Here is a 107,016-nt window from a genome sequence, read left to right as displayed (position 1 = left end):
GTAAACTCCGCCCTCTCGGCTTGTTTTTCGCGGAGTAGTAGGCGTAACCACGCCTACTACTCCATCTGCGCTTCTTCAGCCAATGGCAGCACGAGAGCGCTTTGAAGGACACCCCCCTCTTGACAAATAGATCCCATGTATTTCTATTAATGACAGCTGCGGCTGCGCCGCGTCGTCCCACCCTCCCCGTTCCCCCTTCCGTCCAGTTCCTTATTATCCAATCGAAACGGCCAGAGGCTTGAGGAGCGGGAGGATTAGCCAATGCAGTTTAGGGGTGGGCGGACCGAGGGAAAATAGAGGGGGGGAGGCTGCCGCCATCTTGGATGCCGCGGAGCCCGAGAGACGGGGGCGAGAGAAAGAGAGAGGGAAAAAAGAAGGAGAGTGAGAGAGACCCGGAGACGCCGGAGCTGTCGGTGAGACAGCGGGAGGGGGCGGAGCCTGGCCGAGAGGCAGGGCTTGCAGGTGCCTACGGGCTCTGTAGGGGGCGGGGCCAAAGTGTTTGTTGGGGGCTCCATAGGGGGTGGACGATGCTTAGGCAAAGCTGCTCCTGTAAGTCTTTGGGGAAGGGGGTGGCGGCGTCTCTGGCGTTGGAAGGGAGCTCCTGCGGGGGCCTCGGGGCGACGATCAGCGGGGCCCTGGAGAGAGGCTGTCCGGGTTGGGGTTGTAAAGATGACCCCCCCCCTTCGCCTGTGAGCATTGGGGCCCCTTAGGCCTCCGAGGGCAAGGCAGAGCCGGTGTAGTAGCCTCGGGTGGGATGCTCTGGGAGGGAGGTTTGGTCTTCTCTACCGGTGATGCTGAAAGTGCCCGTGAAGGATGTGGGTCTGTGCAAGAGGGAGCAGCAGAATCACTTAAAAGTTGCAACCAGGTCATTAGCTCTGCCTGGAAAGAGGAGGCTTTCAGGGCACCCCCTCGCCCATTTCAGCCTTGCACGGGGAGAGAGATGTAAAGTTTGGGGAAGAAAGCTGTGGAAATGTTCTCTCCAATGTACAGTTGATTTGGGGTAGGCCCATTAGCCTGTCAGGGCAAAGATTCCTCCAACCACAAGAAACTCCTCAGGGGAGGTAAGGATATGTGCCAGTGGAGTCTCATATTCAAACTTCATAAACCTTCAAATATGTTCAAACTTCATAAACCTTCAACCAGCACAAGCATTTCTGGCAAGGTGATATCCAAAGAGTATACTACTCTTAGGAGCTTAGATAATACCAAGTACATAGACCTTTCTTGGTTTATTCCTTCCAGTGCATTCTGCCTTGGCTAAAATTTTAGTTCGCTTTGCCTCCATGCTTTTAACAAAGTCAAGAGCTAGAAACTCTTGACTTTTTAAGAATTTTTAAGATGCAGAACTCTGCACTCTGCCTGATTTCAGCGTGTAAACAACAGTAGTATAGTCTTTGGATATCACCTTACCAGAAATGAATTGTGCTGGTTGAAGGTTTATGAAGTTTGAATATATCTGGAGAATCCCAGACCTGTGGAGACCACCGAAGTAAATAGGATTTGCCTTACAAAATGTATTTCAAAAGAAAAAAATGCGGGAAAGTCTCAACAGTGTAGTTATTTAAAAGTTAAAGCAATGTTGCCTTATTCATCTATTTTTTAATATCCTTATTCATCTGAGTAACACTATTGAAGTATTTGTATGCCTTAAACGGGATATTTTCCAGGAGACAATAATCTCCAGGTATATAATAGATTCTGGACAATAAGCAACAACTATTTGCTATCAATGTATAACTCTGGGCTATTGTTTAGTTGATTTTAATCAAAGAAATTCTCTTCCCTCTATAATAGGACATTAATACTGAACATAATATCAACAGGGTGGTGCTATACAGATCCAATCCCTGTTAGATTTGCTGAATCCTAGTTTCAAATGCATGGTAGATTCTTTCAGCAAACAAACACACTTTCTTTTCATCTATTTATTTTAAATTCTGCTTATCAGTTCATATCCACCCACAAGATTGTTCAAAACAAACCATGTTCTGGTTTGTGATAAAACTGTTCAAAACAAACCATGTTTTGTGCTTAAAAGAGTCTGGACCTCTTGGGTTCTGTAACCTGGATGCTGCTGTTGCGTAGGAAAACTGTTTCATACTATCACCAACCAAATTTCTGATGAAAATTCGTAACTAAAAGCCACACCAGGGATCTGGAATGGTCGGCAAGTTCAGAATGCCCCAGCATCAGTCTCCACACCAGCAGGAGTCTTCAGTCTAAATCTTGTCTGATACTTTTGCTTGCAATTCTCATCATTCTTGACAGTTGTCTATCCTAACTGTGTTTGGTGGTTGTGGTAAGATACAAAAGTCTGGAGGGTTTTGAATTGGGGAAGATTGGGTTAAAGGGGCTCTTACATGTGAGATTCAGAAGAACCATCAATTGAGGCCAGAAGAAACTGGTGCCATTTGCAAAAGACAACAGGCCAATATAGTGGTCTCATTTCATATAAGATAGTTTAGCTACAGTATGTTTGATAGTAGCAGACAGAAAGCAAACTGTTTAATATACTGAGTTGTCTAGGAGGATACACAGAGCCTCAGCTATGGTGGGACTTGAATTCCCAGGTTGATTGACCATTTGCTATAATTTAATGGTAGCTTGTAAGTATCTTTACCCAGAAAGTTGGGCTATACTACAAAATACAGTCAACAAAAATATTGCATGATTTCATTTCCTTGAGGTGGAAAGCATACTTCCAGATGGTAAGCTTTCAAAGCATAAGATCTCAATGATATTATTTGAAGTTACAAGTGTTGGTACAGGAAAGCAACGTAGGACTTTCTCCACACAAAACATAACAGCTAAGAGAAATCCATATTTTCCTTCAATGTAGCATATTATTTGCATTTGTGCCTTGAATGTAAAAACTGATTGTAGGCCTTTGCCCATTGTACAATCCTTTAAATGTACCCCCACCCAGTGGTACAATGAAAGTTATTCTTTGGCTGTGAAATCTTTCAAGAACCCTTCATAGAAAATAAGGCTGCAGGGGATTATTTAGATAGTCGAATCCAGCAAGCCTTCTGATTTAGTAATTGAAATTTAAGCATCAGCAACAAATACCCATCCAAAATCTGCTTAGACAACATGAAAGCCTGTAGATATATTAGGATTACATCTGTACAGTTCAGGTCACCACAATACCAAAAAAAAAAAAAAAAAAAGATTCTGAGACCTTAGAAAGTGTGCAGAAAATAGCAACAAAGATGATAAAGGGTCTGGGGGCTAAATCGTATGATGAATACTTGAGGGAACTAGGTATATCTAGCCTATTGAAGAGAAGGATTAGGGGAGACATGATAATTAATCTTTCAGTATTTGTGAGGCTATCACAGAGAAGAGGAGATTAACGTATTCTCCAAAGCACCAGAAGGCAGGACAAGAAGTAATGGATGGAAATTTGTTAAAGAGAGAGCCATCTTAGAAGTAAAGAGAAACTTTCTGACAGAACAATTAATGAGTGGAATAGCTTGCCTCCCATAATTGTGAGTGACCTTTTACTGGAGATTTTCAAAAATGGTCTAGACGGCTATTTGGCCAGGATAGTATAATATCTCCTGCCTTGAGCAAGGGATTGGACTAGAAGACCTCCAAGATCCTTCCCAGCCCTACGAATTCCCATTCAGTTGCAGCTCCTTTGGCTCTTTGAAAATCAGTGGTAAAACAACTAGACATTGGCAGAAGCTTCTCCTTATTTTTATAAGCTGCCTTCAGTCCTGTTGGAGATATTTGTTCAACCTTTGTGTGCTTCTGTTTCCTACTGTGCTCTCTGTTCAAAAGGGAGCAGTCATGTCAATTTCACCTTTTTTTCCTTTTATATCTTCATCCCCACATCTTAGAGGATCATTGGAGAGAAAGCATTTTCTATTAGGCCACCTATGGTGAGTTCATAACAGAGGAGATTCATAGTTAGATTTTTAATCTGCAGCTCAGTCCCTCAGCTGGTGCAGTGTTAGCACTGAGAGAAGCAAGGCTATTTGCATCAAGAAAAGATCTGACTTCTGAGAGGTGGTATGCCAGCAAAGTACAGAATGGTATACTATGAAGGCTGCCATATATATATATGGAAAATATGGAAGAATGTTATTAGGTTCTGGTTAAGGAATTCTTTCTTATTACCCCTTCACAACAGCCTGTTCTCTACAAATGGCATTTCAGTCTTAGTGGTTCAGGGTTATTTATCATTGCAACAGTTGTATTCATGGTATGTGCTGCAGCAAGTTCCCACTAATATCCATATTTTATATTGGTTGCTTAGAGTGTGTGCGTAAAGGAGAATATGAAGAACTGCATAATTGCAAAGATGATTAGGGGCCTGGAGGCTAAAACATAGGAACGGTTGCAGGAATTAGGTATGTCTAGTTGGGGTGACATGATAGCAGTGTTCCAATATCTAAGGGACCGCCACAGAAAAAAAAGGAGATCAACCTGTTCTCCAAAACATCTGAAGGCAGGACAAGAAACAATGGATGGAAACTAATCAAGGAGAGAAGCTACCTAGAACCAGGGAGAAATTTCCTGACAGTGAGAACAATTAATCAGTGGAATGAGCTGCCTTCGGAAGTTGTGGGTGCTCCAACACTGGATGTTTTCAAAAAGAGACTGGACAGTCATTTGTCTGAAATGATACAGGGTGTTCTGCTTGAGCAGGGGGTTGGACTAGAAGACCTCCAAGGTCCCTTCCAACTCTGTTATTCTGTTAACTCTACCAAAATGAAAATGAAGCTGAAATGGATTTTGTAGGCCCTTGTGGGTCAGTGCAGAGATGACAAAATTTGTAAAAAAAAAAAAATGTCTCATTTTATATTGGATGAATGAGGAACATGAAAATTTTACTTCAAGTTCCATTTAGACTTAACTGTCGTATTGGGTCACTTTTTGGGACAGTTAGAATAGACAGAACAAGACTCTTTAAATGCTATACTGTACGCCCATGTTTTCTCAATCTTGGCAATTTTAAGATGGGTGGTCTTCCACTCACAGAATGCCCCAGCTATCCATGCTGCCCCGGGGGATCCTTGAAGTTGAAATCGGCGTATCTTAAAGCTACCAAGGTTGAGAAATTGTGCTGTAAACACACTATTGCTCAGCAGGGAAATCTGAGTGGTGGCAGGATAGAGAAAAGAAAGTGTTTCTACATGTAACAGACTAGTAAACTTTCAGATTCTGTTGCCATATATTTTAGCAATGGTATATAACAGATGGGTTAAAAAAAAAGACAAAGCAACCTACGGAAGTAGGCTTATCAGGTACATCTGTGAACACTCATTTCTGCAGTTTATTTTGCTATGTATTGGTATTACTGCAGCATTTTCCAGCCTGTTGCCTTTCAGATGTGTGTTTCCATCATCTCCAGGCAGCAAGCTAGATCTTACAGGAATTAAATTCAACAGCAGCTTCATTCTTATAATATTGTCTCATGGCAGGAATGGAAGACCTGCTGCTCTTTAGATGCTTTAGACCAGTGTTTCTCAACCTTGGCAACTTGAAGATGTCCGGACTTCAACTCCCAGAATCCCCCAGCCAGCATTCGCTGGCTGGGGAATTCTGGGAGTTGAAGTCCGGACATCTTCAAGTTGCCAAGGTTGAGAAACACTGCTTTAGACTACAATTCCCACAGTCCAGTTGGCTGAAACAAGTAGGAGCTGGATTCCAAATATTTTAGAGTTTACCAGGTTGTTCTTTCCTGGTCTGATATTATTTTAATCCAACGTACGCTTCATTTTCGCTCCCACTGGCTTTGGGGAAACTTGTACAGGATTTACGTTTCCTCTCCTTTTTCTAAGTCACTGAGACTTTAGAAAATGGGGGATATTCCTGTTTATCTCTCTTTAATCAATGGTCAGATATTATAAATATGGTGGCTAAATTGTCCTCGGTTGGTTTTCTTCTGCAATTATAATCAGCCCCATCAATATGGGTTGTTGTTTTTGTTTTTTGTATTTCACATAAAGCGCCATCTTCAAGACTGTGGGTAATCACCATCTATTTTTTTTTCCTTATCTTGAAAATAATATAGGAAAATCTATCCGAGTTAACCAGATGGTGGATAATTGATTAAAAAAATTAAATGTAATTTTATATTAATGGCTTCAGTTAAGAAGCCTGTTTTCTGCATAAAAGAAGGAACTAGAGCAAAACGTAGAGATTGGATATACACATCTGCATAATAGATCGTGCACTTAACTGAATATTATGCAAATCATCGCTTGTTAATGGTAGATTACTTCTGAATAAATATAGTTGCATTGTTGGCTTATTAGCCAGTTAATGCATACTTTCCTTCGAGTAACACAAACCAGCCCAGTAATTAATAGCATTTTCTTCTTTGTGGTTATATTTTCAAGCAGGTATGTTGGTGCCTGACAAACAGACATCAGCTTTCACTGAAGTAACAAAAATCCATCTGCAAAAGAGGCCTAAGGCCTATACAAGCAGGAAGTGTGGATTTATGCTCCTTTGTGTGTCTCTGGGTATTGATGGGTAGATGCGTTTTAGTAGCTCTAGCAACTACTTAATGTGCACATTAAAGAACAGCTCAAGTCTTTTTGTTTGTTCCTCTGAATTCAGAGAAGTACTTAGGATTAGGCCTTAAAACAGTGGGAAATAAAGTTTAAATTAGCCTTGATACTGGGCAAATTAAATCATTATTTGTCTTGTTTTAAAATTAGTCCACTTTGACTCAAACCAAGTCATTTGTGCCTGCACAGTAAATAACAATTCACCCTTTAAATGAACCTTTGTATACTGGGAAGTGTTCTGTTATTGTTTTTTTTCTTCAGAAACCAATCAGGAATTCTTCTTTTAAAGAAGTGAGGCGAAAAAAAGCTTCCTAAAAACAGAAAATTGCTTTGTACATCACTGTTAAGCTTAAGTAAAACTTGAGAGAGCTCCTAAAACAGGATAGGCAGGAAGTTATTTGAGACAGTTGGAGTAGTGTCCTCTATATAATTTATTGTAGATCAAGAAAGCTTTATAGTTACCTAGTTTCTGAACGAAAGCTAGGTTTACCTCATACAGCTGGCTAAAATGTGGATGGTAAATTTGTGTCTCTGGATTTTCACATAACCATGTTTAATTGAATAAATAGTGTTATTTACACAACACACTGATCTATAAATGAATTGATTATATTTTAGATTAGCAAAAGTGAATTTGGGCATTTCAATAAACAATAGTACAGTTAGCCACGGGTTAGCATATTATGTGAGCACAGCCAAACCATGTTAAAGCACTTTTCCTTTCTGTTGCTTTGGTTGAGGAAAACCAGGAAGGGCTTTTTCTGCAAAATGATCTGATAATGGAGTATGATATTACGGTAATCACAAATACATGGTCTCAGACGGCCCTGCATTTTTATGTTTATTCTCATCTGCCAGATGCTTCATACTTGACTGTCGGTGATGAATCTATAAGCTTTTATAAATATAGAATGGTTTGGCCATGTACTGTTTCACTAAGTAAGCTTCCCATTAAAATTTAGAATATTAGGAAACCACTAAATTGTTTAATAGAGTAGATGTAAGTAATTTAAAATAAAGATGTAAGTAAGCGTTTTGATAAGCAAAGTGGGAATCTGTAGCAAAATCCCCCATTCCTAAGGTTCCTAGGGCTTATCCCACAGAGTATCATTTTCCAGTCCAGTGTCCTCCAGATGTGTTGGCATACACTTTCATAGTATCTACTATGTGCTTACACAGTGTTTTTCATCCTTGGCAATTTTAAGATGTGTGGCCTTCAACTCCCGTAGTTCCTCAGCCAGAAGGACAAACACCACACTAACCAAATTGCCTGTTGATGGACAAATCACTCCGTTTTCTGAACAAAATCCTCCTTTCAGCCAGGTTTTTTTAAAAAAAATATAGATCAGCTTTCTTGCTCAGCCTTTTCAAAGTGTGGGAAAGCTCTCAGGATTTTCTGCTACAGCCCATACCGGCTGATGATGAATCTTGGGAGCTGAAGTCTTAAGATGGCTGTGATGATGTTAACCTGAATTTGCAAACTAACTCAAAGGAATTGACCTGACTTCCTAGTGAACCTTTTCAACAGCAGTAACGTGCAAAAATTGGCAGGTAAAGCTGGGAGAAAAGAGAGATCAACACTTGGTAAATGACAGCAAATGAAGCTGCTCTTAATGGTCTGGAACAACTATTGGGGAGATAAAGGGGAGGGGGAGGGAATGAAAGCGTAGCTCTGTTCCTCCAATGGCAGATTTCATGGTCTACTCTCCACCCAGGCTTCCTGTAATTAGCAGGACTTTCATGCTGCCTCTCAGCAGAGAGGAAGAAGAGGGGTTTGCAGAGCAAGCAAAAGTGCCCAGTCTGGTTGAAACCGTAGCTGGGAGGTTCTTATTTTGCAAAGACTGATTTTAGAGGTATAAATACGGTTTCCCCCTCCCATTAGGTGGAAATTTAGCTACTTGGAAGTGGCAGCTCTCTTGCCGGGCTCCCAGAACACACCAAACTAAAACCAGGTTTTGTTTTTTGTTGATTTAGTCTGTTGGGTGAACCAGGAAATGTGGTTTGTAAAACAGTCTTATACTTTTAGAGCAGGGGTGGGGTGGGAGGTGGGCAGTCTTTTTGTGGCTGGCGCTATAATGGGTTAGGTGAGAAGCACAGTAGCTGGAATCGGGATTGTGCTATACCTATTTAGTCTGTTGTGTGTATTATTTACTTAACACCTCGGAATGGGAGAGAACTGTGATGTGTATTTCTGGTAACTGCAGTCAGAGGTGACTAATGGGGCTACTAAGAAGGGTTGTGGGGGGCTGTGAAAGTCTTGGGATCTCAAGGTTACCCATTCCTGATTTAATGTATTAGATGCAGTCATGTGTAAGGTGTGGGATTTTAAAAAAATGGAGGGGGGAAGCTTTCCTTCTGTTTTCCTTTATATTTTTGTTTTCTTTCTTAATGGATTATGAAATATAGCTTGATTATTTTTAAAAGAAATGCTCCCGTGTTGTTTCCTAATCGTTACCTCCAAATGATTTATGAAAACTATATAGTAAGACTTTTATGTAAGATTAATTACATTATCATATATAGTATACTAGAGTGTAACTCTGAAATACAAATGTAAGAGGCATTGACATTTATTTTTACAGCAGAAGGAAGGGCTCAGCCTATCTTTGATAATAGGCTTCCTTCCTCTTATTGATGTAGAGATTGCTGGATTGTGGCCTGTCCTTCACTAGTCCTCAAAACCTTGGGAATGGGGTAAACATTGGCAGTAGCATCCATTTATCTATACTTACAAAGAATGCTAAACATAAGTATTTCATATTTTAAATTTCTTTCTGCTCACCTCCCAAAAATGGAAAAGCTTTCTGAATTGTTTTCTACAAGTTTTATTTTTTCAACATTTCTGGAAAGTTTACATCCTCAGTTTGCTAAGTGTGCATAATTGTAACTTATTTAGTAAACCAGGGTTAAGCAAGCCTTTATGTATAATGTGTGAATGTATCTTGTGCTTGCTTTATTATCCATTCTTTTTCTTAACTCTGTAATTTGCTTCTGAGTAGATATGAGTGAAGACAAAATGCATCTAGGTCTTTGATTATCAGAGGTTGTGGTCCCTGGTCTAAAATATGGCCAGCTAATTTGGCTTAAAATGTATGAGGCCAGTCACTGTGGTTTACTTATCGATCATTGTATTGCTAAAACTAAGGTTTGGCTGATTAGTAATCATGGCTTAGCCAGAACTTCCCTTGATTACTCAAGGCTTTGTACTTCTCTTTAAGTTTGGGCATTAAACCACTGTTTAGCCATAATTTGTGGAATAAACCACAATAGTCTCGGTTCTCACCACATACTAAGCTGTTTAGATCCAATTATATTTTGGTCTAGCACGTTGTGTACAAATTCATGTTCATGAAGGAAGGATTACCTGCATAGGATGGGGACAGAGATGGGAGAGCCGTTTTGGACTCGCAGTTCCCTTGATAAGTTTGGGATGGAATTTGGATATTAGCAGAAAGGGAAGGTGCTTGAAAGAACAATTTCAGGAAATTTATGCCAGGCCAGGTAGAGAATTTGGGGAAAGAAATGGAGTTCAGCAGTCCAGATTTAATCTAGAACAGAATGATAGGATTGGCTGATAATAGTATCTTCTGTATGTGCCTAAATCTACCAGATTTGAAAACTAGCAAAGCAAAGAGCACATAAGGTTAATCTTTTTATATACCATCTTTTAAGTTTAGGGACTTAAAAAAAACAGTAAGGGGGTCCACCTAATATGATATTTCTCCAAGTATAAACTTGTCCAGTTTATCACTTCAAGATGCTATTTTATTTATGCAATTGGCTTTAGAGCAAAATTCTGAGAACTAGACTTCGGGGTTTTCTAAAAAGAGAAGGAAAACATCAGCTCCGTGATATTTTGAGGAGTGGGGCACAAAATTTGTTCAGCCATGGGAGTTAATCCCTAATATTTACCAGTCTTTCTCCCACAGGCAGCTCATGGTTTTTCTTAGCACATTTTCAGTCAAGGAAGAGAGAGATGCCCCTTTGTGATCACCTGGAGGCTTTTCTCTTATCACTGTCAAGAAAGCAAGCAGCTGCTCATGCTAGTGACCGGAAGGCTTGCCAGCTTGATTCTCTGCCTAGCATGCAAAGCTTAACCTGCTTACTTTGGCATGGCCAGTGGCTTTTAAAAGCACTGAAAGCCTGCAGGGAGAAAGAAAAATACTGCAGATGTGAGGGATGGTGACCTAGATGTTATTTTGTGGGGGGGAGGAGGAGAAAAACAAACTACCGTTTTTGTTGCGCTCAGTTCTCTTACTCAATTGTATAACAGCTAGATTTGTGCAGAACACAAAACATGGTTAATTCAGAGTCAAGTCTGCTAGGTAATCCTAGGAAAAAATGGGTTAAGTCCATGAACCGTGGTTCAGTTAACTATGGATAAACATGTCTCAGAAATACATACTGCAAACCTCTCCCCCAATTGGCTGAGTTTGCAAAAAGTGTTGAACCATATAGCAGCCCGTTAACACAGCATGTTGATTAAGCCATAGGGATCTGTATAGATTTTCTCTCAAGCTTCCTAGCATGGAGGAAGGTGAGCATGGTTCCTCCTACTAGCCATATATTTTCTTACCTTTATAGGAAAGGAACCGGCTGGAGAGTAGGTCAACAGCAAGTGCCCAGGGGCCTCTAGGTAAGTGTAAGATTGATCTGCTTTCTTCAGAAGGCCCCAGGGCCTCCCAGCTAAAGCTGCTCTGCTGAATAGCTTAGACTAGAAATAACAGTGGCTTGTTGATGCTTAAGATGTCCTTCCTGTTCCAGTTTTGTATATGTACTCAAGGTATGGCTTTCGGTTGAGATTCCTTTCATTTTCATCCTTAGTTTGGTTTGGTTTTCCAATTGAGGAAACGAGACATTTGAGAGGTGCAAGCAACTACAGGTAGACCTCAACTTACAACAGTCCATTTAGTGACTGTTCAAAGTTACAGCGGCACTGGAAAAAGTGACTTATGACCATGCTTTTGACTGTTGCAGCCTCCCCAGGGTCACGTGGTTTACATTCGAATGCTTGACGACTGGTTCATATTTATGACGGCTGCAGGGCCCCGGTGTCATCTTGTGAGACCTTCTGACAAGCAAAGTCAATGGGGAAGTCAGATTCACCTAACCATCAATTACTAGTTTAATGACTGAAGGGATTCATTTAACAGATGTGGCAAGAAAAGTTGTAAAATGGGGCAAAACTCACTTAACAAATGTCTTACTTAACAACATACATTCTGGGCTCATTTGTGGCCGTAAGTGGAGGACTACCTGTTCTCCATTTGGCCTTTTGCGGGGCCATTTCTAAAGCCCAAGTGAGATTTATTGAGGAATGCAGCCTGGGGGATGTTAGGGAGGCCAATGGCAGAGCCTCTTTTCCACTCGGGGCCTGTTTGGATCCGATGGCTTAAAGAGACACAAGAAAGGAAAGGGACAGTCTCATTTTAAGGGCTCAAAATTGGCCACTAGGACTGAAACGGGGGATGGGGCGGCTCTTTTTCTTCCTTGTGTTTGTACTTCTGAAAAGCATTGCCTCACATTCCAAAACCTCAGGATAGGCGATGTTGAGAAAAAAAACCAATGCGTTGTTTTAAAACATGGATGTCCAATTCTGGTAACTTTATGACTACTGGACTTCAATTCCCCAGCCAGCATGGAGAATTCTGGGAATTGAAGTCCACGGGTCTTTAAAAGTTGCCATAGTTGAACAAACATGGTTTGACAAAAGTGAGCAGTTGAAAATTGCAATGTTGTTTAAATCCTCTCCAAATCTCTCCTACCTAGATATGCCCTTCTTCGGCCTTTCCCGTTCAGGCTCTTATCTCTGAAGGAGAGAAAAATGCTTTCAGCACCTCTGGGGGGAAAAAACAACCCTCTCTGTTTTTCCTACCCTCTCTTCTTCTTTTCTTTGCAGACATTGGAGGAGGAGAGCCTACAATTTCAGGAGGAGTCTGGTAGCTTCTTTTTTGACTGGCACATTTCATTCAAAGGCATAAGCTTTTGTGAGCCCTAGTTCAGGCTTTTTAATAACATTCATTCTGAAAACTTGCTACCAAGCTCTTCCTGATATTTCTCTCTCTCTCCCTCCCTCCCTCCCTCCCTCCCTCTCTCTCTCTCACACACACACACACACACCCACACCTTTTCTTTGCAAACCTTTCTATTATTCAGGTAGATGTTATGGATTTTATTTGGGGGCGGGGAGGGAAGTTCTATATCTTTAATTGGCAAAACCCCATGGAGAAAAGATTTTCCGGACATGGAAAGGAAAAGTACAGGTAATCCTTGACTTACAACCACAAGTGAGCCCCAATTTTTGTTGCTAAGTGAGACTCATGTTAAGTGAGTTTTGCCACATTCTACGACATTACTTGCCACAGTTGTTAAACGAACCATTGCAGTTAAGTTAGTAAGATGGATAATAAGTGAATGTGGCTTCCCCATTGACTTTGCTTGTCAGACGTTCACAAAAGTTTGATCACATGACCCCAGGACACACTTCAAGCATCACAAATAGGAGTCAGTTGCCAAGCATTTGAATTTTGATCACATGACCATGGAGGTGCTGCAACGGTCGTGTGAAAAACAATCACAAGTCACTATTTTCAGTACCATTATAACTTTGAACGGTTACTGAATGAACTGTTGAAAATTGAAGACTATACCTCATCCCTGATTTTCTACTTTATGCTGCTGTTTCAGAGTAGATTTTGGGGTATGGGGGAATGTAGAAGGAAAATAGCCTTAGGACACCTGGTTTTTCTTTGCCTTATTTTTTGTAATTTTTTTTCTGCTTGTTCTCCTTAAAAGTGTCAACGCTCTATAAAGTATGAAGAGAGCCCCCCTATAGTGAAGGAAACATGGCAGATAAGAGGAAGCTACAAGGTAAGCTCCGTGGCTGGGCTAGGAGCCTGGTTGTGTAGCAGAAGAGCAGAGGGCCTGTTCACTTAGACTGGCGCAGAAGAAAGAGACGGGCATAAATTTAGCAAAAGGCAAACAGGATTCTTTCTTTGAATGCCTGGCACAGGATGCTATATTTTCCAAACGAGTATGGGATGCGATTAGGGAAGTACGAAAAGAGTTAGGTTTTCTGTTGGTGTAGGAAATCACTAAAATGGGGGCAAAGGTGTTCGAATTTGGGAAGAAGGAGAAACAGGCAGCGTTTCCAAATTCCGATTGTCTTTCTCTTCCCCTTTTAGGCTTCAGGGAAGGTATGAATCTTTTAGTTCCTGTGATTGCTTTCAACTAATTTATGTTTTGGGACAAACCCCATCCCCTTCTTGCAGGTGAGATCGATCGGTGTCTCAAAAAGGTATCGGAAGGTGTGGAGCAGTTTGAAGATATCTGGCAGAAGGTGAGGGCTGCTGTTGTCTCTCTGCCTGGGTTCTGTCCAATCTCCTTATTATCACCCCACGTAGTTCCTCATCCTAATTTTATTTTGGGGGACAGAGGATCAGGGAGAGGAGAGGAGGTTTCCATTTGGCTCCCGCTTTTCCTCCTTTATCCAGTTTGATTTTGCCCTCCACTTCTTCCATGACACTGTCAACTCCAGCCTTCATCACATCTTGGGATTTCCCCCCCCCCTCCCCTCTCTGCTACAGCTCCATAATGCAGCGAATGCCAATCAGAAGGAGAAATATGAAGCCGATCTGAAAAAGGAGATTAAGAAGCTCCAGGTAAGAATGAGCCAAGCTTCAGTATTCTTTGACAACCCAATCTCAGGAGATTAGTTATGGGGAATAGACTTAAATCCAGGGAAAGGCAGATGGGAAATGTCGTCCCCAAAAGGCTTTTGTTGGATAAGAAGAGGGGATGAGCAGTTTATGAAGTTGCAATGCAGTGTTTGCATTCCTCTGCCGGAGACTGAACCAGAATTCCTCTGTGTATCAAAGGGTCTTGTGAAGCTCCAAGGAAATCAGGGAATCCAGGCAGTTCAAATGGGTATAAATATTTATTGCAAGCTTAAGTGATGTCTGCAAGAATCTGAACTACAGTAGATAAGAGTCATAGGAATTCAAGGTGGGCTGGACATAGATCGTTTGTGGACAGGAAGGGATTCATGACCGATGACATGCTTGACCCCTCCCTCGGGCTTAGCCCGGTAATCTATAGGCCTAGATCTGTGATGGCAAACCTATGGCACGCGTGCCAAAGATGGCACATAGAGCCCTCTCGGGGGGGCACATGCACCGTTGCCAGCTGACATTCTGGATTCTGTCGCACGCATGTGCACCAGATAGTCCAGCATGCATGCGCATTGGCAAGTTGCTCTCTTCTGGGTTCTGGTGTGTGCATGTGTGCCGGCCAGCTGGTCTTCGAGACCAGCTGATGTGCCAGAACCCAGAAGAGAGGAGCTGGCTGTCGCACGCACACACACCAACCAGCTGCTCTCTTCTGGGTTCCGGCACAATCATGCACTTGCAAGCACAAGTGCTCCAGTTTTGGCACTCAGTGCCGAAAAGGTTAACCATCACTGTTCTAGCAAGCTATGTTGAGTTGCTGATGGCTTGACTTGTAACAGACGAAAGTGAAATCCGATAGTTACAGGTAGTCCTTGACTTACAACCATTCATTTACTGACTATTTGAAGTTACAACAGCACTGAAAAAGGTGGTTTAGAACGGGTCCTTGTTGCAGCATTCACATGATCATGAAAATTTGGACTCTTGGCAGCCAACATGTATTTATGACGGTTGCAGTGTCCAGGGTCACATGATTGCTATTTGCACTCCTCCCAGTCAACTTCCAATAGACCAAATCAATGGGGGGGGAGCTGGATTCACTTAACAACCATGTGATTCACTTGCAGTGATTTGCTTAACCATGCACAAAAGATTGCAAAATTGAGTATGACTCATTTAACTGCCTCGTTTAGTTGTTAGTTAAAATTTCTCTCCCAGTTGTGGTCATAGGTTAACCACAAGTAGTCCTCGACTTATCACAATTCATTTAGTGACTGTTCTAAGTTACAACAGCACTGAAAAAAGAGATTTGTGGCTGTTGCAGCATCCCTATGGTGACATGATCAAAATTCAGACGCTTGGCAACTGACTCATCTTTACGACGTTTGCACTGTCCTGATGTCATGTGATCACCTTTTGCAACCTTCTGGCAAGCAAAGTCAGTGGGGAAGCCAGGTTCACTTCAAGCTAGTAACTTGACAACTGTAATGATTCACTTAAAAACTGTGGCAAGAAAGGTTGTAGAATGGGGCAAAATTCAATGAACAAGTATCTCGCTTAGCAACATAAAATTGTGGGGTCAATTGTAAGTCGAGGACTGTCTGTACCTGTATAGCAGAGGGGTACAGAAATGAGTCCATACTCATCCTTTATGTTTGATCATTTCTGTACTCACAGGCTTTCCCTAACCTGAAGACACACAGAAGGGTTGAATTTTGTATAATTACTAACCACCATGATCATTGACTGGCTGTGGATTATGGAATTTGAATTTGATATGTCTAGAAGGCACTAAGTTGGTAAAGACTATTCTAAAAAGTTTCACTGTTATGGGTGTTACTCTAGGATTAGTCTCTGCTGGAAAGATCTAGTGATAAAGGGAACAGAATTTGATCATGGAACTACTTTTCTCTTTCTGCAGAGATTGAGGGACCAGATCAAGACATGGGTTGCATCCAATGAGATTAAAGACAAAAGGCAGCTAATAGACAACCGGAAACTCATTGAGACGGTAAAAATTCAAACTGAGAGAAAAGAATCTACTAGCTATTATGTGTCAGTGCTGAGCAAAAATTCAGGTGAAATGGATGTTTTTCAAGGAAACTCTGTGGTTTTGGAGAACTAAATGAACCAGGTTTAATTTTGTCCAGTCATAGGTTTAATTCTTGCCAGCTTTTGCATTTAAGTCTTCTTGATATTTTTATGCTTAGCTCCTCTTTAACAGTGTTGCCATTGGCTGCTAGCAGTGTGACCTCATAAAGGTGAGCCATCTGGCCATCTCACTTATTACTTAAGCGGAGTAAGTGATAGAAAAGGGGTTCTGTGGGGAGCCCAGGACCTTTTTCCACACAACCTTCCTTAGAGTGACAACATGGGATAGACGGTAAGACCTTCTTAGTTTAAGGGTTTAATTGGTAGTGCTTGTGGAAGGTTTTCTAAACTTTGAGAGTGGAGACTTCGAAATAAGAGACTTTGCAAGGATCAAGCTGTATCTTGTATTTCCTAGGCAACCTGAATCAGTAGACATTTTATACATTTTCTTTTTTTTCCTGGGGTTCTTACAAACCTCCCTGTTGTATTTTTCTAGTGTCAAATCTAAGCATTGTAATTAAAAAGGAGTGATGGTGCTCATCAGTATCTGTTTGTGGGGACAAATATGCATTTTTAAGAGCCACGGTGGTGCAGTGGTTAGAGTGCAGTACTGCAGGCTACTTCTGTTGACTGCCAGCTGCCAGAAGTTTGGCAGTTTGAATCTCACCAGCGGAAGGTTGATTCAGCCTTCCATCCTTCCAGGTCGATAAAATGTTGCCCCAGATTGTTGGGGGGCAATATGCTGACTCTGTAAACTGCTTAGAGAAGGCTGGAAAGTACTATGAAGCGGTATATAAGTCTAAGTGCTATTCTATTTGCTGCATCGTTCATGATTCGGGATTGTTCTTCTCTATGTTATATGGCTCCAGTGGTGGGTTGCCAATTTTTTTACTACTGGTTTGGGCATGCTCCTACCCGTGCAATGCTTCTGCGCATGTGCAGAAGTGGGTGGGCAGAGCATCCCGCCGACGCTACTATCGGTTTGCCCAATCCGGGCCGAACCAGGAGCAGCCCATCTCTGCATGGGTCCATGTGACACTGCTTTGGGTATTTGTGGACAATATCTACTTGTTACTAACTTTGTGACTGAAAATGTCTTTTTGTGCCTCACTTATGTATATATAGCCATCAGTGTCAGTATTATGTAGAAGCAATTAAATATTAAAATACTGATTTTAAAAAGCATTTGAATTGACAACCCGCGTTCCTGTTGGGGAACCATTTTAGATATATTTCCTTTCCTAAATGGAGAAGCAGAAAGATAACGAGCAAGAAAAAAAAAAACTATAAGAGCAGGAGTGACCTCTGACTTCCTGCTGATTTTCTCGTTGAATTTCTTTGTGGGAATTTGGTGGGGAGCATCAGAAATCTTCCTTTTTTCTCTCCCTTTCCTACTGCTCCCGGGTGGGAGAAAGAGCAAGGGATTGCAAGACTGGTTGGGAAACTGTCATGAAATATAAAAAAATATAGATCATTTGAGTGCAGCAGCAGCCAATAGCACTGAAGCAGCTACAGTTTCCCAAATGTCAAGGTCCTGGGCCCCAGATTTTGGATACATTCTATAAATTAGCCCATTTGAGGTACTTAATTGTTGCCATATGATGCATCGTTTTTGCCCAATTAGAGGGCATGACCTTGAGTAGCAGCTAGATGGGCGTGGCAAAACCATTCTTTTGATACTTTCAGCTAGGAAAAAAATCAGTCCCACTATAGTAGTAGCACCATGTTAATGAGATTCACTAGTTTGGGCTGGCCTGCTTATTTGAATAACTCAACATTGTAGACAAAACAAGCTTATGAATTTTGCTAAGGAAGTTACCACAACAGTTCAGGAGCCAGGATTTCTGTATAGGAAGAAATAGAGTGAGTCCCTATTCTGAATTCAAGGATAGGCAGTAGAATTTATCTCTGGACAAGATTCCTCAGCAGGATTCCCTTCTGGGTTTTTTGGAGCCAACTTTCATCACTTCCAAGCAATATCAGGTTAAGGTTGGTTTTGAAACTTAACCTACAAGGGGTAATCAAATAGATCAAATTAAGATGCAGATAAAAGCCATTTTAAATGGTCTGAGATCTCCCTCTTCTTTTAATCTGCTCTGTAATCTTTCTAATTGCTGCTTCTGCTTCTCCTAAACTGGTTAGGAATTTCTCCAACTGATGGGAGACTGCAGAAATCCGCATCCAATTAATCCTGTGTCCCTCCCCACAACCCAACATTTCTTCCCACCTGTTCAGTGATTTTCAAGCAACCAGACTGGTCACCATGAGGGGAGAAGCTGTTCAGTTGTAAAAGAGAAAATGAAAGGATAGCTTAATAGTCATCTTGGTGGCTTAAATTTTCCCGAGGATGTAGAATTTATGGGAGATGCAATGAGATGCAACCACCACCTCAGACTCAAGAATTCATTCTGCAGATTCATTCATTCTGTCTTTGTGGTGACTTTGCTTATCCTGAAACAGAGCCAGAAGTTAGTTGCAATAGAAGAAAATATCTGTCGGTCAGGGTTGAACTGTGGGGTCCTTGGTGCTCTCTGAGCTTGGTTGATTGCTTGTTTACAAATGTTTCAGTACCCAAATTATGTAGATAATGTTGATGTTACCTAGTTGGGCAATGAAATGTCTGCAGGCAAACAAACCAAGTTCAATGAGCACCAAGGAGTCCAATATAAATTAATTTGTTCTGCTGCCAAATACAAACAGTGGCATTGCATATGTTCACCCAAATTCTGAAAATTCGAGAGTGGTGGAGATATTACATATGGAGGAGCCCTATGATTTGACCATAAGCGTTTTGGGGTTTTCCCACCCTCTTTTCAGATAGAAAATGGTGGTTGAAGTTATGTTCATCAGAGCACATTTTTTATTTTATTGCAGTGTAGACGTGCATTTCAAATGATCGAATGCTGGAAAATGCCTGCTAGGGGCTGGATTCTGAGGCCCCCCCCCCTGGGAACTGTTTCCTGCTTTGCGTTAACTCACGGAGACTTTGTAATCTCTCTTTCCAGCAAATGGAGCGGTTCAAGGTAGTGGAACGTGAGACCAAGACAAAAGCCTACTCCAAAGAGGGGCTGGGCCTGGCCCAGAAAGTGGACCCAGCCCAGAAGGAGAAAGAGGAAGTTGGGCAGTGGCTGACGGTGAGAACTAGGAAATGTTGGCTGGATTGGATGGCAAAGCAGCTTCTGGAGAAAGCGGGGAGCAGAACTCATTTTGTCCAACCTTAGACTGAAAATGTAAAGGGGTCCATCTTAGAAATTACTTATGTGACTTATCAGAAGTTACTAGATAGGGTGAAGAGCATCTCGAAACTCTACAATTTGCAGTGGTTGATGGCCCAAAGGCAGGGGTCTCCAAACTTGGGAACTTTAAGGCTTGTGGAATTCAACTCCCAGAATCCCCCAGCCAGTCTAAAAGAGCCCTTTCCCTTATCCCCTCCTCTAAGGTTAAAATCGAAGCCAGAATTTTTGTCTTCCAAGAAGGAGACGCTTGTGGATATTTTGGTTGCTCAATACCAAAAAGTCTCATGACAACCTGAAAAGAAATTCTCTTGCCTGAATAAGGGAGAAGTTCTGGTGGTGATGACCCTTGGCTACATAGACAGTTGCACAATTAGAAGAATGCAGCCATATCTTTGAACTCATTGAATGCAGAATAGAGGTTGAAGCTGGCCATAGAATCATAGGGCTGGGAAGGACCTTGGAGGGAGCCCAGAGGGAGTTTCTCCAAGTCAATTCACAGGAGTTGTCAGTAACCAGTGTAGTTTGGGGAATAGATTTGGGGGGCCATGCTGTTGGAAAATGGCGGTTTGTTAACAAGTTTTGTGTCTCCCATCTCTTGGCCCACTGATTTTTATTTTAACCAAAATTTTATTTATGTACGTATTAATACTATAAAATACAGAAATACAAAAAGAAAATAGTGGGAAAGATAGGCGAGGGAAAAGTGTGGGGAAAAGGGGAAAAAATGGTGTTGACTTCTAACTTCAATACTGTAAAATAATAAATTAACAGCATCAAACCTCAATTTCTTTACTTTTAGATAGTAGTGTAAACTAGCCATTTCTACAACAAAAAAAGTCTAATCAGTAGATATCTAATCAGTAAAATCCAAAGTCAATGTTTCATATATTTTTCCCCACTGGAGCACAAAGTTCAGAAGCAGTTTTCAAGCAGAAAGAAAAGTAGTTGTATTTTTGTCTTTAATCAAGGAGGTCAGTTTGGCCATCTCTGCTAACTCCCACCAGCTTCTGCAACAGTTTATCCACGTGGGGCTCACTTATTTTTTTTTTTTTTTAAAGACAAAAAAAGACATTGCTTCAATTATTATTTGATTTGAATTGCAACTTGGCCTGATTTTCTAACAGCAAAGAAGCAATTTATGAGGGCTGGTTTCTGTTCAAGCTTAGAAATTGGGGGAAATTGAAATATTTGGCTGTGAAAGTGGCGCCTTACAGGATTTATCTTTGTTTTGGGCGTTTTAGTGTGCTCCAGACAAATGATAGCGCCAGTTAAACACAAACTTATGGAAATCCTTCCTCAAATGCAAGAAAAACAAGCCCAAGTAGCATTTGTGTACAGTTTTTGTGCACATATGTGCACAATTACTCATTTATTTACATATCGCACAACTCAGTCATGACCCTAAATGGTTTTCCGAACTTAATGGAGCAGAATAAATAAAAGTAGAGTCAGAAGGAATGACTATGCAGCAAGGACTGATAATGACAATAGTAGCATCTCCAGTTAGCGTTAATATTGGACCCTTCTGGGTATAGATAATGGAAAGAAACTAGTTAGGGAGAGCTGCAAGATCTATTGGCGAAATAGTTCTTTATGACTCTTAGATCCTGGCATTGCCAAGCTAATTAATGCACATAGCTTGTTAAGAATACCATCACAAACAACTGGGAGGGAAGCTGGTTGCTTTTAGTAATACCTAATTGTTACCATCTGTGCTTTCCTCATTGTATATTTAAAGGAGAAAGGGAAACACTGAGATCAGGAGCAAATTAAATGAAGAAAACACAGAAAACATTCCCTCCCCTCCACATATATACTGTTCATGTACGTACATATAACCAGAAATGGTAGAAAACAATAGCCCAGAAAATAAGAAGTCTGTTGCTGGCATTCAGAGCAGCCCAGTGCCCTGCAGAAGCCTCATTAGGAAACAGCCTCTGCCATTCAAGATATCATTTCATCAGATCTATGGACTGTGGCCCAGGAAATGTCATTCTTAAAATAAATCAGATGGTCTTTTTAAAGACAGCCACCAGAAACACTTCTATTGTACAAATGTCTGCTCTATGCTACCCAGCAACTGATAACTGATAAAACATATTTTAGAAAATAGACCATAGGCTGGGAGTTGCCATATTTTTCAGAGTATAAGATGCACCTTCTCCCCCCCCCCCAAAAGAGGGTGAAAATTTGGTTGCGTCTTATACACTGAATGTAGCCCCACCCACCCACCGTCCCCAACCCTTTGGCCTCTGCCTCCCAGCAATTTACCTCTTTGCAGCAAAGGGTGCGGAGGCTTCAGTAAACTATAGCCGTGATGGCGAACCTATGCACACGTGCTACAGGTGGCACACAGAGCCATTTGTCAGAGCACGTGAGGCATTGCCTTGTCAACTGGCCAGCTGACTTCGGCCTTCTTTTGAGGCCACTTTTCGCTCGTTACCCCATATGCTCTCAATTTTTCACATATCTCCCAGAATTTCTGGGGCTTTCCAGTTGAAAATCCCTGTAGATTAATTATTATTTTTTACCCATTAGGTGGTCGGCAGTGATCTGCTTCATTAACAAGTCTAGTTTGTTCCTTTTTCCTGCATAGCTAAGTAACCTTGTCAGGAATGGTGTAGGGTTTCCTGCTTGGGCGGGGTGGGGGTGGACTAAATGACCTCCCAATTCTTGTTAATCTGTAATCTGGATAATGATCTCTTTGTCTGCTTCCTCTCTCCTCCCTCCCTCCCTCCCAGAATACAATAGACACCTTGAACATGCAGGTGGATCAGTTTGAGAGCGAAGTGGAGTCACTCTCGGTCCAGACGCGCAAGAAGAAAGGAGACAAGGATGTGAGTTGATGAAATGGCTCTTTTAGATGCTTGTGCCTACAGTGCATTGGGGATTAATGAGTGGAAAATCCAGGCATTTTGAGAGTTTGTGAAATCCTTTATTGATTAGATCCGACCTTTCTTTTCATTCAGGAGCTCAAGACAGTGTACTGGGTACCTCTTATCCCCCCCACCCACCCCAGCCCTGTGAGTTGAGCTGGGCTGAAGAGAGGCAGAGTAAATGGCCCAGGGTATTCCAAGGAGCTTCCATGACTGAGGGTGGATTAGAAACTGGGTCTCCTTGGAATCATTCCAATATCAGAGATGGGTGAACCGAAGGGGTGAATTGGCAGTCAATTTGCATTGCAAGTGGATAGCCTAAGTTTCATGTCTGAGTTGGACTTAGCATTTCAGAACATAGCATATCCAAAATTGGAAGTTATTTCAGAGGCATGTATTACCTGTCTTTTCTTTTTTTTCCCCAATAAGCCTGAGCAGTCAATAACATTTTTAGAGCCTTTTTTAGCATTGTGCTCTCCGAAGATTGGAGAGACAGGATTCCCCCTTCCAGGAGTTTTGCGACACCAACACATTTCGAGGTCAGGAAATGGTGCATTATAAAATGTGCATGTCCACATCCCAACCCAAAGACTAGGAATTCACTAAGTCAGAACTCAACAAGCCCCCCCTTATCGCTCAGCCCAGCGCTTCTTCTCAACCATGGCAACTTTTAAAGAGGTGTGGACTTCAACTCCCAGAATTCCCAGCCTGCATTTTAAAAGTTGCCAAGGTCGAGAAACACTGGCTAAGCGTGTGATCCAACCTGTCCTTCCCACGAGAAACAGAAGCAAGACCGGATCGAGGGCCTAAAGCGGCACATTGAGAAGCATCGGTACCACATCCGGATGCTGGAGACAATCCTGCGCATGCTGGACAACGACTCCATCAACGTGGACTCTATCCGCAAAATCAAGGATGACGTGGAGTATTACGTAGATTCTTCGCAGGACCCCGATTTTGAGGAGAATGAGTTTCTCTACGATGACCTCGACTTAGAAGACATTCGTAAGTGTTGCCTTCCGGGCGGACAGTCATGGGGGAGATGACAGTTGAAGTGGTTGCAATAAAATCACCATAGTTTCCCTCCCCATAAAACTCAGGACCTTCAAAACCCCTTATATTTTTCTCTTTCCCCGCAGATTCTCTTTTGCTTCTTGAACTGCAGCCATGATTATACAATCTCATTTAACAAGTGCATTCCATTTCAACAGTTGTTAAGCAAAATAGACACTGTGAATACAGAGAGAGAGGGAGAGAGAGGAAGGGAGGGAGATGTACAGTGTCCTGTGTCCAACCATTTCCCCCGCTTTTTTCGCCTTTTCACAGAATGGAGAGATTGCTTAAGCAAGTGATTTCTTGCTGAACTGCCTTTGTCCCCAACCCAGTATTTCCTAAAACATGCTAACTGCAAGTTAACTAGGCTCAGTTCTGTGACCTTAATTAGCTGATTAGAACCTGAAACTGACCAACTCTTAAATCAGTTTTACATTGATGACTTCCGTTGTCAGGCACACACGCTGGGAAAATGTATTTTTAATACTGTTTATTACCGTTGTACTTGCAAATAGTCGCCAACTAAGGTAGTTGCAAAACAAGGCATAGCTGTAATTTTTACTTATTTCTCAGAATTAATTTGTTTTTCCTCCAAGAAATAATTATGGGGTTTTCTTTAAACAAAAAATAGTTTTTTGCTATGAGCTCTCCTTAGAGAGCTCCTGAAGAGCCGAGGTGGCGCAGTGGTTAAATGCAGCACTGCAGGCTACTGCTAGATCAGCAGTTCAGCGGTTCAAATCTCACCGGCTCAGGGTTGACTCAGCCTTCCATCCTTCCGAGGTGGGTAAAATGAGGACCCAGATTGTTGGGGGCAATATGCTGACTCTCTGTAAACCGCTTAGAGAGGGCTGAAAGCCCTATGAAGCGGTATATAAGTCTACTGCTATTGCTATTGCTATTATTTTTATGTACAGGTAGTCCTCAACTTACGACCACAATTAAGCCCAAAATTTCTCTGGCTCAGAGAGTTGTTAAGTGAGTTTTGCCCCATTTTATGACCTTTCTTGCCACAGTTGTTAAGTGAATCACTGCAGTTGTTAGGTTAATAACAGGGCTGTTCGGTGAATCTGGTTTCCCTATTAACTTTGCTTATCAGAAGGTCACAAAAGGTGATCGCATGACCCCTGGACACTGCAACCGTCATAAATATGAACCAGTTTTCAAGCATCTGAATTTTGATCATGGGACCACGGGGTATGCTGCAACGGTCGTCGTAAGTGTGAAAAACGGTCATAAGTCACTTGATGCCTTTGTAGCTTTAAATGGTCACTAAACGAATGGTTGTAAATTGAGGACTACCTGTGTAAGAGTAAGTGTGATCCATGAAAGCTTTGCATAAGACATTGGTTAGCCTGCAAGGTGCAAAAAGATTGTTATATTTTACAAAATCTACCGTGGTTATTGCACTTTAAACATCTAGAACAGTGGTCCCCAATCTTTTGGGCACCAGGGAGGGTTTCGTGGAGAGAGGTTTTTCCACAGACCGGGGGTGGGGGTGGGGGAGGCATGATTTCATGCTGCCAGCATCCCACAGAGAGGGCTTTGCTTGTTTGCCTGGCCCGGTTTCTGGCATGCCAGACCCCAGGGCCGGTCCAGGTACATCCCTGATCTAGAATTCAAATATACTGAGGTAAGTTTTCTGTGGTTGCCTTAACTGGCCATAATGTTTCTGCCTGACTGCATAAGCGTCTCCCTTCATCTCCTCTTGCTCTTGGCCTTCCAGCACAGGCACTGGTAGCCACTTCCCCACCCAGCCATAGCCACATGGAAGATGAGATGTTCAACCAGTCCAGCAGCACACCCACCTCGACCACCTCCAGCTCCCCAATCCCACCCAGCCCTGCAAACTGCACAACGGTAAGGAGGGTCCTGGGTGAAGATGCTGAGGGAACATCCATGGGTTTGTGGGAACGAAGCATTCATGCATGAACTCTGATGAGGGCTTCCTTAGGTCAGCTTCCATGTTTACCCCACAGGAAGACACACTTTCCTGTGACGATGCTCAATTAGATGCCTTTGAGTTGCACTCGGGGCCCGCTGGCTTCATCCACTCACTTCACACGGCAAGATGTGCTTTGCCATTGCTGCCTTCTGGGGGATGCTTGTCGCTTAACTAGTCTCCTCGGTCTCCTCAAAGGCCCAGACAGTCTCCCCTCCGAATATGAAGCAGGGCTGAACTGGCTTCTCATCTTAAGAGAGTTGGTTAGATGCTGCTTTGTGCTGCGGTACTTAACCTTTCTTTTCCCTTTTTAGGAGAACTCTGAAGATGATAAGAAACGAGGACGGTCAACAGACAGTGAAGTCAGCCAAGTGAGTTTGAAGCCTGGGGTTCTTCATCTCGTAATGAAGATGGTGGGAGAGGCTGAAACACAGCCAAGTTTTGGTTAGGGGGAAGGGCCTGCGGACTCTTTTGGGGAGGAAGAAGTGTTGGGACTAGTTAGTTAGAACTAACGGAGCTTCGTTGTTCCTGATACAGTACAATCTAGTTTTGGTGTCGTGAGCCATTTCCTGAATTACCCCAGAGAAATTGCTCTGAGAAATCCATCCACTTCAGATCTCTTTGCATGTAGAAATACTGCCTGTTGAGGCACCGTTTCTCTCTTGGGCTTTCTTGCACCTGCTTCTACGAGCAAGGCGACATTAATGTGGGAATGCATTTCACCCGAACAATTCCATGTATGAATTTCAAAGACAGGTAGCTCTGTACTTGGGTACGACTGAAATGCTTCATTTGGCTATTTATGAGGAAGGATAAGGGAGTCAGAATTTGAAAATCCCTATGGTTTTGTCTTTGTGATAGGGGGGGGGAATATTTTTTGTAATTTTATTTGTTATTTTCTGGTACTCCTCACCAGCCACAGTTGAGACTGGCAACTGCGTCATAAGCATTGTGGTCATAAAGTGACACATCACATAAGTCCACCCAAGCTATGACGGCAGTTCTGACTGTGGTTGTTACGTGAATCCCCACAGTCGTTAGGCGTGATGTGTAACTGTGACTTGCAACTTCCTGCCGTATTCCCCATTGGCTTTGCTTGTCAGAAGCCCACTGTGAAAATTGTAATCCTGATCTTGGGACACTGCGACTTGTAAATGCATGTTGGTGGCCAAGCACCCCCCCCAAAAAAAAATACAAAAAACAATTATAATACATTACATCTATTTTCTTTTTTAATATTTTACTAATATTTATTAGAATAAAAACATTTTAAAAAATGTAAAGATAGAAAATAAAATGTCAAAAAATTGGGAATACCTAAGTCGACCGTGCTTATAGATTATCCCTGGTATAGGCTCACCTGCTTGAGCAGGGGGTTGGACTAGAAGACCTCCAGGGTCCCCTTCAACTCTGTCATTTTCTTAAATGACCATGGGATACTGCGACAGCCACAGGTTCTAGGATTAGTCATAAACCTACTTGTTCATTACCTCTGTATCGCTGAACGGTTGTCGAATAAGCAGTCGGTAAATGAGGACTACCTGTAATTGATTTGTTTTTAATCTCTTCCATTGTGTATTTGGTTTTGAGATATGAATGGCCTGGAGTCTCCCCCGTTGGATCAGAGAAAGTGGGGATTCTTGGGGTGGACAAATGAAAACAAACCTTCCATTCTCTGTTCTGCCTTAGTCCCCAGCAAAGAACGGTTCAAAAGGCCTCCACAACAACCACCACCAGCCTCCTCCCACCATCCCTCCCAGCTACCCGATGGGCGGCAGCTCCAGCACATCGTCCTCCCTGGGCAACGGGCCTGGCTCCAACAGCAATGGGGCCGTTGCTGGCAGCGGGAATGCAAGCAGCAAAGCTAACCCTCCGGCAGGGCATGCATCGACTACCCCAACCCCTTACGCGCAGGCTGTGGCGCCCCCACCTCCCAGCACCAACGCCTCCCAGCCCCGGCCTCCCAGCACCCAGCAGAACGCCAGCAAGCAGAACGGTGCAACCAGTGAGTTTGCTGCAGATGGGCCCCAGGGGGTATCAGGGGTGGCTCCTCTTTCGGGTTTTCCATGCTTCCTGGGGTGTAGAGCCTGCAGTCATGCTGCAGAACACGACCTTTAAAAGAAGCTTCTCCCCGTTGTTTGGGACACATGGATGAGCTTTTGCTTATACAGGCAGTCCTTGAGTTATGACCGCAATGGAGCCCAAAATTTTATGTTGCAAGGTGAGACGTTTGTTAAGCGGGTTTTGCCCCATTTTACAACTTTTCTTGCCACAGTTGTTAAGTGAATCATTGCAGTGGTTAAGTTAGTAACACGGTTGTTAAGTGAATCTGGCCTCCCCGTTGGCTTTGCTGGTCTCAAAAGGGGGATCACATGACCCCCGGGACATTGCAAGTGTCATAAGTATGAGTCGGTGGCCAAGAATCTGAATTTTGATTGTGTGACCATGAGAATGCTGCAACCGTCGTAAGCGTGAAGAACGGTCATAACTCACTGTTCACTGTCCTTGTCACTCTGGATGGTCACTAAATGAACTCCTGTAAGTCGAGGACTACCTGTATATCTTTGCTGTTACTTCCACGGTGAGCTCAGTATATGTGGTCCTCAAATTACAACTGTAATTGAGCCCAGAATTAACAGTTGTGGGTCATTGCAGTCTTAAGGCGAGACATCCACATGAGGCATCCAAATGAACAACTGCAGTCACTAAGTGAAGACCACCGTCATTAAACTAATCAATTTTCCCCAATGGGTGTTTTTTTTACTGAAAAATGGAAATAAACGCTGGAAACCAGCAAAAAATGTAAATTGGGTTTCATGTAAAGATGACCTGGCTGCCAACCCCCCAAAATGCCATCACGTGACCACAGGCGGAAATATAGTCATTGTAACTCTGACAACAGAGTTGCTCTGGGGAGGTCTGTTGTAATTTTAAATGGTTATTAAGCGGCCAGTCCTAAAGCTGAGGACTACCTGTATGTAGACCAGGGGTGTCAAACTCAAGGCCCGGGAGATGGATCCAACCGGTGGGATGCTTAGATCTGGCCCACAGGGCTGCCCTGGAAACAGCGAAGGACTAGCCCACGGGGTCTCCGCCAGCGAAAACATGGCTTGGGAGAGCCACATGCAGCCCTCTGGAGCTCCATTTTCACTGGCAGGGGGCTGCAAGGGGCTGTCCCAGCCAAAAATGGAGCTCGGGAGCCCGTTTTCATTGGCAGAGTGCTCAGGCCACCACAGGCACTCCTGACATGAGTGACGTCGAGCTGGCCACCCCTACCCCCACCCCAAAGTCGAATGCAACTCTGATGTGGCCCTCAATGAAATCGAGTTTGATACCCCTGATGTAGACTGTTGTTTTACCAATAGAGGACAATCTCCTGCAGTCTAGCTATCATCCAGGTGTGTGGGATTCAGTTCCTGTAAATCCTGTCAGGCATGACAGCCAGTTGAAGTGCAGCTCATCCAGAGGGCAGCCAGTTGTGGAAAAATCTGGCATGGGATAAGCCAGGAATTGAGAGATCCAGAGCTCTTTGCTAGAGAGACCTTTAGCCTTTCTGTCTCCTGCCAGGTTACAGCTCCGTGGTAGCTGACAGCAGCTCGGATTCTACACTAAGCAGCGGCAACCAGTCATTGCCTAACCAGACAACGTCACACAACCCACCCAGTGCTTCCACGTGAGTATTTTCTTCTCTTTGCTCCTCTTCCCTCCCTTCCTCTCAGTATAACTTTTTTCTCTATAAGCCTGGCAGCTGGACCCCAGTAACTGCAGTCTCGCCAGCACCATCGCATGTTTTTCCAGGTACAGGTTCAGTTTCAATGTGTTTAAAGTTCTAAGCAGTTCAGGATCTAAACAATTCAAAAGATAAAATTCATTCATGTTAACTTTCAGGAACTGAGAAATAGTTTTAAATATCTTGCTACTTTCTTCTTTCCCCTTTGAAAACATTACAAGTAGCCCTCGACGTAACGACCACAATGGGGCTCAAAATTTCTGTGGGCTGGGTGAGGAATTTGTTAAGTGAGTTTTGCCCCACTTTACAACTTTTCTTGTCACATGTTAAGTGAATCCCTGCAGTTGTCAAATTAGTAACTTGGTTGTTAAATGAATCTGGCTTCCCCATTGACTTTGCCTGTCAGGAGGATGTAAAACGTGATCACATCACATCTCACACACACACACACACACACACACACACACACACACACACACACACACACCGGGACACTGCAACTATAATTAAATATGAACCGGTTGTCAAGCATTTGAAGGTAAATCTTGTGACCATGGGGATGCTGCAATGGTCATGAGCATGAAAAATAATCATGTCACTTTTTTCAGCGCTGACATAACTTTGAAGCGTTACTGAACAAACTGTTATCACTACCTGTATCTGTAGGCTCCCACACCCTCCCACTCCCAGACATTCCTATTCTAGACAGGTTTTCAAAAGCAGTTTGTTTTTTAACAATGTCATCGTACAGTTTGGGAATCGCTCCGTGTTAGCATAACTGCAGAAAATCTATAGCAGACTGACTGAATAATAGCCTCAGTCAGTTTCTGCTGGGTTGTTACAAACATTAAGCCAACATGCCAATTATTCCTTAGAAATACAAGATTTCCACCTTCGTGTGATGTTGGAATATGCATACAGCCTGCAACATGAATAACTTGGGGAAAAGAAGTGATAGTTTGCTTTTTAAGAAGAGAGTGATTTGGCTTAATGATGATTATTCAGTCCGGTTCCGTGCTAGTGAGGTATAGGAAGTCCTTGACTTATGACCGTTTGCTTAGCAACCATCCAAAGTTACAAGAGCACTGAAAAAAAGATTTACAATCAGTCCTCAAACCATTGCAGCGCCCCCCCCCCCTCCCAGCCACGAGATCAAAATTCTGGTGCTTGGCAACAGGCACGTATTTGCAAGAGCTGCCGCATCCTGGGGTTGTGTGATTGCTATTTGCGACCTTCCCAGCCGACTTCCAACAAGCAAAGTCGAAGGGGGAAGCCAGAGTCACTTAATGGCTTCCTGAATCACTTTTAACAAACGTGGCAAAAAAAAAAAAAAGAGTTGCAAAATTGGGCATGCTTAATAGCTGTCTTGGGATGTAGTGGTTCAGTGACTAATACGCTCAGCTTGTTGATCAGAAAGGTTGGCAGTTCGAATCCCTAGCACCATGTAATGGAGTGAGCTCCCGTTACTTGTCCCAGCTTCTGCCAATCTAGCAATTTGAAGGCACGTAAAAATACAAGTAGAAAAAATAGAGACCAACTTTGGTGGGAAGGTAACAGCATTCCGTGCACCTTTGGCATTTAGTCATGCCGGCCACATGACCACGGAGACATCTTCGGACAGCGCTGGCTCTTCGGCTTTGAAACAGAGATGAGCACTGCCCCCTAGAGTCAGGAACAACTAGCACATGAGTGAGGAGAACCTTTACCTTTAATGGGCATCTTGCTTAGTAAAGAATATTCCATCCCCAGTTGTAATCATAAGGCGAGGACCACCTCTGATCTGCAGCTGAAGTTATTTCCTTAAAATCTTTAAGGCCTCTTCTGACTCCTTTTCTCCTTTTCCTTTGTCTTGCTTCCTTCTGGTAGGAAAGAGCCCAGTGCAGCTCCTCAGCCATCAAGTGTCAGCAATAGCACTGGATCCAGCCTCCTGGTGCCTCTGACTGCCAACCCACCTGCCTCACCCACACCCAGCTTCTCCGACAGCAAATCTGCCCAGACGTTGCTCAACGGGCCACCCCAGTTCAGCTCCACGCCTGAGATCAAGGTTAGAAGCCCTCGGGTTCTCTTCTGCCATACTTTTCACCCAACAGACGGTTTCAAAGCATTGCAGTGACTTTCGGGGAAGATGGCTGGGAGAATATTCAGAACCTGAAAATTTTAATCTGGGACACCCCAAGACCTGTGCTAGAACCAGAGTTTTCCAACTTGTGAGCCAAGATGGATGAAAAAGGATGAAAAAAAAAAGTGTTCAGTCGTTTAGATGTCTGAAATAAAACTGGCACACCACAAGCTTTCCAAAGAAAGCTTCAGGACAGAGACATTGACAAAATTAAAGGAATTTAAAACTTTAAATCATGTACGTGTTGGCAGGAAATGAGCTGGTGATGGTTGGCTAGGAAACAGGTTGAGTTTGCGATACACAGCTAGATAAAACTGTCAATTCTATGAGGATTTTTTTTTTTTTTTTTTTTTTTGCTGTGAGTGAAATTGTGAAAAAGCCAGATTTCTTGTCAGGCATCTATAGAAATAGAATAGAAATAAAATTAGATGTTAAGCTACCAATTTCTTAATTCCCTTTAATAAATCTGTGGTATGATTGTCTATGGAGAGAATCTCACTCATCCAGGTCATGGTTATCCCAAAGGTGCTTTTTCAAGACGCAACTGGTCTTTCTGGTTTTTCTTTGAAGACATTTTCACTTCTCATCCAAGAAGCTTCTTCAGTTCTGACGGGATGGTGGGGAATTGAAGGATTTATACTTCTTGCAGACATCTGGTCATTTGCATTCTTTTAGAGAGTCATTGAGGCCACTTGGAGGTTTATCAGTGTTCTCAGGATCACCTGAGTGGTGCAAATGGGTGTGGAGCCTTCTGTCGAACTGCGTTGTAGACCAGAAATAGATAGATGAAGAGCCCTCTCAACAAAGGGGAAGGGATACAAGATCATCTATCTCCGGTCTACAACACAGTCTTTTCAACAATTCCCAGAAGGCTCCACACCTATTTGCACCCACTCAGGTTACTTTGATGACACAGATAAACCTCCAGGTGGCTTTAATGATTCACCAGAAGAATACAAACGACCAGCTGTTTGCAAGGTATATAAATCTTTCCATTCCCCACCATCCAGTCAGAGCTGAAGAACAAAACTCCTTCAAAGAAAAACAAGAAAGTCCAGTTGCCTCTTGACGGGTGTGATTGGATTTGAAATACAATTTTTTAGCATAATAGGCTGAAATTGATACCACAATCCTAGAAAAGGTAAATGACCAAAATAATAGAAGGATTGGAGCAGTTTTCCAAGGAGAAATGTAATAAGTTGTTTTAAACTATAGAGAGGCAAAAGAGAAGTAAGGGAGACACAATAGGGATGTATAAAATTCCACAAGACATGAGGGAAAATATTTTTATCCATTTCCCATAATATTAAAGTCTATGTCTTTCTGGTGAAGTTGAGTGAAACAGGATATATTTTTTTTAAGTCAGTGCATGGTGGAATTGAGTGTCACAAAATGTAGCTTTAAAAGAAGCTAGATGAAAAAAGATGAATGTGTGAATGGCTGCTGGCCATGGCACAAAATACATTTCCTTCAAAACCAGGGGCAGAATATTTTTGGGGGGATTAATTACTGGGGATGTTTTCATTCTAATTGTCCACTTGAGAATTTCTAAGAAAATTCTTGATTTGCTCTTGTGGACACAGCACAGGTCTTTGATATGAATTCAGCATGGCTTTAACTGTTTTAGAACAGAACTACTGGAGCTGATACATGGAGCTGGGTTTGTTCCATGTTAGCCTTTCAGCAGCTCTGTAAGGTTTGCTAATCAGAGAAAACATGATTAGCTTGAACTCCCTCACAAAGTTTGTTTATTCATTTTGTTTTTAGCAGAGTTTTTAAACACATATCTGCACCTCTGTTCTTTCTTACCTCCTTTCCTTTGGATGTCTCTTTTGCCCTGTAGGCACCTGAACCTCTAAGTTCGTTGAAATCCATGGCTGAGAGGGCAGCAATCAGCTCTAGCATAGAAGACCCTGTGCCATCTCTTCACCTGGCTGATAGGGGTAAGTAGTGAGAAAGGGGGCATCTCCTCCCTTAAGCTATGGGTCAGAAACAAGGCCAAACCAGTGCAAAACCTCTGAAGTTCAGGATCTGGGTGTCAAAAGCTAGATTCTGCATCAAAAGCCTGTGTGTCTGGAGAGCTATGATGGGTGGAAATTGTGCAAATCTATGTCTCTGTCTGGCTCTCCCTCTCCCTCTCTCCCCTCCCTCTCGTATGAGAGAGAGAGAGCTCTCCTACTGCTGAAATCCAGTAACTTCATTTACCAGTATTTTGAAGCAGAAAGTACCTAAAACTGTAATTTAAATCCTAAATGCGTCTTCCATGTCTAGATCAAACTTTTAAACTGCTAGAATGAAGTCACCTTCTTGATTTTGTCTTTGGCCAAATATAAGTCATTATCAGTACATGTTGACATACCAGCAGATGGGGCGGGCTCTGCGTCTCTCCATATTCACACAGCGTATTTGTTATCTGCCAAGAGCTTCCCACTTGAGCATACTGCTTTCACACTTAGGCACTCCAACTCACAAACCTATTCAGGGTCCTCTTAAGTACTATAGGGGAGGTGGATCCTTCAGGCATATCCTCCTTTAATGTTATTCCTGGCTCGATGGTGATCCTCCATCTTTTAATTCGATTTTGTTTTTGTGTACCGTCAAGAATCTTTGTTCTTAAATGCAGCTGAAAATTGCCAATTTACACACACACTGAAAAACCCCAGTCCTGCCTACATGTAGGATAAAGCCCCATTGGATGGATGGATTTAAAATATTAAAATTAATAAGAATTGGGTACAAAACTAGAAAACCAAAAGCAAAAGTGGCACATTGATGGCATCTTCCCAATTACTCCACCAGTCCTCTCAAGCATAGAGCACCCCCATCAAGACCCCAAGTTAACTAGAAGAACAATGTTTTAATGGTCTTCTGGAAGGCAGAAGGGTGGGTACCTCCATAGAACAAAGAGATAAAGCCCTTCTCCTAGACCTTGTAGCCAAAACTCCTTGATTGAAGTTCACAGCATGTCCCTTCTGCCAAAATGAGTGGGGCAGCCAATCCTATTAGGCTGAGACGGTTCCTCAGATAACCTGGTCCCCTTCGTTGCAATTGGATCCTTCTATTCCTAGCAAAGTTAAATATAGCCCTGGCCACCAAAATGTAACTCCCACGCATAAGAGCCAAGGTGGTGCAGTGGTTAGAGTGGCTGCAGTTCGGCAGTTAGATTCTCATTGGCTCAAGGTTGACTCCGCCTTCCATCCTTCCGAGGTGTGTTAAAATGAGGACCCAGAATGTTGGGGGCAATATGCTGACTCTCTAAACCGTTTAGAGAGGGCTGTAAAAGCTCTGTGAAGCGGTATATATGTCTAAGTGCTACTGCTACATGCCCCCCCCACACACACACACTTGCCCTAATAAAGCATCAGACCCAAATTCTTCTAATCTTCCCTGTTCCTGAAATCCCAAATGTTTCTTCTTGCTTTGGCCATCCAATATATTGGCAATTCTGAAATCAATAGCCGCCTGCTTTGGAAGGAAAACAGGATATCCATCAAAATAGATCTCTTCAGGCCAGGAGTTAGCCCGTGACTTGCCGACTGCTGTTTTGTTTTGTTTTTTATCCATTGAATTGTAAGAAACAAAGAGAATACTTGATTTTTTTTGTGCACAGCAAAATAAAGAATCTCAGCAAAAGCATGGATCAGGGAAATTAAAGAGAAAGGGATCTGGAAGGGAAAAATGGAGGTCTTCAAAAAAAAGCGGGGGGAAATATTCCCTCCCATCAGCCTTCTCTAACTTGGTGTGCTCCAAAAGGATTGGCTTACAATTTTCTAAAATTATTCCCAGGTTAAACATCAAGAATAGAATACACACTGAAGCCTGGTTTATATTTTCACTTATTTTTGCTCTTGTTATTTTTTCCAGGCAAATCTTTCTAGTTGGATCGAGACAGCATTTTTCAAATTTGGCAACTTTAAAATATGTGGACTTCAACTCCTGGAATTTCCCAGCCAGCCAGAATTCTGGAGTTTGAAGTCCATCAATCTTCAGATTGCCAGGTTTGAAAAAGAAAAAATTAGGGTTTGGAGAGGAGTAGGAATTATCAAAATAACTACAACCTTAAGTGTACAATTTCTGAGTGTTTCTTCCTTCTTTGTTTGCTCCAGCTGACATCTTAATTACTAGCACAACATCTCAGCCAACCTCCAACCAGCCCCCCATCCAGCTATCGGAGGTGAACATCCCGCTTTCCCTTGGGGTGTGCCCTCTGGGGCCCGTGCCTCTCATTAAGGAGCAGCTCTACCAACAGGCCATGGAAGAGGCTGCCTGGCACCACATGCCTCACCCTTCTGACTCGGAAAGAATCCGGTAAGGGGGAACCATGGGAAAAAGCCGGGGTCATGAGGGCATTGGACTAACCGTGGCACGACAAAACCGTGCTCGACTAAGCCGCACCCGATTAAACCGCGGCGCTGACGTCATCAACAGGGCGACAACAGCGAGCGCGGAGAAAGAAGGGCGCTTTAAATAGCGCTTTGAAAGCAAGCCGATTCAACTTAAGGTAAGGGTTAGGTTTAGGGTTAGGTTAAGGGTTAGGGTTAGGGTTAGGGTTAGGTTTAGGGTTAGGTTAAGGGTTAGGGTTAGGTTAAGGGTTAGGATTAGGTTTAGGGTTAGGTTAAGGGTTAGGTTTAGGGGGGTTAGGTTTAGGGGGGTTAGGTTTAGGGGTTAATTTTAGGTTTAGCGTTTACAGCGTGCTTCTGTCTCTGTGCTGTTGTCGCCCTGTTGATGACGTCAGTTACGCGGTTTCGCCGAGCGCGGTTTAGTCGAACGCGATTTTGTGGTGGAACCTGGAGTAACAATAGACCATCTCCTCTGAGAAATGGGGGAAGGCTGCAAGGCTGGACTTTGGAGTTCTCCGAAATTTATATTGTTGATGTAGTTTTCAAATTAGTCCAGCATCTCCTCTTAATGGTTCCTGAGCATACAGGTCATCTTTGACTTACAACCACAACCAGGATCAGAATTTCTGTTATTAAGTAAGGCAGTTCTTAAGTGAGTTGCACACTTGATTCTGTGGCCTTTTTCGCCATGGTTGTTAAACAAAATGCTGCAGTTCTTAAGTGAAACGTGGTCATTAAGCAAATCTGGCTTTCCCCATTGATTTCACTTGTTGGAGACGGTTAGAAGGGTCGCAAATGCCGATCATGTGATCTCAGGACACTGCAGCTGTTGTAAACACATGCAGGTTGCCAAGTGCCCAAGTTTTGATCACATGACCTTGGGGGATGGCAAGAACTGGTGACAATCCCTTTTCCAGTGTTGTAACTTCGAACTGCCATTAAACAAATGGGTTGTAAGTCAAGGACTGCCTATAGAGCTAAATGTCCCTTATCAAATGTAATAAGTATGTTAAAGGCTATTGACTTGCGTGCAGAACCACCAACCCCAAGAGAAACCTTGGAAAATGGCTGTCAGAGCCTTTCTTTGAAAAATGGCTGTTTTGCTGGACAAAAGGAAGTCTTCAAATACATTGGGGGGTGATCACATCAAGAGTAATATCGATAGAAGAGAATATTTGTATCTTGGGGTAGAACTGGGAGGTCCCTGGTGCTTGGTTGGTTGTTTTTTTGCAGACATTACCAAATTAGATAACACTATCAGTGCTAGAAGGGTTTGCTCTCATTTTATATTCTAGACCCTTTGGCCATCATAAATGTGAGGCAGTTGTCAAGCGTCCAAATGTAAATCACGTGAACATGGAGATGCTGCAAGGGTCATAAGTGTGAAAAATGATAATGTCTCTTTCTTCCAGTGCCATTGTAACTTCGAATTATCATTAAGCAAACTGTTGTAAATGGAGGATTGCCTGAATTCTATTCTTCTTTTGTTTCAAGCTACCTTTTTAACCAGAAATATGAGCTTGCTAATTTTGCATAATTCCTGGCAATATTCGCTCTTGCTTGAGAAAATTGCTCTTGCTTTTTGTTCCCTGCTTTTTGAATTTATGCTTTATAGCAGGGGTGTCCAAACTTGGAAACTTTAAGGCTTATGGACTTCAACTCCCAGAATTCCCCAGCCAGAGAAGCGTTGTGAGAATAGTGTTGGAGAACACACAAACCAGCATACAGAGACAGTGCAGTTTAAATAGGCTTTTACTTTCGTGGAAATAGAGGTATCACAGTCCATCAAACTGTCCAAGTCATACACGGATAAGACAGTCAGTCATCAATGTCTTTCAGTTAAGGGATAATCCAAATAACGTAGTCCAGTATCATATAATCAGTTCAGTACTCAAAAAAAGTTTGCTAGCAGTTGCAAAACTTACAATAGCTCACGGCACTTTCTAGCAGCCAGCTTCCAAAACACTCAGATCAGAACAGCCCAGCATCTAACAAACAGAGAGCTAACAGTCGTTCTGGCTCCCTCTTATGACCGATTGAGGAAAACAGCAACCAATCACATTTTATAGTATGATTTAAAGAAACAGGTATAGCATTGTTATGTGATTTATATATTGCCAACCCAACCGTTAGAATTATATTCCTAAGAGACTGTTAAAAAATATATATCCTGATTTTGCTAATGGCTTGTCTGGGCAGCACAAGAGCTAATTCTTGGCAGCAATTCAGCTTTAGGTGTGTGAGCCAAGAGGCTTGTGAATCCAGAATTGGAGCCTTGTCAGGACTTGTTCTTACACTGCCTGGACAAGCAAATGGGAAGGAAAGCCCACCATTACAGAGCTCCTGCGCGTGGGCGTGTGAGCCACCAGGGTTGGGCTTTCAATTACGACCTTGGTCAAGCATTCAGTCCTTGAGTCGGTTACTATCTGTGACCCTCTCACCATCCCTGCCTGCTTCTGATACTGATCCAGTTGCCATGCGCATTCATGCAGTCAGGAGATGCTGATGAGCACATCGGGTAGGCAAACCAGGCGTAGAGTAAGACCTGTTGTATCCTGGCTGCCATTAGAAGCCTATGAATGTAGCTGCAGAAGCTGCTTTCTAGCCTTTTCCCTGGGGTTGGCGGAGAGAGAGTTTGCAAATAACACATTAGAGGCAAGGAAAAATGTTGCAGGATCCAACCTGGGTCAGTCAACGGGACCAGAGATTTTGTCTTCCAAGCTTTTGGACTCGTGCTGGAGCCCATCTTCAGAGAACCTCTCTGTGCACTTTAGTGCCTATTGTGTGTAGCTTTTCAGATGTAGATTGGGGTCTTGATGGCTGGCTATCATTGGCTGCTGTTGGCTGTTGGTTCCTTGTGCTGCAAAGTCTGTTCCCCTCCCGCCCCTCCCCCGCTTCCTAAATACCTGATAACCTGGGGGTAAATCCCTTGGAATCTATTGGGCAGCTTCCTCCTCATTTGTCCTACAATAGTTAATGGACCCCTGCACGGGATCCACTAACTGCTGGATTGCAAGGACTCAAGTGAGCAGTCAGATGAATAGACAAGGTCATACATTCAATTTTGCAGCTACTAATTGTTGGAAAAGCAGGCACAGAAACAGCCAGGGAGGTGATTGAAGCCTGGGAAACAGGCACGTTGTCAATCAACAGGAGTGCTGATTTATCCCCAACTTACCAAGTACTTAGGAGACAGGGACTTGGCAGCACAAGGAAACAACAGCCAATAATAGCTAGCCTTCCAACACCCTGAATCTACATTTAAAAAGCTACACACAACAGGCACCAATACACAGAACAGCCCAAAGCACACAGAGAAGTTCCTAAGGACAAGCTCCAGCATGAGTCCAAAAGCTTGGAAGACTAAAGCCCTAGTCCCAGTGACCAACTCAGTTCGGATCCTGCAACATTATCCTGGGACACGTATATTCGCCTTCATTCATGAAGGAAAAGTGTGCTGTCGGTTGGACGTTGAGGTAAATAAACAGATTGACTGTAGCTAGATTCTGTCTGACCACACTTCTGCTCTGCTTGACAAATGCTTGTCAGGGCACCAAAAGGAGCAAATTATGGCAGCAACCTTGGCTTTGTTTGTTCCAGTCCCACAAAAATGTATGTTGTGTCCCCACCCCCTCACTTAAGTGTCATGACCCAGTTTGAAACTCCTTCAACTTGCCACAATTCTCATCATGAACACAAAGTGTTCCTCTTTCTTCCTTGGGTCACTTCCTAAAACCCATGTGGGCTGGCCTGTTTGGGAAGATTCGCTCCTAATATCTGGGGAGATTCCCAGTCATCCAAGTCACAGTTGTCCCAAAGGGGCATTTAAAAGAGGCAACTGGGCTTTCTGGTTCTTCTTTGAAGATGTTTCGCTTCTCAAGAACTGAAGCAGCTTCTTGGATGAGAAGCAAAACGTCTTCAAAGAAAAACCAGAAAGCCCAGTTGCCTCTTTTAAATGCCTCTTTGGGATGTTGTGGATGAGAATTCGGGCCATTGAATGGCCTGAAGGAGGGAATGGGAATGGAGCCTGACCACCTCAGGATCCAGCCTTCAGGTAGCCATCAGTTGAGGAAGGATTGTTATTCCTCACACTTACCATATTTCTTGGAGTATAAGACACATCTTTTTCCCTCAAAAAAGAGGGTGAAAAGCTGGGTGCGTCTTATACACTGAATACAGCATTTTTGGCCTCCCAAAACCCCGCCCCCTTCAACAAAATGACCGTGCATAGCTTTTAGGCGGTTTCCAGAGTGTTCCTGGGGGCTGGGGAGGGCTAAAATGAGAAAAAAACAGGCAGCTTTTTGCTCGTTTTTCCCCCAGTCCCCAGGAGCACTCTATAAGCCTCCTAAAAGCTATGCATGCCTTTTTTAAATTAAAAAAAACAGGCCTTTTTTTGTGAAAAACGGGCCGTTTTGGGGAGGTTTGCATGTGCAAAACCTTTTTTTTTTTATTTGCCTCTTCAAAATCTTAGTGCATCTTATACTCTGGTATGTCTTATACTCCGAAAAATATGGTAGGAGTCTGTATCTTTATGAAGGGAAGAACACACAGAAATCTTGTGAATTCCCTCATTTTCTCGTCATCTTATTTCTGTCTTTTCTGCTCTTGTTCTCCCTTCCCGTCCCCATCCCACAGGCAATACCTGCCACGGAATCCCTGTCCAACTCCTCCATACCACCACCAGATGCCTCCTCCACACTCCGACACGGTGGAATTCTACCAGCGCCTCTCCACAGAGACCCTTTTCTTCATCTTCTACTACCTGGAGGTAACAGACAGTCCCTCCCTCCATCCCCTTTGGTAGTCGGAGAGGAATCGTGCTGCCTCTCCTCGCTGGATCATGCCTAAGGACTACCTGGCACGTGGGATGATCGGCATCTCTCCCCTCAACCTGCAAACCCCAGAGCTCTGATCTGTTTTTCCTCTCTCGCTTCACAGGGTACGAAGGCACAATACCTGGCAGCAAAGGCACTGAAGAAGCAATCGTGGCGCTTCCATACGAAGTACATGATGTGGTTTCAGCGGCACGAAGAACCTAAGACCATCACTGATGAGTTTGAGCAGGTGAGGGTGAAGGTAACGGAAGATGGGCCCGTCGATGCAATTTTACCTCTATTAGCAAGGACTAAGGATCCATTCCTCGTAGGAAGAGCTCAACTATGCATGTATGTGTCCATTTTGAGCAGAACACTTCTCGCAACATGGCGTTTTGTGAGAGGAAATTATATATGCAGGTAGTGTTGACTTGAACCCAGAATTACAGTTGTAAATCATGCCAGTCATTAAGCAGGTCACCCTGTGACTATTCCTGACTCTACACTTTTTTTTTAGTGGTCGTTAAGCAAACACTGCAGTCATTAGATGAATCCATTGTGCACAATGGGTGTTTTTTGCTATATCAAGCAGCCATAAATACGGGAGGTTGCTGAATGCTCAAAAGGCAATTTGGTGGAGGGAAGGCATCAGAACTTTGAATCTGGGTTGTAGGCCTGGGGACATCCGTGGTAAATTTGAATAGCCACTGAGCAACCAGTTGTAAGTCAAAGACTATCTGTAAAAATAGTTAAAAAGAAAAGAAACCCAACTGTATTCAGATTAGCATCAGCCACGACCTTGTATTCATTGCAGCAATGCAGGGTTTAGCTATCATACAGGTCATAAGGGGCCCTCTTTTTTTAGAATAGAATAAGAATTGAATTGAATTGAATAGAATTCTTTACTGGCCAAGCGTGATTGGACACACAAGGAATTTAATTTGGTGCATATGCTTTCAGTGTACATAAAGAGACAAGATACATTTTTCAAAAATCATAAGAATCAAGGTACAACACTTGATAGTCATAGGGTACAAATAAGCAATCAAATCATACTAGGAAATCATAAGGACACAAGCAACAAAGTTATAGTCATGCAGTCATAAGTGGGAGGAGATAGGTGATAGGAACAATGAGGAGATTAATAGTAATACAGACTTAATGAATAGTTTGACAGTGTTGAGGGAATGATTTGTTTAGCAGAGTAATGGCGTTCGGGGAAAAACTGTTTTGTGTCTAGTTGTCATGGTGTGCAATGAATGCTCTATTGCATTGTTTTGAGGTAGGAGTTGAAACAATTTATGTCCAGGATGCAAGGGTTCAGATTAAAATCTGAAATAGAGGTTCAAACAATAATTCTCCATTCTTCCTTAGTATTGACACAGCAAGAATAGGCCATCACTTCTTACTGCTTCCTCCTAAATTGCCAAAGTTGCAAACTTCAAGTAACATTCTCTGAGGCTCTTGCATGACAAGGAACCAGGCCCACTGAAAGCCACAGGACTTCTGCTTTCATGCGGGGGGGGGGGGGGGGGCAGGTATCATTTAGCAACAGTCCAGGATTCCTTTAGATTACTTTTTAAATGTGTTCAGTGAGGCAAGAGGTCACGAATTGTGTTATGTTTCCTGTTTCTGCTCAGGGCACTTACATCTACTTTGACTACGAGAAATGGGGCCAGCGCAAAAAGGAAGGTTTCACCTTTGAATACCGCTACCTGGAAGACCGGGACCTGCAGTGATGCCCTGGGGCCAGCAGGGGGTGCCAAGTTTTCCTTCCAGAGACAGCTGTGGTGGTGTGCTGGGGGCAGCGGCAAAGGAAGATCCACCTACCCCTCACCTCTCTTCATCTTCCTCCCCAAATAACAACCGGGGTGGGAGGGGGCAAGCCGCATGTTTAAAAAAAATGCATGCAAGTTTTAAAAATGACCGCAGGACGGAGGAGGAGGGGCAGCGGCAGCGGCAGGTTTCTCCTCTGCCTTTTTTCTTTGCTCTCTTCTGCCCGTGAAGAGGTCAGAAGTGGGAGGGGGGGGAACACCCTTCCTACGCACCAGATTTGGGTGCCATAATGGAGATTAAAAGGAAAAAAAAGAATTTGAGAATCCCACCAAAAGAGTGGCTTCCCCCGTTCTCCATTTTTGTGTGTGTGTTCTAAATAAGAGCATTTCAGCCCTGTAACTTTTTTTTTTTTTTGGGTGCAAACTCCACCCTGTCCCGTCCCCCCGTTTTGGCTAGATGCCCAAGTATGATTTTTTTTACAATATCAGGTCCCATGAAGCTTTGTGGTGACCGTTCTCTGACCCCTTCATCTACTCGCCACTGCTGGAAATGGCAAATTGGCAAAAAATGATAATAGGATTTGCAAATTTGGAAGCATGAAACCTCAAGTTACCAAGGCTCCTGGTGACCACGGAAAGTCTGTTGGATTGGCACCTGTTTTTGGCCATAATTTTTGACTTGCTTTTTTTGCAAGTTTTAAGGAAAACCCCTTAAAGGCCATTTACTGTCGTCATGCCCTTAATCCTCATTTGGAAGAGTCCCTTTGCGGACTGGAATGATGACTTTAGAGATTCTACCTTCTTCCCTTCTCCCCCCCCACCCCTGGTTCCAAACACTGCTTTTCGTTTCCAGCCTTCCAAAATATTGCCACCGTAAATTTAAGAGCTTGTATCTTATCTGCTGCTCCTCTCACAGGAAGACACCCCCACTCTCCTCAATATGACTTGCAATTTATTCCTAATTGGAAAGGGAGACATTTGGGGAAACTTGGGAGGGGGGGAGGGGGGACTGATCTCTCTTCTCAACCAGCCCCCTGAACTGGAGCATCCTGCCCACGCCGCTGTTAAGATATTTTTTCGTAAGCCTATTTTCATTTTGGAAAATATTTATGAATAAATAGTTTTATATGAGTGTTCTTCTTCTGTTGTACAGCGGGAGGGGGGCAAAACCATCAAACCTTGAAGGTGGGAGAAAGGACTCCGCAATCTTTTGGCATATGAGCTGCGAGTCAGAATGGCGCACAATATATTCAAGCCCTGTTCCAAGGTTCCCTGGAGTATGCAGATAATTCTTGACTAACAACCACAATCGAGCCTAAAATTTCTGTTGCTAACCGAGACAGATGTTAGGTGAAATTTGCCCGACTTTACGCCCTTTTCTGGCCACTGTTAAGTGAATTGATGCAGTTGTTCAGTTAGTAACTATTAAGTGGCTCCCCCATTGACTTTGCTTGTCAAAAGATGATCACGTGACCCTGGGGCACTGCAACCATCATAAATATGAATCAGTTGCCAAATGTTTGAATTTTGATCACATGACCATTGGGATGCTGCAATAGTCATAAGTGGAAAAGTGGTCATAAGTTAACTTTTTTCAGTGAGGTATTCATGTGGTGGCAATAAGGTCACCTTTCTCTATAAACCCTACTTAGAAGCCTGGAGCGAGATCATTTTTATAAGTGACTAGAAGTAAATATCCTCGGCCTGCTTTGAGCAAGTCCATTTGCTAGTTTTGTGAGAATTTGTAATATTCCAAAATAATATAGTTTATGGCTGACCAGGACAACATATATACTAATATGTTGTGCTAATATGGAATATACTAAAAAGGGAAATGTTTATTTGGATAATGAATAAGCAGCCAGATACTCAGCAACATTTGAAGCAAATTGTGGCTGCTTATTTCCCAACCAATCTTAAGAGAATTCTACAGTAATATGGTCACAAACCATCATTGTTTACAATACATAGCATGTTTAAGTCCAGAGCAGAGTTTTTCAGCCTCCGCGCCTTTAAGACATGTGGACTTCCAACTCCCAGAGTTCTCTAGCAAGCTGGCTGGGAAATTCTGGGAGTTGAAGTCCACATGTCTTAAAGGGGCTGAGGTTGAGAAACACTGGTCTAGAGTAACAAATCAATCTCATTCAGTAATATGGTCACAAACAATCATCACTTGTTTATAATACATAGATAGCGTGTTAAGCTTTAAGTCTAGAATAACAAACCAATCTCTTGTGCTTTTGCAGGTTCAAGTTATGGACAATAGTCCTGTTTTTGCATAATTTGGCTAATTAGCACATCATAATCTTTCCTACATCACTTAGCTTACATTACCGTTAAGTGCTCCAGTCTTTCACATCTTACAACATAACCTTACAACTTACTGCCTCTGAATGCTCTTATTACAAGGATAAATCTTCACAGTGGGCCAACATCTTTCTCATCCTCATTTTTCTAATGGCAGGTCACATACAAAATGAGCACTGAATTACAAGGGCAGGACAACTGGCAATGCTAGTTTTGGCAATGACCACATTAAAAAAAAAAAAGAACGATCTCTCACCACCTCCAGGATCTTCCACCATTCATTCTTGAAGAAGTCTTCTCAGTATATCCCAGGTTTACTGCTTTTTGACTAGTACCTTGGTCCATCTCTTAGGGCAATAAACTATTATTTTGAGACAAATGTACCTGGCACTGTCTCAGTTCTCCATACTGCCTGAGATGGGTTTGCTGCTGCTACATTTACAATTAAATTCTGAATCATTGACATGGTGCCCCCTAAAATATTTTCAGGAAGGCTATAAAGAATAAAGCAAGTTATTGGATCAGGAAATTTTATCCTTTTTTAATCCAGCTTTGTGGGGGTGGGTTCTGGCAGTTCAGAGCAAATAGCAAAAACAGATTCATTAATTGCTTGGCTGATTTTCCTGTTCAATATTGTGTTCTAGTGAATGATAATTGAGCAAAAGTCGTCCTAGAAATCACATGACAAGTCACTTTGGCCTGATTCTGCAGTTTATGGCCAGAAATCTTTTACATATAAAGTTTTTTTATTTTTTTCATTTTCATAACATAACCACATGTATACTACTATACATGTCCCACATCGTATTGTATTACTATATGTTTACATCAATTCAGAATAGAATTTCTTCATAGAATTTCTTGCGACCAGAAATATTTTTTTTTAAAAAAATTTATTTCCCATTTTCATAACATATAATCACATGTATACTATTACATAGCCAATATCCTATTGTATTAAATAGTAATTACATCAGTTCCTCTTGCCATCAATACCCAGAAAGATAAAAACCTATTATTAGCTCTTCTGCTCTCCATGCACCTCTTTCTTCTACCTCTCTCCTACCTCCTTTCTTCCCTCCATCATCCTTTTCTACTCTACTTCCCCTTCCTTTCTCCTCCTCTCTCTTCATTCCACTCCTCCTTATCCTCCTCATCTTCCCCCCCTTACCCTCTCTCCTATCCCTCTCTTCCTATCTTTCTTCTCCTCTGTTTCCCACTCTTCCTCTCATTCACTTGGTGTATTTCAACTTCCGAGCAAACTGCATTCTCTGTTGATGGTATTTATACTTCCATATCAATATACTTAACATATCTTAGTTTTAAAGAAAAAATAAGAAAAGACAGTATACATGTGCAATCGTATTACTTTAAAATCTAACATCCCTCGTCAAGCCTAATATACATCCCTCCCTCCCCCCACCCAGCCTTCCCTCCCCCGACTTCCCAGAACCCATACACGGTATAAATCTTTAACAAAAACAGTCTAAAATATATTTTTAAAAAGAAAATGCAGATATTTTAGCCATCTCGGCTAAATTTGTGATTTTCAATGTCCATTCTTGAATTGTGGGCAAATCTTCCTTCTTCCAGTATTGCGCCACCAACAATCTAGCTGCAGTTATTAAGTGCAAAATCAAATTAAATTCTACAGCTGTACAATCAGAAATTCTGCGGCCAGAAATTCTATGAAGCATTTTGCACTCAACATTTTCAGCTGAAGAACTTGGTTTGACTAACCAAATTTCCTGCTTTACACCCACTCAATTCGACTGTCTTTCACTGCTCTCTGTCTTGCCAGCTGGGGGTTGAACTGTGAGTTGTAGCCCCGTTTCCTTTCATCCATTTCCTCTTCTTCCTCCCGGCGTGGACCCATTCCAGATCTCTGGGCAAGAAGAGATTTGGTTCGAGCTCGTTCTGCCTCTTCCCTCTGCAACCTTTCCTGGCGGAGCTGCTCCACAGAGCATGATGGGGAAGAAGATGGGCACCTAGAAAGGAAAAGGGAAAGCAAAAGGAAGAGAGATGGGACCCAGGAAAGTTCAACAATCCACAAGGGGAGGCAGAGATATGGTTTGTCTAAATTCTATCTCCTCAATAATCAGGGATTTTGGGATCTCCAAGTATGCACTGAATTTTAGGGAAGGAATTACAGGTTGTAGGAGCTATGGTGGTGCAATGTTTAGAACACAGTATTGCAGGGTAATTCTGCCCACAGCCAGAGTTCGATCCTGGCAGCGCTCAAGTTTTACTCAGCCTTTCATTCTTCCAAGGTCAGTAAAATGAAGATCCAGACTGTTGAGGCCAATATGTTAATATTTGTAAACTGCTCAGAGATGCTGTAAAGCACTATGGCCGTGATAGCGAACCTATGGATGTGTGCCACAGGTGGCACAGAGCCCTCTCTGTGGGCACGCAAGCCATTGCCCAGCACGTATGCCTCCTGCTGGCTAGCTGATTTTTGGGTTTACCCTGCAGGCGGGAGACACATGTGCATACCTTTCTCCCCACTTTCTGTAGTCTGTGCCCCATCATCACCAGCATTATTTTGCAAAGGGAGGATTTTCCCTCTCAGTGCTGTTTTGAAAAGGGAGGATTTCCCCTCTCAGTGCTGTTTTGAGAAGGGAGGCTTTCCCCCCCCTCAGTGATGTTTTGGGACAGGAGGCTTTTTTCCTCTCCCCATCGCTGTTTTGGGATGGGAGGCTTTCCCTCCCACCAGCGCTGTTTTGGGATGGGAGGCCAAAGGGAGGGGGGGTGTTGCGTGCATATCTGCAAGGCAAGTGTGGGGGGGCATGCACATGGGTTGAGGGGAGCGCAGGAATGTCACACCCAGATGTGCAGGGGGGGTGGGGTGCATGGGAGGTGCATTACATTATGGGTGTGGGCACATGTGTGCTTTTGGTACTCTAGGTAAAAAAGGTTAGCCATCACTGCACTATGGTATATAAGCATTAGTCCTCGACATACAACTATTCATCGAGTGACCATTTGACGTTATAGTGCCAATGAAAAAAGTGACATGATGGTATTACCACCGTTGCAGCACTTATACTGTTGCAGCATCTCCAATGGTCACTTGTTCAAAATTTGGGCGCTTGACAAGGGGCATGAATTTGTGATAGTTGCACTGTCCCAAAGCTACGCCATCACAATTTGTAACCTTTCCAGCTGGCTTCTGACAAACAAAGTCAATGGAGGAAGCCAGATTCACTTAAAAACTGCAGTGATTCACTTAGCAACTGTGGCCAAAAGGTGATAAAATGCAGTACAACTCACTTAACAACTGTCTTGCTTAGCAATGGAAATTTTGGGCTCCATTGTGGACATAAGTCGAGCACTACCAGTAGTACAGATCTGGTTTTATATTCCCTGGGGCCTGGTTAAAACTAGCAGATAATATTGTCGTGCATAGAATATGAGGTTCTGCAGAATTAGAAAGGCTATTCTTTTAATCAGATTAACTCCAATATGGCTGACACTGTTGTGTACCTTCAGCATATACCCTGTGATCCTATAATAGCTACATATAAGCTGGCTTTATTCCAGGCAAGCAAAAGATGCAACCCAGTTTGCATCCCAATAAAACACCGGCCTCACAAAGGTAACCTGGCAGCCATGAACAAAATCAGATCTAATCCTTAAATACCAGTAGACCCACCAACCTACATTCTGCTTTGCAGGGTGATATCCCTTCCAAAAACAGAAACTGCCTCACCGAACAGCCATTTGCTGCTCGATATTGACAATTTTCTTGAGTGCATAACAAAAGGGATACCTACCTAAGTGCTAGGTTTCCTTTGCTTTCGCTGTGCTTTGGTTTTCCTTTTTCTTTCTTTTCTTCCTTTTTATTAGAGCACTTTTTCTTGTATAAATGTTTCCCCATCTCAGCCAGGGGGTCCAGCCTTCCCTTAAGTTTCTCATCTTTGGCATTGATTTTGCTACGATCTGGCAGCTCCTGGTACCATGGAAGGGATGTTTGAGCCTCTGCTGCACTTTGGCCCAAATAAGTCAGGATTCCTAGAGCTTTTTCTTTTCGTTCCTGTAAAGGATAAAAAATTAAGGACATTACTCATGCTATCCATCCATCCATCCACCTCCCACACACATATTCTAGTGCCCCAGGTATATAATTCTAATCAAAGGAGTATTTCCCTATTTTCCTTCTGTAAAGCAAACTGCTTACTGTGGAACACCCTGAGATCCAATTCAGAATATCACTTAATAATCACCCTTTTCCTGACAGGTTTTAATTAACAGTAACCACTAGACATTATGCTACTGTGGTTTAAAGTATAAGAACATGATTATTTAGGATACAAAAGTTAGCTGAAGTTGTGTGAAAGTTGAATAATATCAACAGGACTAATATTTTTGTTCGTTTGAGACGTTTCAGTGCTCCTCAAGGCAGTTTCATACTTCGTTCTTAGAACTCATCAACAGGAGCCTGCCTATCCCAAGGCTTTCAGTGCCCACTTAGGTAAACTAGGTAAACAGATTTTTGGCAAACTGCACTCCTACTTTTCCACAATTACCTTTTCCTGCTTCTTCTCCTCTTCATATTCTTTGTTGCCACTCTCTTGCGACCCCTGAAAGAGGTTAAGATGTCCTGAGGACTTTTCTGAATCCAAAGAAACAAGTTCTGAGCCACTCTTATCACCTTCTGACAGACGTGCTTTCTTCCGTAAGAATTCGGTTCGGGCCTATAATCAAAGGCAGATATTTATCCAAGGCTTATACTTAGGTCAATTTGTCCCAAGACAACCTCCTAAATAGTGTGAAAGCCTCTGTGTGTTTCAAATCAAGAGCAAGTAAGGTGATAATAAAAATAAATCTAACACATTCGAGCCAGAGTCTACATTTAATTATTCTGTTTAAATAGAATATGAATAAATCAGCTAACCTTTAAATTAGACTATACCAGATCTCCTCAGATGATAGGAGTACAGTAATACAATCAAGAGCACATATAATGGCATTGTTATCTCTGGACGCACAAAAGGCCTTTGATAATGTGAACTGGCAATTTATGATAATGCAATTTCAAATTATGTGATTTGGTGAGGGATTCATAAATATGATCAAAATGAAATACAATACAAGGAAGAAGAATATAAATTACAAGCACTCGCAGATGATTTGGTGTTTATTATGAAAGATCCAATAGAAACAGGGCCAAAACTAATTGAAATAGTAGAAGAATATGGAGAAGTAACGGGCTTGAAGATTAATAAAGATAAAACAAAAATTATGGTGAAAAATATGACCGAAAAACAGAAAAGAGAGTTGATGGGGAAACTGGACAGATAGGTGGTGAAAAAAGTGAAATATTTGGGTATTCAATTGACTTCAAGGTGTGTAACCCTAAAGGAGGATAACTATTATAAGGTGAGAAAACAAATAGAAATAGATCTGAAAAGATGAAAAAACCTACAATTATCATTGATGGGAAGAATAGCAGTAGTAAAGATGAATATACTGCTATACAAACAATACCATAAAATTAGAGAAAAAATATTTTGAAAGTATGAATAAAATAGTGGGGAAATATATATGGCTGGAGGGGGAAGCAAGAATTAATATAAAAATGTTGCAAGATGAAAGAGTTCAAGGTGGATTTGGATGATCAAACTGGGAATTATATTATCAAGCAGCGAGATTAGCTTGGATGAAAGAATGGATCCTACTGAGTAATACAAGATTATTGACATTGGAAGGTCATGATTTGCAACTAGGTTGGCATGCTTTTTTGTGGTATGGTAAAAGTAAGGCACATGGCTATTTTCAAAGACATTATGTAAGGGATAGATTGTTAACAATATGAGAAAGGGTGAAAGGGAAACACTATTTAGAAATACCAATGTGGTTTTCAACAATGAAAGTCACATCCAAATATTAGTAGTATGAAAAATATCATTAGATACAAAGATATCTTAACAGAAAGAGGGGAACTAAAACAAAAACAAGAATTAGAAAAACAAGTGATTGATATAGGATGGTTTTCACAATTGCAAATACAATCAAGATATGAAAAATATAAAAGAGAATAGGGTTTTAACTTAGGAATTCGGAGTTGGATAAGATACTTACGGAAACGGAAGAAAAAATAATCAAGAAACCATACAGCTACCTACTAAGAACTAGGTTAGAAGAAGAAGTGGTTAAAGATACAATGGTAACTTGGGCAAGGAATTTTGGTCATACGATTGAGTTCGAAAAGTGGCAACAACTATGGGAAAGGAACTATAAATTAACCATGTCAATAGCTTACAAAGAAAACTTATACAAAATGTTTTATACATGGCACATGTCACCGGGAAAATTAGCTAAGATGTTTAAAGACAAATCAGCGAAATGTTGGAAGTGTCAATAAGCAATAGGTTCCTATTATCATATGTGGTGGACATGTGCAGAAGCAAGGAAATATTGGACTAAGGTAAGAGTATGGTTAAAGAAAATGTTACAACAAGAAATAGAATTTAGACCAGAGATATTTTTACTAGGTATTATCCCAGAGAAATTCAAGAAAGAGAATACTTATTTGATTATACGTGTAGCTACAGCAGCAAGAATCGTATTTGCCTAAAATTGGAAACTAAATAAGCTACCAACAGATGAAGGGATAATAAAGAAGATATTAGATTGTGCAGAGATGAATAGGTTGACAATGAAAATAAAGGATAAAGAGGAATTGGAGTACTTCAAGACATGGGGAAGATTTTATGATTGGCTAGAGAAAGGAAACTAGAAAATAAAGTAGGGAGAAGATATAGAATCCAGATGATGCACTGTTAAATGAAAAGGGGGGGGAGAAGGGGAAAACAGAAAAGAAAATATTAAATATATAAGTATATATCCAAGAGCGAAACACAAAGGGGGGAGGAATATAGTTAGGATAGATTAGTGAAGGTAAGGGAGTAAGAAATGATATTAAATTATATTTGGGTTTGCGGAAATACCATCCCAAGGAAATATAAACTGAGACCTAAAAGAGACACCTACAATAATAGAAAAGAAAGGGAGAGAGGAGGAGAGAATGAAAGGAGGGGGGGAGAAGAAAGAGGTAAATGGAAGGGAGAGGAAGAGAAGGAGAGAGGGCAAGAAGGGGAAGAGGAAGAGTAGGAGTAGGAGAAAGGGAAGGGAAGAAGAAAGGGGAAGGAGAGGAGGAAGGAGAGGAGGAAGGAAGGAAGTAGAGAAGGGAGGGAGAAAAGAAAGGGGAAATAAGGTGGTATTACAACAGGAGGAAGGGATGGTAAACAAAGAACCCAAACTGTATATTATAACCTATTACATGAAATAATAAATGTATAAGAATGATAAATGTAAAGAAGAACAACAATTATGTGAAGGTATACTTAAAATGGTATGTAAGAGAATAAAAAATAAAAAAAATTCTGGAAAAAAATAGAACACAAATAATGGCAGATCCTTGATTTTGAACATTTCCCATATATCTCGTATCATTCTCTATGCATCAACAATCACCTTTCCAACTTTTTAATCTCTCACATTGCTCTATTTAATTTCCTACAAGATAATTGACTGCCTATCATAGTGAGGATAAATTATTCAATTCAGGATATACAAGATTGTGTCAGAAAAGGAAAAGAAAAGTATTAATTTTGTTAGGATATATGCATGGGAGAAGTCCAGAAAAAGGCACTTTAATATATCATGCAGAGTTTTGCATCTCATTTGTTTGTTCCCTCCATATTAACAGTAAACTTCAGATTAAAAGAAACAGCAATGGGACCTTCCAACATTTACAATAAAAAAAATGTTCTTATGACACCTTGTCACTTTTCTTCTTTTTTCCACTGATTTAATAAGAGCAGAAGAGATCTTGATTTCAATCAAATCCTAGATTAAGTAGAATCCATTTTGGCAAAGAATTTAGTTCCTCAGTTTAAAATCTTTCATTTTTTTTTAAAAAATGATGGTGCTTCTGTTGTTACAGAATACAAAAAATTGAACAAGGTCGCAGGCAGTTTGATTTTGACAACAATGGAATGCCCTTGTTGTCAAAACCAAACTGCCATCTTGTTCATTTTTTTTCCAAGTCTGGATAAAATTCAGACTTCGTTTCTTTACTAACCCATGCAGGAAAATGAATGCAGGATTATTCATAGAATCCAGATACAATGTTCAGATTCCGTATAAACCTTTAGCACTGCAACACTGGCCAAATAGGAGTTACGACCCTGGAAATGTTTACCTCACTTCCACACTAGGAAGTTGAGATTGTCCGTTTGGAAGCACTTAACTTTTATGGATGTGATTAGATGCATGTAGTAGAGTATTACCATAACCCCAAACTCGCTATAAAAAGAAATAAATGTTGACACCTTTCCTTCAGAGGAAAACAAAAACAAAACAGATGAACAGTACCCCGCATGCGCAGTAGAATGTTCCATTTAAAACTATTGCGACCACTTGGAATAGAGGTTACGCAAGAATTCCAAACCTTTCCGCGTGGCCCCTGACGACTACTTACTTCTTGTTCAGCTAAAAGGACTCGGGCCTCTCTCTTTTGCCGCTGAACTTCAGCCTCCGCTTCGTCCCGTCGTACGCGAGCCACATTGTCTTTGTTGCGGACGTGCCACGATTTCTTGGGAAGAATATTCATGCCGGCTGCTTATGATAGTGCTAGAATCCCCACAGTCGTCACCGCCGAGCCCCACCGCGCCTCTTCCCTCTATGCCACCGTGCAATAATTTGCGATTAGTTTCACTTCGCAATCGCATGGGGGCTTGGTTCATCCGGAATTCTCATTGGCTCGCCTTTGTTCCTGCTACTTGATTGGCTTGGACTTACTGGAGAATTCTGGGATAGACTCAATTCTCATTGGCTCGCCTTTGTTCCTGCTACTTGATTGGTTTGGACTTTTCATATGCTTACTGGAGAATTCTGGGATAGACTCTCATAGTAAGGATAAATTATTCAATTCAGGATATACATACAAGACTGTCAGAAAAGGAAAAGGAAATAATTAATATTAAAAGAATGTTAGGATACAAATGTGGCAGAAGTCCAGAAAAGGGCACTTGGAAAAAAAGAAAAAGGCAGTTGAAAAAGGCATCATGAAGAGCTTTGCATCTCATTTATTTGGTCCCTCCATATTCACTTAAGGTTCAGATTAAAGGAAACAGCAATGGGATCTTCCAACATTTACAATTTTAAAAAAATGTTCTATGACACCTTGTCACTTTTCTTCTTTCTTCCATTGATTTAATAACAGCAGAAGAAGTCCTGATTTCAATCAAATCCCAGGTTAAGTAGAATCCATGTTGGCAAAGAATTTAGTTCCTCAGTTAAAAATCTTTCAGAACAGCTATTCTTAAATCAATCTTTTCTCAAATTTCACCCATTCAGGCCAGATGTACAGATGAATCCCAGATACTGAATGCTGTTTCACATTCAAAATTAGCTGCCAATTAAAACCTAGTGTAGGAAGTTAAAACTCATCTCTCTCCTGGAAAAATGAAATATCCTAGTGTAGGAAGTTATCACCCAGCCCTCTCCCAGAAAAATGAAATATCCTAGGAAATATTGAAAAGGCAGAATATTTCTATGGATGTGAAAAGGAAGAAACATGTTTTAAAAGCCAGAATAGCTGCCTGCAGTTTCCTGCCCATCCCCCTTTGTAAATGAGCCATTAAAGCCTGAGCTAGTCCATTTTACATGATAAAGAGTTTTCCCTTCAGCTCCAGAGTGATGGGATTAAAGCATGATAATATTGGCCCTTTACCCACATGGAGAAATCCTGATTTCAATAAAATCCCAGATTAAGTAGAATCCGTTTTGGCAAAGAATTTAGTTCCTCAGTTTAAAATCTTTCATTTTAAAAGAAACTGATGGTGCTTCTGTTATTACAGAATACAGAATATTGAACGAGGTGGCAGGCAGTTTGATTTTGACAATAATAGAACGGTCAAAACCAAACTGCCATCTTGTTCATTTTTTTTTTCTAAGTCTGGATAAAATTCAGACTTTGTTTCTTTATTAACCCATGCAGGAAGATGAATGCAGGATTATTCCGTACGCAGAATTCATAGAATCCAGATACAATGTTCAGATTCCGTATAAACCTTTAGCACTGCAACTCTTTCTGAACAGTGGCCAAATAGGAGTTAGGTCCCTGGAAATAATGTTTACCTCACTTCCACACTAGGGAGTTGAGATTGTCCGTTTGGAAGCACTTAACTTTTATGGATTTGATTAGACGTACGTAGTAAAGTATTACCCTAACCCCAAACTCGCTATAACAAACAAAAAACACATGGACAGTAGCCGCACGTGCAGTAGAATTATTGCTCGACCAAGCCGAGCAGTAATTGCATTTGCGCATGCCCCTTGATGACGTCAAACTCCTTTTCAGCTTTCAGAATTCGGGCCTCTCTCTTTTGCCGTTGAACTTCAGCCTCCGCTTCGCCCCCTCGTACGCGAGCCGCATTATCTTTGTTGCCGACGTGCCACGACTTCTTGGGAAGAATATTCATTCCGGCTGTTTATGATAGTGCTAAAATCTCCACAGACGTCACCGTCGAGCCCCGCCCCTTTCCTCTATGCTTCCGTGCAATAATTTGTGCCTGATTGCGAGGGTAGTTTCACTACGGAAGCGCTCGGGGGCTTGGTTCATCCGAAATTCTCATTGGCTCGCCTTTATTCCTACCTGATATTTGATTGGTTTGGACTAGTGCTTTTCAAACTTGGCGACATGCTGGTTGGAGAATTCTGGGAGTTAAAATCCACACATGTTAAAGTGGCCAGGTTTAGAAAATCATTGGTTTGGGGAGACTGCACTTCGACTATGGAATGATGTTTGTTGAATGCTGAAAAATCTCTCCTGTGGTTGTGACACCAAGACTGGCACTTGCTTTTTAAAACACACTTTAGCATTTCTCCCTACATGCTAGATTAATGTCACTTGCAGTCCGTAATGAAATTCATTTTTTTTTACTACCAGTTATGTGGGCGTCGCTTGGTTGGCATGGCAGGGGAAGGATACTGCAAAATCTCTATTCCCACCCCATTTGCCGGTTCTCTGAACTGCTCAAAATTTCCAGAACATGTTAGAACCTGTTGGATTTCACCCCTGATTGCAGCCCTGCGTGGAAGGGGAAGACTTGACATCAGGAATGCTTCCCATTGCACAGTTAGACTACGCAGGGGTCCCCAAGCTTGGCAGCGTTAAGACTTGTGGACTTCAACTCCCAGAATTCTCCAGCTAATATAGCTATCAAGTCTTAACGTTGCCAAGTTTGAAGACCTCTAGACCTCTGCAATGCACTCTGTATGGACTGCCTTAGAAAATCACCCAGCATGCAGCAGTCCTTTTAAATGCAGTGTTTCCCAACCTTAGCCATTTTTGAACTTCAGCTCCCAGAACACCCTAGGCATTTTAAGATGAATGGCCTTCCATTCCCAGAATTGAATCTGCGAGTTGGAATCCACATATCTTAAAATTACTATGGTTGGGAAACATTGCCTTAATGGCAAAAGCCATTTTAGTGTAGTGCTTAAGGCACTCACCTAGAAACCAGGAGACGGTAAGTTCTAGTTCTGGTCATGAAAAACCATCTAGGTTTCCTTGAGCCAGTCACTCTGTCAGCCCAACTGACCTGAGAGGGTTGTTGTGTGGAAAATAGGAACAGGAAAGGGGATTAGGTATGTTTACTGCCTTGAGTTACTTACAAAGAAATAAAGGTGGAATAAAAAAAAATATTTCAAAAACTCATAAACCATAGAACATCTGTGCCCCAGGTCCTGAATTGGCCACCAATACATTTCCAGAGGCAGTTTAGAGTTTCACTACCGCTTTCTCCTAGTAGAATTGACCCATCTAGTGCATGCTTCTGAGCAAGAAATTGTTAGTGGTCCCCCTTTGGGAGCTTATAAATTTTACTTTTATGTTCTACCCCTTATTTTATACAATAGCATCCCTCTTGAGAATCCCAGAAATTGAGGAAAACACCTCTTCCAGAGACCATATGGAGAATGATGGACCTGTATCATCAAGGGTATCGTTCTGTTGAATTTATAGGTTTTATGTTCTGTTTTTACCATTTTTCCAGTGTTAACAAGCAGAAGGTTGTGTTGATCGCTGTTATACACAAAGTAAATCCTGACAGCTGCAAGATTGAGCAAAGATTTGGCTTTCTGTATCTGTTTGCTGCTGCCTAATAGTCGTCTGCAATTTTGTAGCTCAAAATTTAGGGATTTATGGCTACTATATCAAAAGGGAATTCTGAAGCTTGAAATCTATTGCTGGATGTATAGTGTTTTGCAATACTGTAGTAGAAATATTTATTTATTTAATATTTGTTTATTTCATCCAATCAGCCTCATGCTATATAATAACATGACTTTAAAAGTTTACACTGAAATATTATTTAAATTATATACTATAGTACTTGGGTCAACTTTAAATATTTAAAGTTTATGTTTAAGCATAAGAAAGAAATGCAGCTAATTCAGACTTATTTGGCTTATGGCTTATTTAGCCAAGCATTCTTCCCTCTACATCTAATCAACACTGACTCCTTACAGATGATGCTCGATTTACAACCATTCATTTAGTGACCATTCGAAGTTACAACAACACTGGAAAAAAATAATGTACAACCAGTACTCCTCTTACAATCATCACAGCATTCCCACGGTCACACGATCAAAATTAGTGCAGTTTGCAATTCAGATGTATCTATGACAACTGCAGCATCCCAAGGTCATGTGATCACCATTTGCAACCTTCCCAGCTAGCTTCCAGCAAGCAAAGTGAGTAGGGTTGCCTAGCAACCATATAATTTTAACAACTGCAAGTTATTTGCTTAATTACTATGGCAAAAAGGTCATAAAATTGAGTGTGATTCACTTAACAACTGCCTTGCTTCACAACAGAAATTCTGGCCCTGGTTGTAGTCATTGAGTACTACCTGCATTAGATTAATTCTCGCTTGATTTAGTCTAGTGGTAATCTTTCATCTATATGGTATTGCAAACAAGTCTATAATTGTCCATTCATTATTGTTGGGGAATACTAAAGTTAAAAGTATCACCTGTCCAAAGCCAAATAGTGAACGGTTAAACCGGAAAACCTCAATGTAGATATCTGACTATAAATTTGTTGGATTCTTTTTTCATAACCATGTATGCAATCACAATTTATGTCTGCACTTAGCAGGAGCTTTCCAATTTTACAGATTGGCAAAAATTTAAATAATAATTTATTCAATACTCAGTTGTTTACCACCAAATTTCAATTTATATGGTAATACATTTTTAAAAGACTCAAGTATAATAAGCCCATTGATGAATAAATTAGGTAATTGTGAACATTAAAACAAACAAAAATTCTAAGGATTAGCTTATCTACAGGTGGCGCACTTTTCATAGTATTTGTTTAGAAATTTGAGGGACGGTTTATCCATAAATCGGATTATGTGTGAGAATACTGCATATGGCATCTTTCAATCAGTGACAGTTTTTTTGCTCAGCCTAATTCCTGTTGAAATCGTTAATTCTACTTGAGTTACTCAAAAGATCATTTTAAGGGTTCCAGTATTCCAAAGTTTGAGAATGCCTGCCCCTGTGGTCTCCTTTCTAATTATTCAGCTGATTTGGCCCAACCTCGCTTGTGAGTCGAGACAAAGTCAACCAGCTGCTAGTTCATTAAAGCTAAACGTATATATAATATAATTTCTTCTTATTTAATCATTTTCCCTTCTGTTTCATTAAAAATGATAACTGGACAACAATTTCCCTTCTGTTTTATTAAAAATGATAACTGAACAAGAGGAACTTGGAAGCCATCATAGTACATTGCTGCAGTGCAGTTTGAAAACTATGACATAAAATTTATTTATTTATTAAACTTATATGCTCTGCGCATTTAGCACGTGGTGATATCTTGGAAGTATTGCTGAAAAAGGTGAAAAAATATATATTGTTGTGTAGATTTTTCTTTTCTTTCATTGGCTCAATTCTGAAATCTGTTTCACAAGGAAGAACTTATCCTGGCCCTCCTGAGAAAAAGAGAACATTGAAAGCCATTAAGTCTCTCTCGCAATTTGATAGTGGATGAGGCAGCTGAGCTGTCAGACTTAAGCACAATGATCTGGATGAGCATGAGGTTTTTTGGGGGGGAGCTTCCCCTTTCTGAGACTCCCTCATGGATTTGAGTTGGACATCAGGCACAGCCCTTGGGGAGAGGGACAAGGTTGGCTAAGGCTGAAGATGAGCATTTGGGCTTGTTACTGCTCTACCAGCTTCCTGCTATGAGCTGCTCAACTCCTTATGAAGCCGTGTCTTGGATAAAGCATTAGGCTGGAAACTGTTAAGACTACCAGAAACTAAAGACTGTGAGTTCTAGTCCCAACTTTAGCCACAAAGTCAGCTGGGTGACCTTGACCCAGTCATTCTCTCTCAATCCTAGGAAGGAAACAATGGTAAACCACTTCTGAGATCTTGCCAAGAAAACTGCAGGGACCTATCCAAGAGTCAGTACTGACTTAAAAGCAAAAAAAAACAAAAAAAAAACCAGAAAACAGAATAATTCAAAGCTTTGTAGATTAGTATGCTGCACAAACCAGATCATTTTAACTAATTCAGCAAACAGTTTTAGAAATCCCAGTGCAGAATCATGTATGAATTTAGCATTCTTTCCTCCATCCCACCATTTCGTTTTAAAAAAAAAATCTTTTAAAAGTACAGGAAGCTTTGAATAGAAGAGAGTTGGAAGCCACCTTGGAGGTCTTCCAGCCTCCTGTTCAAGCAGGAGACCCCATACCATTTCAAACAAATGACTGTCCAGTCTCTTCTTAAAAACCTCCAGAGATGAAGCACCCACAATTTCGGAAGGCATGCTGTTCCACGGGTTGATTGTTCTCAATGTTAGGAAATTTCTTCTTAGTTCTAGGTTGTTTCTCTCCTTGATTAGTTCACATCCATTTTTTTTTGTCCTGTCCTCTGATGCTTTGGAAAATAAGTTGACCCCCTCTTCTTTTCCACAGCCCTTCAAATACTGGAATACTATCATGTCACCCTTTTCTCTAGACTAGCCAAATCCAAATCCTGCAACCATTATTCATGCTTTAGTCTCTGGGCCTTTAATAATCTTAGTTGCTCTTCTCTCCACTTTTTCCAAAGTCTCAACACCTTTTTTCTATGTGACCGAAACTGGATGCAATAAATGTGGCCTTACTAAGGCTTTATAAAGCAGTACTAATACTTCACATGAGTTTGATTCTGGAAGCATGGCTTTAAAAAGATAAGTAAATTTCCCTAGCTAGCTAATATTGTTTCCTTTGATTGACTTCTACAATCTCACAAAATAGAAACTAAACCTGCACTATCTTCTCCTGCACAGAGTTAATATTAGAAGTTTTTAAGCTGTGGCTAATGAGTACTAATCTTAGAAGCTTTAAACACAAATTTCTGCTGGATAATCTTTAAAGTTCTTTCCAATAATTATTATAATAATAGAAAAGAATTAACTTGCATCTGCAGAACCGTAATTAATATATCATTGCCCTCTCCCAATCTTTTCTGCATGCCCATTGCCCATCCTGAGGTATCCAGTCCTGGAGTCAATTTTTCACCACTTCATACCCATTTTTTGGATTGCTTTTAATTGACTACTCACCAGACGGAGCTGTCCTTTGAGACTTTTGATCCTGGAACTGTATGAGTTGGCCAGGGCCTTGAGGTAGAACATGAAGACACTTGAAGAAATGAAAGAGACAGAGAGAGGGAAAAATAATTATAATATTACACCAGATGCTTCAATCCTTAGGATGTGCGATTCCTTTTCTTCCTGTGCCCCATTCACCAGATCTCTTTAGAAAATGCAATTCCTCACCTCAGAAGCAGAAACAAGGGCGCAGAAAAGGCAACTGAGCCCACAAATCTCAAGAAGTCTTGGGCACCAGCAGGTAACTCTGACACAGCCTGGGTGACCACATTCCACATGGTGGATTGATCACGGAACGGCCCACATGCTTTTGAAGGAGGCAGACTGTGGAGAAAAATTGGGAGTGAGATGGTAGCTAGCAGGGAAGGGAATTAAAAACACATTTTATTTACTTAAATGTGATCCTCTTGCTCACTCATCAAAACATAACATAGTTGCTTGCTTTTTAATCAAAAGCAATAGCAATAGCACTTAGAATGTATATACCACTCCACAGTGCTTTACAGCCCTCTCTAAGCAGTTTACAGAATCAGCATATTGCCCATAACAATCTGGGTTCCCATTTTCCTGACCTCGGAAAGAGGAAAGTCTGAATCAACTGAGAGCCAGTGAGAATTGAACTGCTGCCAGTCGGTAGAATTAGCCTACCATACTGCGCACTACAGCTCGTTGGCCATCAGTGTTTAAACCATAGCTTGCTTACTCTTTGCCTACAGGTAGCCAAATTGGGTTTATTGTGTAAACTATAGTTAAGCAACATTGGCTTAGCAACACTTTTAATATTCTACTTTTACAGATGGTGGGAATGTTGGGAACTGTGGAACATACAGCTGCCATAAGATGCCAAAGTAAAAAATCAACAAAAAATGTTTAATGGAGTTAGCTCCCCGTTAAGGTTGTAGGGCACTCGAATACTTACACGAAGATGCTATATAGGGCTGGAACACAGGATATCGTGAGTCCCAGGAGCAGAATTAAAAGGAAAAAAGCGTTGGAGCTTGAAGCACGAAACGTGCGTTCGGCTGGACGGCAGTTGGCATAAAGGGTGAGCTAGAAGAATGGAGGGGGGGGAAATCAATCAAAGCTATAGAACAGTGTTTCTCGAATTTGGCAACTTTACAATGTGTGGACTTCACCTTCCAAGGCTGGGGAATTCTGGGAGCTTAAGTCCATACATTTTAAAGTTGCTGTAGATGCTTGGACCGTGTCCATTTTTTAAAATGTTCTCAATTTCTTAGAAGCAACTGCTGTCTTTTTATTCACTACTTCAGTAATATTGAGACCAGATCAAAATTACATTTTTATATTTTTTAGAAAGGTATGCTCAAAAGAGTGTACAATTAAATAATTTCAATTCTTGCAAAATTGCAATGTCATTCTTTCAAAGTTTTTTTTTAATTGTTGTTCTTCTTGTTTTCCTTTTAAGTTGTTTTTTCCAAAGCGCCCATGAGATAGATCATTGGAGTAAAGGTGCTGCACCTTGGTATTCTGTTATTTTTGGCTATTTCTGGGCATTGGTCTATGCCAGTGTTTCTCAGCCATGTCAGCTTGAAGATGGGTAGACCTCAAAACCCAGAATTGAGGATGGAGGCATAGGATGAAGCCAGGGAGAGGAGAGGTACATTCAGACTTACTAAATTGACACCAGCCCTTCATAGTCGACCAGGCAAGGACACCAAGATTATGAATGCTAATTCTACTTTTATTATAAGGTTACTGTAACAGAATCTTGCATGTCTGAATGTGGCTCTCCTCTCCCTGCCCTTATCCTTCTGACACAGACTCAGATATCACTTATCTGACTATAATCTTGGCTATGGCTCCTCCTCCTCCTAGTCCTCAAAGTTATTCTCACAGCCCACTATAATATTTTTCAAATTTCAATCCAGCAATCCCATCAACACTTGCCCCAGATCCAGGGATGGGCTTCAAATTTTTTAGCAAGGGGTTCTCTGCCCGTTTGCTGGGTGGGTGTGGCATGGTGGGCACGGCCTAGTCAGCCTCCTGCATCATGCTTGGGAGGGGGCGTTTTTGCCCTCCCAGGCTCCGTAGGCTTTCTTCGAGCCTCCGGGAGAGCGAAAACAGCCTCCCCAGGCTCTGGAGGCTGGAAATAGGCCCATTTCCCAAACTTCCAGGAGGCCTGTTTTTTGCCCTCTCCGAACCTCCGCACACACCCTGCACTCACCTGCATCCAAAACGGGCCACCTGGGGACTCCTGAGAGGGGCGGGGTGGGCAGGGCCAGCCAGGAGTGGGATTTGGGGGGGTTCTCCAAACTGCACAGAATCTTAACTAGAGGTTCTCCCGAACCCCTGCAAAATCCCCGTAGCCCATCCCTGCCCAGATCCCTGTCCACCTACAAAGGTTTCCTTGAAGACAGTAAATAAGTTGAAAGCCACTATTCTGGATTTTCTCACAGTAATCAACCAGCACCCGGATTTCCATTGCCCCTTCTCTGCTCCACCTTGCAATTACGCTTCGGAGCTGTTGTTGAATCACCTTTTTCATGTAGAAGATAACAATATATTTGATGGTGTTGAGCACTGGCAGAAGAGGACAAAAAAGGGCTCCAGTCCAGCACAAGGTCTGCCCATATACCAGGTTCAAAATGTTGTCAGGAACCCCGAACTCCTGTTCTCCCAACCATTTGAGCAAGAGGCAGGATGGCCAGTAAGTCACCAGCAGCCTAGAAAAGGAAAGAAAGGGAAATTTTGGGTTTTTTATGTGAAGTCCCAACTTAGACACATGTTGTTACAGCCATTCACTTATTCCTTTATACAGGTAGTCTTCAACTTACAACTACCTGGAACAAGGGAGTTATGACTCAGTTCCGATGGTCACTTCCCATCCATCAGTCACATGACCCCATGTTAGGCGCTCAGCGACATAGTGGCATTTGCGGCTGTTTGCAGGTTCCCACTTTTGGACTAAGGAAAGTAACCAAACTATAGGCGATTCTCTTAATTTTGACCGTAATGGAATCTGCCTATTACAGTCACAAGCCATGAAGGTTGCAAAGCAGTCACTTATGATTAACACAATTTTATTGCCTTTTCTGTTGCGATATTAAGCGAAGCTTGCAGTTATGGGGCGGTTTTGTTGAAAACCGAAAGCAAATGTAGATATTTGGCAAGAGAGTTCATAAAACGTAGTCACGGGGGATGGGACACTGCAAACAGCCTTAAATGCAGGCTGGTTGCCGAGCATCCAAAATGTAGTCATGTGACTGCATGGCAGGGTTTCCAGTTGTTGGGATTTCAGAATCAGGTCATAAATAGCCCTCCAGAGGTCTTCGATAACTTCAAACAACTGCTAAATGACCAGTTGCATGTTGAGGATTACCTGTAATCATCCCCTCTCCACCACCAATAGACATGACAAAACTTAAAAGGCTTACTTTCTGGGAAACTCCACCAACAATATCACAAGTAGCATGATCACCAAGTCAAAGATCATCAGTTTGTACATTTCCTGCCCCACTGAGGTCTCCCAGCACTGAAGAGAGAGATAAGGTTTTTTTTCATAAGATAAGGTTTTTTGCTCATAAAAAATTGGCATTTCTCATTTGCCTGTATTCTAGAGAGCTATAACTCTTTCAAATAACCCAGGAATTAATCTCAAATTTAAATTTAGTTCTTGTTAGGAGAATGAACAAATCTTAGTTACATCTGGTTTATTCGTTTTGGGGTTAGGGTTAGGATTAGGATTAATTTATGGGACAGGTTTAGAATTAGAGTTAAGGATAAGATTAGATTTGTTTGGCCTGGACTTTGTGGTATGTAAAGTAACCTTGTTGAAGTCCATGAGCCACTGAAATCAATGAGGCTCAAATTAGTCATACCTAAATATGTTTAAACATGTAATTTAACTTAATTACAATAGATGTATTACAAATATGTCTAGATCTGGCTTCAAGAATGCAACTGCTGTGTTTCATTTTCCGAATTTTAGGAAATAGGACTCTAGAATGACACTATTCTACTTTTTGTGATCCCTCCACATAGATAATCATTCCAATCTTTTTTCCCCCACACAAAATCTTTTGAGGAAAATATTACATAGTAGCATAACTTGTTTTGACTGGGAATTCAAGAAATTTTTACCTCCCACATAAAACCACTATTTCCCTTACCGGGTGAAGTTTATTATTATAACCACAATTGCGGCAGTCGGAGTTCTGCATGTCCCCATTACAGGTGATCTGTCCCCAGAGTGTAACGAGAACCACAATTAGGCTAGCAAAACGCAAGACGACATTCCTGCCAAAAGAGATGGACATGTCAGGTTGCCTAATAACCAAGATAGAAGGTGGGGGAAATCATGTGAGCAGCTCTTGGTCTCTTAAGAGCAGTTGGATCTGTAGATATTCACAAAGGATATGCTGTTGGAGAAAGATATGGAAATAGACGTGGTTTAATATTTGCACCTCAACCTGCATCAAAAGGTACAAATTAGAACAACCAAAGGAAGATGTCAACAAAACACATCACATCCCTTGATTCAGTTCTCAGACTCTTCACAATGTTCAAAGTCGAAAATATTGATTAGATATGCTCTCTAACTCCTAAAGTTCAGGGTCCTCCAAAACAAAAAAGATGCAAAGTAGATCACATTACTCTAAAAACCAACTGTTTACTTAGCATAACACTATCTATATATGTAAAAATGGCTGTGCGTGTGTATGTTCCACCATAACTCTGGAACGCCTTGAGCAATTTCAACCAAACTTGATACACAGATGAAAAATACTGTAGGGGTAAGACATCCCTAACACTCCTCGAGTGTGTGTTCTGTTAAGATACAGCCTGTTGTGCCTTAAAATGGATTCTACTGTACTGTCATAAAGTGGCTTCTACTGTACAGCGTAATGGAGTTGCCATGGTAATGGCTTCACAGTACTACACAAGGGGGCTCCTTCTGGTAAGGGGAAAAATCCAACATTAGAAATTACATTTGGTCCAAACATTTCCCTTCTATAAATAAATACCCGGGCAATGCCGGGTTATCAGCTAGTCTGTAAATAATAAATAAATAGAAAATAAAAGTATAACAATCACAGTTACAACAACAATGGACTTCCGGTGCCCCAAAGTGTTCGATTCCAGGCTTCTGGACAGGGATTCCAGACCAACTTCAGTGACCATAAAAGAATTACACAGCAGTGTTGTCTTCTCTAAAGCCAAAGGACTACCATATACTTAATCTAGTCTGGTCTATTTATAACAAGCGCACCTCAAAATATTGCTTAATCACCAGAGATCCTTGACTCAACAACTGTACTGGTGAAGGATGCTTAGATTTGTGTTCATTAGCACCTAGAAAACTATTAGTCCTTCACCTCGAGCTAAAGAAGTGAGGTTAGGTGTCCAACAACTTCCAGATTTCAGCACTTTTTTCCTTTTGGCCCCTGATTACTGGGATTCCCTATTTCTTTATCCTTCCCATCTTTGCTATGAAAGCAAGCATCAATAGCTTTTCTTTCTCTGGGCAGTGGACAGTGGGCCCGTTGAAAATGAAAAGAAAGCACCAGAGTCTTATTCCCCACCCTCCATAGCAGGGATCCCCAAACTTGGGAACTTTAAGACCTGTGGACTTCCAATTCTGTGATTTGAAGTCCACAAGTCTTAAAGCTACCACGTATGGAGACCCCTGCTCTATTGCAAACATACCCAGATGTTTTTTGTTGTTTTTTTTTGTACCTCAGAAGTGTGATTTTGATTTTAAAGCTGAGCGGGTATTTTTCAAGAGGCACAAGGAACTCAAAGATCATCGGAACAAGGAGATTGGCAGCCGTGATTACAGCGGAAGGGAGATAAGCCACCAGCAGATCCAGAAAGAAGAGACTGTTTTCAGGAGAGTCCGCCTGTATCAAAAGATAGAGGAATTTATTTGGGCATGAATGTTATGGAAAGAAATAATGCGATTGAACAGGACCTTTCTTTGCAAATAAGTCCTACGAGATATTGTCTTCTTACAGGTAGTCCTTGACTTACAACCATCTGTTTAGGGACCATTTGAAATTATAACAGCATTGAAAAAAGTAACTTATGACCGGCCCTTGCACTTAAACCACTATAGCATCCCCCATAGTCACATGATCAAAATTTAGGCATTTGGCAACTGACATGTATTAATGATTGCTGCATCTGGGAGTCACGCAATCGTCATTTGCGACCTTCCCAGCAGGCTTCCAATAAGCAATGTTTATGAGGGAAGCCAAATTTGCTTAATGACCCCATGATTCACTTAACAGCTGCAGTAATTCAATGGCAAAAAAAAGGTTTCAAAATGGGCATAACTCACTTAACAACCACCTTGCTTAGCAATGGAAATTCTGGTTGTTACAATGTGGTTGTAAGTCAAGGACAATCTCTACAGGCTCAACTTTAAGTTGTTGTTATGTTCAAAGCACTTCTGGGGTGAAACGATCAGCCAGTGACATCGCTGTTGCCTGGAGGATGCTCAGTTGGAGGTTTCCTTTCATGCTCCCATGAATGAGCCCACCAAAGTGGTACCTATTTATCTGCTTGTGTTTGCACAATTTCAACTGCTAGATTGGCAGGAGCTGGAGCAAATGACGGGTGCTCACACCATCACACAGCAGCACTCAGGTCTCAAATACAGGCATGCAGATCATCAGTCCAGTGTTCTAACCACATGACACACTATGGCCCTTTACTTTAACTTGTAAGGCCCTGCTTGACAGAACTTCCATGCAACTGGCAAAGTCACGTCCTTGGTCCATATGGCCTCTGCTTGGAGTTTCAGCACCACAATTGCTGCCAAACCTGGCCAGAACTGCTTTTGTGATAACCTAAATACCTCCACCACAATATGGGGGACTGGTCACAAAGGGGTGAGGCCTTAAGTATTGGGGGAAGCACAACCTCTTGAGGGGTAGCTGAGGGCCCACATACTTACTTTTCCCAACATCTCCTGGGAATAGCTCACAGCCAGAAAGATACAGTAAAAGGAGGCTCCCAAAAGCGCTAAAACCAAGATATTGATCAGACTTCTCAGGAGATAAAGGCCAACTCGCTCTGATGTGGTCAACTCTGCCTGGTGCTGGCGGAAACTGGCTTCTTCCAGGTCCATCTGGAAGGGGGGAGGAAGAGAAGAGAAGCATCTGAAGCAGCTCAGAACAATCAAAGCAGCTTTAAAAGATAATCTTGAAAGATTAAACACATGCAAAACACATCCAGCAGCCTAAACCCAGATAAGCAAAGATTGACACCAGACAACAATCAAGCACAAAACAATACCCTCTCAAGAAACTACCAAGGAGAAAACAACACCCTCTGCAAAACTGGCAGGGCATGCTATTGTATATAAAAAAGGAGCAAACCCTACACTCACTAGTGCTGATGATGTTACCTAGTTGGGTAATGAAAAGTCTGCAAGCAAACAACCAAACTCCAAGGATTCCACAAAATTAGCTTCACCCAAATCCTCATTGAGGGATTATATTTGCACATTGCACAGTGCCATTTGTATGAGCATATGCTGTTTTGTGACTTTGGCAACGGTTCTTTTTAAAGCCATGTGGGAATACAGTCAATTGTAGTTTTCCCAACAACCTAAAAACTAGGATTATATATTTTTTTAATAGTGTCTTAATTGTATTATCCTATAGTAGCATAGCAACCATGTGATAAATTAAAATTCAGTTAGCAATGCTCTAGCTTATCCCTTTACACTTCCTTGACAAATCAGAAATCTATTACCCTTGAACAATAACAAAAGAAAAAGATTCTATATATCATGTAAATTGTAAGGTTACATCTATTTTTTTTGGGGGGGGGGGACAAACAGTTGCATTAATTGTTGAAAATAATCTAAAAGTTTGTTTTCTCCACATCCAGTTGTAGAACTGGGGATAAAGGTACGGCCTTTGAATTTCTCACTTCTGCAGTTTCTTAGAGCCTTAGGTGTTTATGAGAGAAATTTGGGTTACTGATAGTCCTTTACTTAAGGCCACAATTGAGCCCAACGTATCTGTTGTTAAGCAAGACAGTTGTTAAGTGAGTTGTGCCCCATTTTACAACATTTTATACCACAGTTGTTAAGTGAATCACTGCAGTTGTTAGGTGAGTCATGCAGTTGTTAAGTGAATCTGGCTTCCTCCATTGACTTTGCTTGTCAGAAGCCAGTTGGGAAGGTTACAAATGGTGATCACATGACCCAGAATACTGCAATCATCATAAATGCATTCCAGTTGCAGCCCTCCAAATTTTGATCATGTGACCATGGGGATTCTGGGAGCGCATGGGGATGCTGTGATAATCGTAAGTGTGAAAAGCAGTCATAAGTCACTTTTTAAAGTGCCATTATAACTTTGAAGATCACTAAACAAATGATTGTAAGTTGAGGACTACCTGTAATCTAATTATCTTTTTTTCCTTATAGCAACAGAAAAAAAAGTGAAAGAACATTGCGTTGCAGAGGTTGAAATGACAGCCCTTCTTAGGCTATGAATAAATGTTTGGAAAAATAATTCCCACTAGAATTTGGGTCTAAGGGGGGGGGGTGTGTGGAATGTTCTACTGGAAGCCACATTAGTTCAGGATGAATGGTAGCACTCATTTTTCTTCCTTCCTGTGAGGAAATGGTCAGCCCAACCCTTCTGGAGCATGACACATTAAAAGGGCTGCCATCGGCTATCCGGTTTTAGCATCTGTCCTTACCCGTAACTCGTAGCGGATGCTTTTATGCTTTAACTGGACCATGTTATCTTGCATCAGGCTGAAATCCCAGCCAGCAAAGACTTTGTTGCTGTAGGACGCAAGGGATGTGTCTTCGCTAACCAGGCTTTGTTTGAGGCAAAGGACTGACCTGAAGACAGATGGAAGACAAGAAATATTTAAACAGGAATTTCCTGAGAGGTGGATCCATCAGGAAGGCTGCTAATTGTGGGCAGGGAAAACAATTCTCAGATGAATTGAATCCACTAAATCAAGTTGACATAAAGAGGCATAAGCAATATAGAGATAGATATAAGGCTGTAGCCTGTTGATCATACTAGAATAATTCTCATAGATTAGGTTTGTTCCATATCTCAATCTACAAATGGGAGATTTTTTTTCTTTTCTGATATCTGACAAAACCCAAAGCTGCCTGCCTCCTCTTGGTTTAGAGAAGATCTTTGCTCCATTTTATTATTTTATTCTTGCCTTTGGCGTCTGAGGGAAAACAAAAAAAAGAAAGTTACCTAGTGGTGAAATACAAATTTTTTTTTACTACCAGTTCTGTGGGCGTGGCTTTGTGGGCGTGGGAGGGGAAGGATACAGCAAAATCTCCATTCCCACCCCACTCTGGAGCCAGCCAGAGGTAGCATTTGCGGGTTCTCCGAACTACTCAAAATTTCCGCGAGCAGTTCTCCAGAACCTGTCACAGAACCTGTTGAATTTCACCTCTGAAGTGACCTGAGGTCCATTAACTATACAGGTAGTACTTGACTTACAACCACTTGTTCAGTTTGAACATTCAGTTTGGCATTGAAAAAAGTGACATGACCATTTTTCACACAACCATCGCAGCATCCCCATGGTCACGAGATCAAAATTTGGATGCTTGGCAACTAGTTCATATTTATGACTTGCAATGTCCCGAGGTCATGTGATCCCCTTTTTGCTAATTTCTGACAAGCAAAGTCAAAGGCAGATTCTCTTAACAACCATGTTGCTAAATTAAGTGCAGTGATTCAACGAGCAACTGTGGCAAGAAAGGTTGTAAAATGGGGCAAAACACACTTAATAATTGTCTTGCTTAGTAGCAAACATTTTGGGCTCAATTATGGTCATAAGTTGAGGACTACCTGTAGTAACTTGAGATCCCTTAGCTATAGGTATGTAAGCTTACATCATCTGTTGCTTATTTGTTAGTCTCTCACACCTTTCTGAGATGTATAAATATGAGTGTATCCCTTTGTTTGTCAATATTTTTTCATTTATTTTCTCCTGCCTTTATTATTTATACAAATACCGTATTTTTTGGTTTATAAGATGCACTAGAGTATAAGACTCACCAAGATTTTGAAGAGGTAAATTTTAAAAAAAGGTTTTTGCACTCTGCAGGCCCAAACCCTCTGCACACCTTGTTTTTTGCAAAAAACAGGGCATGCATAGGCTTTGGGAGGCTTGTAGAGTGCTCCTAGGGGCTGGGGGGGGGGGACGAGCAAAAAATGGCCTGTTTTTCACTTGTTTTTGCCCTCCCCAGACCCCGGGAGCACTTTGCAGGCCTCCCAAACCCTCTGCACGTCCATTTTTGCAAAGTGGACGGGGTTTACAGTAGGTCAAGACACACTCAGATTTCCACCCTCCTTTTTAGGGGAATAAGGTGTGTCTTATACTCCGAAAAATACAGTAATTCAAGGTGGCAAACATACCCAACACACCTTCCTCTTCCTATTTTCCCCACAACAACAACCCTGTGAGGTGCGTTGGGCTGAGAGAGAGTGACTGACACAAGTCATCCAGCTGACATTTATAGCTGAGATGGGACTTGAACTCATGGTTTCCCACTTTCTAACATGGAGCCTTAATCAGTAGACTAACCTGGCTCTCATTCTTGTGAGGGAATCCCTCCAATACACATTGTTTAATTAACACTGTTCAGGTAGTCCTTGACTTACAATAATTCATTTAATGACCATTCAAAGTTACAGTGGCACTGAAGAATGTGACTTATGGCCATTTTTCACAGTTGCGACCTTTGCAGCATCCCCAGGATCATGGGATCAAAATTCAGATGCTTGAAAATTGGTTCATATTTACGACCGTTGTTATGTCCCAAGGTCATGCAATCACCTTTTGCAAACTGCTCACAAGCAATCTCAATGGGAAAGCCAGACTCACTTAACAACCAGGTTACTAACTGTGGTGATTCACTTAACAACAAGAGCAAGAAAGGTCATAAAATGAGACAAAACCCACTTAACAAACATCTCACTTAAGAACAAAAATTTTGGGCTCAGTTGTGGTCAAAAGCCAAAGACTATCTGTACTGAGCCTTGATTGCTCACTTGGGGACTTGAGTTCTGATTCTGCATTATAGAGGCCACAGTGGTGCTCACCTGCGAACAATCCAGGCCAGGCAGAACAGCAAGTAGAATAGTGTTGTGAGGAGATAAGCGAGAGGAATGTCATAGGCAAAGTTGACAAAGCTGACAGCCATATTTGGATAATAGCCGTAGAACAGGTAAGATTGTTCTATGAATCCCTGGAGAGAAATAAACAATCAAATCACAGCAGTGGTGGGATTCAAATTGTTTTACTACCAGTTCTGTGCGTGTGGCTTGATGGGCATGTTTGGTGGACACGACAGGGATAGGTTACTGCAAAATCCCCATTCCTGCCCACTCCAGGGGAAGGATACTGCAAAATCCCCATTCCTGCCCACTCCAGGGGAAGGATACTGCAAAGTCCCCTTTCCTGCTCACTCCAGGGGAAGGTTGCTGCAAAATTCTCATTCCTGCCCACTCCAGGGAAAGGATACTGCAAAATCCCCATTCCCTGCCACCTCCAGGGGAAGGATACTGCAAAATCCCCATTCCCTGCCCACTCCAGGGGAAGGATACTGCAAAATCCCCATTCCCTGCCCACTCCAGGGGAAGGTTGCTGCAAAATTCTCATTCCTGCCCACTCCAGGGAAAGGATACTGCAAAATCCCCATTCCCTGCCACCTCCAGGGGAAGGATACTGCAAAATCCCCATTCCCTGCCCACTGCAGGGAAAGGATACTGTAAAATCCCCATTCCCTGCCCACTCCAGGGGAAGGTTACTGCAAAATTCTCATTCCTGCCCACTCCAGGGGAAGGTTACTGCAAAATCCCCATTCCCTGCCCACTCCAGGGGAAGGATACTGCAAAATCCCCATTCCTGCCCACTCCACGGGAAGGTTGCTGCAAAATCCCCATTCCCTGCCCACTCCAGGGGAAGGTTACTGCAAAATCCCCATTCCCTGCCCACTCCAGGGGAAGGTTACTGCAAAATCCTCATTTCCTGCCCACTCCAGGGGAAGGATACTGCAAAATCCCAATTTCCTCCCAATCAATTGGGACTCGGGAGGCAGAGAATAGATGGGGTGGGGTCAGTCAGAGGTGGTATTTACTGGTTCTCCGAACTACTCAAAATTTCTGCTATCAGTTCTCCAGAACTGGTCAGAACCGGCTGAATACCACCTCTGCATCATACATGATGGTCAGTGTAGCTACTTCCCAAGGTATTGGAAATACATCCTTGGTGGAATAATTTCTTACCTGGCCTGACAGAAGATCCAGAATATAGGAAAAGTAGCTGACCAAGCCTTGAGGGATGGGATTGTATTTTTGACATAGTGCATTCACTGGAAGGAATTAGGGAGCAAGAATTAGCTTTCCAACATGGATGGGGCTCAAGGGCTGCATGCAGGCTTCTGGTTTTTGTAAGAATGGGTCATACTCTTTCTCAGAAAAAAATAGATAAAATATGGACAAAATACCAGATAGTCTTAGCACCATTCCCGGAAAAAAATGGATCTACCTTGCTACTTTTAAGTGGGAAATGCATGATCTTGGTTGCTGAAATAGTTTTTTCCAAATCACTTGTGTACATTCTCTTCACAGTACATTTGCAGCCTATTCTTCTAACAAGCCTTTTAGTCATGTCATTTAGGTAATTTAGTCTTTGACCTTAATGGTTTTATGGTAATTACTCCTTTAGATGGCAGTGCACTTCATTTCCTATTTCAAATCATCTTACAACCCCATCCCGGCTCTTTGAAAAGCAGGGGGTAATTATCCAATTTGCTTCAAAAGGTAGTAACTAATGCTTTTATTGACTCATTGATTGAAGGATGGATGTTTTAAACATTTGTGTGCTGCTCCTCAACATTGAGTTTATTTACTTCCAAATGAGGTAAATCTTCATTTCTTATTACTTATACAAGAGCACCCTGTATATCTGCTCTACAGGTCTTCTCTGCCAGCATCACAAACATATTTTATTGACAAGAGTCCAAATGGCAAGCAGAAATTCAGTCGGATTCTCCCTCCTTGAAATACAGTGGAATTAAAGCTATGCCTTATATACTGATTATCCTTTATTGAACAGCGTTGGGCTTCAGAGTTTAGTGACCTTGATCTTAACAACATATTTCTGACATTTTGCCAGCAACTGTGGCTGGCATTTTTAAAGGCAAAGTGGTCTGCTATACCTGTTGAATTTCTGCCTCTATCTCAAGGCATAATAGAACCATAGGATTGAAAAAATACCTTGAATGTCTTCTGATCCAACCCAAAGAAAGAATCCTCAGATCATCCCAGGCAAATGGGGTGTTTAATCTTTGTTTGAAAACTTCTAATGATGAACTCCAAGAAGTAGGCTGTTATACTGCTTAATAACTGTCACGGTTAGGCAATTCCGCCATATTTCAAGTTTGAGTTACTCTCTGTAAAGCTTCCACCCATTAGTTCTTGTACTAGCTCCAGGTATTACATAGCATATGTAATACCTTCTTCCCTATGACAGCACTTCAAGTAATGGAAGATTTGGTTCCACCACAAAACCACGTTCGACTAAAGCGCGCTCGATGAAACCGCAGGGCGACAACAGCGCGGAGACAGAAGCACGCTGTAAACGCTAAACCTAAAATTAACCCCTAAACCTAAACCTAACCCCCCTAATCCTAATACTAATCCTAAACCTAACCCTAAACCTAACCCTAAACCTAACCCTTAACCTAACCCTAAACCTAATCCTAACCCTTAACCTAACCCTAAACCTAACCCTAACCCTAAACCTAACCCTAACCCTAAACCTAACCCTAACCTAACCCTAAACCTAACCCTAAACCTAACCCTAAACCTAACCCTTACCTTAACTTGAATCGGCTTGCTTTCAAAGCGCTATTTAAAGCACCCTTCTTTCTCCACGCTCGCTGTTGTGTTGTCGCCCTGTTGATGACGTCAGCGACGCGGTTTAATCGGGCGCGCTTTAGTCGAGCGCGGTTTTGTCATGCCACGGGAAGATTTTACATGTCTTTCTTTAGACCAGTTTTACTCAATTATTTTAGAAGGTCGTCTGAGAATACAATCTCTAAGACCCTCACTATTTTTGTTACTTTTCTGTGCTTTTTAAGCACTGTGAGCTGCATCAACAAAGGCATAATTTTTGAGATCACAGGAAGTGATTCAACCATTCAATTCTGTACCACATTTGGAATGCTGACTGAAAGTGAAACTATCACATCGCATAATTTTTGGCAGCTGCTGGCTCATGTTAAACTGTGGTCTAGGACATCCGGTCCATACAACTTATCCTGTGGTCTAGGACATCCGGTCCGTACATCTTATTTTTCCCACCTAAATGCAGGACCTATAATTCTTGCCATCAAACTGAGTTTTGTTAGAAAAGGCTTGATGTTCAAGACTTTCAAGATTCTTTTGAACCTTGAGTGCATTTCCTAGGAGAACCAGTCCTGCCTCAGCTTTGTGCTGAACATCATTTCTACCCTTTGACTATGTCATTTTTTAAAAATGTTGACAAGCAACGGGCCTAGTGTGGGGCATGTTTGATATTGTATTTTTTTCAGGGTGGACCATCCAAGGCCATTCTTGATTACATTGGCACATAGGAGTAAATCAAATACATGTTATATTGATTGCTCAGGACACATAAGTCTGGAACACACGTCATGGGTCATTCACTCACCCAAACTACTATTCGCTTGACTTGTCCAGTTGAGTTGTAGAGCTTCAAAGGCAGCATTTGGAGCAATCACAAATCCTACCACCAGCAAGGAAGCCACAAAATTCATCAGGACCAAGAAACGCAGGAAGTTGAAAAAAGATTGGATCCCTGTTCCAAAATGGCCTTTGGAGACAGAACACAAATAGTTACAAGGCAAGCTCAAACTCCTAAGCTATTGTTCTCTCCAAAATAGTCCTTAAGGGCCTTGCCTGTACCTTCGATGTGGTGCAGAGTGCCTCGCCACAACCTAGCTGATGAGATGGCTGTGCTTGCCTGACTCTGAAGATGGCGCAGCGTTTTCAACTTCTCTATGCGCCAAAGTTGCCAACCGCTGAGCTGCTTGACTGCCTGTTTCTGCAGCATTCTTAAAGCAAAGTGTGGTTAAATGAGAAACAAACATAACTGCAATTAAATACATGAATTGAAGTGTGTAGCAATACTTTCCTTTCCCCCCCTCTGCCCATTATGTCCAATCCCTCAGGTTTTATAAAATGTTTCATCAAAATGGAAAAATCTAATCCACGCTTAAGAGAAATATTCAAAGTAGGCAGTGGTGGGATTCTAATTTTTTTACTACTAGTTCTGTGGGCGTGGCTTGGTGGGTGTGGTGTAGTTTGGTGGGTGTGGCTTGGTGGACGTGGCAGGCAGGGAAAGGATACTGCAAAATCTCAAGTCCCTCCCCACTCTAGGAGAAGGATACTGCAAAATCCCCATTTCCTCCCAATCAGCTGGGACTCGGGAGGCAGAGAATAGATGGGGGAAGGGCCAGTCAGAGGTGGTATTTATCGGTTCTCTGAACTACTGAAAATGTCCACTACCGGTTCTCCCGAACTGATCAGAACCTGCTGAATACCACCTCTGAAAGTAGGGCTCCTAATCGCTTCGATCAAGATATTATTCAATAGGCTGTGTTTTACTTAGAAACATATGTGCCTTCCCACATCACAACTCACTAGGACTACACTCGATCTCTTCCCAAATGTTCTGGATTCCCAGCTATCTTTGTTCTGTTCCATAAGAGTCTCCAGAGAAGATGGAACCCGATTAAGATGTTTCTCTTGAGAGGGTGGCCTTCAGTCGCAATTCCCATAATTAGCATTCACCGTGTTCTCTGAGGACACAGAGCTGGGAATGTCATTTTAATTACATACTTTTCAATGTTCTTCTCCTCAAGAGTCTCTCAGCAAGAATCAAGAGCTTCGATACCTGAGCTTGCGTTTCTCCTCCAGGCAGAGAGGTAGCTCCTTCAGAAGCCGGCTGTCTTCCCCTTCTTCCAGCAATACTTCATGGGGGTCCTCTGTGGGCTCCAATGCCCCCTTCCAAGCCTCTTCCCAAGCTTCTGCTTTTTTACCACGGAAACGTAGCGTTTGATTGCTTGGTAGCTGGAGAAGGAGTGATGGGGAGACCTGCTGGCCCCCATCAAATTCTGCCAACAGACATCAATCCAGAGCAAGTCATCCTGAGCAGTCCATATGCATTCAAAGAGCTGAATATATACAACTATTCGTTCAAATTTAGGTTAATTAAGCATGCAGCTACAGACGTTTACAAAACAAGCAGAACCAACATTTATCTTTATGGTTAATAGAGGGCATTCTCCATGCTAAGTGAAGCCCTTTTCAATTGTTGTATGCAGTGTTTCTCAACCTTGGCAATATTAAGATGTGTGGATTACAACTCCCAAAATTCCCCAGCCAGCTATGCTATGCTGATTGGGGAATTCTGGGAGTTGCAGTCCACCCATCTTATAGTTGATAAGGTTGAGAAAACCTGTTGGTATATCATCAATTTCAGGTAACTAACTGACCTATAACTTTAATGCTGCCATAACAAAGAAGCCCGCTCATTCAACGAATCTTGAATCCAATATCAAGGACACTTGTCTTCATCATAATCTAGATAATAGGAATTCAGGACTTTGAGGATATTTTCCTATCCAGGTGAATAAAGAACTATGAAGAAGGCCATGAAGTACAGTAGATCCACCATTTTGCGTGGCCGTATACACAGAACTTTATATTAGGAAAATATGGTTATATTGCCTACTGATATCTGCCCTTTGGCATTTTTCTCTGTGAAAGTCTACTGCAAGTTCTATAAAGTCTTATTTAGTTACATTTGTTGAGTGATTTGTTTGCAGCTATCCTATCATGGAGGAAATCTTGAGACTGTGATAAATTTCCTGTCAGCCTCCAAAATGTATAAAACAATCTGATCTCTTAAATTCCTGGATTGATTCAACATAGAGCAAATTGAAACATAGCAGAATGCTGATTGTCACATATTCAGAGGTTCAAGGGCTCTGAAACTGTTGGTTAGTTCAGCGTTTTTCAACCTTTTTTGTGCAAAGGCACACTTTTTTCATGAAAAAAATCACGAGGCACACCACCATTAGAAAATGTTAAAAAAAATTAACTCTGTGCCTATATTGACTATATAGCGGGTGTTTTTCCCACGGCACACCTTACAGTATGTCACGGCACACTAGTGTGCCGCGGCACAGTGGTTGAAAAACACTGGGTTAGTTAGACTGGTGCATTTTTATATAAATATATACAATTATAATAGGAGGCAACATGGTGGCTATGAATTATTAATATTATAATTTATTATTATAATAAATTAGTATTTGTAAAAGGTTATTTCACTTTCAAAAAAATTAGAGTAGAAAGGTGGCCTAGATGAAAACAAATTGCCATTCCCTATTTTTATTTACAAAAACACTCTTGAGGTCCGTTCTTAAAAAGCAAACTACAGGTAGTGCTCAGCTTACCATCATAACTGAGCCCAAAATTTGTGTTGCTAAGTGTGAAATTTGTTAAGTGAGTATTTGCCCCATTTTACAATTTTTTTTTTGCTACATTTGTTAAGATGCTAAATTAGTAACACAATTGTTAAGTGAATCTGATTTCCTCATTGATTTTGTTTGACAGAAGGATCACATGTCTCCAGGATACGGCTACCGTTCAGGGGTGGATTCCGGCTTATGCTACTGCCAGTTCGCTCAGGGACGCGCTTTGCGTGCGCACGTGCTTAATACACAAGTAGCGTGATGTGCAGTAGTAAAAACAAAAACAAAAACAAGATGGTGGCCCCGATAGAACTGGTTCGGGGACATGGCAGGCTGAGTTACTACCTATTCGGCCGAACCTGTCGGAACCAATAGGAACCCACCTCTGCTACTGTTATAAATGTGAGTCCCTTGTAAAGCATCTGAATGTAAATCATGTGACCAGGGGGATGCTGCAATGGTCATAAGTCACTTTTTTCAGTAATGTTGTTGAAGCTGGACATTAAATGAAACTGGACATAAAACGAGACAAGACATGAAATGTGGCAAGACAGAAAGAAGGAATAACTTTTAAGACTTTTAAGACACCTATCTGAAGTTCATCTAAAGTTCACACATATGAGTTAAGCATACAGCTAACCACAAACATACTGCCTGTAATTTAGATGCTTCTTTGCAAGTCACCTGGCTGTGACCTCAATCTACGAAAGGAGGGCAAGATATTTAGAATAGTAAAAGGGGGGCTATGACTCATGTAACCAACCAAAGCTAATTTCCGTGTTTTACTGCTTTTGAAAAACATACACAAGAACTGACTTATCTATAAGTCTTTGTTCAGATGTTTAGATGTCTGCTTTGGCTATCTTGCTCTGAACCTTTGCGCAAATAAAGACTACTTCTTTTGGTTCCGAAGTCTGAGTCCCTTAATTTTCTGCAACATTGTAACTTCAAACCGTCACTAAACAAGCTGTTGTAAGTCAAGGACTTCCTGTAGTTGTAGGTGACTGATTTCTGTCTTGCGCATACATAATATCCCTACCCTGTGTTTTGAAGATTGGGGTTGTTTTATTTGTAAGAACACCCACAAAATTCTCTGTTAGTTCCAAACACATTCGTTGATCCGAAATGTTAGGCAAACACACGCAACAGAGAAGTACTTAATTTTCATTTTAAAATGCATTTCACTTGGGAGATCAATCTAAGCAGATCAGAAAGGGCCTAAAGCTTGTTAAAACCTTCGTCATAATTATACAGTCACTGTTCACAAAATGACCCAACCACAGCAATTCATCTCAAAGGAAGCTACATTGAATAGAGGGAAGTAATCCATCTTATTTGAAAGAAAATAAATATTTCACAGATATATCTTATTCTTCTTTCTCTAGGTGCCACATTGAATCTACTGGAAAAGATTGTAACTCCACCCCATTTTTGTTTCTCTAAGTGCTATTCTTCTTTTTGTTTCTTCCTGCCATTTTGATTCCTCTAAGCAGAACTGGCAACTTAATTCAATATTAGCCTAATTCAATATTATTGAATAATGCAGAATATTTTTTCTGTAATTTCCAGAACCTCTTCTAACCGTGGCATCAAATTATAATACTGTACAGCAAGTGCCAGAAGTAGGCAGCATTGTTTCATTCCATTTCTTAATAACAAAAAAAGAAATAAACCTGTAATGTACACCTAAAATAGAGTGCAAAAAAACCCCAAAATAAAATACCAACCCATCAAAAAATGATTGAAAGATTTTGTGTCTTGACTTTTGCCTTGGTGCTTTACCATCCTATATTTGCTCCCTTTTATTGCAAGTTAAGTGTGGAGTTATAGAAATTAGCACTTCTGTTATTATAATGTGCTTGGGTGTGCTATAGATTCTAGAAAATATCCAGATTAAGAGGGTTCAGACATCCAATAGGTCAAACTTTCCCAAGTATAATTAATAAAAAGTTGCTCCAAAACAATATTTACAGCAGAACTCCTCACTTATAATCAAAACCAGAGAACAATTGAGTCTTAGTATTCAGTCTGCAGACTGCAATAATTCAAGATCAGAGAAGGCAGTGTGGTAGGTGGAGGAATTTTACTAAATAAAAAGAAAATGCTGGAGATTTTTGATTATCAGCCATTCCAAGATCAAAACAGCAAAAGTATGTAGCCAAAGTACCTGTTTCCTCTTCTTGGCTCCTTAAACTGCTTTCCCTGAAATCGTCTTCCATGCTTGCAAATTATTCAGCCATATCATTCAGTGAAATTCTTGTTCTGATTAGACTGAACAAGGAACAAGGAAGTAGAATACAAAACTGGGCATGGATTAATGATTCTTCCAGGTAATATGCCCCAACATTGTAACCAGGCAACCAATATCTTAGAATACTGCAAACATGCATAGGTATAAAGCTTTCACTTTAATGCACTTATTTTGAAAAAGCACAGCATATTCAGGAATGAAAGTATGAACAAGCATTTGAAGTAGAGCGTTTTGGAAATCCAATTATTATACATGGTATACAGTATCAATCTAGCCATTCCCCCTTATGAATAGATGAACTTTCTGTTTTCTGTGCCACTCACATTCTTGAGGCCAAATTGAAGCCTTGTTGGGTTGTGGGGCTTTGATAACAAAAGCATTCTTCAAAATATAACATGTATCCTGATGGAGAGGGGGGTCACACTCACCCTATGACCAGCCAGATGGAGAATCAGATAAATTCAGCTTCGTAAACAAGTGGGTCCTGCCAGCTTCCAGGAGAAGGTTGACCTGAGCACACACAAAAAAGCTAATGAAGTCTTAGGCTACATCAACAGAGGGATAGAATCAAGATCATGTGACATGTTACTTCCATTTTATAAAGCCTTGGTAAGACCACACTTGGAATACTGCATCCAGTTTTGGTCACCATGATATGAAAAATATGTTGATACTCTAGAATGAGTACCGAAAAGAGCAACAAAAGTGATTAAGGAACTGGACGTTAAAACATACAATGAACAGTTGCAGGAATTAGGTATATCTAATCTAATGAAAAGAAGGACTAGGGCAGAGGTGGGTTGATACGGGTTCACACTGGTCTGAGCAAAGTGGTAGTGGAAATTGGGACTGGGTCATCAAACCGGTAGGGATGGCAGGCTGGCCATGCCCCCGAACCAGTTTCCTGGTCACTCATGCCGTTGCCACCTTGTTTTTTAGTCATTTTTTCATGTTCTGCGCATGCACAGAACAATTTACAGGCAACTGCATACATGCACCTGCTGTGTGCGAAGCGAACCAGCAGCCACTCCAGCAGCAAGCCGCCCCTGAACTAGAGGTGATTTAAGATTAGTCTTCCAATATTTCTGGGGCTGCCATGGAGAAGAGTGGATTGACTTATTCTCCAAAGCCCCAGAGGGCAGGACAAGAAATAATGGTTGAAAATGTTTTAAAGAGAGATCCAATCTAGGAGAAATTTCCTGTTAGTGTGAAGAATTTATCAGGGTAACACCTTTCTTCCAGAAGTTGTGGAGGAAAACCATTTGTCCAGCATTTCATAAAGTCTCCTATTTGATCAGGGTGTGAGACTAGAAAACTTCTATTACTGTTAGGATGAAAGATCTGAACAAGGTGGATTTGGCCTGAGCAAGACCAAGACTGCAAAGAATATTGATATTGATTTACTGAATGAAGCTGGGAAGTGAGATAGCTGAAGGAAATTAGGATTGGTTTATAGATGTAAGATTGTTTTACTTTACAGATGATGGTTAGCTCTTCGAAATAAAGTCACCTGAAATTCAGGTAATGAGGAACAAGACACTAATCTTCTCAATGCGGTTGCCTGCTTAATGAACACTGATTTACAATTATAATTCTGCATTCAGTTATGGTCATAAGTTGAGGACTATGTGAGCTGTCTTTCTCTTTTCTTTCTTTTATTTTCCCTGCATCTTCTGAATTTTTCTTTTCCTTTTCCTTCTAGTTTAGTTTGTATTGGTTTTTACTACAGTATATTTGCTAAAATTTTCAACAAATAAATGTTATTTAAAAAGAACATCAACAATAACTCTCTTCAACAAAAGTTGTAGACAAGCTGTCCCTTCAGGCCAGGTTGTTAATAGAACCCCACATGTATGGGGTTTAATTGAAAGATAATCTTTTAGTGATCTTGGCTACTTTATATTGCCAATTTTATAATGTTTTTTAATGTTTTTTTTTGTAGCCTCCAAGAGTGAGAAGGGTGAGATTGGTAACTATATAAATCTATAATTAAGGACATTACCTGAATATTTTTTTTTTGGTTTGCAAACTAAAATTTACCTTTGTCAATTTCCAACCAATGTATGTATGTGTATTTATTTTATAAATCTGAATATATGTAAATATGTAGTACTTCTATCTTACCACCTTGTTAGTAAGCAAGTATTTTTGTGGTATATACCTATTTTGCTGTAGCAGTTTCCATTGCTTCCCAGAATGCTCTTTGACCAAAAATAATTTAGGAGCTTTTGAGACCCTAACAGATTTTGAACATTGATTTCATCATTGATCAAGTATGAATCAATATCACACAAAACAAGAACATATATAAACATTATTTTCTTCTACTGTTTCTCATAATAGGGCATACAAGTAGGTGGTTTATTATCATTTTAATCATTAAAATATTTTATAAAATCATACCATACAAAAAAAGTCTTCCAAAAATTTTCTTCCATTGCTTTCAATATATATGGTAATTTTTGTTGTGACAAAAAGATCATAATTTACGTTATCATACCATTTTTCCTTAAGTACTCCTGCTAAACGCACCAGGATATTTTATTACAAATCCAATTGCTATTAATAAAATACATGTGGTTTTCTACATATTTGTATTCTTACCAGAAAATAATGACAAAAGTCTCATATGTTTTCTATATTTTTATTAGTAATTAATGCATTCTCTAGAAAACTTATATCCCCAAATTAACAGCTCTGTGCACTTGTTTTAAATATGTGTGAAATTGTAACAGTGAGATGGCAGTAACAATCAAGAAACATTTCAAGGATTTTTTTTTCTCAAAAGCTATAAAAGAGAAGGAATGGCTTTTCCCATATACAATTCCATTCATCTTGAGATATTGCTTTTTTAAAACATTTAATTTAAACATCTAAAATATCCCTCCAATGAATGATTGCAATAAAGGTGTATAATTTTCTTGCCTTGGAGAATATTCTTCTGTACCAATAAGTTTTATGCATAAATTCAAATCGTATAAATTGTCCATTTAAAGTGAATTAAAAAATCCCTCATTTTTCATGGAAACCTCCCACATCCATTATAACCAGTTTAATGCAGTTCTTAATATAAACTTTATAAGTTCGCGCTGTAACAGTGTAAAATCAACAGCAATAAAAACAAAAACATAAAAAATATTGGAGATTAGATTAAAATTGCCCGGAACTATTGGATCTAATAATGGCTTCCTGAGGTAGGTTGTACCACCAGAACATTCAAGGCAAGTGGAACCATTCCTCTCACTCAAGAAGAGACATTTTACTGCATGGACTCAATTAAGGGTCACTTCCCGTGGGGGGGGGGGGGGCACACATGGAACTAATAAACAGCTGATGGAATTGCCCAATCAGAAACCAATTCTGAGCAAATCCAATCAATTTTATCTGCCACAGAATATTCCTCATGGTGGCCTGCAGATGAATCTATAGCTCACCCCCCACCCCCCTCCCAAGGAACTTAAACAGAGCCACTATCTAGGGGTGTAATATAAATAGAAAAAATAACTGGATTTTGCCATTGTTATCACCGCAACGAAAATGAAGCAGAATTTGTATATCAGATGCCCTTTCATTCACTTACTCACTGATGTAATTTAAAATGGTCATTAAATGAATGGGGGTAAGTTGAGGACTACCTGTATACTGGATATTCTATACACTCACTCATTTATATGGCTACCTATTTGCCAAGCAACTTTGGACAGCTGTTAAAGCTTTGAAAAGATGACTGTAATTATAAAAAGTTCAGGTACCATTCCATTCCACTGCTTGGAGGAAGAATAAGATCTTGGGGAGGTATTTCATAGAGCAAACACTGGCAGAAAAAGCACCTACCTCATAGGTTCCAAAAAATGACATTTATGGGGCCCAGAGCGTGCCAGTCTTGCTGGATCTTTAGGATGGCAGAGAAGACGGCAGACAGATCCCACAAATATCTGGCGTCTTGCATTGTACCCAGAAGCCATGTGTAACAAATGTGACTTATGCAGTCATGGATGGCATGGGCCTATTTGGATGTACACATACTTTACTCATACTACTAAATTCTGGAAAGGCTTTAGCTTCTGGGTAACCTTCAGGGTCAGTTCCATGTATTTGCAACAATCCAAACAAGAATCTGAGGCATTAGTAATGATGAGCAGCATCCCAAACCCCACAACTCGGAAACAACTTCAATTGGTGCACAAGATGAAGGACCCTTCTAGAAACACCCACCCCATGTTCTTCAACAAGGAATCAAAAGTCTTACTAGGACCCCCAAATTGTGCAATGAACCTAGGAGAATATCTGGCCTTCAAAGAGCCATTTATAATTTTCATGTATTAAATTTACATGTATTAAATTCACAGATTTACTATATAGTAAATCTGTGACCAGTTGGGACCAATATTTGCTGAAAAACACTGTTTTAAATAAAGGTTTACCTCTATAGGCAGCCCTTGACTTACAATTACAAAGTTGACTCAGCCTTCCATCCTTCTGAGGTGGGTAAAATGAAGAGCCAGATTGTTGGGCGCAATGTGCTGACTCAGAGAGGGCTGTGAAGCGGTATATAAGTCTTAAGTGCTATTGCTAGAAATAAGGCGGGAATTTCATTTGCTAAGTGAGATGGTCATTAAGTGAGTTGTGCCTGATTTTATGACCATTTTTGCCATGGTTGTGAAGTGAATCATGCATGCAGTCATTAAAAGAATCCCGTTTCCCCCCCAAATTTGATCATGCGACCGAGGGAACCCCCAATAAGTGCAAGAACAGGCTGAAAATCACTTTTTTTCAGTGCTAACATAATTTCAAATGGTCATTAAATGAATGGCTGTAAGTTGAGGACTATCTGCATCTTAATACTGTATTTTCTAATTTGACCCATTATTTATTTTTGACCTTCCATTATTAAAGGCACCACGAGCTTAAGCTGAAATGCTTTAAGGCACAATCTGAATATGTAAATATTGAGGCCATTTTGAACCTATACACCAGTGTTTCTCAACCTTGGCAACTTGAAGACGTCTGGACTTCAACTCCCAGAATTCCCCAGCCAGCATTCGCTGGCTGGGGAATTCTGGGAGTTGAAGTCCAGACGTCTTCAAGTTGCCAAGGTTGAGAAACACTGCTATACACAATACCTTCTCTTAGTTATTGCTAATAGATTAGATTTTCCCACTGATTATTTAAGACAAAAGAATACTGCCTTTTCATTCACGCTTCTTGTCAAATTTGCCTTTGGAGAGGGCTCCCATTGCTTTCCCAGCTACAAGGAAACTGAAAGCCCCCACATGAACACAATAATACACTGATTTCCAATAGCGATTAGTACCCTCAAAGCTACGCAAGAGGAAACCCACGCACACATAGTCATAAGCCCTCATCTTCAGGAACCAGTGTGCCCAGTCAGCACAGGAACGGCCAGAGTGGGAGAGATGCCTCAATAACCCATCCTCCATGGCCTTCTCAGCTAGTAGGCATAATGGGATGGTATGGAAACTGAGGTGATAGCCAGGGCGGAATCCATGCCAGTAGGCCGAGATGCCCATAGTCCAAGAATACCTAAGAAGAAAAAGGTATCGTCAGTCTACAATCTTTTTCTCATGCCAATTCAAGCATCAATTTATCCCAGAATCTTTCCCATGCCCCATGATCATTTCTAACACTGTCATGGCTGTTGTTAAATCTAACTCCGTCTACAAATCTGTTGGACTTCATCACCTAGAAGCCTCCAGTTAACACTCCAAATCTCTTCAGGTTGACTTTAAAGATATGGAAATTGAAAATTAGTATAGGAGAAGGAATGGCAGAGCCTGTGGGAGATGTCAAAAGAGAAATTAGACTAGAGTCTCTACATTCCCACAGATGGACTAAATCGAACTCAGCTTGAATTCCGTTAACCCTTATCTAGCATCAAAATAGTGCTATTTGTTAGTTGATCAGCTTGCTGGGCATAGGCATAAACAATAAATCAGCGTAACTGAAACTTAACAGTAGCTCTGGTCTTTCATGCATAACACCTAAGAAGAAGATACAAGGTTGGGAAATGATTATTTATGCAACTTTCATTCAAGCCCAAAGCACTCTGAGTTCTCTTCGGCTCAATTTGGTTTTCTGATTTACCCTTTTTTCACTTACGAGTTGCTGCTTATGTCCCTTCCAAAATTTATCTAATTACCCACTTTCTCTATGCATAGTCCATATTAACCAGTGCCCTCTACTTTATAATATTTGTCAACTACCTCATTTTTCATCCCCTTAATTCATAATTGGTTTCACAGCTGAAACCATTCCTCATCTTTTTGTGCTACATTTTTTATTGCTGCTTCCCACAATTCTCATTTGCACATTCATATCAGATCCAATTAGTCCCACAATCCTGCATCCTTTTCCCCCTTCAGATCTGCATCATTGAAGAGCCTTCTTTGCTTGACTTCAAAACAACCAATCACTGTCTAGAACAGTGGTAGTCAACCTGGTCCCTACCGCCCACTAGTGGGCGTTCCAGCTTTCATGGTGGGCGGTAAGGGTTTGCTGTAACCCTGCTTTATAAATTTTATAAAGTAAAGTTACTTCCCTACTTTATAAATCACCATTACTGTGGAACCGGTGGGCGGTTAGAAAATTTTACTACTAACAGAGATACAAAAGTGGGCGGTAGGTATAAAACGGTTGACTATACTTGGTCTAGAACATTGTTTCTCAAACTTGACAACTTTTAAGCTATATGGACTTCAACTCCTGCAATTCCCCAGCCTGCTTTGCTGGATGGGGAATTCTGGAAGTTGAAGTCCACACATGTTAAAGGTGTCAAATCTGAGAAATACTAGTCCAGAATTATCTTTTCCATCTTCTCCATAAAACAGTTCCACAGCAACCCACTTTATATCACACCTCACTTCCAGCTCTCGTTTGCCCTAAGTATTCTTTTATTTTAATCCAATTTCACATGACTCACCTTAAGAGACGGGGGAGAAAAGCCACATTTTTGTAGGTGTATTGGTGTAACCACCATTGGACAGTCATGTTCCAACAGAGAATGCCGTCCTTCACCTTGGTACAAAATTCTGTACCATATGGATCAATGTTTTGGATTGTCCGATAATCATAGGCAACACTGGATGCTTCCCCATCAGCTAATCTGCTTGTTAAAAAAAGAGAAAGAAAATCCTTTATGTAGGTTTTTCACTCTGAAACTGACTGGCAGCATGCTTTCTACGCAGGACTGACCAGAAAGACAATCTGAGTTAGTACATACATTTAAAAAAATAGTCATTTGATTTAAATAGCTCACCTTCTGGTTGGGGAAAAGGGTGCAGACCTCTATATAAAATACCTACAGGCTTATAGTCCTCTGAACCAAGAAGGGATCAACATTTTCATAAAATGGGAATTTGTTCATTTAATATCCTGCCTTTGTTATTTTTTTATAAATTACTCAAGTGGCAAACATATCTAATATTCCTCCTTCCCTCCTATTTTCACCACATAACAATGCTGCGAGGTGAATTGGGCTGAGAGAGGGACTGGCCCCCAGTCCCCCCAGTTGGTGTCCATGCCTAAATGGCAGTAGAACTTACCATCTCCTAGTAACTGGCCCAAAGACCCCCAGCCAGATTTCATGCCTAAGGTGAGACTCGCAGTCTCCTGGCTTGTACCCTGGTGCCTTAACCACGAATATAAATAATGTTTTCTAAATTTAGGGTTCATTCACACATTTCCCCCCCCCCCAAAGCTCCGTGACAATGTTTTGGGCATCTAAGGCATAATGACATGCCCTCATGACTTCGTCATAAAATCCCTCATCCAAGAGCTCAGGCTGCATTTATCTGATCCCCATATTCATGTGGTATTTTCTGTCTTCTTTCAACACATTCTGACCAGTGACAAAACCCCTGGATGTAACCACCTGTCAAAAGTCAGCCCAAATTAAGAAGAGTGACGGGTGGATGTTTTTCCTGCCTGCACAAAATCCACCAGGACTAGTTAAGGAAAATACATTAGGGCCCCACCATTCACTGGTTTTAGTATCAGGCAGAACAGAAATCAGCAGATGGCAGAGAGCAAAATAATGCTCATTCTTTTGTGCCACAACTGTCAGAATGTAACTTTAGTCTAGTCTATTCGCACAGTCCTCCACCTGCAACCATGATTGGCTGAATTTCTGTTGCTAAGCAAGGCAGGTGTTTAAATGAATCCCATCCGATTTCGCAACCTTTTTTTGCCACAGTTGTTAACCGAATCACTGCAACTGTTAAGCGAATCACACCGTTGTTAATGAATCAACTTTCCCCTTGACTTTGCTTGTGAGAAGCTCCCTGAGAAGTTGCAAATGGTGATCACATGATCCTGAAACACTGCAATCATCAGCTGATTGTCAAGCACCCAAATTTTGATCATGTGACTGTGGGGATGCTGTAATGATCCTAAGTGCAAGGACCAGTTATAAGTCATCTTTTTCAGTGGTATTGTAACTTTAAATAGTCACTAACAAATGGTTGTAAGTGTCAAGGAGTATCTACATGGTTAGTCCTTGACGTACGACCACAACTGAACCCAAAACCTCCCATTACCAAACAAGCCAGTTGTTAAGTGAATTTCAACCCATTTTACCACCATATTTGCCACAATTGCTAAGCAAATCACTGCAGTTATTACATGTGGTCATTAAGTGAATCTAGCTTCTCCCATTAATTTTGCTTGTTGGAAAGCTGGCTGGGAAGATTGCAAAATGACACGTGACTCCAGGATAGGGCAATGGTCACAAACATGCGCCAGTTGCTAAGTGCCCAAATTTTGATCACATGACCTTGGTTGTGGTACAATGGTCATAAGTGTGAAAAATGGTCATGAGTCACTTTTTCCCAGGGCTGTAATAACTTCGAAGAGTCAATAAATGAATGGTTTGCAAGGTGAGGACTACCTGTAGCAGAAAAGGAATTTTTTTTTTAGACAAGGAAGAGAAGGTGTTCTAAACTCACTGGATTAGAGATTCGTATTCCACAGTCGGTCCTCTGCCTGATTGTGAATTGGCACAAGTTGGATATGCTCCAAGGCCAGCAGTGATGCAGGCACTCTCTGCACCATACCAGGTTACGTAGTTACGCAGGCGGAACACAAAGGAAACTGGCATCATGTAGAAAAGACGGAAACAGATCCCTTTTTCGTAGAAGGCAGCATTTTCCACATATTCAGGGGGCCAGATGTAGGAGACAGCCAAAAATGTAGTTGCAAAGACAGGCATCATCATCAATCTGTAAAGCAGTGGCTTCCATGTAGGAATTTCAGAAGGGTTGGGCTGATTCAACCAGTCATGATATGTACGATAGCGATAAAATAAGCCTGGGTTTTAAGAACACAGAAGAGAAAGCAAGGAAAGAAAACAAGACCAATGAGAGATATCTGTCTAAGAAAGGGGCAATAAATAACTAATGATTTGCCAGCTCAGGAATTCTGGGAGACGAAGTTCACAGGTCATCAAGTTGCCATAATTGTCCACCCCAGTGTAAAACAAAATGCACATTTTAATAATCCATATATATAAAAGCGAAGTGCCACTCACGTGACATCACAAAATCTCCAGAACTGTAAAGCCTACAAACTTGAAATGTGGCTTCTGTTCCTCTTGGCTTCTAGGTGCTTGCTAAGAAAGGATTTTTCGAAATGACCACCAGATCATTAGTATTTCTTATATTATTATTATTATTATTAACACATTCTGATGCTAAAGAGTTAGATGCTCTACTCCCCCTCCCAACCTGAAAACAACTCGATTCCAACTGCTACTTGAGTGTGGCCAGCATGTGACTCATCAATGGGGCCAGTCTGAGGGAGAGAAGAAGGATAGGAGAGAAGACGCCTCTGTGGGGCAAGGCTGAAGGAGATGAGAGGCAGATCATAACTACTCATTAATTTTCAAGCTGTAAATGTTGATTTATTGTTCAGCTAGTTGTAGCTTTTCCCACAACATCAATTACCTTAATGCAGAGCCAGTATCTTGGTGGGCATTAAGGGAAATCCAGCATCCAACATATTTTATTTTGGAAAGACTCTGTTAAGGTTGTTTATGATTGGGGAAGAATGTCAGGCATTTCTAATTGCACAACTGTTTTTCCGAAGGATTTGGCAACAGAAACATAATCTCTGCTATCCTAACTTTTTTCTATGCAATTTTCACAAAGCAAAAAAAAAAAAAAAAAGCTACAAAGGTGTAAAATTAACAAAAAGATTTACAGATTAATAAAGAGGTCTCCAACCCCCCCGGTCCATGGACAGGCGCCAGACCATGACATGCCAGAAACCGGGTCGCTCAAAATTTGAAGCCCCATCCCCGTTATGTAGGGAGCATATGAAACCACGCCCCATCTGGTCTGCGAAAAAACCTTTCTCCACGCAACTGGTCCCTGCTGCCCAAAAGGTTGAGGGGTGCTGGACTAGTAGAAAGCATAGTCTCTTTTTTTTCTGTGATAAGCAAGGTAATGTCCAACTACCTTCTTGATTTACGGTCCTTTAACTACCATTTGAAGTTACAACTGACTTTTCAAAGCTATTTACAACCCATTTTCGAAGTTATAATGATCACATACGAACATTCAGCTACATGATTCTAATTGGGCACTTGGCAACTAACTGACCTTTTCTGCAGTTTGCAACATCCAGCTGAAAAGGCAAGCTAGTTGCCAAGTGAATCTTGCAACTGGATTTGTGTAAAGGCAGCCATTGCTTAATGGTGTGGCATCCACCTAACAACTGCTCCAAAAAATGTCAAAACTTTGGATCTTGTTATGCCTCAACGTATGATCCCGATGATCATAATGGTTTAAATTATGGTCATAAGTTGAGAAGGACCTGTAATAGAGCCCACGCTTACACAGGCACAACACCAAAATCAACAGACAGCTGACATAAAAAGCAGACAAGAGGGCAAACTGGAGTGAGCATTATTCTTTTTAATTTGCTCTGATTGTTACCTTTTCCTTTAAAGAGAAGTCTTGCTACAAAGAATAACTCTTCAGCCCAGGATCTTCTCTTATTGATAACAGAACAATGTAATAATAGAGTTGGAAGGGACCTTGGTGGCCTAATCCAACCTCCTGCTCAAGCAGAAGACCTTAGGCCTAGACTAGAGATGGCTAAACTTTTTGTTGTTGCATGCCGAAAGCGCACGAGAGACCGCGGGCCCGCCCACGCACCCATACCCATAATGCAATATGTGTGCGCCCCCCCCGTGTCCCCTGCCTCCTGGGCATGTGACCCCCTGTGCTCCTCTGCCCCTCCGCACATGTGCGCATGATCCCCCATACCCCATTTTGGGCTTTGTAGACCTCCATGCAGCCTCCTGGGAGGAAAAATGGACCGTGGGGGGCTGCCCCCCAGTACTCTCCCGCGCCCATGTGCGCACACACACCCCGCACCCTGGGCATGCATGTTGCACATGTCCCCTGTGCATGCGTGACAGTGACCTGAAAATCAGCTGGCTGGCGGGAGGCATGTGCGCATGCACTGTAAAGCTGAGATGGGCGATGGTTTGCATGCCTGCAGAAAGTGTTTTGCATGCCACCTGTGGCATGCGTGCCATAGGCTAGCCATCATGGGACTAGACCATTCTGGACAAATGCCTGTCCAATCTCTTCCTAACAACCTCTAGGGATGGCGCATCTATAACGTCTGAAGGCAAGTTGTTCTACTGAATAATTGTTCTTTTTGATAGCCCTTCATATATTGATGCTTATACGGTATATATGTAGTGAAAAAGTACCAACATTTTAAAATGTTCATAAACCCACCACTCAAAAGGCTGTCAAAAGCAAAATGCATCATAGGAATTTGTAACTGTAGACATAGTTCACTTTCTATTAGGTAGTTCACTTACCTGTCATAAGTCCCACATAGCAGTAACTGTAGCACAGTATCTCTGGCAGTCCAGGTATTTCAGAAATTACGCCAATTGCCAGAGATTTGACATCTGATGTCACTTCCTGTTCCTTCACCTGAATGAATTCTTGCACCTCATTGGCTATGCTCACCATCTGGAGACATCAATTAAAACATCAGGGGAAGGGCTTACTTCCTCTTAATCCAAGAACTCTCCCTACCCACAACCAACCACAGTTTAGTACCAGCTACCTTGAGGGTGAGCAAAAGTTGCACAGATTTGGTCAAATGTGTTAGCTGGGGAAACTTGAAGGAGGTAAATTTGTGGAAAAAGAGCAGGTACGAAAACGTCCATCCTAATGTCAGAGAGGTGGAATACCTATTTTAGAAAAGAGAGCATGTAATGGTTAAGAAATCATCCACATTATAATTTCAAGCATATATATGCCTCTGTTCAGCAGTGGATTCACTTACCTTCCCAACCGGTTCACAAATGTGAGCATGTGCGCCATACAAACACAACTTTAGGAATACCCAACAATTCCCTCTCCTCCGCTACTTAATGTTGCCTTATAGTTTTATAGATGTGAGCAAGGTGTTTAATTAGACGCTAAGCTTGTTACTGACCATAGGACACTGAGCCTGATTTTGCCCCTCTCTTCCAGCCAAGATCCTTTAATCATTGTGCCTATTGCATCATCACAAATTCATCATGTCAGCCCTTCTAGATAAATCAGACAGGAAACACAACTAGATATTAATTCTACTTTATTGCAAGGCTACATTAAGAGTATCTTGCAAGTGTGAAAGTGTAACATCACCACTTCTAACCGCTTGGTCCATTAAGATGAGTGCTTCCTGAAGATTTCTGGTTTGGCGTTGTGGCGAGACAGTTGGAGACAACGGGGTTCCGTGGATCCCAGCCAATTCTTCTCCAGTAGGAGACCCTTAGGGGCCAAAGTCACCCTGAAGGAATGATGAAGAAAGAAGGGATTCCTTGTTGATTGCGGAAGAGCAGTGGCTCTCCTATTTGTTCTGAGGCGCCCTCCCAATTGACGGGCAAAAGAGATTGCCATTATGGCCAGAACAAAGCTGGGGCAGCCGAAGAAGAAATGAGCTGGAGTGGTGGGTCAACAGAAGATTGGAACTGGGTGAGATGATTTTCAACTTCTTTATTAGAGATCCACCCTAAATAAAATAATTTTTGAAAGACTCCAAAGCACATTAAGCAATGAATTAACACATGGAAATAAAAGTATAGACCCAAAAGAGAAATGAAATTTTAATGAAAGAATATGAAGTTTTAAAATATAAAAAGACTTAACTGGAATTTGTGGTACTGTGAAAAGTGATTTTAATTTGTTGAAAATATTGTTTGACTGCTGGAAACTATATAAAGAAAATGTTTTTTTTCTTTTTTATTGAACTTTGAACCAGCTGTTAGAGCTTTTGCCTCATTTTAGTATTGAAACTTAGAGTTGGAATGTCATCTACTGAACAGAGAAAATGTTATATTAATATATGGTTGGAAAGGACCTTGAGGGAAAAAAAGTCAGAGTTGATTAAAAAAAAAAAAAGGAAAGTCAAGATTGATAAAAAGAAAAACAAAGTGAAAGGCAAACAATATCTGGAAGGTCATTTTTTGTTTTTTCCTTTTCTATCTACTTGTTTTTTTGCGGCTTGGAATAACTGGTGAGCCTTTTGAAATTTTTCAAAGTAGTGTGGATTATTAACAAGAGTAATTGCCCTTGAAACGGAAAACTTGATTCTGTGAATTAGAGAGACATGGGGAAATTTGGTGGGAAGAGCATGGGAGATTGATAAAAAAAACCAGTAGAACTTAAAATACTAAAAAGGGAAAGAGATGATGGATAGATACAAAATAGTTCTTAATATGGGATTTGTTTTACGATTAGAAAATAAAGTTAGAAATTAGGAAAATGTTAGGCATACTGTCACATAAGTTATTATAATTACTATGAATATGTCAGCAATGGCGAACCTTTTTTGGCTCACATGCCATAAGTGGTGGGAGCACAGGGGGGTCATGCGCAAGCGTGCCGCACACATAATGCAATGTGCAAACCCACAGTGCGCATGTGCACATTTTTTTGCATGTTTTTTCACCCTCTCCAGGCTCCAGAGGCTTTATAGGAGCCTGGGGAGGGCGTAAAGAGCCCCCCTCTTTCCCCCAGAGGATCTCCGGAGGCTTCAGGGACCTTCAGGAAGTGTCTCTGAAGCCTCTGGAGGGCATAAAAGGAACCTACAAGCAAACCGGAAGTGACTTCCGGTTTGCTCATAGGGTCGGTTTAAGCCCACCGGAGGTTTCAGGGATCTTCAGGAAGCCTCCAGAGGACTAAAAAGGACCCTATGAGCAAACTGGAAGTCCGTTCCTGAACTTCCGGTGTGCCCATAGGGCCAGGTTTTTGCACTCCAAAGCCTCCGGAGGGCCTCGGGGGGGGGCTCTTTTCACCCTCCCCAGGCTCCTATAAAGCCTCTGGAGTCTGGGGAGGATGAAAAATGGCTTTTAAAAAGACTGAACTCAGCTGGCCAGTGCGCGCATGCACCATCGGTTCACCATCCCGGGTATATGTAAATGTTAGAAATTGAAAGATTTCTACTATGTATATTTAAATAGTAAAGGGTAAGAGATGATGGCTAGATACATAATATTTCTTAATATGGGAATTGTTGTATTAGGGCAGTGATGACGATTAGGGAGTGCGCGTGCTCGCTCGTTGGGAACGCAACCTGGCAGAGGAGCTGCCCAGGGAACATGTGTGCACCGGGAAATGAACTTACGGTTTCAGCTAGTCTTCTGGTTTCTGGTGTGCATGTGCACATGACAATCAGCTAGCCGGCACGCAAACTGACACCAGAAAACGGAAGACCAGCTCTTCCAATTTCCAGCACTGCCGCCTGCATGAAGGCCAGCTGATCGTCAGGTGCATGCCATAAACCCGGAAGAGGAACAGGCAACGCCACACATGCTAGGCGACATGGCTCTGTGTGCCACTTTGGGCACGTGGGTCATAGGTCCGCCATCATGGTATTAGGAGTTAAAAAAAAGAGGTAGAAAGTAGAAATTGGGAAAACATTACTTTTGTAGTATACTGCTACAAAATATAATATATTATAACTACAATGTATATGTAAATCTTAGAAGTTGAAGTATTATTATCATGTATACCTAAACAGTGTTATTGTGATTAGTATTCTGTATAAAGTAAATTGACCCAGACAATGTAATGTTCACTAAGCACTCATATATGTTAAAGAAAAAACCATTTAAAAATCATATTAAAAAAAAGATTAGAGCTTCCTAAGCTTTTTTCCCCCCTCCCCCCGACCACTAAGCCACTGAGGGTTCCTGCCTCTCTTCTTTGATCGTTTCCTAGGCACCATTTCTCCTCTTCATCTCCCAAGGTCATCCACACATCCCATTACATCAACATCCTGCAACATAGGCCCATACCTAAAGAACTCACCAGACCTAAAGAGCTAATGTTTCCTTCTCTATAATCCCTGCCTATATGTTTCTCAGGCCCTCTACTAATTTAATTTAGGGTTTAGAACCAGGAGCACTGGGAAGTCAAATCTCATTTTGCTTTGGAGATTCAGTTCATTTTCCTATAGCTGCCCTGCACACTACTCTTGTCTTCAGACTTCCAAAAACCTTCAAAACCTCTTAGACTTTCAGACACAAACACCAAAAGCATACGGCTCCCTGCAACATTTTGCCTAATCAGATGGGATTTTTTGATCCATTTACTTTGGTGAGATTTTGATGATAATCCATGTCCCCATAATGGTGACAAAAGAATGAATGGTGTGGATGCCACAAGCAGCCATTGTAAGCCCAAGGCCCACCGCAGCTGCTCCATATTTCTTGAATGTCAATCCTACAGAAAAAGAAAGGAAAAGAAACGTCCATCAGCAAATATCTGGACACCAGTCTGAGAATTTAAGACTGTGGGTGTGGAAATTTAAAACTTGTTAACAGCCAGATTTGTGCAACAAGTTTATTTTAACAACTTTTATCTGAGTGGTTTAGCTTGTTGGGAAACTCAGATAGTTTGATTACTTTATGGTTCAATAATTCATTTTCAGGGGAAATGTGTTAAATCACTAGCTAAGTACTGATAGAAGAAAAGATTTGTAGCTCAGGGTTGAACTGTAGAAACCAACAATCTTTCTGAGACATGTAGTTTTCTTGCACACGTTTCATTACCAAAATAGGTAACACCATCAGCACTGCAATGAAATGTCTGCAAGAAAGCCACCAAGCTCAAAGAGCACCAAGGACACCACAGTAACCAAATTAAAGCCATAATCTTTAAAAATTAGAGACTGCAGAATTCATAGAGAGAGATTGTGGCTATCCTCATTCTTCAGCATCTCCTTTTAAAACAATCCGATTATCTGGGATGGAAAAATATATCACCAAATTCTGACTATCTACCACTAAGTTCAAGATTAAGGCCAATAGGGTGGTCTTGCATGTTATATCAAATGATAATGATTCTGTCTAGAATGATATGAAATGCAGACATTATAGCCTGTGAATCACGCTTTATGATTTAGCTTTAGGTAACTTACTCAAAAACTTTGACATAAGAAAGCTTTGCATAATGTGTGAACATCCCCACTGTGGTTTAATTAGAAAGCCGTGGTTAAAACAAGTATTTGCTGAATATGAATGAATCTGGCCACAGTCTAGTCTTTATCTGGAATTCTTCTTATTTCTCTGACTTACTTCAGTCTTTATCTGGAATTCTTCTTTTTTCATCCCAAAACCAGATGCATCTCAAATCCCCATCTTTTAAGCTTCTGTGTCTCGGGAGAACTCCTCTTTCAGGCTCTCTCCAATCAGCCCTTGAAAATCATCAAGCTAGTGGCAAGTCCTTTTTGCCCAAAACCCAGGAGAGTTTCCAATGAAGACCATAGTAGTCTTAGCACTTACCCCTTTTCTTGAAGAAGAAGCCAATGGGAATTGGGGCAAACAGGAATGCTGTGTAAACAACCCCGACAGATGAAATTGTATCTGCCAAAAGATTCAGAATGAAGCTAGTTACAGCAAAAAAATTGTGAGAGTGCTACCATAGACAGGTCACCATAAGCCATAGCATCAGCCTTAAAGATGATTTTGGTGAAGTGGAAAATACGAAGTGATCAGTGGTGGGATTCAAATTTTTTTACTACTAGTTCTGTGGGCGTGGCTTGGTGGTGGGCATGGCATGGCTTGGTGGGTGTGGCAGGGGAAGGATACTGTAAAATCTCCATTCCCTCCCCACTCCAGGGGAAGGTTTCTGCAAAATCACCATTTCCTCCTGATCAGCTGGGAATCAGGAGGCAAAGAATAGATGGGTGCGGGGCCAGTCAGAGGTGGTATTTACCGGTTCTCTGAACTACTCAAAATTTCCACTACCGGTTCACCAGAACTGGTCAGAACCTGCTGAATACCATCTCTGGAAGTAATCCAGCAGTTCTGGACCACAGACATGATACCGATGTGGAAAGCAAGGAGATGAGGGAGGTCTTGCATCCAATTATTTGTATCTTGATGGCAAGGATAAGGGGCTATTATTTTTATGCAATTATGCACAATGGAATCAAACAGCCATGCTGCCCCCCCCCAAAAAAACCTTGAAACAGTGTGTAGTTAATTTGCGACCACAAGATGTAATTATGAGCTACAGATTTTGATATTTTTTAAAGTGAGTTAACTAGTTGAGGAAGACTAGTGAAGTCTCCATCACTCTAAATTTGGCTCCAGGTGGCTACACGCTTCCATCCATGTTTTTCTTGACAATTCTAAGAAAGGAGATGCCTTCATCTACTTCTGAGATGATCTTCAACTTCCTAATCTTTAAACTTTGAGTTGGAGAACAGAAAAGCACAGTTGGAAGGGACCTTGGGGATCTTTTAGTCCCGTGATGGTGAACCTATGACATGCACGCCACAGGTTGCACGCGGAGCCCTCTGCGGGCACATTAGCAGCCGCCCCAGCTCAGTGCCACCGCACATGCATGCGGGGCCCCCACTGGCCAGCTGATATTTGGATCTCTGCCACACGTGTGGGAAATGCATGCGCATACATGGGGGTCTTGCTTGCATGCATGGGGGGACACGGGGGAATGTGGTGCACCCTTCTGTGGCCTGTTTTTGATCCCAGGAGGCTGCAGGGAGGCCTGCTAGGCCCAAAATGGATCACAGGATTTTGGGTCGGCGCACATGCATAGGTGGGTAGGGAGCGCACGCGTGGGGGGGGGGAGTGTCGCACGAGCATTGCATTATGGGTATGCACTTTTGGCCCACAAGGACAAAAAGTTAACCATCATTGTTCTAGTCCAACTCTGGACTCAGATAGGAAACCCTCAACCATTTCAGACAAATGGTTGTCCAATATCTTCTTTAAAAGTTCCAGTGTTGGAGAATTTACAACTTCTGGAGGCAAATCATTCCACTGATTAATTGTTCTAACTGTCAGGAAATTTCTCCTCAATTCTAAGTTGCTTCTCTTCTTGATTAGTTTCCATCCATGTCTTCTTGTCCTACTCTCAGGTCCTTTGGAGAATAGCTTCACTCCCTCTTCATTGGAACACTGCTATCATGTCTTCTGCTTCTTTTCATTAAACTAGACATACTCCTATTAGAGAGAACATTGTAGAGCAGGGTTTTCCAACCTTGACAACTTTAAGATAAGTGGACTTTAATTCCCAGAATTATTATTTTAGAAATGTTATGAGGAGTGAAGGTCGGGAAGAGAGGCGGACAACTAAAAAGGAAAAGAATACAGCTAATTCAAAGCTAACTGCCAAATGCAGTTTGTGAAGGTTACCAGGCTTACAAGTTAAACAGATTTCAAGGGAGCAGATAAGATTGAGGCCTCCTCCTGCAGCTTTTGGAAATATGTTGTCCCACCCTGGCTAAACTCCAGGTTTGTCTGTGAACAAATCTTTTATCTCACGGCCTCACTGCATTTTGCAGCTGGAATCATATGGAGCATTCTGAAGAGGCGGGTAGCATTGTCAGGAAGGGTCAACCATTTTTCTTTTGGGAAATGACTGCGGAATGCTGCAAATGGCTGCCATTGTGGGCTGATTGTCAAAATGTTGTCATGTGACTGAGGGAGACATCCTGGCCATTTGAACTTCTGAACTGGATCATAAGAAGGGAACCTTGTTTTTTTTTGAGGGAGTGTGTGTGTCCATGGTAACTTTGAATGGTTGATAAGCAACGGATCATAAGCCACGGACTCCCTGTAATTACTGATTTATTTATTAATCCAGTGTTTTTCAACCTCAGCAACTTTCAAGCTATATTCAAGCTATCCCAGGTGATTTTTTTTCATGAACAGCTGGAGAATTACATACAACCACAACTGAGTCCAAAATGTATGTTGCTAAGTGAGACAGTTCTCAAATGAGTTTTGCTCCATTTTATAACTTTTCTTGCCACAATTGTTAAGTGAATCACTACAGTTGTTAAATTAGTAGTAGCAGCTGTTAAGTGAATTTGGCTTTCCCATTGATTTTGCCCGTCAGACGGTTGCGAAAGGGGATTATATGAACACAGGACACTGCAACTGTCATGGATATGAGTCAGTTGCCAAGAGTCTGAATTTTGATCCCATGACCATGGAGATGCTGAAATGGTTGTAAGTGTGGGAAATGATCATAAGTCACTTTTGTTTAGTGCCATTGTAAATGAACTGTTGTAAATCGAGGACTACCTGTACAGAATGATCTGACCAAAGGAATTCATCTCAAAGTAACCCAGATTGAACAGAAGATACTTCACATACACCCTACTTTCTTCCTGGAGGTTTCAAAAAACACCTGGCATCTAAATGCTTTTAACTGTTTGCTTCACCATGGCTATTTTTATTTCCAAATGTTCTTGCAGAGTCACTTTCACTTTCTAATCTCTGTAAGCAGTACTAAAAAACATGAAGCCCCTAATCAGCACATAAACCCCCTTTAACCAAGCATCAAATTTCAGCAATAGCACTTAGACTTATATACCGCTTCATAGGGCTTTCAGCCCTCTCTAAGCAGTTTACAGAGTCAGCATATTGCCCCCAACAACAATCCGGGTCCTCATTTTACCCACCTCGGAAGGATGGAAGGCTGAGTCAACCCTGAGCTGGTGAGATTTGAACAGCCGAACTGCAGAACTGCAGTCAGCTGAAGTAGCCTGCAGTGCTGCATTTAACCACTGCGCCACCTCAGCCCATGGTTTCAAGAAAACCATGAGCCCATATATAGACATTTTGCAGTTCATATTCAATTTTATGCCATGGTTGTTAAGTGAATCACAATGATGCTTAAGTAAATCAGTCATGCAGTCATTAAATGAATCTGGCTCCCCCCATAGACTTGGTTTGTTGGAAGCTAGCTGGGAAGATCACAGATGGCAATCACATAATCCTGGAATGTTGCACCCATCAAAAATACATGCCAATTGCCAAGCTCTAGAATTTTGATCACATGATTGTGGGAATGCTCCTGTAAGAACAAGGCAAGTCATTTCCCCCCCAGTGCTATTGTAATCTTGAACAAATGGTTACAACTTGAGGACTATCTGTAAAAAGTGAATTTGCATTACCAACCTCCCCTCCCATGAATAAAACTAAGCAATACAGGTTGTCCTCAACTTACAACAGTTCATTTAATGACCATTCAAAATTACAACAGCATTGAAAAAAATGACTTATGACCATTTTGTCACACTGATGACCATTGCAGCATCCCCATGATCACGTGATCAAAATTCAGATGCTTGGCTGGTTCATATTTATGATGGTTGCCGTGTCCCAAAGGTGATCAACTTTTTTGCAAACGTCTGATGAGCAGTCAATGGAGAAGCCAGATTCACTTAACAACCATGTTACTAATTTAACAATTGCAGTGATTCAATTAATGGTGGCAAGAAAGGTAAAATGGGGTGAAACTCACTTTCTCAATGTCTCACTTAACAACATAAATTTTGGGCTCAATTGTGATTGTAAATCTAGGACTATATGTATATAGTATCAGAAGCCATACCAAGTCATCGACAAGTCAGCTCCTTTCAATGCCCACCTTTCATACTTTATTAAACCACTAGGATTGCCAACTTCTGCTGAAGCCAGTTCTGGAGATTTGCCAGAGCCCCGTAGGCTTCAAATAAATAGCAAAATAGAAAGGGGGGGAGTGAAACAAAGCAAGCAAAAGTGAAACTGATATTTTCATCAACGGCCATGGGACAAATAAGAATGTAAGTACAAATAAAAAATGAAAATGATAGTAACTAATGTTATGCTATGGAGATGATGAAAACCAAACGTAAAGTGCAATTAATCTATTTGTTTTTTCAATGAGTTGCATAAATAATTTTCAAGCAAACTTTGGCAGCAAACATCTTCCTTCACCCAACACTCCCTTTCAGCCTCAGCCCCCTCACCCCCATGCACAGCCCAGTTAAAGGTAGTAGGGGGTGGAGGGAAAATTATTTGGTGTCTACTCCCTAGATCTTTTTATTTTATTTATCCTAGCTCTTAAACATTTGTTATCTTGTTAGCTTTCTATGCATTATTAGTCTTCTTGGGAGAGATAGAGAAGGTAACAGAAGGAATGTTAGACATAAACAACCAAAAGACAGAAGGAAAGTGCATTGGAAGTTTGTCACAAATAGGGGAAACTAAATTCAAGTGGCAAAAAGCTCAAGAAGTAGTAATTCAACATACTATATTCCAAAAGTTTCTACATTTATAAACTCAGTAATAAAGAGGTTGGGAAGCTCTAAGCTCTACTTTGTAAGATTCTGTATCCAGCCTAAAATAGCACTAGACTCAACACTCACAATCCAAATTACTTAAATTGTTGCTTCTCCTTCTTGCCCCATTGTGTGGGACCCCAGCTTAATGTTACTGCTGCTACAATTGTGTAACATTTTCCTTTAGTTTATAGCAATCAGTTGGAATGAGTAGCAATCAGGGTCACCCCCCCAAAAAAATCAGCAAATAAGGCCAGCCACTCGGTTTTAACACCCACATCTTGCTCACCTTCTGTCAAATGGCGCCACACGTTTGACCACGCATTGCCCATCTTTGTAGTAATGGATTATATGGGTGGTTGGTCGGATCGCGAGCGTGAAACACAGCCACCTCCTGCCCGACTTTACCCACCAGGAGACTTTTATTTAGCACAGGGGAGGAGAGAAAGGAGGGACTGCAACCACAGGGCGTGTCATCTAATTCTTCGATTCTGGTCGTGAACTCAGTCCGGAAAAGCAAAGAATGGGAACGGGCTAGATTTTATCTTTTGCAATCTTAGAGACACGTGTAGGCATGCATACAGATGGATAAACAGAGACTGTGTACTCAGAAAGGCCACTGAATGTCTCTCTTTAAAAAAAAATCCTTAAGGGCACAAATTATATCCCTCATCTTGGGAGGCTGCGGCTGTAATATTAATGCATTTTTAGTAATTATTTCGGAGTTACCGCTCTTCTGCACCAGTTAGTTCTCACGTCAAGCCAGACAAAGCGAGACAGCGCGTTCGAAGCTGTCCGTCGAAGGCCACCGTATCAGCGCTTTTTTTTAAACGCCGCCAATAGGATTTTGGGAAATGTAGTAATTTGGTGCATAAACCAGATAATCCTATAAATAAGAAGTAATTATTGATTTGATACAGTACCAGGCAAAATCGGATGCCTGTACTGTCTGTTTCTTTGGGGGAGCCATACAAACCATATACCACAAACAAACAGCAAAGATAATGATAAATGGAGAACTGACAACAAAAGTAATTATTGATTTGATACAGTACCAGGCAAAATCGGATGCCTGTACTGTCTGTTTCTTTGGGGGAGCCATACAAACCATATACCACAAACAAACAGCAAAGATAATGATAAATGGAGAATTGACAGATTCGATCGAAATAAGGAGAGAAACGAGACAAGGCTGCCCACTATCACCTTTACTTTTTGTGGTAACATTAGAAGTTTTAAATAGAAAGATTAGAGAAGAGAAAGAAATAAAAGGAATGAAAATTTAAAAAGAAGAATATAAATTACAAGAATTTGCAGATGATCTGGTTTTTATCCTTGAGGATCCATTAGAAACTGCATCCAAATTGATAGAAAAAATAGAGGAATATGGAAAAGGAGCAGGCTTGAAAATAAATAAAGATAAAACGAAGATTCTGACAAAGAATATATCATCGAGACAAAAGGAAGAATTGGCAGAAACTTTGGAGATTCAAATTACAAATAAGGTTAAATATTTGAGGATATATTTAACTGCTAGATGCAGTACACTTATTTTAGAAGATACTATATAAGAGAGGCTTTGTTACTAAATTGGGAGAAGATCAAAAGGCAATACTACCTAAAAATTCCAGTCTGGCTATCAACTATTGAAGCTTTTTCATATCCAATAATATATAAAAAGGAACAAACAGTTAGATATGGTGAAATATTGAATGCAGAGGGTAAACTCAAATCTATGCAAGAGTTGAAACAGGAAGGAATAGGAAGGAATTGGTTTTCATATGCACAAATACAATCTAGATATGATAAAGACCATAAAATGGAAGGTTTCTATGATAAAATGACTGAATTAGATAATATTTTGATAGGTACTGATGAAAAAGTAATTAAAAAATTATATGGACATTTACTAGAGGTTAAGTTAAAGGAAGACCAAATCAAAGAAACCATGATAGCTTGGGGGGGTGGGGGAGAATTTTGGCCATGGGACTGAATTAGAGAAATGGCAGAAATTGTGGTCTCAAAATTATAAAATGAGAATGTCAACAGCATATAAGGAAAATTTGTATAAGATATTTTACAGGTGGCATCTACCCCCAACAAGAATAGCAAGAATGTTCAAGAACAAATCGGAAAAGTGTTGGAAATATCATCAGATACCGGGCTCATATTATCATATGTGGTGGACTTGCACAGAAGCTAAAAGATACTGGACTAAAATCCACATATGGTTGGAGAAAATGATACAAAAACACATAGATCTTAAACCAAAGATTTTTTTTATTGGGAATTATACCAGAAACGCAACAAGGATTTGAAATATTTGGTTGCAAATGTTTTAACAGCAGCTAGAATTGTATTTGCAAAAAATTGGAAAAATGAGAAAATACCAATGCAGGAGGAAGTTATTCAAAAAATAATGGAATGTGCTGAAATGAGTAAATTGACATTTGAAATTAGAGAACAAGAAGATGTACAATTGTATAAGGTATGTGATTTGTTTTATCAATGGCTAGATAAAAAAACATGGAAATAAAAAAATGTTAGAGAAATTTTACATATTGTAAGAATAATAGAATAAGATAGGTGATACTATAAAGATATATTATTAAATATACTAACAATGATGTAATGGAATATTGCCATATACATGAATTGAATATCTAGAACATTTTGTTTAAAATGAAGGAATAACAATTATAGTTGAACATATGATGTATAATGATAACAATGTACCTATGTATACTTGATGGATAATTTGTGGTTCTATATATCATTGAAAGTAGTGATGCATAAATATAAAACATTGGAGAATTCTTTCATATTGCAAAAATAATATGAGATAGGTGATTCTATAAAGATATATTATTATTAAATAGACAAATAAGGATGCAATGGAATATTGGTATATATGTGAATCTAGTTTATAGACTATTTGCTTAAAACAAAAGAATATCAATTATAACTGAACAATATGATGTACAATGTTAATGTATCCATGTATGCTTGATGGATAATTGATTATAATCAGTGAGCTTATACACAATTGAAAGTGGTGATGCACAAATGCTTGTAACCTAACGACATGCTATATGTAATTGATGAGGGTTTTATGTTATATGTACTGTTTGTCTTTGTTTGTTTAAAAATAAAAAAAAACTTTTTAAAAATGTTAACTTTCCATCTATGTTAGAAAGTTCCATATTTTAGATAGAGAGGACCATTGCTTTGAAAGAGGAGTAAAATAATCCATCTGTGTTAGAACTGAAGACCCCTCCCTTACAGAAGGGGAGAAATAAGACACTACCTATCTCTAGTCTACAATGCCAGTTCCAGGAAGATTCCACAACCAATTGCACCCTGATTAAGGTGACCCTGAGGGCACAGGTAAACCCCCAAGTAGCTTCCACAGCTTTCAGAGAGAGTGTTAATGACCCGATGACTGCAAAGAAATGCAATCCTTCCAACCCCTTCCCACCTTCCTGTCAGAATCTATCCTTCCATCCCCTCACTATCCAGTCTCAATTGTCAGTTCCTATCCTTCAACCCCACACAGTCATCAGAACCAATGAAGCTTCTTGGATGAGAAGTGAAACATTTTTTTCCTCCTCCTGACGGAGAAAATAGTCCAATTGCCTTTTGAAGAAAAAATAACCTTGGAGACATACTGACATTGAAACACATATGCAGTATTCCAGATAAAATGTTCCTGTACCAGTGGTGGGTTGCAGGCGGTACATCCCGGTACGGGCATCCGGAACCTGCCTGGAGCACCGGATACTGTTCTGGTACAGTGCTCCGGAGGGCCCACCCACCCGCCCGAGCTCCTTAACTGTCTTTTAAGGCTTCTGTGCACGTGCATGTGCCTGCACTCTACTCCGCTGAGCAGCTGGAGCGTTGCAGAGGCTCGTGGAGACGCATCTGCGCACTGCACAGGTCAATGTGGACGCCGCCGTGCCAATTCCAACTGTACCGGTTGGAACGGGATCCAGAACCCACCACTGTCCTATACATACTGATTAAAAACAAAAACATCATGTTGTGTATGACTTTCATCATGTTGACTTTCTTGTAAGCACAATTTTAATGCTCTCCCTTCTTCAGATTTGCTGATTTATTATTCAACATTTTAAAATATTTTTTGTAAACTATTTAAGCCATTGTGCAAATACACATTCATGTTGAAGCAGTATGTCCATGTAGTGGATTCAGATTAAAATCCCTGGGGTGAATTGTTCAGGCCCCTACCCACTATGGTTAAATAATAATGCTTGTCATGTAAAGGTAGTCTTATTTATTCATCACTTTTAAGACTGGAAACAATTATTAAGCGAAGTGGTCACTAAATGAATCCACTACTATGCTTAAAATCTGAAAACCTTTAAAGATTTTTACAGTCACAAAGTTACTTTGCCTTCACTGATGTAACTGTGAACAGTCGATAAACAAGGACTTCCTGCTGTTAGAATGTGCAGCCGGTAAACAGAGATGGATGGCCTCTCCCTTTGCCAAAACGTAAATAAATTGGTTGCTATATTTAACTTTCAACAGAAGAACAATGCTTACGTAGCATTTGGAGCTGCCAATATAGAGGTATCCTGTATTTTCACAGCCCTGACCAACTAACTTCTATATATAGTAACTTTTGACAGAATCAGTCAATCAATCAAAATAAAGGACCTTGGAGGTCTTCTAGTCTAGCCCCCTGTTCCAGCAGGAGATCCTATGTCATTTCAGACAAGTGACTGTCGAGTCTTTCTTAAAAACCTACAATGATGAAGCACCCACAACTTTGATGCAGTTTTACTAAGGAGTTTAGGACTTGTCATAATCAGAATGCTCTTTCTCAAAGGCGCAAAGCACCCAAGCTTTTTATAGTCTGCGGCAGGGGTGGGTTTCAACCGGTTCGCGGCGGTCCCTGCAAACCGGTTGGTCGCCGAACCCGGAAGTAAGTAACTTCCGGGAATGGCGAAGGGCGCGCCTGCCCGTGGTCCTTACCCGGTTTTGACGAGTTCTGCGCTTCCACGCATGCGCAGGACGCATACAGCGCCTGCGCGATCATCCAGGAGCAGCTGGAGCGTCACGCAGACGCTAGTACGCATGCGTGCACGAGGACGCCGCCGGCCCGTTCCAACCGAACCGGTTGGAACGGGGCGAGAAACCCACCCCTGGTCTGCGGATGGGCAAAATGTTCCCGTTCCCAATTCCCTGAATTAAAACAACCACCAATTGAACCTTCTAGAAACACTGCACTGTATGGAGGTGCCCACTGGTACACCTAATGGATAGCAATAATTGCATACAAGGTGAAAAGCAAATTGGATAGCACAAACAGGTTTCTTCTCCTACTGAGAAATATCCCAGAGGCTGCCATCAATTAGGACTTCAGTGTCTACTTCATGGTACCACCAGTCCTTAAGATGCCACCAACAAATCATCAGATGGACATGCTTGTACATTTCTTGCTGCATAAATG

The 107,016-nt window shown here is 41.3% G+C and overlaps 4 protein-coding genes across 6 annotated transcripts; 1 reads left to right on the top strand and 3 right to left on the bottom strand.

Moving 5' to 3' along the window:
* The first annotated feature begins 307 nt into the window (after positions 1 to 307).
* CNOT3 (CCR4-NOT transcription complex subunit 3) lies at positions 308 to 43,298 on the top strand. The gene is made up of 19 exons (XM_087713907.1): positions 308 to 413; positions 11,112 to 11,163; positions 13,323 to 13,397; positions 13,799 to 13,866; positions 14,114 to 14,188; positions 16,116 to 16,205; positions 19,291 to 19,419; positions 22,263 to 22,358; positions 23,183 to 23,402; positions 25,174 to 25,307; positions 25,704 to 25,760; positions 27,079 to 27,394; positions 28,957 to 29,062; positions 30,986 to 31,163; positions 33,082 to 33,181; positions 35,345 to 35,546; positions 40,214 to 40,346; positions 40,517 to 40,642; positions 42,033 to 43,298. Exons 3-19 carry the CDS (start codon positions 13,373 to 13,375, stop codon positions 42,129 to 42,131), a joined length of 2,154 nt encoding a protein of 717 aa, XP_087570033.1. The 5' UTR covers positions 308 to 413; positions 11,112 to 11,163; positions 13,323 to 13,372; the 3' UTR covers positions 42,132 to 43,298.
* Positions 43,299 to 45,308: 2,010 nt separating this feature from the next.
* Positions 45,309 to 54,640, bottom strand: LENG1 (leukocyte receptor cluster member 1). Of its 2 annotated transcripts, XM_087713906.1 has the most exons (5): positions 54,624 to 54,640; positions 52,963 to 53,432; positions 49,004 to 49,171; positions 48,251 to 48,510; positions 45,309 to 46,462 (listed from the first exon to the last, which is right to left on the bottom strand). In XM_087713906.1, exons 2-5 carry the CDS (start codon positions 53,092 to 53,094, stop codon positions 46,228 to 46,230), a joined length of 795 nt encoding a protein of 264 aa, XP_087570032.1. In that variant the 5' UTR covers positions 53,095 to 53,432; positions 54,624 to 54,640; the 3' UTR covers positions 45,309 to 46,227. The 2 variants fall into 2 exon arrangements, with proteins under 2 accessions (XP_087570032.1, XP_087570031.1); XM_087713905.1 differs by lacking the exon at positions 54,624 to 54,640 and having other exon boundaries at positions 52,963 to 54,436.
* Positions 54,641 to 58,220: 3,580 nt separating this feature from the next.
* Positions 58,221 to 79,947, bottom strand: TMC4 (transmembrane channel like 4). Its single transcript, XM_014072708.2, has 16 exons — positions 79,842 to 79,947; positions 76,090 to 76,309; positions 75,099 to 75,247; positions 74,845 to 75,006; positions 72,414 to 72,499; positions 71,229 to 71,374; positions 68,842 to 68,989; positions 67,079 to 67,252; positions 65,857 to 66,020; positions 64,290 to 64,416; positions 63,555 to 63,652; positions 62,657 to 62,843; positions 61,079 to 61,209; positions 60,328 to 60,483; positions 60,112 to 60,190; positions 58,221 to 58,492 (listed from the first exon to the last, which is right to left on the bottom strand). The coding sequence occupies exons 1-16, from the start codon at positions 79,891 to 79,893 to the stop codon at positions 58,439 to 58,441; spliced, it is 2,133 nt and encodes a 710-aa protein (XP_013928183.2). The 5' UTR covers positions 79,894 to 79,947; the 3' UTR covers positions 58,221 to 58,438.
* Positions 79,948 to 85,041: 5,094 nt separating this feature from the next.
* On the bottom strand, positions 85,042 to 102,031 carry LOC106554104 (membrane-bound acylglycerophosphatidylinositol O-acyltransferase mboat7). Of its 2 annotated transcripts, XM_087713904.1 has the most exons (9): positions 101,830 to 102,031; positions 100,868 to 100,945; positions 96,745 to 96,825; positions 95,554 to 95,683; positions 92,034 to 92,160; positions 91,780 to 91,936; positions 88,889 to 89,249; positions 86,866 to 87,048; positions 85,042 to 85,469 (listed from the first exon to the last, which is right to left on the bottom strand). In XM_087713904.1, exons 2-9 carry the CDS (start codon positions 100,872 to 100,874, stop codon positions 85,118 to 85,120), a joined length of 1,398 nt encoding a protein of 465 aa, XP_087570030.1. In that variant the 5' UTR covers positions 100,875 to 100,945; positions 101,830 to 102,031; the 3' UTR covers positions 85,042 to 85,117. The 2 variants fall into 2 exon arrangements, with proteins under 2 accessions (XP_087570030.1, XP_087570029.1); XM_087713903.1 differs by lacking the exon at positions 100,868 to 100,945.
* Positions 102,032 to 107,016: the final 4,985 nt, after the last annotated feature.

This window comes from Thamnophis sirtalis, unplaced genomic scaffold (genome assembly GCF_051295495.1).
Source record: "Thamnophis sirtalis isolate CommonGarterSnake01/CBP01778 unplaced genomic scaffold, rThaSir2_p1.2 scaffold_4, whole genome shotgun sequence".
Classification (NCBI taxonomy): domain Eukaryota; kingdom Metazoa; phylum Chordata; class Lepidosauria; order Squamata; family Natricidae; genus Thamnophis; species Thamnophis sirtalis.
This window is presented reverse-complemented; position numbering and strand designations above follow the sequence as displayed.

Coding starts and splice junctions, on each gene's coding strand:
- CNOT3 (XM_087713907.1), top strand. CDS start 13,373: ATGGCAGATAAGAGGAAGCTACAAG. Junction 25,308..25,703: donor GCCCTGCAAACTGCACAACG/GTAAGGAGGGTC, acceptor TTCCCTTTTTAG/GAGAACTCTGAAGATGATAA. Junction 33,182..35,344: donor TCTTCACCTGGCTGATAGGG/GTAAGTAGTGAG, acceptor TGTTTGCTCCAG/CTGACATCTTAATTACTAGC.
- LENG1 (XM_087713906.1), bottom strand. CDS start 53,094: ATGAATATTCTTCCCAAGAAATCGTGGCACGTCCGCAACAAAGACAAT. Junction 48,511..49,003: donor AGGAGAAGAAGCAGGAAAAG/GTAATTGTGGAA, acceptor TATCCTTTACAG/GAACGAAAAGAAAAAGCTCT. Junction 46,463..48,250: donor AAAGGAAACCTAGCACTTAG/GTAGGTATCCCT, acceptor TTTCCTTTCTAG/GTGCCCATCTTCTTCCCCAT.
- TMC4 (XM_014072708.2), bottom strand. CDS start 79,893: ATGGAAGACGATTTCAGGGAAAGCAGTTTAAGGAGCCAAGAAGAGGAA. Junction 68,990..71,228: donor CTGGCCTGGATTGTTCGCAG/GTGAGCACCACT, acceptor ATCTGTCTTCAG/GTCAGTCCTTTGCCTCAAAC. Junction 64,417..65,856: donor ATCAAAATCACACTTCTGAG/GTACAAAAAAAA, acceptor CTCTTTTGGCAG/GAATGTCGTCTTGCGTTTTG.
- LOC106554104 (XM_087713903.1), bottom strand. CDS start 101,872: ATGGGCAATGCGTGGTCAAACGTGTGGCGCCATTTGACAGAAG. Junction 96,826..101,829: donor GTGGCGCCATTTGACAGAAG/GTGAGCAAGATG, acceptor ATCTTTTGGCAG/ATACAATTTCATCTGTCGGG. Junction 95,684..96,744: donor CTTCTTCTTCAAGAAAAGGG/GTAAGTGCTAAG, acceptor CTTTTTCTGTAG/GATTGACATTCAAGAAATAT.